This window comes from Salvia hispanica, chromosome 4, assembly GCF_029641045.1.
Source record: "Salvia hispanica isolate PSC_SH4W2 chromosome 4, Shi_PSC_v1, whole genome shotgun sequence".
Classification (NCBI taxonomy): Eukaryota; Viridiplantae; Streptophyta; class Magnoliopsida; order Lamiales; family Lamiaceae; genus Salvia; species Salvia hispanica.
Genome location: NC_142695.1, coordinates 16,879,818 through 17,006,062, shown reverse-complemented (window position 1 = coordinate 17,006,062; position 126,245 = coordinate 16,879,818). Strand labels below are relative to the sequence as shown.

Sequence of the window (126,245 nt, the reverse complement as noted above, 5' to 3'; positions counted from 1 at the left end):
CAATCTAGAAAAGACCTTTGCATCTTCTATTCTCTAATAAGCAAGAAGTTTGATTACTATTCTTCTAAAACTCTATCATCAAGTAATAAATACTCAGCCAGCTACAATATTTTGTTTCAAGCAATGCTGCCAATTTCTCCATTTAAGTCCGATGAAATCCAAAACTCACTTCACAACAATGCTAGGGACATTAAATCATAACTACATAATACATAGCCCGACAATATTGTAAATACATATATATGATTGTCAATGACTAGAATAATAATAAAATTGGTCCAGAAGCATCAAATGTATAAAAACAAGATTAATTAAATAACCTTAACTCTTTTCATATGTAATAATCTTTATGACTAAGCATCTCAGTTTTTTTCACCTTTCTCATAGCATGCCAATTATTAAAATTTATTGGGCAATATTTACTATTTCTTTGCTACAGAACCTTAGAAATGGCCCAGCTTGCTATTTTCACCAATTATAGGTTGACCAACCTCATTGTATTCAATATAGACGAGTGGTAGGTTTGGAGAGCGGCACCCAAATATTAGTTATAAAGGTAGGGCCTCAACTTTCCATTTCAATATTTTTACCTCTTAGCAAAAAAATAAAAATAAATATATAATTGGTCTATTATTTAAAATATTATGCAACTTATTATAATGTTTGATTGTCCATTACCTTTTCCATCTTGTTTGGTGCCAACTCTCATCTCCTCATTTTACAATGGTCCGAATGTGTGACCATGTATATTTATGCTATAAATTCTTCTACTCAATTATAGTTCTAGGTGTGAAACTTGTAAGTCATTATAAAATTTATATTAAAATACATAATACTTTACTGTAGTATGCTATATGTAACTCATATAACAGCCTGAGTGTTGGCTTTATTTTAAATATTCATAAGTTATGGGATGAATTGGATATTTATAAATATTAAGCCTAATCAATGTACAAAATTTTGTTAAGAATAAATAAGATGTAAATGGAGGTTACAAATCTTTACGATTATAAGAGGACTATGAATCAATGTACAATATTTTTTTAAGACCAAATAAGATTAAAATGGAGGTTACAAATCTTTATGATTATAAGAGGACTATGATTTGTAACTTCCAATCATATCCATTCATTTTTTTTCAAATGCGTAACTGTCAAAAAGAATTAGGTTATTGACAATAATAAATGTAAACCAAAATTTTCATATTGGTGAATGTGTGGAATATTAAGCTTTCTATGATGTATACTCCTCATGTTATCTTTTAAGATTGTTAATAGTTGTGTTCACTTTGACGGGAGGTTGGATTGATAATAGGTTGAACACAGTCACTATCTGTGTAATAATGCCTAGTCAAGTGTAATAATGCATAGTCAATAAACTCTTTTATGTCGTGCCACTATTTAATTTGTATTTCATAAATATTATATATTTTTATAAAGTTTATATAATTTTATTTGCTTCATAAACCATGAAATTCAAAAATATTATGGGACATATTTGAGGAAGTATGTAAGTTGAGGAAGTGCGTATATTGTAATGATACATGTCGTAATTAACAAATATTTTTATGTTGTTCAATTTAAAATTTATTTATATCTATAATTATTTAACATATTATTCTATATAGTACTATATTTTTTTTATTTTTTACTCTTATGTAATGATGATATTTTAAATTTATTTAATTTATTCAAAATATCTAATTAATAGAACAAAAATATTATGTGTTGCGCATAGCGCATGGGCTAACACTAGTATATATAAAAATCGACTCAATCTTTTATTATAGAGAAACCTTAACAACTAAAATACCTACTCCTAATTATGAAGTCTTCTTGTTCAAAATGAAAATTCTAATATACGATTAAGTATCAAGAAACATAACATGATTTCCCTTTCCTACAATCATCTAGAAATCGAGCATTTTTTACCTTCACTAGTTGTCAATCATCTTGCAAACGAGCACTTTTTTTTACGTTGCTTCTCTTATTTAGAAACCATATATAACTGCACACATTGGAGTGAAAATAAGGGATATTTTTTGGATAAAACAAAAAATGATATGGTAAAACTTGAGATCATTTCATCAAAGGGATAAAACAAAAATTACTTCAAACTTGAGCACATCGCATATTTAAATTCAATTAAAACCTATATTTTGTAAGTGATTAATTTTTTTTTTGAGATTTAGGATAAAGAAAAGATGATGATGTGTTGACCTGAGAGAGAGGAGACAAAGCACTATTGTTGGGTGGCGGCACGACAACCCTTCGAAGAGAGGAATTGGTTTCATTTGGAGTCAAATAGAATGATAGATAGAGAATGATATAGAGCAGTCGGCAGAGTGGGTTAAGCCTAATTTAGCGGCTTCTGTTAGGGTGATTACGTTAGGGCTCACGTAATTAATGTAACTTTGACAATTTGCTATGAAGCCCAATATTCAGAGTAAAAATTAACATACCAAGTGGCAATATGACTTGGTATGTCCAACTAATAAAATTTTGACAACTTGAACTCTAAAAATGTTATATTTCATATGCATATGGTAAGTATTGGGTGGGATGCTAATTAGAGCTATTGTCTTAAATTATGGAAATTTCTCCAAGATTTTCTAAACCTTCCTCATATACACGTATATAATAATATCCTCCTCTACACATTATGCTCCATATAAACTAAAAATCTACACAGTTAATTAAATATGACCGTAAATTAAATTTTATAGTATTTACTAATATTTATTAGAAAAATGTTTTATAGACATAATATCTTCAACCCATAATGTCATAATGAGGTTAAAATAGTCATTTTAGATTGTATTATATTTTTATTTAAATTTATGTTTTATACATATACCATACTACCCTTATGCATATAAAACATTTATTTGTATTTAAGAATTAATTATTTAGAAAAATTGGGATCGTGATTTCTCCTTCCTCCACATTAACCAACCTCTCATCATCCGTCACCCACCTTTTTTTTTAGACTCAACTTCATTATTTCTCTCTCATCTCTACCATTTCTCTTTACAAAATTGATGCTCCAGATCTCATTCTCTTCTTTTTTCCTTTTCCCTCTATCTTTCTTCTCACTTAATCATTTGCTTTGTCATTCTTATTGTGAATTTCCAATAATTGTATACCTATCCTTTAGCACACTTTAGCACACTTCCAATCATTGTGAATTTCCTTTTCCCTCTTTCTATGTGAATTTTAAGCTTTTCTATTTTAATCCTTTAGCACACTTCCATATCTCCATATTATGTTTCCTGGAGTACTTTTTTTTTTTTTACGACAACCTTCAACTGCTACCTCTCTCGCTTTCTCTTGATGAATTGTGGTTTAAGAATTAATAAGAAAAATTGGAATTCAAATAGAAAGATGAGTGATAGGAATTGTGATTCAGTGAAAGTTTGTCTATTTGCCATATTTTGCATCTTTTGAATTCGGATTTCAATGGAGTAGTAGCCTGAACTTGGAGATTTGGTGAGATTTGTAAGACAATTATGTTATATTTCTGCTAACTGTGGAATGGAAGGATAAAATCTTCAATTTTGTAGAAGAATGGTGGAGATAGATTATGAAGAAAAATGAAGATTGCGTTTCTTGATTGAATAAAATAACAGTAGTGGAACGGTGTTGACGGAAGGTGAGGTAATTTGACGGAAGAGTGGCGCTCACAGTCACTCAAAACTTTTCCCTCAACATATCAAATCTAAGTAAATATATACTCAAATCTTCAAACAAAAGTATTGACTTTAATTTTACTTTTTATTTAGGAAGTGTACATAAATTTTGAAATTTTAATTACTTCAATAATGCTAAATTTTGAATTATTCTTTATTTTTTGTTTAGGAAGTGTACATAAACTTCAATCACGTAATATTAGTTTATTTAAATATAATTTAATATAATGAATTAACCTTTATTCAAGGTAAAAGAGTGTAATTTAATATGAGTTTGACTTTTGATAATAATTTGATTGATGTATATTTAGATAAAAGATATTAATTTGATATGAATTATCTTTCCTTTTTATGATTAATTGATATATATTCATTTATTTAATTATTATTTAATTTAAAATAAGGGTATATTAATTCATATTATAATTGGATTATGGCAAAGTGACATAATACCCTTATGGCTTGGAGACATTATGTCTCTAAACCACTACTCTATTTATTAATTAATTTCAGTTTTTGGCTTTTTCATAGCTCTAAATATGACTGTAAATTAAATTTTATAGCTCTAATTAGCTTCCCACCCGATACTTACCATATGCACATGAAATATAACATTTTTAATACATTTTCAGTAGCATGTCAAAAATTCAAAAAATATTCAAAAAAAGAAAATAAAATCATCGAAGGCATGGAATATTCATAAAGTCTTTATTGTAGAATAGCTAGTATATACAAATAATTAATTTGATTGATAATGATGAGATGGTTTGATACCTTGTTGGAGTACGTAATATTTTAAAAAAAAAACAAAACAAGAAAAACCTTAGTACATAATATTTCAAGTTATGGCCACATGTATTTTTCATTCATATATATATAACACATAATAAAAAAAAATAAAGGTACGCATAAGATCCCAAATTAAGAGTGTATAATTGCATATCAGTATAAAAATTGTACTCCCTCCGTCCCAAGATAAGTGACCTATTTCTTTTGGGCACGAGATTTAAGGAATGGTATTTAAATAAGTTAAAGTGGAGAGAGTAAAGTATGAGAGAGGGAAAAGTAGAGGAGAGAAGAGAGAATAAAGTAGTGGAAAATAAAGTAAGAGAGATGACTTTTTGCTAAAAATGGAAATAGGTCACTTATAGTGGGACACCCCAAAAAGGAATACAAGTCACTTATCTTGGGACGGAGGGAGTATAAGGAAGACCCGGCAATTTTGGGAGAAGTTTCCATATTAAAAAATAATGAATCTATTTATATTTACACTAATTAGTTTCTAATTCACATAATACTTTCATAATTCCATTGGTCAAAATGTTATTAGTTGGACATACCAAAATCATATTGCCACTTGGTATGTAGGACCATGGAATTTTTATTCCAATATTCAATTCAAATGAAAAAACCTGCAAATTAATTTAGACGAGTGAATTTAATATCAACTCAACCAAATCAATGACGGAATCATGGACGACTGAATCGAATCATGTACTCCATAATAAGTACTAATGAATTTAATATCTTATGGAGTATAAATTTAGGCTTAAATATTCAGTATTATAATTATCAATATACTAAAGTCTCATTTTGGTCCTTAACACATTGTGATTTTATGATTTTGATCCAAAACATTATCTTTTGAATTATTCGGTCTCTTACAAATTAAAACGGGTCACATTTGGTCCAAATTTGACGGAACTGTTAAAAGTTAACATTCAACGTGAATTAAGATCCATTTTGACTGAATTAGCTTAAGAAATCCATGATTAATTAATAACTTCAAGAATAGTCTTAATCTACGACGGTGAAGCTCACGCTCGCGACGAAATCGCAGAAATTCGAGGTAATGTTACTCTGCGTGTCGCATTTTCGCAAAACCTTGGCCGTGAAATTGGATTTGTGGTAGTTATTGGTGACATCGGCGAGCTTCGGTGAAGAAGAAGAAGAAGAAGAAGAAGAAGAAGAAGAAGAAGAAGAAGAAGAAGAAGAAGAAGAAGAAGGCATCATTTCCTCGTGCTCGGCGACCGCCCGTTTAATATCGCACAATTCGGCCTGCATGTATTTGATCTTCTCTTCATATTTCTGATTCTGGTTGGTCAATTCCATGTGCAAAAACTCGTTCTTGTTCCTCAGCCGCTCATTCTCCACCTCCAAGCACTCGATCTTCTTCCTAAACCACAATTTCACAATTCTCCACCTCCAGCGTTTGCTCCACGACGACGACAGCGGAAGACGACCCATCGCCATTGTAATTTCCTCCGCCGCCAAGATTGAGCTGCGTGCGAGAGTTGCAGAGAATGAAGGTGGAGAAGGTCTGAAATTGCAACGCTGCTCATGGTGAGTGGTCGCCGAGAGCAACGAGAAAATAAAATCAAAGAATTTTGTTTTCTAGAGAGAGATCTCCATTGTTAGATGAGTTTCAGTCTTATCCAATTTGAAGAAAATGAAACCCAAAACTCAAATGACGAGGAAATATCGAATCTTTATGAGCACAGAAATTTGAAATTGAGAAGACGAAGCTGTTCATACCCTAATAAGCAAAAAATTTCATCTTCTTCCACAAATTGGAGCGATGGGGATTATTTCAATGATTTTCATGTCGATTCAAGCCGGAGCTCAGATTTGGTGGAGCTTCACCACCGCTGCCACCACTGGAGCTTGGAGCAAGTTGAAATTCCGATTTCACCGTCGTAGATTAAGACTATTCTTGAAGTTGTTAATTAATCACGGATTTCTTAAGCTAATTTAGTCAAAATGGATCTTAATTCACGTTGACTGTTAAATTTTAACAGTTCCGTCATATTCAGACCAAATGTGACCCGTTTTAATTTGTGAGGGACCGAATAATTCAAAAGATAAAGTTTTGGACTAAAATTGTAAAATCGCGATATGTTAAGGACCAAAATGAGACTTTAGTCTTATCAATACACAGTTTTTAAAAAGTTAAATATATTATTTTTGTAACAAAAAATAAAAGTTACTAGTACTATTTTGGTTGTCTAGTCTCATGTTCAAATCCTCTAAATGCGGTCTTTAAATTTAAATTTTTTATCCATTTAAAAAAAAAAGTTATTTAGGTATCTTATTTAAACAATATGCCATTTGTCATATTTTTTTTAAGAAATTGTAAACTAAAATAAATATAATAATTACAGATAAAAATTATCACATTATCTTTTATTTTATTTTTTACTATTAAATGTACATTTACAAAACTATAGCCAAATTAGGCGTTTAAATAAATAGTATCACGCCTGTGCACAGATTAATATATTTTTAAAATATTAATTTTTAATTTTAAATTAATTAAACAAATTAGAATCAATATTAACAATGAACAATATGAGTAACAATTTTAGTTATATGAGAATAAAAAATTTATACAAATCAACATTGGAGCATAATAAATTTGAAACAAATCACATAATATAATGTTTATACAATAAATCATGGAGTAGGAAGATAAAATACAATGGATAATTACTCATCATTTTTAAAACTTCTTTATACACTACATTAACTTTAAAATTAAAATCAATCTCATCATTATAAATTAATTAAAACCTTCAATTCTTCACACTTCGTCACTCTTCAACAGAACTCGTAGGTAAAGCCGTCTGCCTCGCCTAAAATTATAATAAAATAAAGAACAAAATCAATTTGCAATGCACAAAATCAATAATCAATATGTATTGAAATGATCATCCGTAGAGCAAAACATAAGATGTATGAGACCCATGAAAGTACACAATCGAACAATTCACACCACATAATTTTGTGGAGGCTTCCCTAGCCATCCAAATCAAGAAGAGAAAGCTATAGTAACTACAAATTAACATCAATCAAAGTGACAAATAGAGAATAAAAGTATTTATTTACCTGGGAATGGGGAAGGGAGATGAATAGGTATACTGGGTGAGAATATATATATATATATATATATATATATATATAGGGATGTATTCAGGTCAGAACGCTAAGTATAAGTAAAACTCAAAACACTTGCAGTCCATTGGATCTTATGATCTAATAGTTAGATTAATGCCACGTGTCATCTAATGATGTAGAATTTTAGACTAATAATGTAGCTCGGATAATAATGTAGCATTTTAGTTTAATAATGTACAGTTTTAGTCTTACAATGTACATTTCTAGTCTAATAATGTACCTCGGCTAATAATGTAGATTTTTAGTATGATAATGTAACTAATCACAACCATCCAATCTAATGATCCAAGGGCTGTGATTAGTGCTGTATTTTACACTAAGATGCTGTAAGGACCCTAACACACCCCTATATATATATATATATATATATATATATATATATATATATGATTTTGACCAAAACAAAAATGGCTTTAAATAAAGAAATACAGGCCAACTTTCAGCCTTAGGATCTGGCGAGATCATCTTATAATTAAAACATCTAATGGCTCAATTAATTCACTAAATCTTATTACTTTATTCACTAAAAATCCAATAAGGTTACTAAAGTCATTAGCTACCTCTCGATTGTTATGGCAACTCCTATAATCTTGCAATTTCTCTTTCCACTAACAAATCATATGCGTGAATTATGATTTAACATTCCTCAACTTCATCTCCTTCGTATCTTCATCTTCTTCAGCCACTGTACCATCAAACTTCCATTATACTTGTTCCAGATTAATTTGTTCCATTCTCAATTCTATATCATCATCGTTGGCAAATCCAAACTCCAAGCGTGTTCCATATTAATCTGTTCCATTTTCAATTCTATATCATCGTCGTTGGCAGATCCTAACACCAAAAATGGAATCCGACACACATTCTACTTCGCACGTAGATAATCAATCATACTCTGATGACGTTCTTGAGAATACAGGTTATGGTTATTGTTTTCTACTTCATTTGTTTGTTATGCTCCAATTCATATATTTGTATCTGTGTTTGTCATGGTCTTCTGTTGTATGAATATTTTCACCAATACTATTTGATTGATTTTTCCTATGCTTCGATTTGTGTTTAGTATGACCCATTTCCGTATAAAATAGTTATAATTGTTGTATGCCGCGATTTCATCCTATTATGACCTATTATCATTCTAAATCCAGTAGATGAAAACTTGTCTTTACTTCATCATCGTTAGTTTTTAGGTGTGTTCTGATTATTAATTCTTACAGATTTAAATACACCAGAATGCCCTATAGAGCTTAAACCTTTTGTTGGTCGTAGTTTCTCCACATTAGACAACGCCATTGAATTTTACGAGAACTATGGTTGCCGTGTTGGTTTTGACACAAGGAAGAACGGTTCAAAGAAGGTTGATGATCTCACCATATGGTTTTACATGGTGTGTAACAGAGAAGGTGAACAAAACTTTAGCGATCAAAAACTCAAACGACGACGTAAATCGAAAAAATGTGGATGTTGGTTTATTATGACACAAATTAACCATACGATGCTATGACCCAAATATTCATTTATTATGACCCAATGTATGAATTCTCAGATACTATTATTTTTTTTGCCTAATTATGCTCATTATAACTCTTACATGCATATATTATGATATGAACTGCTAATTTACATAATCAATTTTTTCTCACAAGTTGCTTAGTTACTTTACAAATATTGCCACAACAAATTAATGATTTTATTTTTATCTTTTTTGCACAAAATGACTCTAACATCTACGAAATATGACACGGAGTCATCTTATACTATGTTTTTACTTTTCAGAAGAGATCAAACAACTAGCACATTTTATCTTAGTCATAGAGTCTGAAAAATAATTCATATTAAAATCTAATTTGAAGAAACAATAAAATCCAATGTCATTTTAAAGTATCACCCATTGACAAAATGTTTGAAAATCCATATGTTAAATACGCATATAATTATATCAATGAAACATACTTTAAATCCAAAATTTATTACATGGCCATTACAAAAGCTTTGTAGCTTGCTACCATCTTTTCAACATCGATCATCATTTTCTTGTTGTCCGTTGCATAATTTTTGGATGTCAATGTTTTATTGGAAAGGGAGCTGTGATTATTTTCAGCTAACTTCAACACAATAGTTTTTAGCTCTTAAATACTGAAGCACGCCCTTATATCTAGTCGATAGTCCACAATTCCAATGGTCTTCTCTCACCCATGTTGACTTCCATCTGAGAAAATAAACATTGCAGTCACTTATGACATAAAAGTGATACAAACATGACCCAATTCATATATTTCATTTATGACATAAAAGTGATACAAACATGATCTAATTCATATATTGCTATACTACGTAACCCATAAAACTATTCCAATGCTAATCAGTGACCATACATTTATTTTAGGTGATTCCAAATTGAATACAACTTATAGAAACAATAACAGTTTGTAAACATGACACAAAACTGTTACATATATGACCTAATATGTTTCATGTATATGAAATGAAATTTTGAGAGACATTCTGAGTTTTCTCTGTAAATCTATTACCCATTTCCAACAAAAAATATTAAAGTTTAGTTCACATTTCTCCATTACTGAAAAAGACATCTCGGTAAGTACCTTTTTCAGGACCATTCATATTTGCTTAGGCCTCGCCTTTGCCATTAATGATTCCCTCTCAATTGTTCTTCAAAGTTCGCCAACCAGATTGAGCGGCTATTCGAAACACAACAAAGGTTAGAAAATTAGGGCAAAATTTAAACATCCAAACAATCGACACCGAAATGACCCAAATCTAGGTGGCCAAATACCATTTTTCGGAGGTTGGTTTTGTGTTTCTTTCTTGTTCACCTTCATCCTTTCATACACTTATGGATAGCGAATAAAAATACCAGAAATCGTGAATTAATTTTGACCCAAAACTAAAAATAGAAATTATTAGAAAGTTTAATTAACCTTTACCGTCCACGATCCTTGCTCCGGCAGAGCGAGTGGTCGTCGTCGCTAAAGAAGCGTCGCTGTTGAGAGATATCGCCGATTTCGTTGAAGCGTGTGAAATAAATTACTAGGGTTTTTTTGTTTAGGAGTGAATGATTTTGTGTTATTTGGTTTGAAGAAATGATAAACCTTTTCTCTCTCTCACCTAATATCTAGCGTAGGAAATGAAAATGTAAGTTGTTGTCAATATTAATAAATCCCATAAAATCCGCCCATTAAAACAGTAGGTGACGGTTCCTAATTTTTTTGATTCCTAATTTGCCCCTCACATGACACAAATCCGTCTTATTATGATCCAACAAAAACGATGAGTCATTCCAGATCGTGGCCATTAATCTCCAAATCTAACGGTTCATATATGGTCTGTATTTCTATACTTAGGGACTTCTTTTGGTAGATGAAAACCCTATATATATATATATATATATATATATATAGGGGTGCGTTAAAATGACAACACTCTTAAAATGACACTGTGACACCACGCTAGACTGCAATATTATGTATGCTAGACTGCAATAGTATAAATGCTACACTGCAATCTATAAATTGCAGTCTAGCGTATTGGATATTGCAGTCGGGAAAAATTGCAGTCTAGTGTATTGGATATTGCAGTCCGTGAAAATTTATCCTTGAACAATTTTTATGATTGCCACATGGCAGCTTATTATTCGTCCACATGTACAAATGATTGGCTAGGAATGGTGGTATGGTGTTACTTTAAGAGATGTTGTCATTTTAACACAATCCTATATATATATATATATATATATATATATATATAGTCCCATTATCCACAAATCCACTCTTAAAGACCGAACCACCGAACCCTACCAAATTAGGGCTTTTAGATCTAGTTTTTTATGGATAAGATACAGAAATTTATAAATTATTTTCGCCTTCATCACGAGCCTATTTTAATTCATCTGAAGGTAAATAAGTCATACTAACATGTTACGAAGATTTAACTTCGTTCCAGAATATATTACTTCATTCTAGTAGGTTTTTACTTCATTCCAGTACGTAAATGTGGTTTCGCCGTCGCGTGCCGTTCTTTCTCTCTACAATATCCATCACCAACGCCATGGCGCTAATATGGTTTAATAAACACATGGAATAATGTAATAAATTATTGGAATGAAGTATGTGTAGAAACATTTGAAGTCCTACGGGAATGAAGTAAAAATCTTATCCAATGAAGTAATAACGTTTCTGAATGAATTAATAAACTCACTTGAATAAATTGCATTTTTAAATGTTAATCAAGCAAAAACCCACGTCAATGAATTTGAATGAAGCATATGTTGAATCATTTCGAAACCTATTGGAAGCAAGTAAAAACATGTTGTAGTTTCAAGGTATTACGTACAGAATGAAGTAATAAACCTATATAATGAAGTAAAATGGGCTTGTAATGAAGCCGAAAAAATTTTCACAGCAGCACATCTCATCAAAAAAACTAGATCTAATGGCCCAGATTTGGTCTCTAGTTCGGTCATTAAAATTGGTTCGACATTGATCACAACTCTATATATATATATATATATATATATATATATAGGGGAGCATTAAGCTCCTTTTACCCCTTTAGATACTATTTCCTTCTTAATATCATCCATTAGATTGATAAAATGGATGGACTAGATTAAAAGGGGAAAATTGACCCCGTGTTGCATTATTAGGTTCATTCTGTGCATTATATGGGTATAATTGTAAAACAACAATGAATAAAAACGGAAAAAGCGAGAATTCAGCGCCATTTTCCATCTACTCACTCTCTCTCTCACTCCAACCGCCTCACTCCTCAAACCCACGATTAAATTTCGTTTCCTCTAATTCCCCCCATTTCCAAACTCTAGCCGCTACTCCAAGCCACCGGAAATCAACACTACCGTCGATTTTCGCCGTTAAATCAAGCTTCTGCCGCCGTTTCACAGTCGAAACCTCACTCCCTTCGCGCGCGACCTTCCAGTTCAAGTCGACAACAAGGTAGAGCTTTAATGATTCAATTTTTCGTAATACCCACTCTTAATCGCCTATTTTCACCGCTGACACACCACCTAATCGTCGATTCAATGTTTTCTCCCAAACAGTTTCAGGTTTTTCGCACCTGTTTTGGTCGATTTTTTTATAAATCGTAAAATTGTGTTATTTTGTGTTAGGTTTCTGTCCATTATTAAAGTTTGTAGTTAATAACTGGTTTACAATTGTGTATTGGGCGATTTTGGAGAGAAGATTGTATCCCGATTTGATTTTTGGTTTGTGTCACAGATCTAGGATGACGAAACGAGGAAGGCCCTTCAGATGCCAACCAACCCAGACTGCAGGTGAGCAATGTGGACAGCCTGTAATTGAGTGTATCTTGTATTTATTTGTGCATTATTTGATGCAATGTGTACATTATTGTATGAATTGTTGTGTATTATGTTTTTGTTTGAAGCTACATAAACCAGTTTGATAAAATGCATGTAAATGAGTGAATGTTGTTATCGTCGGTGCATTGTATGGTCCTATTTGTTCAGTATTGTAGGGAGTTGTTAACAAAATTTGTTATTGGTTTAATATTCATTTGTGCATAACTAGGTATACATTATGGATTTTTGTTGAGTGAATGTTATATTATGTCGTGCATTATTTGATGGAATGTATACATTATTGTAGGAAGTTCTGTGCATTAAGTTTTAGATTGAAGCTACATCCGTCTGTTTAATCCAGATGTTAAATGTACATTATGATTTTAATTTGTGCATTATTTGATGCTATATGTACATTATTGTAGGGACTGATATACATTATGAATTTAGTTTTAATTCAGATGCATTATTTGATTATCTTTGTACATTATACAGTTAGTGTTGTGCATTAATGCGATACATTAATTCACAAATGCGATACATTAATTCATTGGTGAATTATTTGATTACCTTTGTACATTATACAGTTAGTGTTGTGCATTAATGCGATACATTACTGATTTTTGGACAGCAGCGAAGCTGCCAAGGTTGGATATTGACGAAGCAGTGGATGATCTTCTTGCAATTGCAATTGCCCAAATGTTCAGGGAGAGATTGGCTGAACAGCAAAGGGCCGAGGCTAGTTCGTCTCATGAAGACGCAGAGAAGAGGAAGCCGAGGGGAAAGAAAGTCGATCACCTCTACTGTCGACAAACCCCCACCGAGTTCATTGCCTGTATAAAAAGCCTAACTCCACGGCAGAAGGAAGCCGTGAATGAACTGGATTGATCGTATAGATAATCATTGGAAATGCTATTTATATTACTTTTAGCATTATGTTTTTTTGGATAACTAATTTTGGTAGGGAAAAAAATGACTTGTTGCCATGTCTGTTTTGATCCATACATAGTATGCGGAACTACTTGCTAACAGAAGCATATTTTGGTACTAGTATCTGATGTCGTAAACACAACATATATAATGGATGTAATGAACCGAGTAATGCACATAATAGCATTATTAATGCAAGGCTATTATTCGATAATGCACATTAACAAAGTAATGGAATAATGGTATAAATAAAGGGAGTAATGCACAGAAAATCATTATTAATGCAAAGCTATTATTCGATAATGCATGTTAACAAAGTAATGGAATAATGGTATAAATAAAGGGAGTAATGCACAGAAAATCATTATTAATGCAAGGCTATTATTCGATAATGCACGTTAACTCCCGAAAAATGCAAATTTATTATGCATAAAATGTTCACAGCGCTAGAAATAATAAAACTAAGACAACGAAACAAATAATAAAACTGAATACAAGACGAAAACTAATTTTTTAGGTACAAAACACATCAAACTTTCCTCTTGCCTTTACTAAGCTCTTTCTCCTTCGCCATCTCTTTAAGCATTGGACAGTTTCTAGAGTCGTGATGGCCTAACTCATCGCACGCCTTACAACGTCTAAGAGGCCTAATAGCCTCCTTTACAGCCTTTTCTCTCTTTGAAATCAGTCGGCTCGCGGAGCTGCTAGCATGACCCTTGGTCTTTACAACATCCGAAGGATGGACCTCTACTACTTCAATCATGCACCTCTTTTCAAAGGCCGACGTTGGAGGAGTTCCAGCTTGAAGAGAATTACGAAGTTCTTCCAAACCACCTACAAATGCACGAAGCACGTCAATGTCCGTTTCAAACCGTCGAATAAAACCGTAGAAAAGCGATACCCCTTGATTTGAAACAGTGTAACGAACACTATACATAAATAAAAGCATATCAGAATTTATTTTCATTATATGATATCAACCATACATTACATATAAGAAAGAATGCATTATACATTGCTATTCGTACATTATATAAATCCAGAATTACAACATAACAGAGGCGAGAAAACAAAATAAACACTAAACCCTAATACACGAGACTTGTCGCCTAAGCAAAATACTAAACCACATCCACCAATTACTGCTAAAGCCTACTGGACTAACTTCTTCCATTGTTGAACGACACGAATTCGATAATATGGCACGATACGGAGCTGCTCCAATACAGAAAAGACTACTATTCGTACATCATAACACAGCAGCCGAGAAAACAAAATAAACACTAAACCCTAAACCACATCCACCAATTACCGGTAAAGCCTACTGGATAGTTTCAAGTTACATAATCAATTTAATAACAACTTACCTTCTTCCATTGTTGAAGAACACGAAAACGATAATATGGCACGATACGGGGCTGCTCCAATATGGCGACGACGAGAAGTATAAAAAAAAAAAGAAAAAATCGACATCAGTTCTAACACAATGATTTTCGTAACTGGGAGAATGATGGAAGAATAGAGGTAAAAGAGAAGAAATATTTTCTAGAATCAACATAAGAATTACTTAAATTACCTTCTTCCATTGTTGAAGAAAACAAGAAGAATACACGCTTGCTCCAATAAAAGCGAATTTGACAGAACAACGGCTTTGACAGAAGGAGGAAGGACGGCGGCTTTGAGAGAAGGAGGCAGAACGGCGGCTTTGTGCAATGGAGAATGTTAGGAGAAAAAACGATGAAAGAGAAGAAAGATTTGTGAAATCGTAGAAAATAACCGCTGCAATCTTTTGATGGAGATAATTAAGCAAGTTACCATAACCAACTCCAATGAGAATACCATTTAGTCCCTTTTCGATTTTTTTAATGATTAAAATTGAATTAATCAGCCTCTATTTTGGGCCATCAGATCTATAAAATGGAGGGTCAAGATTAAAAAGGAGAATAGAACAAAAGATGAGAAAATGATATGAATACATCCCTCTATATATATATATATCATAAATGATTCCATGAATGTAACCAAAAGAAGCGTCAATAAGAAGCAAATCCAAAACTCAACCTGTTAATTTCACCAAAAACAAATATAAATATAGTATCAATTGTATACTATCAAATTAAAGAAAAGAATATTAATTAGAAAGAGAAATAAAAGTACCCCATAGCCAAACTTGAGGAAAACACCGAGCGATAATGTCCATGAAAGTTGTTGTTCCCATTTTTCTTCTCTTTGTGGTCAAGTAGGTCATTTAGCTGCAAATTGTGAAGGGAAGGCAAAGAGAAAGGCTGAGAATATGATGAGAAAGGTGATGCAGAAATTGTGCCTAAAAAGCCTTATCAAGTAAGTTGGAAATTACATGATAGAGCATCATAAGTATACTTGTGAGTGTAAATTCAAATGCTAATGTGTCCTTTCATGCAGTTCTTGAACATTTGGACTCTTTGTGAATCGTGAATATCTGGAATTTGAGATGAGGCTCCCTAATCTTTCTTTTGAGATTGATTTCGAATGTATTATAGACGATTTCATTTTCATGTGCTTCTTTGTTGGTAATGACTTTATACCTGACAAAATGAACACAACATTATTATTAACCCACTTGACAACATGATCTATATATCATCTCCTTCCCACTTCTCCCTCAATCGTTTATGACAATGTAACGATAGCAAATGATAATAAAACTCATACCATATGATCACATATATAATTAGTACACTAATGCATATTATAGCCAATGGTGGAATAATCTTGATCACGAACCCCACGCGTTGAATGTGCAGAGTGGAGTGAGTGGAGTTGGAATGAAGTAATGGAAATGAAAATGAAGAAGACGTGGGAATTATGAACAGATTTATTTGTTTTAGCTTTTAATCTAAAGTTTATACATTTTTAATTTAATTTTTTAAAATTAAATGGCAATCTTGTATATTTTATATTAATTGCATTTACATCCCTCATCATAAAATAATTATTCAAAACCTACTAAAACTACCCTTTTATATATGGTATAGATTCTTAATGTGGCAATTACCAAAAAATTATTAATAACATAATTAAGATTACTTTGTAAGTACTTCATAATCTTTTGTAATCACGCAGAAACTTTAGCATTTTAGACATATGTATAAGATTACTTGGTATTCTAATGTTATTGTAGATAAACAATTGAGACCTATTTTTGTTGATCTTCCACCATTAAATGTGAGAGAAAAAAAAGTTGTGCAACTGTATTTTTTTACCTGAACTATTAATCAAGAAAAATTCATTTTAGTTGGCTCAAATTCTACTTAAAGTTTATGATACATATTTTATCAATTTAGAAACCACAAAGAAAATGCGTAATATATATTTATCAGTTTTAGAAACCAAAAAAATTAATATGACAGTGACCAAATAAAAATCATTGCATTATATTTTATTTCAATATTAAATGTACATAATACAAATTCATAGCCAAATTAGGTTTTAAAATGAACTAAACTAGTGTAACACCCGTGAAGAGAGGTGTATGCAGTTGGAATAGAGATTGAAGCTGCAGATATATAGAGTAGGAAGCTAGGTTAGTGGATATATGAATTTGAGAAGAGAAGCAGATTTGAAATTGAATGAATATTAAGTAAGGGAAGCTCATATCCTTGGCTGGTTCAGGTATGCATATTTGCTCTTGGTCCACCTGCATATATATGCATCAACAATTCATTTTATTAATCAAAGTTGATCTTACCAGTCCTTCACTCCCGCAGATTTACTCCTCTCGTCATTCTCCGTCAAGGACTCTTCGAATTGCAGGTAACCACGCTCCTATAATTGATTGAAATTTGAGAATTTAAGGAGAAAAAGAGTTACATAGAAAGAGCGCATGAGAGAGAGATACAGAGAGATTCGGAGCTGCAGCCTTGAGGGCGGCGAAGAGGTGATCTTGTTCTAGGATGTGGCGTTGCTTCCAATAACGCGCAATCTCTTCATTTGTCACACTTTGCACCACCACCATTTTTGTTGCGCAACTACAATAATCCAATTTCATTATTTATAAAACAAATTCATTACCAAGTCTCTTAATTATTAATTTAAAATGAATGACACTCAATATTGCCCCCTAGGGCACTAATATCACTTAACTTGCCGATGTATTACTGTCTTACTAAATTTATTTATATATATGAAAGTAGTAGTTATTGATTAAGATTAATTATTTCACCCTATTTATACAACAAATTCATACCAAAGTCTCTTAATTTATAAACAGCCAATAAAAATAGATTTTTTAATTTAAAATGACTAGCACTCAATATTGTCGCCTAGGGCACTAATTTTGACTTAATTTGCTGATGTATTACTGTCTTACTAAATTTATTTATATATAGACATATAGTACTCCATATTGCATGAAATTTAGTAGTTAGATAACCTTATTGTATAAATTTAGGTTATTGATTAAGATTCCAGCAGCCATTGACCATCCAAAAACCTTATCATGTTAATATTTTTAATTATATACTAACGTATAGTATTGCACACTTTTATAGCCAATAATTTATTTTATCTAAAAATATTGATAAGCTTTTAAAAAGTCAGAAGAAGAAGAAGAAGTAAATGTATGCATGTACACTATATTTTTGTTTTTATACACGTTAGAGCACTCCCAATGGTTAGGCGTTAGGGTCGGCGAAAAATCGCCGAATATCGCCGGATTATCGCCGGGCGTTGGGGTGAATTCGGCGATAATTCGGCGTTAAATCTCCCGATTCATCGCCAACTCCCGATTCATCGCCGGATTATCGCCGAATTATCGCCGACCACTGTGGGCGATAATTCGGCGATAAAAATATTTTTTGTTTTTTTTTTTTAATTTCCCCCCTATAAATACACACCTTCTCTTCATTCTCTCCCCATCCTCATCCCTTTTCTCTCTTGAATTTTTTTACTTTGAATTTTTTTTTTCCATTCTTGTACTATTTTTTTTTATTAATTTTCGTCGTTGTAATGTTTACTCGTGTTTAATACAACGAACTTTATTACTATTATTTGTTTAGTCTTATAAATTAAATTACCTAGCTTTATTATATACAAAAATAAAACAATTAAATTACTAATGATGTAAAAATGAAATGTTGAGTTAGGGAGAAATAAGGGAGAAATAAGGGAGAAACCATTGGAGCAGTTGGCTAAAAGTTGGCTAAAAACTGGGGATAAATTATGGTGCTGATGTGGCGCTGATGTGGCAGGAGTTAGGGAGAAATAAGAGAGTTTTTAGCCGGACCATTGGGAGTGCCCTTAGGTGTAGAACTTTTTAAAATAATTGTGTTCGGTAGTTGTTAGCTACACTCAATGTTGGATTTCATTAGCAAGTTGCATCGTAGAAATATATTCATGCTGGATAAAATCCAAGTTGACAAGTTTGAAATTTTAGAATTATATCAATAATCTTTGGATTCAGTAGTTAATTTGATGTTCAAATTCCACTTTTATAAGTCACAGACTTCTAATTCAGCAGTGTTAATTTGGAAATTGATTTGGGCTCATCTGCATGTTTTTGAATAAAAATGTTTTTATCTTCTTTTCTTCTTCTCTTTCTCTTGTCAACCTAACTCCAATGCCTTTTTTTGTCATCTTTCTCCTCTTTCTCACATCGAATAATTTTCTTAGTTCACTCTAGTAGTAGTTGAGATTTGAGTCTTGATAGGGATTTATTCGTGTGTGATCATATAAGAAAATATTATGATGGGAGATAGATAACTGATCAATATAAAACATTTTTTTTTCTTAAAATGGCATCACATTTGAATTTTTTCGAAGCTTAATTTGACTAGAAAAGAAAAGAGGCTGCCTTAAATATGATTAGAACTCACTAAAACTCTTTTTATTTTTTTATTCTTTATTATTGAATAAAAATGAACTAATACATCCTCTGCAAGATTATTAAAGTACAAATGAATATTGGTGAATTTATGATTACAACATGATTGATCTACCGTTAGCTGCAGCATATACAAATACGCCTTTTTTTTCCTATTCTCTCTTTAGATGGATCAACAGAAAAACATCACTTTGTTCTGCTCTAAATTATTTCAATGTTCATATACATTTCGGAGGTGCAAAACGTCAGCATTTGGGATCGACCAAATCTGGACCGTGTTAGAGAAACACCGTCTTGTGGAAGAACCCCCTCGATGTTGGTTCCACTCAGACAAATTCCCAGAACCCGAAAGTAGTAAAGAAGTATTGGCTCAGTTAATTACCACAACAAGCAGATGTATTGGGAATGAATCGGCTTAGCCAGTTAGATAGCTCACAGTCGCTACGTGAAATGAGATATACCACGAAAGCAATGTACGCTGCAGTGCCAGTGGAGACGAGGGATCCAATCAACAAACCATCGACTTCGGAGAGGAAAAAGTGGAGCAAAAGGTATCCATTGATCACCATCACTAGCCCAGCCACCGTCCACGCGGCCCTCTACAGTGCAACAGCAGTGTATTAGCTACTTCAGTTATACTAACTTCAAAATTAAGGAGACATGCATTTCAACAACCAAGAAACTAGCATTTAAGCAGTTAAGTCGATAAAACATTGTACTGTTCAATTCTTGTCACATTAAAAGCCTCCAAGGGTCTCCTTTCACACAATAAGAATGTCATGTTTTGTTAACCGTAAGCAAATAATTTCTATCGAAAAACACGATATCTCATTAAAAGCATATTTTCAAAAGGCATGTCGATGAGTTACACCGTATGCAATAATTTTCTATAGAAAAACACGATATCTCATTAAAAGCAAATTTTCAAAAGGCATGTCGATGAGTTACTTTAGCATTAGACGATTGGAGAATATACTATCCAAGGCCCACTAAATTCCAATAGTTGCAATAGAATTAGGGTGATAATGGATTTTTGACTTACCCCAAGTAAAGGTCCAATCTTGAATGCTCCCATAAGTTGTTCCTTCGACACCAAGGTGAGAAGAGGGATAAGGGCAAAGGGTATCTGTATAGACTGTAGCACGTTGAGCCACTCATTCAGTATATCTAGGGATGATTCTGATTTGTTAAAAACCAATGCCACTATTATAGTTGGTACAATAGCACAACTTCGAGTGATCAAGGCCCTTAGTGACTTCTTTAGACGGAGATTGAGAAAACCTCCCATTATGAATTGTCCAGCATATGTCCCAGTTATTGTACTACTCGTCCCAGCTGCCAATAACCCAATGCCCCATATGTAGAGGATTGGAAAAAGACCACCACCATACTTCTCCTCTAGATACTGTCCTGCATTTACTAGGCCTATATATTCTGCCTGTTTGCTTCCACTGAAACCCTTAGCAAACACGGTTGTCACACATAAGTTGATCAAGAAGGAGACGAAGAGGGCAGCTGAGGACTCGATAGAGTAATAGTTGAGCGCCTCTTGGACCTGATCCTTCTTGTCCGGGTCAATTTTCCTTGATTGTACAAGAGCAGAGTGCAAAAACACATTGTGAGGCATTATCACACAACCCACAACTCCCACAGCCTGCCGGATAGTTCTTGAACTAAGCCGTGGAACCAAAAGACCTGTTAAGAGCACGATTATACAGTTTGACCAAGTCATTCCTTTAAAATGTTTTAAGTAGTATTTTCTATGAGATAAATTTCCCATTTCAGATTTGAGCAATGAGATCATGATAGAGCTTCTAACCTACTATAAGCTCCTTTCTGCTTGGCTTAGCATCAGCAAACATCCAAGCAAATGATAGGCCCATAGTTGAGATAAGAACTGCAAACACAGCTTCCAACTTCCTCACTCCATAGTTTTCAAGAAGTAAAAATATAAAGCTGTAAAGCAATTTCAGACAAAAAATATCAGTCACCAACTCATCACCTAGCAGACAAACAGATAGACGTGTGTAGCACTAAATCTAACACCCTTTCCAGCCAAATATTGCTTTTTCCCAAGAAAAGAACATTTCTAGCCTAGAATATATGGAAAAGGTTGGATCTTTCTCACTCTCAGCAACCAATTTATTAGGCATAAAGGTAATATCCTACGTGTGAAGATAACAAATTCTACTTCAAAAGTAACCATTATGCAGAAATGAATACGATTTCCACCCAAATCTAAAGTTAGTGACGTTAGAAGCATGAAAAAACATATGGTGGTTTCCACATAAGACAAACTAGCTTAACAGACACTTCGTTGAAAGAGCAAAAATTACCAAAAAAATCGCAGTAAAAATTATATTCTGGAGTTACAAGTTAGTAAAATACTCCCTCCGTCCCAAGGAAGATGACCCCTTTCTTGGGCGGCATGGGATTTTATGCAACTTTATTTTGTGTGTTAAATGGAGAGAGTAAAGTAAGAGAGAGGGGATAAAGTAGAGATAAAAGGGGTTTCCATTTTAAGTAATGGGTCTTCTTAGTTGGGACAAACCAAAAAGGAAAGTGGGTCATCTTTAATGGGACGGAGTGAGTAGTAAAACTAACATTTCTACCTTCTCAAAAGATTCGGTTTTTTTTTACCATATGATTTTATCCAGCTTCAATCTCCTATGCTGTCTAATTCAATTTTTTAGGCACACAAGTAAAAACTTCAAAAATATCGATTAAATGAGTGCAGAAAAAGAAATTACCAATCAGCAGCAGTAATTAGAACACCAGCCCAGAGAGGAAGAAACCCTCGGCTCAAAATCTGAATAGCAATGGCGCTTCCGATCACCTCCTGAATATCAGCCCCAATCAGAGCCACCTCCGCCATGAACCACAGCACAATCCTCGCCCAATCCGGATACTCATCGCGGCAGAGCTCCGCCAAGTGCTGCCCCGTGGCAACCCCTAATCTCGCCGACAGCAGCTGAATCAGCAGCCCCATCGCCGTCGCCCACATCAGCAGCCACAGCAGGGAGTATCCCGCAATGGCGCCGGCCTGAAGATCCCCCTCGAGATTCCCGGGATCTAGAAACGCTATGCTCATGAGGAACCCCGGACCGGTGAACATCCACAGCTTCTTCCACGAGAACGGCGGGGCCCCCGAGTAATTGGGGGTATCCAATTCGAAATCGGAGATCAGAATCTTCTGCCGCGCATCGTACGCCGCTTCCTCGTCGTCGTCGAGTTCGGATTGGATCGGAACGGCGTCGGATTTCGGCGAGGCGGATAGGGGCAGCAATCGGCGGGATTCGTTCTCGTCTGCTTGCAGCAGCTGCGCTTCTGATTGGGAATTCCGAGGTGCATGGTTGTCTGGCGGGGTGGTTGAGTTCATTGGATTCTCCGAATTGCGGCTGAGCTTATCTATTTGGTTGGACGCAGTGGTGCCTACGGTGGCAGGCGGTGGCGCGTGAGAGAGAAATCGGATTCGATGAAGGGAGTGGCGAAGCTACTGAATTTATAGATTAGTATAAAAGCATCGGGGCGGTATTGTCATTTCGAAACATACCATTGCCCTTTGTGGTTGCTAAATTCAGTGGTTTTGCTTTTTAACCATTGTAACTATTTTTATTTATGCGAATGCAAATTAATTTTTTAAGTAGGAGTATTGTTTAGAAGAATTTGCGGTAAAGTGTCGTCATAACGAGGCTCTCTCTTTTGATTGAATTTTTCCTAGTCTGGATGTTTGTCATTTGCTATGTAAACGTGGAGTCTGTTCAAAAAGTATACCTTTCACTAGGGGTGAGAATACGGATATCGGGTATTGGGTTTAGCCGTACCCGACCTAATATCCGTCGGGTATTGGATACCCAATATCCAATTTTATAGGATTGGGTATGGATTTGGGTATTGAAATTTAAGATATATCGGGTATTGGGTAACCCGAATGTGTATCGAATACCCGAATATCCAATTTATTATTTAAAGTATTTTTTATATTAGATTTAGCCATTTTTGGCTTCAAGAGCTGGCTAATTTATTTACTAATTACAACTTACTAGGTTAACTTTCTCTAAATTTATATAAATAAGTCAATCTCTCTTACTCTAGGTCACGACTTCTCCAAACTCTCAAATTTTACATATTGCATAACTAACTCATGTGGTTTTTATATTTTAATTAAATGTGTAACTTTTATTATTTTACTTACATATTGCATAATCAATCCCCATAAATATAATCATATACTTTAAAATAAAAGTGACGCATTTTTTTTAATAGTTTTATACTGCAAAATAAAAGCAACATTAAAGAGTCAATTTGAATATTTCTATATTTATAGTTATATTAATATATAAAATTTAAATTTTTTTATTAGTAAAGAGTCGGATATTTTGGTACCCGATACGTCGGATATGGATATCCGGGCCGGATATTGAAGTACCTGAAAATGTATCGGGTCGGGTTTTGGATAGACATTTAGGTGATTTTCGAGTTTGGGTACCCGGTTTTTTCGGGTCGGATATCCACGGATACCCGTATTCCCACCCCTACCTTTGATAGAGATTGTATTCTTACATTTTATTTGAACAAATTAAAAGAAAATGGAGTATACTTCTTTGTTGTATTTTCAATAGATAAAGATTTCATCAAAATACTCACAACTTAGACAAAATGTTATTCATTCTCCTCGAAAAATAGTCAAGATTTTTCATTTTCATATCTATGCTAAATTTCTATGTATATCTAATTAAGTCTATTTTTTCACTAACTAGTATTATCAACCGTGCTATGCACGAGTAATAATATTTTCAAATAATTCTAAGAGTAGATTGAAATACAAAAATAAAGAGTATATAATACTAATGTTTATAGTTAAAAATAAATGTTAATTAAAATAAATATTCATAACATTATAAACAATTCAAAACATCATAAACAATAACAAAAGGACATGTATTTCTCTCATCCACTCTAAATGAAATATTTCACATTCGACAAACAATTTTACACATTTTAATTTCCGATTTGAGTAGAGTAAAATATAATAAAACATAGGACAAATAGGAGATAATGATGCTTATATTTAAGAACATGCATGTATTAATCAAAATAAGATATACAAATAAAGGCAAATGTGTGACTAAGAATCAAAGAGGAAATATAGAATGAAACTTTATTACATATAATATAAATTAACATATTTGAAGAGTTTCAAAATAAAAAATTAATCGTACCAAGTCTAATATTTTTTAAATTTCAAATAAAAGTAAAAACTCATAGTTAGGAAACATGTATATAATACGAAAAAAATAAGAAAATAAAAAGTATAGTTAATAAAAATTTATACAATTTGAATAAATGAATAAATTGTATTATTAATATTTTTCAATTATATAACTAATTCATTTAATATAAATTTTGATTTTTTAAAATTTGAAAATTCACTTGGCATATTTAAATTAGACTTTTAACAAAATATTTAACCCAAATATTACTTAGTGAAGGTCATTTAGCATCCAATTTGATGCATCAACATTTAATACATTGAAACGTAATTCATGTGCCGTCCTCTCTTCTTCTCCATTATTCCCCATCTTAGTATTTCTCAATATTTCCATATAATAAATTTTGGTATTACTATGTTATTAAATACGTTCTTAGTATAAGAAATTCATATCATTGTAATATAGTACAATTAAGTGTAGAAGAATTTGTATATATTTATGATTACAATTACTTTTATTGTGCATACCTTTTTTATTTATTTATTATTATTAGTATTATTATTAGATTTAAAATAGAAAATTCAAAAAGGAATTCGTAAATAAGTCACACTGTTTTTGCTGCATCCGAAGCACTATTTGAATTTGACGTATAACACTATGTTTCCCATTCTTCTCTTCCAACAATCTTTCTTATATAGTTTAAGATTAATAGTACTACAAATTATCGATAGATTGAGTTATAAAAGATTTACAAATTGAAATAATTAAATAGATATGTGTAAGTAATAATGGATTCCATTTTGATGTAATCAATATGTTTAAAAAATAGATTTCAGTAATTGTCGGACACCATTTATGTTACGCAATATTAGTATTAGTATATTACTTATATTAATTACTACTAATTCTTTACTGAATAATTGGACTTAAAAAATTAAAATCGGTCCTTTTTAGATGTACAGAATTTTAGGGTAAAGTTAATGAAGTAAGTAAATGTCAAAATTTAAGAGTTTAAACGGCACCCTCTTTTCTAATTCCAGACTCTCCCACAGAGCAGTGCCTCCTTTGAAATTATTCACCAGGCCTCTTCTACCTCTTTCTTTTTTTACTTTGTTTTAACACTCTTTCATTTCACGATCTTACTTATATTTTCAACCGTTATCATATTTCATTTCCTTTTAAAATTTTGCAATTACCAATTTAATTACAATGGATAAAGAATCTGCCTAAAAATAAAAAATCGTGATAGCATCCAGTTTTTAAACTATTTATCTAATGTATTTCTCGAGTTCCATTTCTACATTTTGAAAAAAGTCAATTTTTTAGGATGATTTTCGCAGGAAGAACTGTTCTTCGTTTATAAAAATTTGATTTTATCGGGGATAGCACGATTGTTCAAATTTATTTTCTACCAGTATTATTTTTCCGTGTTTGTTTTTTATGTTTGTTCAGATTGGAGAAATTTATGTCCCATCCTTTCTATGTTATATTTTCAATTTTTTGTTTTACTATTTTTTGTACTACTCCATTTTTTACTGCAAATCAACACTCATTATTATATTTTTTTTGTATTTTTATTTGTACATAACCATTTTATATTTCAATCTAGATATTATGTTCTTATTTTCAAAAAGTGATTTATGGGCATGTGGTCTGACCATATTTTGGATTGATCCTTATCACATGTTTTCAACATTAAAATCTAGAAATTCTCATTCACAATTAGATCATTCTGTAAGCCATATTTCAACTTTAATGATTTCGATAATGAAATCTAATTCTAGATTTGAATTAATTCAACCACAACACATAGACTATAAAGTGGAGATAGATCACTAACCTCCATCCATGCTTTTCTTGTTTTGAAGAAGATGTTGAATCCACCTTTGATGATTCTCCTCTCCTTGACCTCAAGCTTTCTTATTTGATTCCTTTAATGGACAAAGAATCAAGAGCACTTTTCTATATATATTATATATAACTATATATGTGTGTATATGTTATTTGTTGGTGTGTTTATTTCATGCACACACCATCTCTTTATATAGGCAATAAGTGACTCTTCGTGAAGGGACCAACGGAGGTGTCTTCCCATTAGGAAACCATACTACTTTAATATGGAAATCGACACGCCGATTCGGTAGAATCAGTTTGAAACTGATTAGAAACTAATTCTTCACAATACACTTATGCACGTCTATATTCATTCATATACATGCAATAATTATATATATAACAGTTAATCTATAATAACTGCCATAATAATATATAATCAACTTTAGTGCATGTACGACAACACACACATATATAATCAATTCATACGTACATATATTTGTATTCTTTTCATATAATATATATATATATATATAATATTATATTTGTAACACTATAATTAGAGGTAAGAGAGGAGGGTTATCAATACACCCGATTCTAATTCTTTAATCGAAACCGATCCATTACAGTGTCGTCTTTAATATTAGAATCCCTTTTAACTATCAATATTTTAAACTTGAACTTTAATTTAAACCAATAGATACATAGGTCATATAAGAATATAAATATTCTTACATTCTCCCACTTGACCTTTGTATCGTCTTGATGGTTTAATAACCATAATGCGCACTTTTATATCAAGTTCAAAATATCCTTTAAATACCATGATAAAATTAGAATTGATCGAATCATGGCGGTCACACATCATTAAGCGACATGATTCCTTCCATGTATCACAAATCAATTCCAACTTTACATTGTCCTTTCATTGAGATGAACTTTTATTCTCAATTCATCATATGTTATCCAACAACCATAATTGTATACAAACTATAATGATAACATATTTAATAAACAGAAACATAAGTTTTATTGAATTCAAAGTGTCTTACACTTTACAAGCATAATACAACTAAAATAGCAAGGCTTTATCTATAATACCCATACGCTCTACATGGCCAATAAACATTTTGGTAGTCCTTTAGTTAACGGATCCGCTACCATCATATCCGTCCTAATATGCTCAAAGAACACTCTTTGTTTCTGCACTTCTTCTTTAACAGATAAGTATTTTAGCTCCATGTGCTTAGCCCCTTTCGAGTACTTATCATTCTTTGAAAAGAAGATAGCTGCGGAATTATCACAATATATTTTCAGCGGCCTAGCTATAGAGTCGACAATTTTAAGCCCTGAAATAAAGTTCCGCAACCACAATTCGTGAACAGTGGCCTCAAAGCATGCCACAAATTCGGCTTCCATAGTGGAAGTAGCAATGACAGACTGCTTTCCACTTTTCCATGATACTGCCCCCTCGGCTAAAAGGAACAAGTAGCCAAACGTCGATTTTCTACTATCAACGCACCCGGCATAGTCTGAATCTGAATATCCAATGACCTCTAGATTATCGGATCTTCTATACGTAAGCATGTGCTCTTTAGTGCCTTGCAAGTACCTGAGGACTTTCTTTGCAGCCTTCCAGTGATCCATTCCGGGATTACTTTGATATCGACCAAACATACCAACCGCAAAGGTGATATCTGGTCGCGTACATGTTTGAACATAGTTCAAACTCCCAACCACTGATGCATATGGAATTCTTTCCATTTCCTTACGCTCCAATTCATTTTTAGGACATTGCATTTTACTAAACTTGTCTCCCTTCTGAATTGGAGCAATCCCTACAGAGCACTTTTCCATTCTATATCTCTCTAAAATCTTATTGATATATCCTTTCCAAGATAAACTTAATAATCCTTGTGACTTATCTTGAAATATTTTTATTCCGATCACATAAGATGCATCTCCCATATCTTTCATTTCAAAGTTCTTAGAGAGATATTTCTTCACATCATGTAACATACCCATGTCATTTGCAGCAAGCAAAATATCATTAACATATAAGACTAAAATTATAAACTTACTCCCACTGATTTTTACATAGATATATCGATCAACAATGATCTCTACAAAACCATATGATACAATGATATCATTAAACTTTATATACCATTGTCTAGAAGCTTGTTTTAGTCCATATATTGACTTCCTCAACTTACATACTAAGTGTTCTTGTCCCGTTGCCAAAATCCTTCGGGCTGGTTCATATAAACTTCCTCTTCAAGTTCTCCATTTAGAAAGGCGGTCTTTACATCCATTTGGTGTAGCTCGAGATCATAATGAGCCACCAAAGCCAAAACAATTCTTAAAGAATCCTTCTTTGCAACTGGAGAGAAGGTTTCTTTATAGTCAATGCCATCCTTTTGGGTGAAGCCTTTAGCAACAAGGCGAGCCTTGTATCTTTCGATGTTACCTTTCGAATCACGTTATGTTTTAAAAATCCATTTAGAACCAATGGTTTAAAAACCTTTAGGCAATTCTACTAAGTCCCAAACTTTGTTATCACCCATAGATTTTATTTCATCTTTTGCGGCAATCAACCACTTTTCAGAATCTTCACTTTCCATGGCTTGTCGGAATGAGATTGGATCTTCATCAAGGCTTAAGTCACATTCACTTTCAATACTGTAAACCACATAGTCATTTGAAATGACAGATCTTCTTTCCCTTACCGATCGCCTCAAAGTTTCTTGTGGTTCACTATTCGCTTCTTGAATTGTAACAGGTTCAATTACTTCATTTTCGGTTAGTGAGTTTTGCACATTATCATGTTGTTCTATTGTGTCATTTGATTGTGATACAATAGGAACAATAATATTTGGTGCAACAACATGTGGATGAACCTTATCGTGGATTTCTTGAATATCCACCTTTCTAGGTTCACCACTCCCACTAATTTCCCCGTTTTCAATGAACCTAGCATTTCCCGTCTCAACTATTCTCGTACTATGGTTAGGACAATAAAAAGTATACCCCTTTGATTTGTCCGGATAGCCAATGAAAAATCCACTGACGGTCCTTGAATCAAGTTTCTTTTCATGTGGATTATACAACATTACTTCTGCTGGGCAACCCCAAATACGAATATGCCTTAAGCTAGGTTTCCTTCCCGTCCACAGTTCAAAAGGTGTCTTAGGAACTGCCTTACTAGGAACCCGATTAAGCATATAAGTTGCAGTGTTTAAAGCATAAATCCACAATGAAAGGGGTAAAGTACAACCACTTAACATACTTCTAACCATTTCCATCAATGTACGATTCCGCCTCTCCGCTACACCATTCTGTTGCGGAGTACCGGGCATTGTATACTGTGCACAAATGCCTCTACTTTCGAGTAACTTTGCAAATGGGCCCGGACATTGTCCAGTCTCATTATACTTTCCATAGAACTCACCACCTCTATCCGATCTCACAATTTTAACTTTTCTATCTAACTGTCTTTCCACCTCGTCAATGAATATTTTCAGCACATTCACTGACTCAGATTTTTCATGCAGTAGATATATGTAACCATAACGTGAGTAATCGTCAATAAATGTGATAAAGTATTTTCGACCATCCCACGAAGGAGCATCAAAAGGACCACATATATCAGTATGTATTAACTCAAGAAGCTGAGTGCTTCTCGTGGCTGATTTCTTTACAATGTGTTTAATTTGCTTTCCTTTAATGCAATCTACACACATATTTAGGTCACTAATATCCAATCGAGGAAGAATTTCATTCTTTACCAACCTCATAATCCTTTCTTTAGAAATATGACCTAATCTTTGATGCCACAAGTAAGCCGAACTTTCACTTGACGCATTACGCTTAATGCCTCGACTTTCAACATTAAATAAGGATTCACGAAATTTTGCATCAAGATTGAATCTATAAAGTGAATCATACAAAGTACCACTACCATAAAAGTAATCGTTTCGGTACAAAGAGAATACACCATTTACAATCTTAACTTTAAAACCTAAATCATCCAATCTACTTACAGAAACAAGATTTCTAGCACATTCAGGTACATAAAGACAATCTATAAGATCTACATGACATCTTGTGTCCAAGATCAATCTGTAGGTCCCAATGCCTTCAATCAGTGCTTTCATCCTATTTCCCATGAACAAATATTGTTCAACCCCTTTTATAGGTTGGATCGAACTGAATCCCTGTTTAATATGAGACACATGAGTTGTAGCACCAGAATCTAACCACCAAGTATTATTAGGCACTTCAATAAGATTCAATTCAAAGCAAACAAGAGTATTATGTTTACCTTTCTTATTAAACCAGGCCTTCCTTTTAGGACAATCTTTCTTGAAGTGTCCCGTTTCCCTGCAAAAGAAACACTTCCTTTCCTTTTGGATTTTCTTCTCCGGACCTTTCAGAAAAGATTTATCCTTCTTCTTGTCCTTCTTACTTGATTTTCCTTTACTGGAGCTAGCACCTCCATGACCTATGAGATTCGCAACTTGACCATTCATCTTCTTTAATCTCCCTTCCTCTTGAACCAACATAGCCTTTAATTCCTTAAAGTCCCATTTATCTTTGATGGTGTTATAATTCACCTGGAACTGGCTAAATTCAATAGGTAGGGAGTTCATGATAAATTGGACCAGAAATTGCTCATGAACCTCCATTCCCAAGGTCGTTAGCTTTGCCGCCAAGTTAGACATGTTTGTCACATGATCATGAATTGGTTGTGACCAGTCAAACTTCTTTGTACTAAGTTCACTCATTAAGCTTCCTACAATTGACTTATCAGCCAATTCAGATTGTGAACACTCCTTAATTTTCTCAATTAATTCCCTTGCACTTTCTGTCTTGGGCATCAATGGCTTAAAATTTTCTGCCATCGTCATCCTCATAAGATTCAAGCTCAACCGGTTAGATCGCTCCCAAGTCTCATGTTGAGACTTTTCAGTTTCGGAGCTCTCATCTGTTATGGCTGAAGGTTCATCTTCTGTTAGTATGGCATGGTCCAACGCCATTACACCCAGTGAAAACCGGATCTGTTCAGACCATTCACCATAGTTTTGCCCATTGAATTTAATGACAGAGTTTGCAGATGCATACAAATTCGCTGAGGCTGCAACATTTATACATACTTATCTATTAGTGCTTGAGTCCTTAATACAGATTCATAAACAGTAATACCTTAAATAACATGCATTCATGTAACCTTTGGGCAATACTTAAATACACATACTTTCAACGATGCTAAAATCATAGTACTTTAACAATTAATCAAATCATACATATATCAAATAAGCATGCTGCCTTTGGGTATACATACTACATAAGACACATAGTATACATGATTAATCCCTTTCGTATTATTAAATATATACAATGATCCACCTTTGGGTGATCTCCAAGCATATAAATGATAATAAATAATAATTTAATTGATCAATCAAACTTTTATGTCATTCATAGCATCTCTTTAATCATGATAAATTAACTAACATTTATCATTTTCAATAAATAAATACAATATAACAAGACCACTTTGGTGATAAACAAGTTATATATTATTTAAATATTGAAATCTTTAATGGGTAGAATATCCTAATATTTTAATATTTCATAAAACAATTACCCAACACATAAGCGGAAGCATATTTAATCAAAATCAAAAAATCCATGACCATTCAAATTTCGATTTTGAAATCACATAAATGGTGAATTAACCAAATCTAGATTGGCTCTGATACCAACTGTAAGCCATATTTCAACTTTAATGATTTCGATAATGAAATCTAATTCTAGATTTGAATTAATTCAACCACAACACATAGACTATAAAGTGGAGATAGATCACTAACCTCCATCCATGCTTTTCTTGTTTTGAAGAAGATGTTGAATCCACCTTTGATGATTCTCCTCTCCTTGACCTCAAGCTTTCTTATTTGATTCCTTTAATGGACAAAGAATCAAGAGCACTTTTCTATATATATTGTATATAACTATATATGTGTGTATATGTTATTTGTTGGTGTGTTTATTTCATGCACACACCATCTCTTTATATAGGCAATAAGTGCCTCTTCGTGAAGGGACCAACGGAGGTGTCTTCCCATTAGGAAATCATACTACTTTAATATGGAAATCGACAAGCCGATTCGGTAGAATTAGTTTTGAAACTGATTAGAAACTAATTCTTCACAATACACTTATGCACGTCTATATTCATTCATATACATGCAATAATTATATATATTACAGTTAATCTATAATAACTGCCATAATAATATATAATCAACTTTAGTGCATGTACGACAACACACACATATATAATCAATTCATACATACATATATTTGTATTCTTTTCATATAATATATATATATATAATATATTATATTTGTAACACTATAATTAGAGGTAAAAGAGGAGGGTTATCAATACACCCGATTCTAATTCTTTAATCGAAACCGATCCATTACAGTGTCGTCTTTAATATTAGAATCCCTTTTAACTATCAATATTTTAAACTTGAACTTTAATTTAAACCAATAGATACATAGGTCATATAAGAATATAAATATTCTTACACATTTAATCGTTGTTGATCACATGCCTACATTCAATGAGCTTCAGATGGATTGGTTGGCGTTAGTAGCAGCCTCATCTGGACGTGTGATTGCCAACAGTTCCAACTCCTTAAATCTGTCCAAGGTGATCATTCTTCTCGCAATATTAGGCTCATACCTTTTAACCATGTGAAAACTTATTTTTGTTTCTGTCAAACCTAAATTACATAAATGCGTGTAAGTTTTTGAGGAGGTATGGACACTGAATTCGTTTTTCTTTTGAATTTTTCCTTCTTTTTTGGTCGACCTCCTTATCATTTGCTTTCTTGCCATTTTTATAAGTGCAGATTCACTGGAAAATATTGTTAGTAAAAAAATTTAACTGTCAAAATCTTTTGTATATGATACTATTACTCACTGTTCTTCTCTTCTTTCTCTACTCTTCTGCACTTCTACTCCTCTCATTCTCTTTTTTGCCAACTTAATATCTGACCTGCATGGCTCAACAATTGTACTATTTAGAATTTATTGACTAGAAATATTTAGTCATACCATTTTCACATGATGAGGTATTGGTGTCTTCTTCTCTTCATAGCTTCTCACACGTTCCCCTTTTGCTCTATTATTTACAGGTGACTGCAAAAATGTCATGAAGATGTTGTATAAGTTATTTGTGAATAAAATAACAAAACATAAGACAACACACTAAGAAAAATATAAATTGAAGTAAGATGAGAAACATGTCAATGAACATGAATAACCAAGTATATTAGAATGGGAGAGAAAAGTTTAATTGTATTTGTAAATTCGTCATGGCTGTATTATCATGGTATTTATAGAGGCCCAAATCTTTGTCAGTAGTTACTCCCTCCGTCCGCCATTAGGAGTCAGTCTCATTCATGGGCGGCACGAGTTTTAAGAAATGTTAAAAAAAATGGATAGAAAAAAATTAGTGGAATAAGGGTCCCACTTGTATACATTAGTTTTAAATGAAATGTGAGTGGAATGAGTTAGTGGAAGGTGGGACCCTATTACCATTTATGGTAAAATTAAATCGGACTCTTATTCACGGACGGACTAAAATAGAAAAACGGAACTCTTATTTTTGGACGGAGGGAGTAGTACACTAATTCAATGTGTTGTACATGTATAGCGGTCATTGCATTCTAAATAACTAACTGTGCTTGTTGTTTAACCAATGGTCAATTTTGCTGATAAACTTGTGTATTTTAGATTGTTCTAATTGAAAAAAATCATATCTTCTCTTGGACTTGGAAGCTTATTTTGGCATGTGAAGTGAACGTGGCCAAGCCATAAAATCATGGTCGGGCCACCAACGCCCATGTTTTACACTATAGTGGACATGCCCAAGCCACCAAATAATTTATTTTTTTCATTTTTGTGTATATTTTAATTAAAAACGGGTATATTTATAGAATTTGTGTAGGAATGAGGTAAAAAAATGTGTATACTTATAGAATTTAAAAAAAAATCAAAAAATATGGAGAGCCGCGGCTCGTGGCCAATACAATAGGAGGGCCACGGCTCCCGCCCAGGAGCCGCGGCCGGGCCACGATCGTGGCGCTCCCGTGTCCAACCCCCCCCCCCCCCCCCCCCCCCCCCGCGGCGGCTGCCCACCCCAGTTACTATAGGGAGCCACGGCTCGCGGCTCTCCCGTGGCCCGGCCGCGGCTCCCTTATAGTGGACACTCTTAGATTATCTTCATGGAATAGTATTTTCTTATCATTTTTCATTTTCGTAAATTAGAGCTGTCAATCACTTTTTTTTATTTCATTGCAAAATGTCAGTTTACTTTTTTTTCTTGTCCATTCACATCAACTTGTTATTGTCAATAAATATAAAGCAAATTGTATAAATATATTTATCACATTATCCAATGTGCAAAACATTTTTATTCATTGGGTAGTAATTATATTTATCATATTTGGTGTATATTAGTGTATTGCATGATCAAAAGATAGTGATATAATATTTTAAGATAACGTCAAATAAAAAGAAATAAACTTTTGGCAACATTTAATTAAGTGGGGCGCCAAAATTATCTTGCCAAAAACTCGTGACTTTATATATTTATAGATAATATTTAAATTATATTTTTCTATCTCTTAGTATTTTATCAATTTTATATTAAATTTTGTACTTCCCTCTGTCCCTGAAAATTTATCACATATTTCCTTTTTCGTCTATCCCTAAAAATTTGTCACCTTTCAATTTTATCATTTTTAGTAGTGGTTCCTACATTCCACTAACTCATTTACAATCACATTTTATTATAAAATTAATTTATAAAAATAGGACTCACATGCTACCAACTTTTTCAACCCAATTTCTATAATATTTCTTAAAACCCGTGCCGGGTCAAATGATGACGAATTATTAAGGACGGATGGAGTAATTATTCACTATCAACTCAAATATATAAAGATAGTTGCAAGGAATAGTTTTTACTTAAACAAGAGATGTTTATAAGATTAAAATATATTTATATTTAAATTTTTTAATGTTTATATTTTTGGGTAACACTGAATATAATACTTATAGCATATTATGGGGTGTGATAAATTGCTAACTCATCCTTTAATTGCTGACTACAACTATTCTAAGACTAAAGAAGTTTGGAGCTCTAATAGTCTATAAATTGTCATGTGTAATTGGCTGAGCCGATGCTCATATCGGCCCTGCGATGTGCCTCCATTGCGGGAACTCGGGCCGATCATGGAACCGATATTCCTTTTTATTTTTTAATTTTTTTTATAAATTTTAATAAATTTTTAATCCACTATGTATGCTTCATCACCCATCAATTCACATTTTCCCAATCCAATCTTAGTTTCAATTTCAATTTCCGTTGTTTTTTATGTTTTTATCTTTTTTTTTTTGTTTTTTTAATGTTGGATGTTTTATTTATGTTTTCTTTCGTTTTTAAATAAAGTTTATTTTTTGTCATATATTATGTTATCTTTTAATTACACAAACAATTAAAAGAGAAATATTAAAATAATGATGATGTGGAAATGAGATGAGCTTTGAGATAGGCTCTGGAATGGGCTCTCATTGTAGGGAGATAGGCTCTGAGATGAGCTTGCTGACGTGGCAGGAGAAAATGGAGATAGGCCCTGAGATGGGCTCCGGAGAGAGGTAACCACTGTCCACTGCTAGTGCTCTTAATACCCTTAATTGACATTTTTTTTGCACTATATTGGTACTCGTGGCTTAATGATCTCGTACCTTGATTTAATGATTTAATGTCTATCATTTAGTTATAATTAACAATTTAAGGGTGGATTAACAATATAACACATCCCCATAGCATATAGTATAACATTAGTGGAAAAATGGATATATAAAAGGAATTTGTAAATTTTCCTAATGATTAGAAATCAAAAAACATGTATATACATTTCAGAATATAAAATTTGAAAAAGAATATCACCTTCTTTGTGGATAATGAAAAAGAATATCGAAAATCTTTAGCAATTTTCCGACTTAATGAACGAAACCATAATTTTGTTATTTAATAAAATCGGATTTGACAATAAAAAGTTATTTTTGGATTTTCCAGTGTAATGAAAGTTCAAAATGCAGGATTTGAACAAAAATCTGAAATCAAACTAGTAATGTATCAATTAGGAGTATTTAGATATGAGGACTACTTTGGACTAAAGTGCTTACTATTATATTAATCTAAAACCATAATCAAAGTTGAGAAAGAACATGAACCATGGTTGAGTTAGGCCAACACCTAGCCAAGAGTGGGTGAGCCTTGGCTGTAACAACTCCTCCACTTTCACTCATATCCTCAAAATCATCACCACTAATTCTTTGCCAATCAAAACATTGAATAAGTGATCCCAACCCCAACCCAATCATACTCATTGCTAAGGCCTCTCCGGGGCACCCTCTCCTTCCTGCCCCAAAAGGAACATGCTCCAATCTTTCTTTATTGATGCCTCGTTCCTCGTGCATAAACCTCCCGGGCCTGAACTCGAGGGGGTCCTCCCAAATATCGGGATCATTGTGTATAGCCCGCACATTGATTTGCACCATTGTCCCACGTGGTATGTGGAACCCTCCGATAGTGCAGTCCTCAGACGATTCGTGGGGAAGGAGCAACGGAATCACAGGGTATAACCTTAGGGTTTCACTTATTATGCACCGGAGGTAGGGAAGCCCCGGTAGATCGGAATCATCGAGCATGCGGCTGTCACCTACAAGATTGTGTATTTCTAGTTGAGCCTTGTTTAGGACTGATGGATTGTTGAGTAGGAGTGCCATTGCCCACTCCATTGTAGCCACTGAAGTGTCACTGCCTGCTTGAAGAAGTACCTAAGGAACACATATACCTACATCATATACCATAAACAACAAGACTTTTGCAACAAAATAAATGTAACAGTCAACAATCGACAAAACATCTCTATGCAATGATCTGGCAATATTTGTGGAAAGTCCAATGATCTCAAAATCATCCAAATACGATTAATAAGGAGTTAAGAAAATACTGTTCATCTTCTTCAATTCTGGATAAGAAATTAGCTCTACATCTATTAAATCAAACAGGAAAATCCAATTCGGTTCGATTTCATTGTCACAGCCTTTGTGACTCACTCATGTCCTCTGTTAAATTCGTTATTTTGTACTCATTCTGATCGCAATAAAATACTACTGTGATTGATTTTATTATTTTGATACATACAGATCTTTTCTCATCATTTAAATGTTAGGACTTAGGAATATAAAATGTGTACAATAAAGGTCAAGTTGGAGACAAAGAAGGTACCGCGGCGAGGCTCCTGATGATCTCATCGGTGTAGTATTGAGGATCGGTTTGTTGAAGCGAAAACAGTACTTCGATCATCGTTTTCCCCTGCGGTTTTTCACCTCGCTCACGAATTCCTTCTATCAAATTCTGCAATAGTTTGTCCCTTCTCTCATGTACGCCTTTACATGGATCTTCCGATCTCCCCAACCATCTGAGGAACGGGAAAAAATCCACCGCCGGCGATTTTCCGGCCACCTTATGCATCTCATCGATAATCTCTCGAAACTCCCTAGCCTCCTCTGAATCGATTTCGTTCCGGCCATAGTATCTCTTCCCGAGAATCATCCTCGTCATCGAATTGAACAGGAGCTCGAAGATGGCCGTCCGCATCTCGATGGCGCCGCCCGGATCGGCGGCGTAGAGAGCGCGGAGGAGGCGCCGGATCTCGTCGGATCGGATCTGAGACAGCGATTGGATGCGGTGAGAGGAGAGGAGCTCGATCGACGAGATCCGGCGGAGGTTCCTCCAGTGGTCGCCGTAGGGGGCCCACACGATGCTGGTGTAGTTGTATCCTAGGTGTTTTCCGACGGAGAGGCGCGGTCGGTTGGCGAGGACGGCGTCGTTGGCCGTGCAGAGGCACTCCGCCGCGGCGGGATCCGAGCTGCAGTGAGAGAATCGGGCCGTGGTTTCGGGAGAGGGCGGTTAGGGTTTTGTGGAGAGGCTTCTTCAGCAAGTACACGTGGCCGATGACGGGGAGGTTTATCCATGGAGATGGCGGCAGATTTCGCAGCTTGTTGAGCAGATATTGAGTTGCGAAATACAGAAACAAAAATAATGGCAAGAATATGATCACAAACATTATTTCCATGGCATCTAGTAATTTTTTGTCAACACTTGGTAGAAATTTGATGATACCCTTATCCTTGTGAACTGCTCCCTAATTGTATACCATGGGCATATTATAATCTTGAACCAATGACCATCTTTTGACTTTTGGTTGCGTTGAGAATGTCACAACTTGCAAGGCAATTAGTTCACATATTAAGTTGAACATTAGTATGAGAGGAACGTGAATGAAAAAGATGATATTTGGGCCTCCTATATGATAGTATTTTGATTAATTGAGTTGAGCTTATTCAAATTAATTAATTATCAAGGGCATTAAATCCAAAGATTTAATCGTCAAGAGCATCAATTTCTTTAATCTCAACGAAATATAATATGTCATGTATAGATGAGACACTAGTTCTATTTTAAAGGTTGGCTCTCACTTGTATCAATCTGGGTTTTAGCGTTTCAGATGGCGACAAAAAATATTTAAACAATTTTTTTTTATCGACAGACTCAACAGTTTTAGATGCAAAATGTATACAAATTGGAAATTTACCACTATATCATATGCTCAATAATTTAGAAGGTACATGTCTGACATAAACAAGCTGCATTTTTTTCTGCTTCAAAAACTGTCATGTATCAAAGCAATTCCAAATCCGTAGAATGATAAATGAAAACTGATCAATTTAAGTTCACAAACAAATATCAACACGAAAAAAGACTTGACTAACTTAGGGGATAAACACAAAAAGAGGGCAATCAACGTATAGAACTATTTACTTAATAGTAACCTTAAAGTTGGAACTTGCCAACTCTTGCACCGCTTTAGCTTCATCTTCATCAAATTTTGAAACTGCAACACTTACATGAAGGTCTGGTTGGTCTCCATGTAATTCTTCTTGCTCGTCTAAGATCCGTTTAGCTGACAACATCACTGATTCATTGCAACGGTGCAATTCAATTGATTTGAATGTGGGTATTTCTCCAATTTCAGAAGGGATCTCCTTCAATTCTTTAAACAGACCAAGATAAAGCTCTTGAAGAACAGGAAAGTGGGAGCTCTCTAACATTATCCATTTTTCTAGATCATTACACTCCCACAATTTTAATGACTTGAGACTGGGAACTGACCTTCAATTGTTTCCCACTTGCGTGTTCTCAATCGACCATAATTTAATATGAGCTCCTGAAGAAGTGGTAAGGAACCTATCGTTGGTAGTATGTCTTCCCATTCAGAAGTAATTGGGATACAAAGATTTAACTTCTTAAGGGAGGGTGGAAAACTCATCTTCAGCAGATCCTTTTTCCCCCTCGAGTAGGCAACCGAGAGCTTCAAGGATTCCAGTTTACTAAAACATTCAAGATAGCTGGCATAACTCACTCTCTCAAGTAGTTCTGCATTGCATACCATTTGCAGTTTCTTGATATTGGGAATTCTTTTAACAACATCTTCACTTATACTGGGATCATCCACTCCTTTGAGCACTTCGAGATTCTCCATGATAATAATATCATTGTTGATGCTCGGAGATGCAAATTCCTTGAGGAAAACTCAACATGCCTAAGTTTATGCATTTCCCAAATTTCAATTGGTGCAATAAATATTTTAGTACACTTAATAATTAGTGTATGTAGATTCCAAAGCAGGTTGATCGAAGGAATCACAGACTCCCAATTAGCCCAACAACGAAGGTACCGTGAATTCATCATAGTAAACACATTTTCAAGGGAATAAAAGTAGCAGGAACTTGTATATGTGTTATCACATGCATATAGTGTCCTCAAAAACCTAGAATTTGGCAATTCTGAAACTCCATATATATGACGTACATTAGACCGAACATGTGACATAGAGTCCAAGGAATTGCGGATATTTTCCTTTGAAGTGTAACTCGGAATAACAATGCGGTGTTGCCTAATTGCTCCTTGATGACTCTGTTCTCTCAAAATATAAAAAAAACCTCTGTTTTTTAGCTTCTTTCGTAGATAGATCTCTTAGTAAGTCATGAATTTTCCAATATTTTACATTCCCATGTAACCCCAACTCATCAACTAGAATGAGATTTCTATCAATTAACTCCTTGAAGCACTCTTTGCCAATTGTTGTCAAGCTTTTATTATCTATCGGTTTTATATATCCTTCAGAAATCCATAGCTTGACAATTGTTGAAGCACTAATTGCATGGTCTTCCTCAAACACTCCCATATATAGAAAACAAGGCTTTAGATGTACAAGCAAATGATTATAACTCAGTTTCAATATTCTCAAGCAATAATCATCACTATCGGAATTCACGATTGAACTTAAGTTTTTCTCTATGTATTCCCAATATTTTAGTGTGTGTTCGGACTTTGTCATTAGACCGCCTGTCACAGCAATCGCCAAAGGAAGTCCGTTACACTTTTTCACAATTTTCTTTCCAATTTGCTCAAGATGAGTAGGAAAACTTTGGTCTTTAAATACAGTTTTGGAGAACAAAGTCCAACTACTAACCTCGTCCAGAAATCTCATTTTAAAAAGGCCATAGGAAGTAGTCAAATGGGCAGCCAAATTCGACATCCTAGTTGTGACTACTACCCGACTACCCTCACTTCTGCAATCAGGAAAGGAAAATTTCAACCTATCCCACACATCTATACTCCACATATCATCAAATATAGTGAGATACCTCTTACCCCATAAACACCCACCATCCTCTTGTTCTCTTCCTTCTCCCTCGTTATCAAAGGCGCCTCTTTTGTGATCAAATCAATTTCTTCTATCACATTTTGCATATCGCTATAGAAGTTGATGCAATTGATTTGTTCATCACCGCCACCGCCATTCGCAGCTGTGGCTGCAGAAAGGTGAATAGTGTCAATTATATATGACTCAATCACATCTTCAGCCGCATGAGCTGCATCTACAATGCGCATCTCCAAAGGATCTGCTTCGTTGCTGTATGCAAAAGGAGAGTTATAACTTTCGAGGAATTCCTGCAAAAAGACAAGTTTATTAGTGAGAGATTCAACTTGTTGTTTATCGAGAGAAATTGGAGGGGATGGATGAGTTTCAATATCGTCTATCACTCTCATAAGAGAAATCAGAGATGCATAAGCCGCCATGCTAAGAGGCTGAATGTATGAAAAGTGTGAACAAAAATGGGATAAATTTGTAGAGATGAAAGTAGAAGACTAGTGTGATATAAGATAGAAATATTTTGAAGCTTTCTTGAATTAGATTAACAATGCAATAGTAAGGATATAGACTTTTGAATTCAAGAATGACCCTACATGGCTACATAGCAATTATTCATGAATCTTTGCAGCTGCCTTCCACTACCTAAACGACACAAATACTGCTACTTCCCCACTCACAATTTCCTTTTAGCTAAACAACAAATAAACATAAAGCTGCTTGCTTTTCTGCATGTGAATAACAATCACATAATTGAAATATAAAAATTCACTCAGCGTATTTTTAAATTAAAATTTGCCCTTAAAAATGATTTAAATTCGGTAACCATTAGAAAATAGCATCCCAACAACTTCTCACAAACTAATACTAGTAGTAAAATTCTTAGCCGATAAATCCATGTGAAATATTGGACATATGGAAGGTAAATCAAATAAACTCTGTAGTTGATACATTTCTTTTGATCATGAAATATAATAGTATACTCCATATAGATGGGATGTAATCAGTTGCTAACTAATTACCGATCCTAAATTGAGATCAATTTTCAACCATTAGATTAGAAGATCTTGTGGTTAATATGATGCCAAGTGTAATATATTTTAAATTTAAATAATTATTAATTAAATTAAAAAGATATTAATGTCAAATCCTATATATAGTAATTATAACTAACTACTTTCTCTCTCCTCAAAATCATCTCAAATCTTTAAATTTACGTAACTCTCTCAATTCAAATTATTTTTTCGCAAAAAATATATCAAATTAAAGATAATTTAATAAGGATTCCAACGAGATCTCAATTGCATATGTTCCGACGATGTTCGGGTGATGAAATTTGATCAATTATATTTCAATTTTCGTACATGTTGATAAGCAGCTATTTTCAACAAATGCAACAAAAAATCTCAATATATTGTAGGCAAAATCTCAATATTATGCATGTCCAATTTCAATAAAAATGAGTTGATATTCCAATGTCATATTGTTGATATTTGTAATACACAATGTTGATATAAAAAACACTCACGAAAATTATCATATGATAACATAATGACGATATTACCCTTTTGTTGATATTTTGTCTACTATTTATTGAGATTTTGTGAGCTTTAATCTCATCCACTCATTTTAAAATCCAAGGGTGGAGATTTAGTCTTGATTTTGGATTAGGGTGCTAAAAGCATTAGAATAGGACCCCGTATAAATAGAGTAAATTAGGAGAAATACTGCTCATATTATAAAGTTAAAGAGATTGATTGTATTTATTTTTGTAATAACAGAATAACCTAAAATGAGTACGTACTGATTTATTTGTGATGAAAAAAATGTTTCTTTTCATCGTGTCAATGAGTGGTAGGGCCACATTATAATTTAGCTGTCGGCAATAATTTGCAATTAAAGGTAAAAAAAGCAATTAGAGAATAGTTAAGGCAATTAGAGATCTACTTTCGTCAATCAGCACTCGAACAGAGAATAGTTTTTTATTTTGTTTTTCGGTAAAACTATTTGCCTTTGTGAAGAACCACTAATAAACAGTAAGGCCAAGATAGAGATAGAGATAGAGATAGAGATAGAGATAGAGATAGAGATAATGATGAAATGGGTTTCGACTTTGGAGTTTGGATACACGACATATAGTGCACCTAATTAATTTAAACAGTTTGCAGTACAATTTTATTTATCAAGTTTACTTATCAATACAGTTCTGTCTCTTTTAATAATATTGTTATTCACAGGCTCACAAGTCACAGCTTTTTTTCAAAAGACACATCACCGCCTAATTAACATGATGTTTTAAAAATTAAAACCAATCCTGTATCGTTTTCGGAACTTTTCTATTCTTAATAATTTTTCTTTTTAATTTTACTTGTCTTATTTAAAAATATAATCCTATTATATTAACATAATTTTACTATTTTTTTTATTTTATTTCTACTTTTGATTTTACGGTTTTCTAAAGATTATTTTTTCGCGTATTTCAGTATTTCAATCTTAATTTTATATGCAATATATGATATTTGAATTTTTTGCAAAATAAGTGTAACAATATAAGTTTATTTAAAGAAAAAATGTACGTCAATAGATTTAATAATCTCATTTTATTCATTTCACTATTTGTAGCTACCAACATTCAGTTGAATTTCCTCAAAGTCATATCCATATGTCACTAAAAAATTATTCATTCAATGTATTATTAATTGATAAAAATAATTATTATCGTTTTCGGTTAAAATATTCTTTTTAACTAAAGTATTTAAAAGTTCAAGCATGGTTAAATAAAATTTTGAAAATTGACAAAAATAGAATTTAAAAAAAAACAATGGAAAATAATTGATACAGTAAAGAAGAAACAAAAAATTTAAAGATAAATTTAAGTTTTATATAAAATCAATACTCACAAAATTATTTAATATCGAGGATACAAGTTCAAAGAAAAAGAAAATGTTTATTAATGTGTTTATAAATAGCATAAGGATAATGTGGAAACTAAAAAAATAGGAGAATTGGAATAAAATGACATAGTCTATATAAAAAAAGCACCACGTTCTCTAAAAGATCTCTAAGGAAAATAATATGTAAATAAAAAAGATATATTTCTTATTTCCTTTATTTTAAATGTAAAATATATCTTCTTAAAAATAGTGAATTGCAAGGAATCGAAGAAAATAAATTAAAAATGGTATAAAAAACAACTACATATTTACCTTTTGTGTAGAAAAGAGGTTAGGGCATCTGCAACGGTGCTTGCCGGTGGCTCGGTCTCATCTCGCCGGGGCGATACTGTTAGAGTTTGTATACTAGAAATCATGTTTCGAGTGATTGAATACTGTAAAACTCTTATTTTATTTTCCAATAAATAAAACAGATTATTTTTTGTCATAATGTTGTTATGTTTTACATTTAATGGATGTTAATGCATGTTTAAATGCTTAAGTTAACCTAACAAAGTCTAAGTCTTTGTTTTAGTAGACCGGTTGTGGGCGTCGTCCACTTTAAGGTAATACGGTCAGTTCTAAACAAAGAAAAAGATGAATTTCACAACCTAGTTGGAATTTGACTATCCAACGAGAAAGGTTGCAATGTCAGTCCGCATATTCTAAGCCTTACTGAAATAAGATGACATTGGTGTGGTATAGCACTGAACGGATCTAACAGCAAGACTTGCCTTAGGCTATCTACTGAAAAGCGAGGTCTTGATAAATATTTATTTCTTAGTCAATGTAGGTTAGCATTGAGCATACGGTATTGATTATGCACTGCTTTGACTTATCAAATAGTGCGGGTTTTTCATAACCCAATTATCCTGATATATTGGGTAGTGGTGATCAATATCTAGCGGTGCTAGGATTGCTATTATATTGAATCGTGCGCGAGCTGAGTCTCGTTTGATAATGTCCTCTCAAGAGGAGCGCGAAACAAGGTTTTATTATTCGGAACCTAGCTAGTTGGAGTGTGATTACTCTATGAATAATAAATAAGCGTTTCATGCTAAGTCCACTCTTGGAATTAATAAGAAGTTAATCAATTAAGTCTATAGCAAATATTAATTAATTAATGGACATTTTTATCTTAAGCGCGGGAAATGAAAGATGAACGGAAACCCGGATTACTTGTAATTTCGGATTTGGATGGGGAGAGTTCAATATTACTTCTGTAGTGGCTGCTCGTAATATTCCAATTATAACTTATATTAAATTGTGGGTTCAATTTAATTAGTAAAAAGTAAATTGGATGAGCCCATATCCAAAACCTTCCATAGATCCCTGTCTGGGCCCAAAAGGAACTTAATATAAATAGGAGAATAAAGGAGACAGAAAAACACAATTTTTATTATTGTAATTTTCGAAAATTCCCCTTCCCGGCTGAGGAGATTTTCGAATTCCTCTCCTATTCCAAAAAGGATTTCTTCTTTCTTCTTTATTTAAGTCCTAGTATTCCAGTAAGATCAGCCCACACTGATATTGGGATACAGTTCGAGAACCAGAGAGAAGATTTGTGGTCTAGTACTCAAAGCATCACGTGGAGAAGAAGCTAGCCATCTTCAATTCTTTGGAGAATTAATTAGGTATTTTTCTGCTCCGTAGAAAAGCATGTTTTAGATTTCATTATTCTTAAAGCATGATTAATTCAAGTTATGAGCATGATACGAGTGATAATTACGCGAATAGGTTTTGTCTAAATAATCTGCTAAATAGATCTGATTATTATGTGATTGTTATTTACGCGCCCGCTTCTGCTGCCAGTTCCAACAGATACATTGTTGCACGAGTCTCGTCCCAAAGAGCTTCGCGCGGGGGAATGAACGATCCAGCGTCTCCTCTCTGGCGCGCTACGTTGTTTTGTGAACCCCATTCGCCGGAGTGGCGTTGTTTATAAACGTTGAATTTTTTTAATAAAATATTAATTAAACAATTAATAAAATTTCCACTTCTCCAAATATTGTTTTATCATTGTTTTATTTTTTTCATTTTCTTTATCCTCTAACTCTTCCAAAAATCGTACTTTAATATCTCATTCATCACATAAATTTTTTCTAACATTTTCTGATTTTCATCCAACAAATAATTCCACCCAAATCAAAGTTGCTATGTAGCACACTTGGCACATTGCCACCTATATGGTGAAAGATGTCAAATCCATATGACATATTATTAGCTTGCAAGTATACTAACTTTCTACATTTTCTTATTTTTTCCAAAACTTTACATCTTTCCAATTTAAATACACAAACTTTGAGATATTTTATTTTTTCCCAATAAACAATTTCAATCATAGTAATATTATTTTGTGAATTTCTCTAGTTCTATCATTTTTTTCTTTGTAATTCTTAGTTGTTTTAGCAGAAAAATATTTTAAATTATACTCTATTGAACTATGATATCTTGTAAAATTATCAAATTTTAAAAGATATTGCGAATTGAGATATTTGTAAATTTTGTCTTTCAAATTGGATTTGGTTAGAATGCTTATTGTTTTCATTTTGATATATCAATGTTTTATTTTTATGATTTAACCTGACTATGTACAAATTCACATAAATTTTAAAATACAATAAATATATTTATTCATATTGAATTAAATCTAATAAGTCATGAAAAATATCAAATTTTGATTAAAAATCATGATTTTAAGAGCATCCACATCGCGTCTCGATGCGGGCTCGGTCTCGGGGGAGACGAGACCGCATCGAGATAGCGATGCAAGCCTCTCCATCTCGTCGTTGTCTCGTTCCGTGTCTCGCCCGGGAGATGCAGCTGGCGAGCGTTGGCGCTAGGCGTGACGCCCACTCGCAGGCCCGCGAGTGGGCGTCATCATGCTGACGCATTTTTTTTTTAAATTCGATTTTTAGATTTTTTTTAATAAAACGGTAATATTACCATTGTAACGGTAATAATTTTATTTCTTTTTTTATTCTATAAATACTCCTATCCTCTTTCATTCTCATTCTACACACAAACACATATCTATTATTCTTCTCAAATCATCTCTCTTTCATCTCCAATTTCTGTAAAAATGTTCGGTGACGGAAACTCTAACGGCTTTGACTTGAACGCGTTTGGCGACGGGGGGCATGTACAATGTTTTGGGTGGTTCCGGTTCCGATTCATCGCCGGGCACCCAAGGGTCGTCGACGCCGGCGGCGTACCAAACACCATATTTTGATGTGGATGCATACTATCGTCCCTCTGCCCCGAGGTATGGGCAAACGCAGGGATTATCCCAAATTAGGAAAATTTTTCCAGATGAACACACTTCGGAAAACCTTCTGATAGGAGCTAGAAGAGGAGGAGACGGAGGAGGACGAGGCGGTGGAAGCTCCGGGGGTCACGAATTCGATGCCGTGGAGGACAAGGAGGACGAGGAGGATCTAGGTCGTCATCCATACAGCCGCAAGGAGACAATGACTCTGTTCTGCTGGGGTTTGGTGCCCCTTGCACAGCGGAAGTCATGCATAAACAAATAAATCATGCATCCAGATCTATTTGACTGATTATGGGATCAATTAACCACATGTTAAACAATCAAAAATGCATACAAGAACGCACATAAATCATGCTTTAAGGAATTAAACCCTAATTCATGATATTCTACGGATTAGGGTTACCGATCTGATTCTCCAAAGAATCGACGATTGCTTGCTCCTTCTCCACATGAAGATCTTCGTACTCGACCACAAATCTTCTAATCTGTATCCCGAACTCAGATAATGACCTTTGGGTGGACAAAGCTTGTCAGAATCGAAAAGGGCTTGAATAGAAAGAAGACAGAATATCAGTTTTTGAGAAAACTGACTTTTCGTCCACTCCCAGAGGGGAGCACGAAAATTTATGTGTTAAATCACATTAAATCTCCTTTCTAATCTCCTTTTATATTGAGTTATGATGGGCCAGATTAGGGATCCATGGAGGTTGGACTTGGGCCAAACCTGTTGGACTTTTACTAATTAAATTGAGTCCCAATTTAATACAAGTCCAAACAGAATATTATTATCATCCACTATAGTATAATAATATTGACTGCCCGTCCAATCCCAAATTACGAGTAATCCGGGCTTTTACCTCTTTAATTTATTATTTCCCATGTTAAAGATATAAATATCCATTAATCAATTTAAGTCTGCTATTTGACTTTAATTAATTAATATATTTTTCCAAGAGTTGTCTAGTTCAAAATCTTTATTTATTATTCTGGAATAAATTCCAACCGGCCGGGTTTCTGAATAATAAAACCTTTTCCGAACACCTCTTGAGGATATTACAAACTGGACTCACCCAGCACACGATTCATTGCAATAACAATACTAGCACCTCTAGACATTGATCACCACTATCCAAGATATCAGGATTCTTGGATAGCAAAAAAAATCCGCACCATTTGATAAATCAAAGTAGTGCATAATCAATATCGTATGCTCAATGTTATGTCAACAATGATTAAGAAATAACAATCACCGAGACCTCGTCTTTCAGTAAATAGCAAGAAAGACTTATCTCACTGTTAGATCCTTCAGTGCTATACCACATCAGTGTCGTTTATTTCCTAAAGTATGGAAACATGCGGAGTGACACTGCAACCTTTCACGATAGGTAGCCAAAGCCTATCTAGGTTGTGAAATTCTATTTCTCTTCTACAAAGAACCGACTGCGTCACCTTCTGTGAACGTTGTTCACGACCAGTCTACTATGTAGAAGAATTAGACTTATTTGCTTCTTATACATTTAAATGTTTGAGAAACATCTTATAAATGCACAAGCAAACATCAATGCGATAAAATTACTTCTTCTCGCCTTGGGTTAAAAGTGGATTGTAGAATTTATTGTATACAAGCAATTCTATCCGTGCAACATGCTCGAAATATGCTTTTCAGTATACCAATCCTAACAATCTCCCACTTATACTCAAAATCATGCTTTCGAGTATACCCACTGCCAAAACTCTCCCACTTATACTCTAAGCAGGTCTCAGACCATGATATATCGAACTACCATACTTTTCACCTCATGTGTAAAACATGTTGCCATACAGGCATTTTGTGAATAATTCTGTCAGGTTGTTCTCTGATGATATCTTGGTAACCATAATGTCACGCTGCGCACTTTTTCCTTAATTAATTTCATACTTCCTCTCTATATGATTGCTTAGCTTTATCAGATCGTGTTTCCCTCGAGTTAGACACATGTCTAGAGTAACCATAATAAAATATAATACTCATAGGCATACTCGGAATCACGGTCAAAGCTATTAGAAAGTAACTGAGATGAACATCTACCTTAGCAGTTTCCTATGAAACCACACTTGTAATTATCATGATAGAGCCTGTGATGTAATCACACTCCTTCAAGACTCAGTTTTCAACTCCTAACGTGAACACATAGTCAGAGGAGGCAACACCTCAGAAGAGGTTTGGGGCCCGACAGCCGATGTAAGAGGCTCCTCCGATACATGACGTCGGCTGCAAGGGACCAAGGCGGCGAAGGCGGTTAGAGGGAGGGGGAGGGGCCGAAGCGAATCAAGGCAGGCCGGCTCCCAAGGGCTGCCGAACACCCTAATGTCCACGTACTTCACCACCACGATGGCGGACACTTCACGCATGACGCCTATCCAATTTCAAGCCCATCATAATGACATTGTGTATCTAGCGGGACAACTTGGTATTACGCCCCCACCGCCTTTGCGGGATGATTCGCCGGCGGAGTAGTTTTTTTATCTATTTTTAGGATTTTAAATTGTATTTTAAATTATGTCTTTTTTATTATTTTAGGATTTTAATTATGTGTATATTTTATTTTTTTAATTTTAAATTGTAATTTTATTTTATTTAATGAATTGTGTTTTTATTAATTGAATTTGTTGGAAATAAAAATAAAAAATGAAATTGAATGAATAGTTAAGACATGAGATGATTAAGAGATGGAGGGATGCAAGTGATGTCTCTTGGTTACGAGATGAGGAGAAAAGTACAATGAGACCATGAATAGTAAAGAGATGGACGGTATTATAACGGTTAAGAGGTTAAGAGACAGTAGATGATTAATGACCAATATTCCTAAATAAAAATATTTGAGATGTGACAAGGTGTAAAGGATCCATTATTGGAGTTCCGTTATAAAATTAAGAATATAAAATCCAATCAAATATTCCCACATTCGGATTATTCAAATATTTAAATCATGACTTTTTAGGATAGTAATCAAACACAACCGGGAAAACAGGAAACCTAAGAATTCTCTCCGCTTCAACATTTTCAAAACATTTTACGCCTCTCTCTCAAAATTCCACCTCTCCCCCCAAAATCCCCAAATACCCAAATCTCCAAATTTCAACTTTTCAGTCAAGATTTCTTCACAAGAGCGCCCCCGCTCGCTCTAACCAAATTCAAACCTCCGCATCAATGGCGGCATTCCCATTTCCACCTTATATACTCAATCCTATTTGCTATCTCTCACCAACAACATCTCACCTCCCATTATTCTCCTGAGCTCTCTCTCTCCCCTCTCTAGTTTTTCCTCGCCCCTCCATTTCCGCATCCTGCAATGGCGGACCAAGGGAACACCAGGAGGGTCACGCGCTTGGCTGCGAGGAAGAGAGCTGCCGATGATACAATGGTCGCCGAGAATAGCAAGAAGAAGAGGGTTGTGTTGGGCGAGATTCAGAATGTCTTGTCTTCTCGCGATCAGAATGTTCGTGCTGTGAATGATAAGCCGAAAGGCAAAGCCCGGAGGAATTTGAAACTAGGGGAAGCTAAGGAGGCGAAGACTGAGACCGATCCCGCCATTGATTTGGACGGGAAATCTGATGATCCGCAGATGTGTGGAGCTTACGCTTCCGATATCTATGAATATCTTCACAGTATGGAGGTCAGTACTGATTAATTTAGTTTGTATTTGTTCAATTTTCGCTTTGTAAATGAGAGATGTTAATACGAATCTGGTTCTGATTCCTTACTATATTCCGATTTGTGATACATTATAAGGTCTAGTTCTCTATTTACCTGTCAATTTGATTAGGGATTTAGGGCTTTCTGCGCCATTGATATGAGAAATGATATAGGGTTGATTTGTTTGATGAAGTGATTCTCTTAGTAATTCCATAGATCTGTTTAAATCAATTTCAATTCTGTGGCTTTAAGCTAATATGATGTTTAATTCAGATGGAGGCTAAGAGGAGACCGTTGTCGGATTACTTAGAGAAAATTCAGAAAGACTTAACTGCAAACATGAGAGGGGTTTTGATTGATTGGTTGGTTGAGGTGGCTGAGGAATACAAGCTTCTGCCGGATACATTGTATCTCACTGTGTCCTACATTGACAGATTCTTGTCGTGCAATGCTCTTAACAGACAAAAGCTTCAGCTGCTCGGCGTTTCTTCAATGCTCATTGCCTCGTAAGTGGCATACTGTTGCTCTTGATTCAGATCTATGTTTTTCAAGTAGCAAATGTTGAATGTGTTTTGCATCACTGCAGGAAATATGAAGAGATTACTCCTCCACATGTGGATGACTTTTGTTACATAACAGATAATACATACTCGAAGGAAGATGTGGTGAAAATGGAGGCTGATGTGCTTAAGTCCCTCCGGTTTGAAATGGGAAATCCCACAGTGAAGGCATTTCTTAGAAAATTCACCAGAATCTCTCAAGAACATAGTGATGTAAGCTTCAATGTGTTCATCTATTTACCAATATAGATTCATTATTGAAGATAAGTGATTCTAATGTATGCTCAATCTTTTGCAGACATTGAACTTGCAACTAGAGTTCTTGGCTTATTATATAGCAGAGTTGAGTTTGCTGGATTATGGATGTGTAAAGTTCTTGCCTTCTATGGTGGCTGCATCAGTCATGTTCCTAGCAAGGTTTACACTTCAGCCAGAACAAAGTCCATGGGTACGAATGACCAACACTTTTTTTGGAGTTCTTCAACTGATCTGATTGATCTGATCATTCTCTAAGCTAATTGTGTGATTTTCTTTCTACAGAATGTGGAACTAGAATCTAGTTCAGGATACAAAGCTGCGGATCTTAAAGAATGCGTTACCATCCTTCATGATCTGCAATTGAGCAAACGAGGGGGCTCTTTGGTTGCCATAAGGGAGAAATACAATCATCACAAGGTTTGTACATCTAATCAGTCACCAGACTCATCACTACGTGTTTTTTGGATTGGATTCTAAGACTAACTCTGTAAATTACCTTCTCTTAACAGTTCAAATGTGTGTCGGTGTTGTCCTCGCCTGCAGAAATCCCAGAGTCCTTTTTCCACCAGTAAAAAAGCTTACCACAAGTCTTGAAGCCTTGAACATCAAAGAAGTGTACATAAAAGACCTAGAATTTTCATCAGTGATTAGTTTTGTATTTAGTGAAATTAGTGACAGTGCTAACAAGGTAGGCTTCAGCATGTTCTCTTATCAGTAGAAGTATGGAGCTTTTTTTGTTGCTCTGCTTAGGATTTTTGATCTAGGCTTGGTATATTGGAAAGATGTAAGACTTTGTCTCTTGAATTCGTATTGATATTTCTTGTGATGATCTTGTATTCAATTTTTTGGTATTTTTATTTTCAATAAAGAATAGATTGAGACTTGAGAGCAGTAGTAGCTGACTAGCTGCAGATTCAGAATATGGAATGTTAAGTTTGAATTTTAAATAGTTAAATAAGCAAAACCATCTCCACACATTGTTCAATGATTCAATCGATTTCAAATTTATGAACTTTCGTGCCGAAACATAGCTAGTACTAGTAAAATATTTTCCCATAACTTGTAGATCAAGAGTTTGATGTGTGTTTTTACAAACAAATACACTATTGTATTGCATTGGGCTTGGGTAATGATTATAGTATAATCATAATAGTAGGAACAAGTGAAATAGAGAGTCCAAACCTCCAATGTTTGGAATTGCTGTCTTCTCATAATTTTCTTACTATTTCAAAATAAAGGTCCAAAATCCCATTTTTTTTTAACAAAATGATTTATTTGTAAGAGCATCTCCAACGGCAGACGTTGCGGTAGAACGTCGCGGAAGTCCTACCCGACGTCCGCCATTGTGGAGCAAAAGGTCGGACGTCCAGGTCGGACGTCGGAGTTAAAATTTAATTTATTTTAAAAAAAAACTCTATAAATACGACTCTATATATACGGCTAGGGATGTCAATCGGGTCAGCCCACCGGGTTTCGGGCCAATCCTATTCGGGTTACGGGTCAATCGGGTGCGGGCTAACCGGGCTGTGATTTTTTCGGGTTATAAAAGTTCAACCCTAACCCTAAAAGCTCGGGTTTCGGGCTAGCCCAACGGGCTAATCGGGTTGCTACCTATAAAATTAACATGCGTTCAATCGAATAAATAATGGTAAAAATTAGTTATATTTATAAAATGTATAATATTTAATTATGATAAATTTGAGATACATGCTTTAAACTCAAACATAAACATGATCAAACACTAATATTTGAGATTTATGCAAAAAAAACAAAAACATCAAGAAATTTGAAAGCATGTTTTAGAAATTTAAATATATTTTTTAGTGAATTTGAAGTTTCTAATTTATATATCTATTATTATGTTAATAAAAATTTAATATATAATTTATATATTTAATATATAAAATTGAAAGTTATTTTTTTAGTAATCTATATTATAAAATAACCAATGAAGTGTCGAATTAGAGTCAAACAAATAGAACGATAGAAATTTTATCGGGTTTTCGGGCCAGTCCATCGGGTTTTCAGATTTGGCCCTAACGAGTTACGGGTTAATCGGGTGCGGACTAATCGGACTGTAATTTTATCGGGCTAGAATTTTTCAGCCCTAACCCTGTAAAATTGGCGGGCTATTCGGGCCAGCCCACGGGCTGCGGGTTACATTGACATCCCTATATACGGCTAGTTAAATTTCGTAAATTTGAAACGTATAAATTGAATAATTGTGATTTTATTTTATTGCGGGAAGTTCTAGTGGAAGTCCTACATTGTGCAGTGGGATGAGAAGTCCTAGTGACGTGGTAGGAGGTTTTTGTGAAAGTCCTAGTGGGAAGGGCGCCACCGGAGATGCTCTAAGAGCATCTCCAACGGCGGACGTCGCTGTAGGACGTCGCGGATGTCCGACCGGACGTCCGCCGTAGTGAACGAAATACTAGGACACGGACGTCCCGTGCGCCCGTCGGATGGGCTCGGATATCCGGCCGACGGGCGGAAGTCCGCCACCGTGGCGTGGGTAGGACGTCGAGGTCGGACGTCCGACCGAAAATTAATTTTATTTTATTTTTATTTTTAAACTCTATAAATACGGCTCGTTGAACTTCATTTCATTCACACCACTTGTGTTGACAAGTTTCTCTCTCTAAACTCTATTTTCAAGTATATCTAGAATGACTAGTAGTCGTGCGGGTGGTAGTGGCTGGGGCGCTAGTGATAGTGATAATTAATTGGATCTCGCTGTGGAAGGGGCGATTGATCGATTGCTACGGCAGAGGCAGCAGCGGCGGCAGCAGGCAGCGGTACCTCGGCCGATCCATCGCCGACGTCATGTACCCCGGGACCACATTGCTGCACATATTCGGTTGTATCAGGACTACTTCGCTCCGCAGCCGCGTTTTGGGGATTCCTTATTCCGGCGACGTTTTAGGATGCATCGTCTTTTGTTTATGCATATCGTGGGTGCTTTAGAGAGAAGATACGAGTATTTCAGGATTAGAGAGGATGCGGCTGGCAAACCCGGACACACGCCCTTACAGAAGTGCACTGCCGCAATCAGGCAACTGGCGTACGGTGGCCCGACCGACATGTTCGACGAGTACCTCCACATTGGCGAGTCGTTAGCCGTCGAGTGTCTGCAGAATTTTTGCGCGGACGTTAGAGAGATATTCGGGGATCGCTATCTTTGGAGTCCGAGCCTCCAAAACTGCCAGCAGCTGATAAATATGCATGGGTTCCCTGGGATGTTTGGCAGCATAGATTGTATGCATTGGGAGTGGAAGAACTACCCCGCCGCCTGGAAAGGGATCCACACTTCCGGCTTCAAAGCCAAGCATCCCCCGATGATCCTTGAAGTTGTAGCTGACTAACGGCTGTGGATATGGCATGCTTATTTTGGAGTCGCCGGGTCGAACAACGACCTCAACGTCCTCCAGTCGTCGCTCATGTTCAACGATCAGTGCAATGGCATTGGTCCCGCCATCAGTTTCGTCGCCAACGGCAACCAGCACAATATGTGATACTATTTGGTGGATGGGATATATCCAAACTGGCCCGTCTTTGTGAAGACGATCAAGCATGCGACCAGACCAAAGAAGTCCTACTTTGCGAGCCGTCAGGAGGCAGCGCGCAAGGATGTTGAGCGGACATTTGGTGTGCTCCAAAGTCGATTGGCGATGGTGATGGGTCCTTCACGGATGTGGTATATTCCCAACATCGGCGACATCATGTACGCATGTATCATTTTGCACAACATGATTGTCGAAAGTGAAGGTGATGAACTGATTCAGTGGACCAACGAAGATGATACGGGTGCCGGTCCAAGCCACGGCGTGATCAGCGCGAATGTGTACATGGGGGTACCTCATGGAGAGGTTGAGCGGTTGCGCGCATTTGCCGACATGCGGCAAAGAGATGCCCATATTCGACTTCAGGAGGATATCATCAAAGAGGTTTGGATGCGGGGGGATCGACGTTGATGTGGTTAATTTTTTATTATCTACTATGTAATTTTTTTTTTCTGAATAATGTATGTTTTTTCAATGAAATATTCGCATTTCCCCGTTCGTATTCGTGCCGAAATTTTAATTCCGTAAATTTTAATTTTAATTGTGAATTTAATTTTATTGCGGGAAGTCCTAGTGGGAAGTCCCAGTGCAGGGAGAAGTTCTAGTGATGTGGCAGTGGAATGGAAAGTCTAGTGATAACGTGGCAGGAAGTTTTTGTGGGAAGTCCTAGTGGGAAGGGCGTCACCGGATATTACATTTTTCTTTACATATTTTAGTATTATCGGAGGATTTATTACTGGAGTAAAAAGCTTATATTATGTGAGACAAAATTGAATCCCCAAATCAAAATCAAGATCTTCCGCCCTCAGCAGCCCTCATCGCCATGGCCGAAACCGAGCAATCGCCGCCCAATGCCACCGCCTCCGACAAATACTCCAACGTTTCCTTCAGCATCTGGCCACCTACTGACCGCACGCGCGAGGCCGTCAAGAACCGCCTCATTGAGACCCTCTCCTCCCCATCCATTCTCTCCAAGCGCTACGGCACCGTTTCGCGCGACGAAGCGGTTGAAGCCGCCAAGCTCATCGAGCAGGAGGCCTTCGAGGTCGCCGGAAAAGCGGCGTCCACTGATGAAGACGGGATCGAGATTTTGCAGGTCTATTCCAAGGAAATTAGCAAGCGGATGCTTGAAACTGTAAAGGCCAGATCTGGAGAGTCGGCGCCCGCTCCGGAGACTGCGACGGAGACCGACGAGCCGCACAAGGCGGAGGAGGAGGATGCAGGGTCAACCGCGCCGCCGCAGAGTGAGAAAACCGAGTCTATTGCCGATGATGAATGAGTAATCGAAATATTGTTAAATTTTCGCTTTGATTTCTATTTTCTAATTTTGCTAGTGATATCATGCCGATGTATTTTTATGTTGAGATTGGGGATCTACTTGGTATTGCTGTTATGTGGATGCCTTGTTCTTAAATATATTACTATTAGGTTATTTAGCTCTTTATCACAATTGCCTCTTGATTTTTTATTTTGTGCTTTAATTAAACTAGCATTTCCATATTATTCTAGAAATCTGTTGAAGTGATGATGCTAATTGTTGATAATTGGTAGTGTAATGGACTGCAACTTGTCTTGTGTAGCTCTGAGTTTGAGTACGAATTTGTTTAATCATTGCATATAGCTGTAAAGATTGTTTCTTTGGCATTGTAGGCCATGGCATTAGCGGTGCATAATTATTCACCTCATTGGTGCCTGTCACTTGTGCATTTGCAGTGAATAAGTTCCAAATGCATATGTATGTGGAGGGACCCTGACCTGATATCATGTTGAATCTATATTATAGTACTAATTCTTGTGAGGAGTGATCTGCCCGTTTATCTAATCCGTTGGATGGATTGGCTGTCAAACCCATCCATCCAAAAACTTCATCTTGTTATACAGTACATTGTAGTTAGCTAGTCTGGTTAACTGTGTAGGGTGATACTGGCCTTTGCATTTGGTCTTAGTTCATGTCTGAGTACGCATTAAGTTGGGTCGCTTGTTAACTTTAAACTGAGGTAGTGGGCTGTGGTTCAGGTGGATTAGTGACTTGTATTTAAAAACTTACCGTTGTCGTTGTGACTCTTTAGCGAGTAAAATGCCTTTATTAGAGCAAGATGTGTTATACTTTCTTCTTTGTTTGGCAAGCTGAAAATATTCTAAGCCTTCACTTAAAGTTTACTCCTTTCTCAGCAAGACTATCATAGGGAGCCATATCCTATTTAAGTAACGGGCATAGTTTAGATGATTCAGAAGTGTGGTGGATTGATTCATAACCTGCATTTGGCCAGTAGGACTTAAAAATGGCATAGAAGAATGAGAAATAGTGAATATTGTTGACTGTAAACTGTAAAGTCGAGTGTAATCGCCTCCCAGTCTTGGTTGATGGACCGAGTGTAGGAAATTAGTTAAATTTATTGTGTCTATGAAAGGTGAGACGGGCACAGTGCACAGATATGTTTGCCTGTGAGTCTGTGACCTTTGACAGCAGGGTTTAGATAATCAATACTGACTGTGATATAGAGTCTAAAATTCTAACTAGCACAACTTAATTGCCTCTTTCTTAACTTAGAAGGTGGTTTTCTTGTACCAATCTTCTGTTGAAGAGTGGTGTTATAGCTTAGAGTGCAATTCAAGAAGTAAATTACTGAATTTAATTCTATTTTAGTGTCTTTAAAGTAACTTTAGCTATCAATGATTAGGTCTATCCCGCTTCTAAGATTTTCTTAAATGGGCTTAGACTAATAACCCTTGCACCAATTTGCATTAAAAATATGTACGATTTTAACAAAGTATCTAATACTTATACTCGGGCAAATTAGGCTCCAAAAACTTGGGCAAATTGAATTCGATATTTACCTAGAGAGACGGAACCCCATCGGCATTACCTCTACACGTGCCTGTGGCACGCGGTTCTCAGCACCCACAACACGGGTGGGCGTAAATTTTTGGCATGCTTTTGCAACAATTTTTGAATGTTTTTTCTTTTCATTTTATTTTATTTCTTTTATTATATCGTCTTCAAAACACAACCTTTATTCGTCTTTTATACAGTTTTAGTCCATGGATTTTATTAATATAAATTATTTGTGGCTCCTATTCTTTAAAATTATCGCTACACATATCTAAACTTTAATCTAAGAGCATCCACAATGGGTCCCGATCCCACGCCCGATCGCTCGAGGTCGGGCTCGGGCGTCGTCGGGCGCGCCCGACGACGATCGACCGATCTCTCGCCCGATCCATCGGGCGTGAGATCGGGCATCCATTCTAGCCCGACGCTCGAGCCCGAGCGGGCGTTTTTTCCTTTTTTTTTAAATTTTTTATTTTTAATTCTTTAAACCCTAATTAAACCACTATAAATACCCAACTTTCTCTTCACTTTTCACACACAAATACTTTCCACTCCTCTCACTTTCTATTCTCTATTCTCATTTTCACTCTTTCAAGAATGGATCCGAGCCAATTTCCAAACCCTCATAGTTTCGATGATGATATGCCGATGTTTGGCGGCGGCGGAGGCGGTGGTGGCGCCGGGTGGCCTGGTCACGAAGACAACCGGGTTGAGACGTCTGGATCTGTAGGATCCACTTTCGTTTCAGACTCTGAGTTCGATCTGTTCTTCGACACCGACGCGTATCGGGTTGAGGACATGGAGCCTAGTTGTGGGCAACCTCCTGCCCCTGAGCCGCCGAGGAGGAGGAAGAAGATGACGCAGAAGGAAAAGGCGCCATCGGTCCCAGTCCCACTCCCATCCGACGATCCCAACAAAGAGTACGCAACAGGGCGTACTGACTACGAGTTGGAGGAGTACGTGAAGGTGGTTCAGTGTTGGGTTGATATATCGGAGGATTTGATATCCTCCAACAACCAGACTTCGGCCAGGATGTGGGATCACATTGAGGCACGCTACAACAAGGTGAAACTGAGTTGGGCGTTTACGGACCAAGGTTCAGTTGCGCAAGTGTTAGGATCAGATCAAGCTCCACGTCAACAACTTCTGCTATATCTACAACAGGAGTAGGGACGCAAGGGCTAGCGGTAGAGCATGGAGGATGTCCTCAACAAGTCGATGTTCGAGTACCATTCGCGGTTCGGGCAGTTCAAGCTGTACAGTGTTTGGCTGATCTTGAAGGACAAGACGAAGTTCAACGGAGGATACCGGTTGGATCCTCGGCTGCGAAGCGGACGAAGAACACCGCCACTGGCGGTTACACCAGCAGCGGCCCATCTCCTGGGAATCTGAACGCTGAGCCGGAAGGGAGTTCCGGCACGCCTACGTCTTTTAGACGTCCCATTGGCACCAAGGTTGCCAAAGCCCAGGCCAAAGGGAAGGCGAAGGTGGCCGCGTCTGGATCGGCTCCCCCACAGGCTGCGCCTCCTCTATCTGCTCAGCTGATGGCCTCAACGATCGAGGAGTTCAGAGGTTTTCGCGAGGTGGTTGAGTATAGGTTTATACTTGACGCCCAAAACAGCCTTCGTCAGGAAATCGATCCGAAAGCCCGATAGAGGACTGAGAAGATGATCAAGAATTTGAGCCAGAGGTTAGATTTAGATGACTAGCTTGGTTTTTTTATTTTTTTTATTTTTTATTTTTAATTTAGTAATTTAGTTTAATGTATTTTTTTTTTGCATTTGTGGTGGTTAATATAATATATTTTGGTATTTTAGTAATTAATAACAACATTAAAAAATAATAAATGAAAAATAGATAAGAGATAGGGCATCCATTAGGGTTTCACCATTGCAGAAAGATAGGACATGTTGATGTGGCAACCACTAGGCTCTCACTAGGCAATGGGGATCACCTGCAACTTTTCCTACTCCACCCCTCACAAACATAAAATATGATGGTACGCCTATTTCTTATGTTTGTGAGGGGTGGAGTAGGAAAAGTTGTAAGTGATCCATTCCGCTCACTAGGACATTACAGAAAGTTTTTTTGCTTTTTATGACTTTTTTATTGGACAAAAATGCCTTTAGCAGTTACTTTTATCAAAATTCTTTACTTTTTAGCTCTATCTCCCTTCTATATTTATATATACCATATGTGGTGTGTAATATACTAATATATCCATCTAAATTAATAATAGAATATGAAATATGATAGATTTTTTAAAATTATTTAATTCTAAAGAAGAGAGAGGAAAGGGGGATAAAAAGTAAAGAAATTTGACAAAAAATAACTCGTAATGGTTGAAGTGCATTTTGGTAAAAAAAGGGGTCCAAAAAGCACAAAATTCCTTCCAACAATATTACATTAAAATTCATGTATGCGTGTTGATATTTTAAAACAATGACTGCAAATGATACTATAAATGTAATTTTCTCTACTTAAAAAAGGCCATTTTTATTCAAGGTTCGCATACTTAAAAAAAATCAATTTCCAAACACCCTCACAATGCATCCCTTGAATGCACCGGCGGAACCAGCATAGGCCAAGTCCCCGCTTGAACGGGGGTTTTGCGGAAGCCGTCCGCCTGTTTATACAGAGAATGAGAGTGTCCGCCATTTTCACATAGAAGCTTAAAAATGGGAGAGAGAAGGGCTTTGATGGGAGGGAGTGCGGTAAGGATCTCCTCATCTACTTTTCCTATTCCACTCCTCATCCACCTCTCACAATACAATAAAATAATATTATAATTATAACCAATTTTAATAAGTGATGATGGTTATTTTATTGCATTGTTAGAGGTGGATGAGGAGTGGAGTAGGAAAAGTGGATGAGGAGATCCTTGCCGGAATGAAAGGAGAGGGTGAACTGGGAAGAGAAGAGAGAGTGAAATACCCTATCTAGTTGCAAACTTTTAATTTTTTAATACATTTTGTGGATATTAGTGTCATAGAGTAGGGGATATTTTTATTTATAAAACTTTATCCTATGGTTAGAGTAAGGGAAATCATTTTATAATTTTATCTTTTTATACTTTAAACCAAGTGTCGATTTAATGGATGGGATATACATATATTTTTTTCTTAATAAATTATCCTATATTTATGTTTTTTCGATGACCATTTGGGAATTTATTATAATAATACTCCTCTTATATTGATTCATTATATCTATATTTTATACTCCCTCTTCACTTTAAGTGAACCATTTTCCTTTTTGGAATATCCCACTTTAAAAATAGAAACTTTATTCCCTCTCTCGTACTTTATTCTCTCTACTTAACTCACAAAATAACACTATATAAAATCTCGCGTCGAAAATGAAATTCTCCACTTAGAGTGGAACAAAGGGAGTAGTATATTTTACTCCCATTTCGTAAAACTTTCACAATATCACAATATCTATGTCTGTGTATGTACTAGTATAAGTACTATTAATATTTGCTTCACACCCATAAATTGATAATTATGATACGTCATGGCGGACAACTAGTACGGCTAGAATTGGCTATCCACTCTCGAAGATAAGAAGAGAGTTGGTGTCGTGTTGTTTTATTGTTAAATTTCAGCACCGGCTTCTTTAAATTCCTGGTTCCACTGCTGCTTGCATGTCACACGATGCAGAACGAGCTAGACCCTCCGCGTTGTGGATGCTCCGAGGTGTGTTTACTTTTTTCTTTTTCTTATACTTCTATTTCTTGTTTTTGTTTTTTTATTCATCTTTTTGTTTCTTTTTCAATAATTTTGGGATTTCAGTTATGTTTTATATGTAACTTTATTTCGTATAGTATTTAAGATAGTAAATGTTATGTGGTATAGCAATTAATTTTTTTCACAAAAATAAATTGATTTTAATTATATATTTTTAACTTCTTCCAAATTTATGGGTTTTTTTTTTTTAATTTTTCACACAAATAAATGTTGTAGTATACTTTTATAATATCACTTCTTCCAGTTTATTGGTTTTTATTTTTAACAAAAATAAATTACTTTTTAATCATATTATTATTACTGTTATACATAATTCATTCATATAAATATCTTAAAAAATTAGCGTTATGAGATTAGAGTCCACAAAATAGTTAAAACTTAAAAGTGAGTAGCAACGTATATAGTGGGGAATATTTATTATAGTGAAAAATAAGATGGTTGGTATTTGGAAATGTGACACAAATGAGAGAGCATTACAAGCAAGTAATTAAGTATCGATAATATTGGACGAATCACGAATGCACCAATATTTTTTAACGAATCACGAATGAGCCAATATTTTTTCATAGAAATTATTTAAATTAATCTTCAAACTTTTTTCTTTATTTGGCTAAATAATGAACAAATAATAAAAAAAAAAAAACAGATTTGACTGTCTTGTAGAAAAACTGGCACCAGAAAACATGCTTGGGAATAAACTTTCTCCGTAGGGCTGACATTAATTTTGAATTTATTCTCATCTATATACTCTGAATATAAAATAAGGTAGGTCCAAAATCCTCGGTTACAAAATATTGGTATAGCATCAAAAGTTTGAATTATTAGAGTTGTATACTAAATTATTAGGTACTTTTATTTCCTCTTTTAACGGCCGAGCCGACAATTTATCGCTTCACTTTTCCCTTTATTTTTGGCCCATGAATATTTATAGGTTGGTTAACAAATGGGTGGCACAAGCAAATTCAAAGATTTTTTATAACTATTTTAGGATTGAAGTATTGTTTACTTCTACAACCACAACCAACAACGATTTTGAAGCAAAAATGGTAAATTAGGAGAGAAAATATAATTGAACTATTTAGAAGTGAATAAGTAGGAAATAGAGAAAAATCGATGAGTTATATTGGTAAAATGTACTATTAGGGTAAAGTATTGTGAAAATTTACTAAAAATGGAACAATAATCAGTAATCACTTGTACTACATTAATTTTTGTGAATAAATTAGTACTAGTGTGAAAGAAAGGATGGTATTTTGATGGAGTAGATTGATTTGATTGTATAATCGAACTGAATTCTATTTTATGCTTTTGACAATTGTACTTGATCATAATTCATAAACATCAACTCATTTGTAATATGATTCGTCATTTATACCTACTATATGTGTTCACGTTTAAAAAGATACAGATTTTATTATAGTTTTACAAGAAAGTTAGATTCAAAATAAATAATTCTTTACTCATTTTATTACACTAGTTTTTACAAGATACTCCCTCCGTCCCTTATTAGGAGTCACTCTTTGATCGGACACGGATTTTAAAAAATGTAAAGAAAAGTTGGTTGAAAAAGTTAGTGGAACGTGAGATTCATTTTTTTATATTGGTTTTATAATAAAATGTGAGTGAATTGAGTTAGTAGAATGTGAGACCTATTTACTATTTATGGTAAAAATGAAGTGTGACTCTTAATTGGGGACAGACCAAAATGGAAAAGTGTGACTCTTAATGGACGACAGAAGGAGTAGTAAACAATATATATTAGACTCATTTCATACTTCATCTACCGTGATCAACTTGACTCATTTTTATAATATTGACATACTTATTTATCGTAAAAGCTAATAATGTTGCAACAAATTAAAACAGATTTGAAATTTTAACTTAAATATTTGTATATTTAAAAATAATAATAGTATTTTTAGCTAAATATTGTATAATTAATTCAAATCAAGCTCGAAATCGTGTTACAGTTTGGCATAAAGTTTGTATATCGTTCCTTTCTTATTGCTACAAAATAGTATAACAAATAACAAAATTAATTTTTAATTAAATTCAATTAAATCTAAAGATTAAGGATATTAAGTACATTTATCTTTACTCTTTTTTTTTTTTTTTGTTAGTTCATTTTTTCACCCTCTCCTATTTTTTCTCCACCTCTTATTTATCCACTTTCAATTAGTCAATTGTTTCGTTTTTCTCTCTATTTAATTTTGTATACTTTATTATAAAGAATATTGATAATTGACTAAGATAACAGGGGCATTGTATTTTCTGAATATAAAAAAACATAACACACCATGCTTTTCTTCGAAGTCCATCGCCGCGTGTGAATGCATCGTGTGCGCGTATGCTCATCAACGGCTGTTGTTGACATAAAAAGAAAAACGTGTGCACCGCGACTCCAGCAGATCCCACACTCTGAGGTTGTAAAAGTGAAGACTAATATACGCTTTTGCAGATTCCATTCTTTCAAATTGCTTACTAAATATAGCATAATCTATATCATTACCTGTAATTAAGTCTACTTAGTTATAATAGTCAATTTGCAACACCTAAAAAGTAGACTTACCTCTTCTTGTTTGGGAGCTAGCTGATATCCGGACATGTTCAACTTCATTGTTACCCCCTTTTCCCATGTGAGTTTGGACTGGAAATTTAGCCATCCATCTAATTAATCTTAAAAACTTAAATTTGATTGATGATGGCTATTGCCTATTGGTGCCCATCGTTCGGCTTGCATCATTTATTGTTACTTGTATTGTCGGAAGTATGGGATGATAATTAAGTTAGAAAATAACAGTTTTTTTCTACATTCTCCAATCCAAATCTTTGAAAATAGACGTATTCCTTTTTAGGCCGTCCCACTATAAGTGAAATATTTCTTTATGCAAAAAGTAACACTCCATCATCTCTCCTACTTCATCATCTCTCCTACTTTTTCTCTCTATTTTTTTTCACTCCTAAAACTTATGTCTAACATAAATATCTCATATGTAATGGGATACAAGGACATACTAGACAAGAACAGATTCAATGTATAATGAGAATAGGCAAATGCCCCCTCGGCTATAATTTCCCGGCTCCGTCCCAGATACTAGAGACCTTCCTACCTACAAACTATAGCCTAATACACGGCCAAATCTTATAAACATACACAACGAAGTCAAAATGCAAATTCACACCAATACACTCACATTGTATTAATAAACGTCTAAACCTACACAACAAAGTCAAAATACACATTCTGACATTCAACCAAAACCTTCACATAGTCATACTAAATTTTCCACCTCATAGGAAAAGGAGAGTTGTAGCGGCGTTAGGCCCCACTCCAAAAGGCCTCCACCGTCCCCTCTCCAAAATAAAAAACCCCTATAAATACACATTCCACACTTGATATTTCATCAAACTACCTCAACAATATCCCAAAAAATGGAAAATAGTAGATCATCAATATTCATGCTTTTCACAACAGTGTTATTGATCATGAGCTTGCAGTCTTCTCCGGCCGACTGTCGAAGCCTCCAGCTAGCCACGGCCGCAGCTGCTGGTGGCGGAAAGGAAGGAGCAAGCAACACCATCAGCATGGAAACATCATCACTACTTTCTTCAGAAAATTTAAGAAGAACGATTGATAATCGCATATCGGTGAGAGGTTTGATGATCATTTTGGCCTCAGGCCCCAGCAAGAGAGGCCCGGGTCATTAGAAATATTTGTTCATACATTTTTTAAACTTCTTTTTCTTTTGTTCCTGGTAGAGTTTAAACCAGGTTCAGAGATTACTTGTTCAAAGTCATGTTGTTGTAGGTTGGCATATACTTGTATGAACTTTCTGTACATTGAATTGTTAGCCAAGAAGATATATGGTAGTAATATTTTTATTCATTTTTTCATGTAATTTTAATTAGTTATGATATAGTTTGTCTGCTTAGCTTTGTTTGGTGATATGTCTACTAAAATTTATTTGATTTTTTTTTTCGTTTGGCTTCATTTAGATCATTGGCAAGAGGTTTTGTATAATTAATTAATAATATATTCCTATGGATATAACTGCATAATAAAATAAGTGTCCTTTCGAGAATACCAAATGGTGCAAATTTTTGTTAATAACAGAGGCCTATGGATGAATTGAAGCCCCTCGCTCATTTAGAAAGTTAAAAAATATACTCCCACCGTCCCAAGTAATCCCAAGTTACTTGAGTAATGCAATTTCAGCACTTCTTATATATCCTCCAACCTCGAGCAATTTGGTCACCAATAATATCAACTTAGTAAAATGAAGAGGATGAAGAGATTGACAAGAGCTTAAGCCCCTCCCCTTGCACGTGTCGTAAACTAAAGTTCGAAATCAGTTGGAATTTAAAAGAACCAAGCTCTTAGAAATTACTCATAATTAATCAGATGCATTACTCCTACATTTTGTTTTGGTCGGTAAAATAAAACACAAAAAATTATATAAAAATTTGTCACAGACCATCACGATCTGTACCATAATAATATCTTTCTAAGAGTCTAAATCTATATTTGACGGAATATATGGTGCTTGGCTATGTTTGAATGATATGATGAGACGATGTTACATAAAATTCTCTCAAATAATGTAGGCGTGATAGTTTCAAACCTCGTTATAAATTGGTGTCCATTCCTTCACTGTGGGATTATTCATGGGAGAATGGAGTCGATTAAAGCTGTCTTATCACGCCTTTATGGAAAATCATAAGATGTTGAAGTTTTCTTACAAGATGTCGTTTGTGGAAAAGAGTGATGTTTTAGTATGTTAAACATAAGTTTTCTTCTCAAGTATCTGGTCAAACATTACATTTTGAAGGTCCCAATTATCGTCTCATTACCAATACTACCTAATTTTATTTGAAGGGTATTACAATATACTCCCTCCGTTCCAAGGAAGATGATCCCTTTTTTGGGTGGCACGAGATTTTATGCAGTTATATTTTGTGTATTAAGAGGAGAGAGTACAGTAAGAGAGAAGGAATAAAGTAGAGATAAATGTATTTCCATTTTAAGTAATGGGTCATCTTAGTTGAGACAAACCAAAAAGAAAAGTGAGTCATCTTCAATGGGACGGAGGGAATACTTTCCTTAAACATTTACGCTGGTCTTAAAAATTAACATACTATAAAATTATTATGATCAACTTGTTTAGTTACAAAGCTCATTTTTCTAATCTAATTCTCACTTCGTTCTGAAAATTTATCATTTATTTTCATTTTCATTCGTCACTATAAATTTATCACATTTCACTTTTACTATTTTGGTAGTGGACCCTAAATTCTATTAATTCATTCACACTCATATTTTATAATTCTATAAAACTAAGTATATAAAAATAGGACTCACATACCACTCACTTTTTCAACTCCTTTTCTATTACTTTTCTTAAAACTAATGCCAGATCAAATAGTGACAAATTATAAGGTAACGGAGGAAGTAATCGACAAGGTAAGAGTTTGATGTCTAGTTAAGTTACATAACTCATTTTCTAATCTAATTCTTAATTTATGATTTTATCTACATTCTATCATTTGAGTCGCGTTTGATCGATGGTAAATTTTTATCTTTTCGAGAATAAGTTAGTAAGCTCAAATAGGATTTTTCATTTTATTTCATTAATAAAAAAGACTAGTAGAAAGCCTTTGAATCTTTATCACCAAAGACCATCTAATGTAGAGCCTACATAAGAAAGTCCCATGCAAATTGCAATCACCAAACCGGAATCATCGGCGCCACCACAATGGGACTCCTCACACTGTGCCCTCCACTTTCCTCTTCCCAAATAATCGACCCAAACTCCACCACTCCACTCGTGTTTCCACTATAAGCAACCCTCAGCGAATAGCTCTGCTTCTCATATTTCTTCCCGAATTGAAGAGTAGTCGGCGCCACCGTCACCGCCGCACCGCTCGGCGCATTCACTCTCACCTTGTACGACGTCGTTTCTCCCCCCACATTCGTCACCGTCCGGTTGAACTCCTGAACCACACCGTACTCGGTGTTGTTTTGGTACAAGGCTATGAACGATGGATAATTCAAGTCGGAGCTCGGGTCGGTGCATGTGTAAGCGGATCGGGTTATGGTCCAGATCTGGTTCTTTGTGTAGTTCATTGAGCAGAGGAGATTCACATAGTCTTGCGGCGTGGCGTCGTAAACAAGACCCGGGTCGGCAGCCCGGTTCGGGTCGACCTGACCCGACCCCATAGCTAGTGGAGTGGCAATCTCGTAACTGAAAAACGAGTCCTTAATGTACTCCCGCGTGTTGTCGAGAGGGTCGGCCGTGGTCATCATGGCCGACCGGATAGCCGCGGGGCTCCACTCGGGGTGGGCCCCTTTCAGAAGGGCCGCGACCCCGGAGGCGTGCGGGCAGGCCATAGACGTGCCCGACGCCAGGATAAAATCACTCGTTAGACCAATGTTGGACCCGATGATATTCGTCAGGGTGTTGGGGATCCACGACGCAAGCACTAGCGAACCCGGCGCCATCACGTCGGGCTTCAGAACGCCCGGGTGGCTTGGCGCCGGGCCGCGCGAGGTGTAGGACGCCACGGTCGGAGCAGGCTTTGCTCCGACCAGCGTCTGCTGGAAGTTGATGGTGGCGGTCGCGCTGCCATTGCGTTTGGTGACGTAGTTTAGCAGAGTTTGGGCGTTTTTGGTGGAGACGACGACGCCGGGGTATGGGAAGTCGGTGAACTCGAGTACGTCGGGGTCGTCGGAGATGTAGATTGCGGCGGCGACGCTTGAGGTGGAGAAGTATTGCATTTGGTTGAAAACAGAGCCTTTCTCGCATATGACTATGGCGTAACCAACCGTTGCCAGAGCTGCGGTTGAATTGCAAGAAGATATATTCTTTTTATAAATGAGGGGCAAATCTTTCACAAGAGCCGGCGCCGGAAAAGTCGTCCAGCCGGTGATTTTCTCCCCGTTTCCCAAAGTCAAACCTCCGGCGAAGAAACGGTCAATGGACCCTGCCGCGACGGTCAACACCCACGGAATCCCATTATGCAAAGTTCCTAAATTTCCTTCGTTCCCGGCCGATGAGGAGACTAATACGCCCTTCTCCATAGCTCCGAAAGAAGCTATGGCGATTGGGTCCTCGTACAACGGGACATCGTCGAATCCCATTGAGATCGAAATCACATCGACTCCGTCAGCGACGGCCTGATCCATACCGGCAAGAACGTCGGAGGCATACCGCCCTTCCTCCCAAATGACCTTGTACATTGCCACGTGTGCGCGAGGGGCAATGCCCCTCGCAGTCCCCGAGGCGTACCCGAAAAACGAGGCGCCTGCGACATAGTTTCCTGCAGCAGTGGAGGACGTGTGGGTCCCGTGCCCCTCCGTGTCCCTGCCAGAGTTCATGCTGATGGTGACGTTCGGGTTCGCGGCGATGACGCCCTTGTTGAAGTATCTGACTCCGATCAGTTTCTTGTTGCATAGAGAGGAGTTGAATTCTTGACCGGCCTCACACGTGCCTTTCCACCTCGAGGGTATTTCCGACATTCCGTCGTCTTTGTAGCTAGGGCTCTCGGGCCAGACGCCGGTGTCGATGACGCCAATGATCACGTCCTTTCCGTACTCAGAGGCCGGCCATAGGCCCGCGTAGGGGTTGAGAGAGAGGAACTCGAACGTGTGGGTGGTGTCAACCGTGACGCTTCTGTCAGGGTAGGCGGAGACGAAGCCCGGGGTTTTCTTCAGGGCTTCGACTTCGTCTTTGGACATCACTGCGCTGAATCCGTGGAAGACGTTGTCGTAAGTGTAGAGTAGGTTAAGTGGCTTGTGGTGATGATCGAATGAGTTTGTGGTGGTGGGCTTGAGGGAGCTAACGGTGAAAGAATACCAATGGTTGTGTGTAGGAAAAACTTTAGGCATCAAGGATTTGTCCATATGGACAATGTAGCTTGATCTTTCTCCGAAGACCAACTTAGCATGGTAAGAAAGTAATGTGAAAAGAAATAGGAAAGGGAGGTGTTTGATTAGCTCCATGCTTATCTATTTCTTGATGTGTTTAGGAGTTGACAGTGTTATGTTCTTATATATATGTACATAAGGATTGGTGTGATGACAGTGTGATTAGTGAAGTTGAAGAAAATAGTTAGTATAAAACGTGACGCCCTAAGACGGCCTTTGTGGCTTTGTTATTTGGGGCCTTCGATACTGTTTGATTTGTGGTGGTCTACGGAGGAAACAAGGTCAATTATTTTATTAATTACTTAATTAATCCAAACAAGTTTTCATAACTTGGTCTTATTAAATTTATTTAAATTCTAGTAGCACTTTATCTCTATGGAAATTGCTGTTTGGCGTAGACTGGACCTTTTCTATTAGATAACAACTCGGATTAAGTTCCAATTCATACCTATTGGTGTTTATATCGACTAATCATAAAATATAGAGTAAAGTTTAAATTTGGTTCTGTATATTTGCCCAAATATTTCTTGTCCTATATATGAACAATTTGATAGAATAAATAAATAAATAAAATATTATAAATACATATTTTAAATCATTCTTGGTCATTTATGAACAAAAATGACATTTTTGCTAATAAAATTTCATCCCCAGATGAGTTATCTCCCCTACCAAACATGACATATGTGTTACGATTATTTTTTTGATACAAATATATGTTTTGGTCCATATTTAATGATGTCAAAAATTGCTAGTCAATCATATTTTGATCTAATGGATGAGTTAAATATAGACTAAAACATAACGAAATTCTTAAAAGAGGCCCGTTGGAAATCCATATCCAAAACATGCCATTTTTTTTTTCATTTCTGGAATTTTAACTCCCTTCCTACAGTTTTTCATTTCCTCAGTTTTTTTTAATTCCTCCAAGACATTTCACTATGGATTCAAGAAAACATTACACAGTTTTCCAAAAAACGAGTATGTGATTAAAGATTTATATTATCTACTTTTAATAGTTACATCCAAGAAGAAGGATTTGTGTTCATAGTCTTTTCTCTGCTCTGCATTAGTGCCATTGCCGGCTTTATATATGAGATTTGTCAAACCAAACTATATATTTTGATTCAATAGTAGTATTTTTTTAGTAGACTTGTCTTTGTGTAATTGTCCCCTTCCGTTTAAAGCATGAGTAGCTAGTTTAATCGTCTTAAATAGATGATAATTAGGAGATATCAATTTTGAAGATTGGAGAAATTTCTATGGCAGTCACTTCGTTATTGAGATACGATTTCAAAAGTTTCAGTACTATTATAGGCAAGACACTAAAATTTAAAACTAAAAGAAGAGGATGAGAAAGATGACGAAGACTCTTTTATTTAAATACTCCCTAATAATGTTGGAGTGTGATACCTAAATGTATGCAATAGATAGTAGAATTATTTACATTGGCTGCATAAAAGAAGAGAATAAGTAAGTCGATGAAGACTATTTTATTTAAATAATAATGTTGTTTGTTGGAGTGCGAAACATAAATATACCATACTTTAAAAGTTATTTCACTCATATACCACAAAATTCACTCATTTCACGCATATTTCACAAATTCATACAAAATTAATTAATAAAATAATTTTGACTTCTACAAAATTTATGAAATTAAAAATTTCGATAACATTTTATTATCTAATCGAATCAAACTAAATATATAAAACAAAACAAACAACGTTAAACGTGCTTCGAAATTATCTAATCGAATCAAACTAAATATATAAAACAAAACAAACAACGTTAAACGTGCTTCGAAAGACAGAGACAGTGACATTCACATAAGAAGCTCATAATATACCATTTCCCTAAATTAATATACTCACATTCTGTAAAAATTTTCATCCAAATTCTTCTTCATATTTCTTAATATTGACATTTTATTGTAATTTTTTTATACACATTCAGTAATACATTTCTAAAAATCTATTTCAAAAAATGAAATTTATCATGAATATCAAATAGTAGACATTTTATCGTATACAAACGGAGTAGTAAATTTTGTCCAAATTATCTCTTTTATCTGATATATATTTAAATTAGTAACGAGCAACAGAGCATTCAAACATGAATGATAAATGCCAAGACAAATAAAAATGGTTAAAAAACAAACTACTGTATAAAATAAAAGCACATCAAATGATCAAACAAAAACATTTAACTTCCATAATCTAATGTTAATTCGACTAAGGCTCGACTTTCATTCAAAAATAAAATAAATGTAATATGATCCTCCGCATAAAGAGGGCATGATAAATTTCTTTCCTTTCTTTTTTTGCTTCCTTGAATTTATATGGATGGAGTCGAGTGAAGAGGCATACCAGAAGCAAAATCCACAAGGTCCTTTTTTTTTTACCTTCAAATGGCTCAAAGATAAAGAAAAAACCGTGTTGAAGATCAGCTAGACGAGATGGCACGCTTGCCTTCGTTTCATGTAGACAGTCCCTCCGTCTTGCATATGGGGCATAAGTTCTTCTGCATGAGCCATTGTTTCACGCAGTCCCTGTGAAAATCATGCCCGCATTCCAACGTGCCAAGATCTTCCCCGTCATTGTACTCCTCCTGCATCAAGTAACGCAGAGTCTCGATCAAGGGTGGATGCAGAAAAAAACAAGGGAGGGGCTTAAGCAGTTATAGTTGAATCATATCAAGTGGAAGGAAAGAGGTTAGTACTCGACAGATACTGCACGGCTCCGTCTCAGCCTGCTCTGCTTGTCTTTCAGCATATTTACGTTGCTTCAAACGAGCCATTATTGTTTCTTCATTCAATCCAGTGGATACGTTTCCGATGCGCTCCTCCAAGGCCAGAAGCTCCTGGGATTTGAAACGAAAAATTGTAATTTTGACAAAAAAGAAAATTTTGGAGTGAAGTGTAAAAATGGAAAAATGAACGTAACGCGCCTCACCTCATAAGACATATTGTCTACATCCAGTCTCATGTCCCGGTGACGATCGTGTATATCACCCATCCCAAAGAAGACCGAGTGATCAAGAAGCATCATATCCTAGCAAACGAGCATAGAAGAGAGTATTAAGTTTGGAAATTTCAACTGCATTTTTCTCAAATTACAGCCTTGTCGTGGGTCACGACCAGCAAATTTTTAGATCTCGAATTGAGAAATACAAACAAAGAGGAGAATAACTAACCTCGAGTCTCAAGCCCTCTCCCCTTCGCATGAGATCCAAGACGTGGCGAATCTGCTAAAAAACGAAATTTAAATTACTAAATGCATTTGCAAACATGATATTTTCATATACTTACCTTGAAATGTTCATTATCATAAAATGCAGAAGTAGCAAAACCTTACAAGCAAGACGAATCAAATGAGTGATTATAATCTAGTGACATCCACTGACCAAGATAAAGCATAGTACAAGTAACATATAAGCACATTGTAAATTATCAATATCATTGTTATCAGAAAAGAACTAGGTCAACCTAGTACTATTAGACTGTCAAAGAGTATGTCATACTTTATATAATTGTTATGCAACTTTTCACTCAGTCTAGATAGTTTGGGGTCCATTCTACTTGTGAACATATTAACGGTGGTATTGCGGGTGCCATTGTAGTTGCAACGTTTAAATGTCATGTAAAAATTACAATCTAGGATAAAGCTTGTGTGCAGTTCGATTTGTCATGCATATATGAGGCAACCATGAGGTGTGAAATAAACTCACACAATTAGTAGTGAGTTAAGATACATTTTACTCTCAAGAATGATCCTTTTTTCTCAATGGAGATGCAACATTTTTTGTTTGTAAATATTTCAATTTTATATACTTCTACTCCATTACTCATGAATACCCAGTGATGGAACTTCAATCCACAAAAGCAAGGTGTAATCTACTTCGCAAATTCTCTAGCGCCTTGCACAGTCATCTAGCTATTCCATTGTGATCGAATAGTTACTTTCAAGAAAACTAGTAAAATGAAACTATTCTGTCATAAACTTACACTTATAATTAAAAGAAAAATAATTATAGTGTATATATATAAGTTAAACATATGGGAAGGTTACACGTTGGGTAAACAAGATCTATTACCTCAACCTTTAACCAACTGGCTTTAAGAATTTCCTCTACGTGTCCCAAACCTAATTAGTTCGGCCATACCACTTCAAGTAGGCCTACGACATGATTTACCCGTACCCATATACATCACTAACTAGATTGCAAATCAGATATCATACCCAAGTCAGATATAATTGAGTACATAGCACAACTACATGCAGCATGAGTAAAATGAAAAACATCATGGGAAGCTGTGACATGATTCATGCACAACTATTCACACTTGACACTTGCATAATAAGAATGAAAATACAGATATTTAACACATAAATGTACCTCGGACATCGCACTGCCTCTTCCTTCAATATCATCAGCCATGCTCCGAAGCGAATGAGGTAAAGCAAAAGGACTATCCAGGTGTCTCTCCAACAATGCTGACCTTGTGTTTGATCCAGATGGAAGTCCTGTTTCTTGTGATGTACCGGGTGCTGTGCTACTTTGACCTCCAGGTTCGGTACCTGCTGCAGATAATAGAGATCTTCGAACAATTTCAGATAATCTACGAGGATGTTGTGGATAGCTCCTATGAGACCAAGTAGGTGAAGGTAAAGACAAATTAATCCCTGAAGTGGAGCCTGCCCGAGAAGCAGGTGCGGCATTCTCAGGAGCGTAGTTAACCCCACTGGATAAGTTCCAGTTTGGAGGTTGTTGAGACCGACCCTCCATCTCACTTGGAGGAATAAACATAGGATGCTCTGAAATGTTTCTGGGGATATTTGAAATAGATTCTTCGTAAAGCATAGGATCCCTCTCCCTTTCTAGAGATATACCAGCAGAAGATGAATTGTTCGTTCTTGAGCTAGAGGCTCCACTCCATCTAGAATGAGGATTTTGACGGACAGAAGGAATACGCTGAAGAATTGATTGACCATGAAGACTTTCATTCTCCACAGGAGGGTTTGGGTTCAAGTCAAGCAGACGATTACGAAGAAATACCCTTGATGAATGCCTAGAAGAGGAAGGTACATTTGCTTCTCTTGGTAATGGGGCACCAGGTGCGTAACCCAATTGATGAGTGTTACTGAAGCGCAAACGTAAGTTTCTGCGAGAACTTCCAGCAGTTTCTCTAGCATTTGAAGGCAAAGGATTTGAGGAAACAGCTTCTCCAACTTCAAGCCGAATTCTTGAGTTTCGGTGCTCTGACACATTGCTAAAGACAGGGTTATCTGTCGGTGGAGTTGACATACCTATAGTACTAGCAGCAGAAATCTGAGGAGGGGCAGATGCTACAGCATGCCGTTGACTTCTTTCGGCATGTTCGAAACAATTTGAACTTCCTGCTCCAGAAGACTGTCCAACTTGTACATCAAGGGCTTTTCTCTTGCAAGATAGACGTCGACCATCCAAAGAACGACACCCGGAAGACATACCAAGAGCATCAGAGGAGCTACCAGTAGATGGCATTTTCTCATTCGATGATCCAACAGATATGTGTCTATTGGGATGCTCAATTTCCTGAAAGTCGCCACCTTCTTGGCCTCCAAACTCCGAACACATGTTAAGATCCTGAGTGATAGAATCAGGTGCAGCAATCTGCAAAAGGGAGATGTTTGATGTCTGATTGTCTTGCCCATTGACAACAACATTATCCACTGGGGTAATATTAGATGATTCAACCTGACATTCATCCAAGTCGAGAGCAGCTCGAGAGGGGACACTCCGTCTGTGCTCTCTTTTTCGCTCGCTACGATCAGATTGACATTGTGCAGCACCAGAACTAGTTTCACCTGAACTCCACTGACTGTGCCCTATATGATGCGAATACTGAGTGTTGGTCTCACTTGACGGACTTTTGTACTCTGGTAGCCGAGCTTCTGCAGAAGTCTGCATATTATTCCAGGGCACTTGGGAATCTATGCCGGCATCAGTTGACGTAGAACCATGATCAAAACTTATATTTTCGGGCAATGTACTAACAGAATTCCTTTGCCCTTGCATTAGGGCTCCCAATGAGTTTACCCAACTAATCAAAAACAGAAGAAACGAATGGACGACTGATTATCTAGAACTTCCGTTCTCAGAGAACCTGCAAGGAATAAACACAAAAGGTGAGTACCATGTAAGTGCTCAATAAATTTATAGAAGCAGATGTGCCTTGTAGCATAGTGAAATGAAAGAGCTAAAAAAACAAATAAACCGGAACGAATCAAGAAAGGGTTAATTGAACTTAGTAAAAACCTTGTTCAAATCAAATAGCAGTACCTCACCACTGGTACAAGGTTTAAGGTCTCCTCATAAGATGTTTATGGGGTTTCTACTGAATACTAGGTTCTTTTTATGTTAAATACATGGCATGGTTCTCACCATGGTTAGGCAACTAGAAGCTCTTTTTAAGATGACTTTTCACATATCAACGTTTTCACAACTGACCAATGCCAGAAGGTCATGCTTCAGAGGATCTTTTCAAACATGCACCAACATCATATTATGAGCAATGTGAAACCAGAGACATCGGCAAGAATTTCCATTAAACATCATAAGATAAAGGGAGGAGCGATAAATGAAACAATATGCTAGCTAGCATAGGATTCAAAGAAAATTACTTGTCGAAGTGAAAAATGATATAGCCCCACACATTCAGATTCTAACTTATGCAACAATATGAAATGCAAATGCTATGAGCAACAAGATATGAAGCCAAAAGGTAGAAATAAATTTTTTTAAAACCTCACCAACTTAACACTAATGTAAAAGCAAAGAAAGTGAGCTAGAAGCATGACCAACCAAACAGCAACATTGAGCTATGATTGTTCAAAGAAAAAGAGGAAACAAAACACACTAACACTCAAAGACGAGTACACAGTCTTGGAGAATTTCACTCTTTTATCACCAGTTTTAGCTGATGGTAAATCACTAGTGTGAGGACAAGAAACACTATTATGTTAGACAAATGAATAGGAACATGATATAAAACACTATTGAGATTAATTAAAGACTCAACTTGCATCGAATGAATCCTCAACCAACCAGATATACATAGACCATCTTCTAAGAGCATAAACCAGAAATAAAGAAGGATTCTAAAGCAGGAGTTATTCATAATTTACTCAAGAAACAGACAGAAAAGATGCTAAACCCATCCAATTTTTTGCAAAATCAACCAAATAAAAGGGTGAATCCCGTGAAAGCAAGAAAAAACACAGAACAAAAAAGACTCAATTTTTAACCAAGAAGAAACTAGTTTACATAGGATCAATCAAAGATCACACAAAGATGAGAGAATCTGGCAAATATTACCAGTCAGAGATAAGCAGATAAGGCCGTAGATCTATCGCGATACCTGAACAAAGCCAAAAACAATCATCAAAACAATGTTCCTCTAAATTAGCAAGCTTTTAATAGATGATTAAAAAAAATCCATAGTCACCACCTCTCCCCTCCTTAGACAAAGCAGAAATGGCTAAGATGTGAACACAAACCTCAACTCAGACACAATATATAATCAAGAAAAGAAAAAAAGGAGAATTCTGAATAGACAGAGAGAGAGAGAGGGGGTGGGGAATGAAACTGTTGGGTGGTGTGGTGTGAAAAATGAGAGATGGGTGGAGGGATTAATGAGGGCAGTAATCTTTAAGCTTTATTTTACTCAAAACACCCCACCAATAAGCCCACAGCCATAGGGCCACAGGCGACATAATTTGAACACAAACCAACAGTGCCCAAATAAATGTAATCAACGAGCTAATTCCTCTCTCTCACGCTCGCAGCAGTTTCCATAGATGGGATGGATACGAAATAAGAGTAAAGTGAAACAAGAAAACAGAATAATCAAAAGGGGAAAAAGATAAAGATTGAATTTTTACGGTGGTGTTAAAATAATGGGGTCTATGTGTTGTGAAATCAAGCTCACAAAATGACCTGTGTCACCTGCCTGTTTGTTCTAAGACCGAGACCGCGCCGAATGCAAATGGCACATGATTTTTGGGTGTCTTTTTTATTTATGGTTTCCGAATTCCTCACGCCAAGCACCTCTCTCTTTCTCCCGCATTGGATTCATCACATGCTTGATGGATCTTTCCTTCTCTCACTTGTAAATGAGAGGGCCACTTGCTTGGAATATTAAGCCAAATCCTTGACTACATATTAATGAATCCAAAATAGCTATTAAGTCTTTCCATATTTTTATCAGCATTGATACTATTTCCTTTGATACATTAAATGGCTAAAATTATTTATTATTTCTATATCTTCCATATTAGTTGGGATCAATTTTTCTCAAAATTTGATCCTCCAATTAATCCTACGGCGTGATTTTTTGTTATGGAATAAAATTTTGATGATATCATCGAAGTTTCAATAGTAATAGTTGAGGATCGAGACAACTTGTTACAAGAAATACTCTCTTTGTCCTACTAGAAATGAAATGTTTTCATCTTTTATCTGTCCCAATAAAAATAAAACATTTCTAAAAATGAAAATAATACTCTCTCTACTTTTTCTTCTCTCTTACTTTACTATCTCTTTATTTACTCACAAAACAACACTGCATAAAATCTCGTGCCGAAAAACAAATGTTGCATTTTTAATGGAACGGAGGGAGTATATGTTAGAATCCCCTCGCTTCTTTCCCCATTAATTGACATTGTTTGATTTGACATTAATTTTAAGAAATATAGTGAAAAAAATTAGTCCTATTTTTATATATATTAATTTTATATTAAAATGTAAGTGGAATGAATTAATGAAATATATGGTCCATTACCAAAAGTATGGAGTAAAATATAAGGGTGTGGATGTCAATCAATTGGGAGCAAACGAAAAAGAAAATTAGTATCAATTAATGAGGGACGGAGGGAGTAACTCAGACAATATAGTTTGACTGGATCGTACGAGTGATGAAAGTTTTGATTTTATGAAATTAAATAATCTATGTTCCAAGTTAATGATAATAGTATATTCAGTTTCTCAACATCCATTCTCGTTGAAAGAGAAATAATGAATTGCGGTTTGCCACATGAATATGAATTTATGATATTAACTAGTGATTTTGAAAGGCTAAATTATTACTTGTAATAATTACGTGCGCAAGTGACGGGTTGTAAAGTCTACGCACACACACACGCTCCGCAACCACCTACCTCACTGCGACCGTGTGCTGAGAGCTGGGCTCGGGACCTTGGATCTTGGACTTGGACTCAGGATCTTGGACCTTGGTTTTTGGATTGTTCTTTGGGTATGGTCGACTAGGGCTTTGGTCGGGCCCCAATTTAATCCTTTTGGACAACGAAAATGCACCAAATGGTTCATATGTGTGCACATAGTAGTCCATGTGTGTAACGAACAACGATGTTAGACATGTCTAGATACATCAGTCATATTTACACTCTGCAGGCGTCCAAGACATATTCATGAATGATGCTTGTAATGTTGTAATTTCAGGCCATTACGCGCCAATCCAGGCAAACTTGACTTTACTTTTACTCCACAATCAACTTATACCCAAATATTTTGAACATAGGCGGACACACATGGAGAAAGGGTAGGGCTTTAAGCCCTTACCCAATTTTTTTTTCCCTTTTAGTTTACTACAATTTTTTTAAAGAATTTTAAAAATCAAAATTGAGCCCTTAACAAGAATGAGAAAAAAATGTATATATGCATATATACTTCAGCTCCTATTGCAATTTTTTTTTCTGCGTCCGCCCTTTATTTCGAATATCAAGTATGTAGAATTGAATATGACTATATAGTAATGTTAATGCGCTCTAATTATCCGCCCACTAAATCAATTTAGGGATTTTACATTATGACTATCTACTCATAATTTCAACTTAAATGAAATGTAGTTTACCCTTCACAACAATAATTGATACCACGCAACAAATGAAGGAAAAAAAAAAAAAACTACTCCACATTCAATAGAAGAATAATTTAAGATGCAATGTTCAGAATTATTGGGTTTATTAGTTAAGAATATAGTACACTTGTTAAACTTGAATTAATTATTAAAATGTTAGGGCGCTTCCAGTATTTCTTAATTCACATGCTGTCTTTGGGTACCTAAATGAATAGAGCTCATAAAAAAACCCCAACATTATCATTGTGATTTAAAAAATTTACATTAATATATCGTGCAATCATGATTTACAAATCAATATCAATATAGTAGTAACAATTAACATTAGAGAAATGTAATAGATATTTAGTTAATCCACAAGTCACAAGAACTGACTGGACGCAGGTATCCGTATTGGATATTAGAGTTTCTGCAGGACTCAACAGGTTTAAAGCGAATATCAGTATTGTGTACTTGCGATGCCGCAAAACTGCAGCTACCCAGAAAACCCTATGAGACTACTCGTTAGGGAGTAACTACTAATTTTGGTTTGGTGGGCCCAACTAATTTGATGATGGAGCCAACACTCTAAACTTATCAAACTAATTAGCATGCTCTATAAAATGATGAAACACAAATACACATTTAAAAACAAAACACACGCAAAATGTAACAATGTTAGTATATATTAAGCGGTATCACTAAAAACATATTGCAAAATAAAATAAAAATATCAACACTCACCCCAATTCTGGAGCCCAATAAAAGCCTCAAACAATAATATCTCATTAATTTCCATGCATACCTATATAAAGTACATCTGGTAAATTTTATGAAATTTTTTCCAAATATTTGGGTATAAGTTGATTGGGCTTGGGGCTTTGGAGCAGGGATTGGGCTTACACCGATCCTAAATGAATTTTATTGACAGGCCGATTGACATAAAATGAAATTAGGCCCTTAATGTAACAATACAGAAAATTGAAGAGAGAGAAAAATCATCTCTCAACTCAAGTATTAGAAAACCACACGCAGCCGCAGAAAAGAGAAAGCAATGTAACAAAAACTAGCCGTAATTATCAACTCCGCCGGAAATCACAATCGGACTTCTTACTCTTAACGATGGTAATCGAGAGAGGCGAGATTCATAGGGCTAAACATATTGATAGAGAGTTTTGGGAGTAGAAGATTGTTGTATTTCTCTGTTATGTTTACAATAGAATTCAACACCTCAATTTATAGGTGTGAATATTTCCTATCTAGGGAAACACAATTATTTTGTAATCAATCTATTCTAGGACATTATGTAATTGTATCATCACTTTATTCTTCACAATTATTCTCCAATCTTCTCTTCATTTATTATGTTTTGACACTCCCCCTCAAGTTGAGCGACGATATCTCCGATGCTTAACTTGCCCAATATCTCTTTGAAGGCCTTTGAGTGAACTGCTTTGGCCAATATGTCTGCAAGTTGGTCTTCAGAACAGACAAATGGGAATTCAACAATGCCTCCTTCCAGTTTTTCTTTGATGAAGTGCCGATCAACTTCCACGTGCTTCGTCCTGTCATGTTGTACTGGATTTTCTGAGATACTAAAGGCCGCCTTGTTGTCACAGAACAGTTGACTCTTCCGAGTAGGTGGGAAGCCAATTTCTGTGAGCAATCTCCTTAGCCATAGGATTTCCATGAGTCCACTTTTCATTCCTCGGAACTCAGCCTCGGCACTAGATAAAGCTACAGCCTTCTGTTTCTTACTCCTCCAAGTAACCAAGTTGCCCCCGATGAAGGTAAAGTATCCTCCTGTAGATTTTCTATCTACTGGATTGCTTGCCCAGTCAGCATCAGTGTATCCATCAATCTCTAAGTCATCTCTTTTAGCTAGAAACACTCCATAGCCTACCGTGCCTTTTAGATATCGCATGATTCTTAATGCAGCCTCCATGTGATTGGTTTGAGGTCGGTGCATGAACTGACTCACAATGCCAACAGCGTACGAGATATCTGGTCTGGTATGTGAGAGATAGATGAGTTTTCCGACAAGTCGTTGATATCTTTCCCTATCTGCAAACTTGACCCCTTCTTCCATCTTCAAACCATGGTTGGGAATCATTGGAGTGTCTGTTGGTTTGCAGTCGAGAAGACCAGTTTCTGCCAGCAGGTCTAGGACGTACTTCTTCTGTCTAAGGAATATCCCGTGTCTGGATCTCAACACTTCTATCCCCAAGAAATATTTCAGCGCTCTTAGATCTTTCATCTCGAATTCTCTAAATAAGTTTTCCTTTAGACTCTGGATTTCTTCTACATCATCTCCAGTAATGATCATGTCATCAATATATATAATCAAACATGTTACCTTGTCACCTCTCCTTTTTGTGAAGAGTGTATGGTCGGATTGGCTTTGCTTGAATCCATGTTTGAACATTGCTTGGCAGAACCTTCCGAACCAGATCCGTGGAGACTGCTTCAAACCATACAAAGTTTTTCGTAGTCGGCAGACTTCTCCTCCTCCAAATTCTTCAGAGAATCCTGGTGGAACTTCCATATACACCTCCTTGTTTTGCTCTAACTCTCCATGGATGAAGGCGTTGGTAACATCGAACTGATGTAGTGGCCAGTCTTTGCATACTGCCACAGACAGTAAGGCCCGCACTGTATCCATTTTAGCAACTGGGGAAAAGGTTTCCTCATAATCTACTCCATACACCTGGGTGTATCCTTTTGCCACAAGTCTCGCCTTATATCTCTCGATTGAACCATCTGCTCTTTTTTTTATGGTGAATATCCATCTACATCCAACTGGCTTATTCCCTTTAGGCAATGCGCATTTCTCCCATGTGCCATTTTTGACCAGGGCATCTATCTCCTTTTTCATGGCTTCTCTTCAATGTTTGTGCTTTCTTGCCTCTTCAAATGATTGTGGGATTTCTTCCTCCTCATATAGGGCAGCTTCGAAGGCCCGTGCCATTTCAGAAAGATGGCCTTGGGCAATGTTTGACACTCCATATTTCGCCTTCGTTCCCTTCCAGTCTGGCGAGTATCTTTTAGGAGGAATTCCTATCGTACTCCTGTGAGGCAACTCAAATGGTTCTCCTGTATCTCCACTTCTTCCACTGGTTCCACATTCTTTGTTATTGCCCCTATCAAGATTAGTGCGTTCTGAAGGCATATTATCAAAATCTGAATTGTTTACCTCAGGAATCGAAGCCGGGGTTGATGGCCGGACAATGTCACCTTGTTTTTCGTTCTGTACTGCAGGACGTGACAGCTCGGCGGTGCCACTAACTTCCTCAGGTGGACCAACGTCTGTGACAGGACTTGGCTGTGACTCTCCCCCTATCTGGTGTTCCCTTGGATGTGGCTCTCCTCCTAAGTGGTGGTCCCCAATATCTGGTAGCCAATCTAGGAGGTCATTGTTTGGACTATCGTCTAAAGGTATCTCCCCCTGACTATTAGATTGGCTGTAAAAGTATTCTCCCTCCACAAAATCACAGTTCATGGTGGTGTGCATTCTACGGGTTGTTGGATCATAACACTTGTAGCCTTTTTGATTTTTTTCCATAGCCAAGGAAGACACATTTGAGGGCACAAGGATCAAATTTGGAGCGTTCGTGCTTCGCTATGTGAACAAAGACAGAACAACCGAACACCCTAGGCTCAAGGGATAAGGAGGATGGGATTTCAAAGTGGTTGGAAAAAGTATCCATAGGTGTTTTAAAGTTAAGGATTCCAGTGGGTAGACGATTCATAAGGTATACTGCGGTGGCTATAGCTTCGGGCCAAAGTGAGTTTGGTACTTTAGATTCAATTAGGAGAGCTCGGGTAATCTCAAGAATATATCGGTTCTTTCTTTCGGCTACCCCATTTTGTTCCGGAGTGTAAGCACACGAGGTTTGATGGACTAAACCCTTTTTCCTAAAAAATTCTTGCATATTTTTATTGATAAACTCCCCCCTCCCCCCCCATTGTCAGATCTAAGAATTTGGATGCTATGATTATACCGAGTTTGAATTAGCTCATAGAAATCAACGAATTTATCAAAAACTTCATGCTTATTCTTCAAAAAATAGATCCAAGTCATGCGAGAGTAATCATCAATAAAAAGAACAAAGTAACGAAAACCTTGTCCCCCAGTGACGGGAGCCGGGCCCCAAACATCAGAATGTACTAAAGCAAAAGGAGATTTCATTCGTGTATTGTTCAACTTGAAAGAATGTCTATGGTTTTTGGCCAATACATAAGTATACAATGAAAAGAGTTTATAGAAGTAACTAAATTAGGAAAAAGTAGGCGAAAATATCCTAAGGATGGGTGCCCTAACCGACGATGCCAAAGCCAAGCCTGCCTGTCTGTCGGTCCGAGAGTTAGTATCATCGCAGCACTCTGTTGGGTTATCTCGTCCACGTAGTATAGTCCGCATCGCTCAGTGCCACGCCCAACTATCGTCCCCGTCTTGATATCCTGTCACATGCAAAATTGAGGTTGCATTAGTAATTTGCAGTTCAACTCCTTGGTCACGTGACTGATAGATAAGAGTTTATGTGACAATGAAGGGACATAAAGACAATTAGATAGACATAGAGTGGGCGAAATGTTTATCGTGCCCGCCCCCATGACTGGTGCTAGGTCCCCACTAGCGGTTTGGACATGAGACTTATTTGACGTTGAGATGGATACAAAATCTGAGGCTTCAAAGGAAATTGTATCTATTGCCCCACAATCAAAGATCTAGTGAGGGTCTATTGGGCCGGTTATGGATGTAGAGGAGCATGCTAAGGCATCAAAGGAGTTTTGACACGATATACTAGGTTGAAATGTGATAATTGTGGAAAGCTGGGGGGTAATATGTAAAGTCTTGGCTATGTGGGGGTTATCATGATATTTTCCGAAAATATGGGGTGGATGATGTGGTTTTGATATAGGGTTGGGGTTTGGTGGGAATTTTCGAGAGTTGGGTGGTTTGTGAGAGTAGGCTGATTTTATGGGGTTGGTTTGTGATATCTGGGAATTGGGAGTATTTAGGGAAAATTCTCCCCCAAATTGAAGAACCCTAGCTTCCGCTGCTCCTTCTTCTCCACGAACCCTAGCCGCCGTGGGGACCTTCTCCATCGTGATTTCATTCTCTCCGGTGGCGTTGGTCGCTGGAATCTCACCTTCTGACCATACCCTCGCCATTGATACCGACGCCATGGTTGATTTCTCCTCTGGCCGATTCTCCCCTCCGTCTGTGGCTGATGAGCCGACACCGCCCGCCGGTTTCTCAGCGTAGGTGGCTCGGTCTACGGCGAATGCCGCCGATGCCCTACCGCCTCCACTGCTCCGGTTCACGTTTCGGGCCTGGCGGGCCTTCTTCATCTCCTCCCACCACTCCGGGAATCCATGGATGTGAAAACACGTCTCTTTGGTGTGTTTCTTGCCTCCACAATGGCTGCACACCAATTTGCTCTTATCTTCGTCCTTTCGGAGATTAGGGTTCCTCGGCAGTGGTGGTTGGTGATTCTGTGTTCGATTTCTGTCGAATACTGCGAGTCCTACTCCGATTCCAGACTCCTTGGGTTCTGGATTTAGCAGCTTTTCATTGACGGCCTCCCGCCTGACCAGTCCGTATGCTTTCCTCGCCGTTGGGATTGGATCCATATTTAGGATTTCTCGTTTGATTTTTTCGTATCGGTGGTCATCTAATGCCCATATGAATTGATACAACCTGGGTCTCTGTGTGTGTTGGTTGTATTTTTCGATGCTGGACGGAGTGTCCATTGGATTTGGATCCTTGGTATCAATGAAGATCCATAAATCTTGGAATTTCTGCCATAGGTTTTCCAGTGATAAGTTTCCTTGTTTTAAACTGTATGCTTGCCTATGCAGGTCGGAGATTTGGAACTGATCGGCGCCGCTCCCGTACGTTGTGGCCAGGCTTTCCCACAGGTCATAGGCCGTTTCGTACTGTGAGACTTCGTTGACGATGTTGGAGTCGACGTTGTTGATGATCCAGTTGAAACAACAATCATCTCGTTGCTGCCATCGGTTGTAATTTTGGTCCGTCGGCAGGGGAGGGTCTGTAACTCCATTTATGTGAGATGCCAGACCTTTCCCCCGGATGGCTCGTCTTATCAGTTTCACCCATAGGGGATAATTGTCCCCGTTAAGTTTCTCTGTTAGGCGCACCTCGCCTAATGACTCCACAGATGAAGGCTGATGGTTTGAGTTTTTATGAGACATGCTCATTCTCATGAATTCAGCGAATTGTTCGGCTGAAAGGGTTATGGGTTGGTTGGTTTTTGGAGGGGTATCTGGTTCAGAATCTGGCATCTTGTTGGTTGTGTTTGTGCAGGGATCAAAAGGTCGGGAAAGGTACTCGAGACGGTGATGATATTTTTCTGAGCCTCAAGCCCGAATAAACCTGCTCTGATACCATCTTAACGATGGTAATCGAGAGAGGCGAGATTCATAGGGCTAAACATATTGATAGAGAGTTTTGGGAGTAGAAGATTGTTGTATTTCTCTGTTATGTTTACAATAGAATTCAACACCTCAATTTATAGGTGTGAATATTTCCTATCTATGGAAACACAATTATTTTGTAATCAATCTATTCTAGGACACTATGTAATTGTATCATCACTTTATTCTTCACAATTATTCTCCCATCTTCTCTTCTTTTATTATGTTTTGACGCTTACAACATACTTGCCGGTCTCCTCGATCCACGTCAGCGATCCATGTCTCATGTCTGACCCCCGTCCCAATATCTCCCATATACCGAATGCGCAACGAATAGCTCTGCTTCTCATATTTCTTCTTGAATACCAGAGTCCTCCGTGATACCGTCACCGTCACAGTAGAATTCTCCGGTTTCTCCAGTTTCATTCTATACGTGGCGGCGCCACTACCAACATTCGTCAAAGTCCGCTTGAACCTTTTAGTCAACGTCACTCCTCTCTGGTCTAAGTTATACAGCGCTATGAACGAAGGGTAGTTCAGATCAGGCGACGCCCTCGAGCAATTGTAGCTCGACCTTATGATCCCCCGAATCTGCTCGCGACTGAAGTTCATCGAGCAGACTAGATCTGCAAGATCTTGCGGCGTGTGGTCGTACACAAGACCTGGATCAAGCGCCCGGTTCGGATCCACCTGACCCGACCCAATACCCAATGGGGAAGCAACAATAGGAGGTCTGAAGAAGCCTGCCCGCTTGATTGGCTGTTTTGTCGCATCGAGATGATTAGCAGTTGTCATCATCGCGGACTGTATAGCTGCCGGAGATGTGAGGGGCGGCCATCGATGTGCCGGACACTAGAGCGTAATCCGTTGACAGGAAGGAATTTTCTCCAACTCGTGGACCAAGGCCGATAGGACTGTACGCGCCTAGAATTAGCACTCCCGGCGCCATAATGTCGGGCTTCAGGATCTCCTGGTAGCTGTGGGAGGGGCCTCTGGAAGAGGACTCTGATAGGGCTGGAGCTGGCACGCCCCGTGGCAGATTTGGCCCGATTATTGTTTGCTGGAAATCTATGGTGGCAGTCGGTGAAGCACTGGTGGTTGCGTACTCGATCAATTCTACGGCTGATCACGGTCCCTGGAAAAGGAAAATCTGCTGATTTGAGTAGGCTCGTATCGTCTGAAATCATGACAGCTGCTGCAACGTTGGAGTTGGAACCGATCAGATAGTCATCGTAGATTAGACTGTGACAATACTTCAGTAGAGTTGCAGACAGAGAGGGTCTGGTTATAGATGAGAGGCAAGTTGATGACAGAGGCCCTTAGCTGAAACATGGTAAATCCGGTTATGGTTTTGCCGTTTCCGAGTGTGATCGTCCCTGCAAACCATCGGTCAATGGTCCCGGATGCCACCACAAATTCAAGGGATCCCGTTTCTAATTGTGGCGATGCTGGAGCCAGTGTTTCCTGCGGATTTACAAACAACGATCCCTTTTTCCCTGGCACCGAAGGTGGCTGTTGCGATTGGATTGTCAAACAGAGTGGCTACTTCGTATCGTAAGGATATGGATATAATATGGACACCATCTGCGATGGCCTGGTCGATGCAGGCTAATGTGTCGCATCATTGCTTCCGGTCTTGTATGCTGCAATCCTAGCTCTTGGGGCAACTCCCGTTGCAGTTCCAAGGGCATATCCAAAGTGGGAAACGTTGTTCACAAAATTCCCGGCAGCTATGGACGCGACGTTGGTGCCGTGGCCACTGGTGTCCCTAGGCGAAGTAAAGAAATTCTCTGGATATTCTGCTCGAGATGCTGCATCGAAAAATCTGGCTCCGATGAGTTTCTTGTTGCACACTGATGAATTGAAATCTGGGCCTTGTTGACAGATTCCCTTCCACCCGGGAGGGATTTCGGTCATCCCGTCATCGTTGAAGCTCGGGCTCTCTGGCCAAATGCCGCTGTCGATGATGCCGATGATCACATCCTTTCCGTAGTTTGAAGCAGGCCAGAGTCCGGTGGCGGTGCTGAGGCCGAGGAAATCGACGGAATGTGTGGTGTCAAAAGTGACAGCTTTGCTTACGGAGGCAGAAACAAACCCTTCGGACTTCTTTAGAGCCTGCAATTCGTGTGTCGACAATACAGCGCTGAATCCATGGAAGGCGTGGTCGTAGGTGTAGATGAGCTTCGCCTCTGCTGAAGTGGCAGATTTGAGAAGGGAAGAATACCAGTAATGGTGAGTGGAGAAGGCCTTGGGCATGGAGGGTTTATCCATGTGGATAATGTAGGTGGATCTTTTCGATGAAGCATGATTGGTCCATAGAAGAAATGAGAAGAGAATCAAACAAACTGAGAAATGAAACTGCATATTTGGGAGCTCTTCTGTGAAATAGATGAATGAATGGATTATAGATTTTTGTAATATCTTATCCACATGATAGTACTCGTTAATTTGTATAATTATCTAGCCAAAAATATCTTCATTTCAAATTTTAAACGATGCCTTTGTTTGTTAGATTAAAAATTAAGACTTTTCAACAGTTGCAGGGATAAGATGATTGAAAGAAGCCAATCTTGAAAATTCTTGAAGACAGAGCATTAATGTGGTAGACCACCTTCCCACCATATAAATCTCTTTCTATGCCATTGATCTACAGTTCCTTTAGCTCTAGGGACGGGCCCAAAAATAAATGATGTTAGAAACTTCAATGTAAATTATTCTATTACATATTTTATATGAAAAATATCATACTATAAAAATAACAATCATAATTATAAAAAATGCATAAAATGTTAATACACAAAACCTTTTTTTTACTGATTCAACAATTAGTTACTTACGGGAGATGAACAACCACTTTAATATAGCCCTCCGTCACCTTTAAGAGTCTCAGTTGAGTTTGACACAGTCCCAGTTGAGTTTGACACGGATTTTAAGAAAGGTAAAGAAAAGTTGGTGAAAAAAGATAGTGGAACGTGAGTCATATTTTTTTATATTGGTTTTATAATAAAATGTGAGCGGAAAAAATGTTGGTGGAATGTGGGGTCTAATACCATTTATGGAATATTCCAACCGTAACTCCTAAAATGAACACTTAAAAATGGTAAACCGAGACTTCTAAAGTGGGACGGAAGGAGTATTTTTTTATGAACTGTCCATCTTCTATTAATATTAACTCAATTTTATTAATAATTTAAACTTTTGGAGGGTAAGTTTATTTTTTCACCATGTCATTGACATACATAGGAAAAATCTCCCAACACAATAAATTACTAAAAAAAGGGAGTTTTGCGATACTGAATTCGAAAAGAAAAGAATAAATAAGAAAAAAAAATTTGAACTTGTTGATTAATTGGTTGCTGCCGAAAAAAAAACTTACGAAGTTATTAACCCTCTCAAGTCTCAACTAAAACATTTTGCATTTTAGTTTAGAATAAAAAAAAATTCCCCACTTGAGTCATTTCCTTTTTTTTTGCTCGTTTTAGAAATATAATATTCTCTCTCCTATAATAGATGTCACACTTTCCTTTTTAGTTTGTTCCACAATAGATGTCATATTTCATTTTTTGAAATGGTTCTCTCTCACATTAATATATGGTAGTACTATATATTTTCTATCTTTACTTAACACACAAAACTATATCTTCTAATAATAAAATAGTTGAAGTAGCGAAATAATAAAGTAAGATAAGATGCAAAGAAAATGTCCTACTTTTTCTTTCTAATTTATTACACATAAGATATGCCATTTCCTTTATTTACAAAAAATTTCTCTCTCATTCATATATAAAAACATACTGACACTATTTTCAGTTTCATTGGTACCCAAAACACACATCTAAAAGGACGGAGGAATACTTGGATTTCAATGACATAGCTTTGGAAGGTGGGAGTTTGGTCCACCCCTTTAATTACTTTATCTTCGTGCACTTTTATGATTGGTTTTTCTTGATCTTCCTATTTTATTCTAGTTTTTGTTGAAAAGTCTTAATATGTAAATATGTACTTCCTCTATTTTAAGGAAGATGATCCCTTCATAAATGACATAAAATTTCATGGAATTATTTTATGTGTTAAGTAGAGAGAGTAAAATAATACGAAGTAGTGTATTTTTATTTTTAGTAATGTATTATTTTGATTGTGACAACAACAAAAATAAAATGAGCCATGTAATGGAGAGAGTAACTAACAAAGGTAGTAATATTCTAAAGTAGAATATTCGATCTTAGTCGGTGGTATATTAGTATACAATCATTTTATATGGATTGATAGAATTACACATGTAGACATAGTGAATGATGGACTTGCATTTTGAATTTCTTGCGCTATTACATTCGTTATATGGAGGTTCAACATAGAGTATTGAGTGGATAACGAACTGTACACCAACAGCTTGGTAAATTTATAGGTGTGAATTATTCAACACTAAACTCACGCACACACCCTATTCGAACAATGACTCAAAAAGCACAACTGAATATTAAGGGAATCGGCGCCTCTGCGATGTCCTTGGCCAAAGCTAATTCAAACTACACTTGAAAACATCCTTCACCTCTTCAACAAATTAAAATAAAAGATAACATTTCTACTCAATCTTGTTCAGCTTCAGCTCTGAGTCTCGACTGCCCCAAAAGTCTTAGTCCACGTTTGTAGACCTCAATCCGTGATCATTATGATGGGCAAACATCTAAAATACCACTTGTTATTCTGCAATATTAAGCCTTAAAAACCAATAGCAGATAGGTAGATTTGGAATTAAAAGTGGGCAATTTGGTAAAGTGAAATGGGGCAAGGATTTAATATTAACCAATAATTTCACATTGATGTACAATGTGGATAAGATAGTAGAATAATCTATATATACCTTTCATGTATTTCATATGATAGAGCAGAGCACCAATCCAAAAATGCAGCTTCCTTTCTCAGTTTGTTTAATTCTCTTCTCATTTCTTCTATGGACCAATCATGCTTCATCGAAAAGATCCACCTACATTATCCACATGGATAAACCCTCCATGCCCAAGGCCTTCTCCACTCACCATTACTGGTATTCTTCCCTTCTCAAATCTGCCACTTCAGCAGAGGCGAAACTCATCTACACCTACGACCATGCCTTCCATGGATTCAGCGCTGTATTGTCGACACACGAATTGCAGGCTTTAAAGAAGTCCGAAGGGTTTGTTTCCGCCTCCGTAAGCAAAGCTGTCACTTTTGACACTACACATTCCGTCGATTTCATCGGCCTCAACACCGCCACCGGACTCTGGCCTGCTTCAAACTACGGAAAGGATGTGATCATCGGCATCATCGACAGCGGCATTTGGCCAGAGAGCCCGAGCTTCAACGATGACGGGATGACCGAAATCCCTCCCGGGTGGAAGGGAATCTGCCAACAAGGACCAGATTTCAATTCATCACTATGCAACAAGAAACTTATCGGAGCCAGATTTTTCGATGCAGCATCTCGAGCAGAAGATCCAGAGAGATTCTTTATTTCGGCTAGGGACACCGATGGCCACGGCACCCACGTCGCGTCCATAGCTGCCGGGAATTTTGTGAACAACGTCTCCTACTTCGGATATGCCCCCGGAACTGCAAGGGGAGTTGCTCCAAGAGCTAGGATTGCAGCATACAAGACCGGAAGCAATGATGCCGACGCATTAGCCGCCATCGACCAGGCCGTTGCAGATGGTGTCCATATAATATCCATATCCTTAGGAGACGAAACAGCCAATCTGTTTGACAATCCAATCGCAGCAGCTACCTTTGGTGCCAGGGAGAAGGGGATCGTCGTTTGTAAATCGGCGGGAAACAGAGGCCCCAGCATCGCCACAATGACAGCAGGGATCCCTTGGGAGATTGTGGTGGCATCCGGGACCATTGACCGATGGTTTGCAGGGACGATCACACTCGGAAACGGCAAAACCATCACCGGATTTACCATGTTTCCGGCAAGGGCCTCTGTGATCGACTTGCCAATCATCTACAACGAGACTGTCCTTGCCTGCGACTCAAGTGAACTAATATCACAGTCGTTTGAGTTTCTAAGCCGAATCGTTGTCTGCAATATTACAAACGAAGACGGACCTGTAGATTTCTTTGCTGTAATGCAAAATCTGATCAATTCCAACGCTAGAGCAGCTGTCATAATTTCAGAAGAATCCATGAGACTCCGTTCAACATACTTTCCTTTCCCAGGGGCCGTGATCACCTCAGGACAAGCCGTAGAATTGATCGAGTATGCAACCACCAGTGCTTCACCGACTGCAACCATAGATTTCCAGCAAACAATAATCGGGCCGAATCTGCCACGAGGCTCGGTAGCTCCAGCCCTATCAGGATCCTCATCCAGAGGCCCCTCCAAGACCTACCAGGAGATCCTGAAGCCAGACATTATGGCGCCGGGAGTGCTTATTCTAGCCGCGTACAGTCCTATCGGCCCTGGATCACAAATTGGCGACAGAATCTTGCTGTCAACAGATTACGCTCTAGAGTCTGGAACATCGATGGCCACTCCTCACATCGCCGGGGTGGCGGCCCTGGTAAAGGCCGTGCACCCAGAATGGAGCCCAGCAGCTATACAGTCGGCGATGATGACAACTGCTAATCATCTCGATGAAACCAAACAGCCCATCAAGGACCAGAGCTTCTTCGCTTACAGAGTTGCTTCCCCACTGGGGATGGGGTCCGGTCAGGTAGACCCGAATCGGGCACTTGATCCTGGCCTCGTCTATGACTCCACACCGCAAGATCTTGCAGATCTAGTCTGCTCGATGAACTACACCCGCGAGCAGATCCGGGCAATCATAAGATCGAGCTACAATTGCTCGAGGCGGTCGCCAGATCTGAATTACCCTTCATTCATAGCGCTGTTTAACTCTGACCAGAGAGGAATGACGTTCACGAGAACGTTCAAGCGGACTGTCACGAATGTTGGGAGTGGCGCGGCCACGTATAGAATGCAACTTGAGAAACCGGAGAATTCGACAGTGACGGTGACGCCGACGACTCTGGTTTTCGGGAAGAAATATGAAAAGCGAAGCTACTCGTTGAGCATACATTATCGGGGAGATATTGAGTCGACATACAGACAGGGGTCACTGACGTGGATTGAGGAGACCGGCAAGTATGTCGTGAGAAGTCCGATTGTCATTTCTGGTGGAGTTGATAATTACGGCTAATTTGTGTAATGCTTTCATGTTTCTGTGGTTGCCTGCTGATATGTGATTTCAATTATATGGTTGTGAGGTGTGAAATTATGTAATAACTGTTGAGGCTGATGCGCTTCTCTATTTTCAGCAATAATGGAGTTTCTGGTTGGTTCTGCAATTTTAAAATCCGTGAGAAAACCAATAAAGTTTAACATGATTCGCAATCAGAAACCAATAAAGTTTAACAGGATTCGCAATTATCTTACGGAGAAATATCTAGGACACCTATGTATAGTATATTGTTGATATGGTGAGAGTAAACTCGTGTGATGACCATAGTTAGTATAGTCTGAAATGATCAGGGGATGAATAGATACTTATTAATCTGAAGGTATTCAATATTTGTTGTTGAATTTATGTGGACCATTATTCTTTGGGCTTGATTTAATTTGTGTCTGGGTTTTTATCCTCGCTGGACTCAGCCCAGAAGCCCAATCGCTTAAGTGATGCCTCTGGATTTCTGCCACGTGTCCCCTTCACTCGGATTGTGCTCCTCAGCCGTTGGATCGAGGGTTTGTTTGGTGTGTTTGTTTATGTGAGAGGGTGAGCCGCTTTCCTTTCTCATTCGATACACTTCTCTTTCTCTTTCTACTCTCTGAACTCTCTGTCTTCTCTCTACTTCTCCGATGGCTTCTCCGGTTGATTCCTTGAGATTCTTCACCATTCTTGTGTGAATAATCGAGTGTTGAGTTGTTAGGAAGACAACTGTTTCGGTTGCTTGTGGTGTGAGAATTAGGGTTTCTGTTCAAAGGTGGTTTCAGTGATCTAATCCGGTGTGAAGGGGCTGTGTGGTGAAGGTATTGACGGTGCGAGGGTAGACTCCAGTCGATTCATCGGTGCTCCCTTGGATTTGGTTCTAGTTGAATAGATCTGGGCTATGTGGCGGGTTCTGAGCCATATTTTGTGATCTATTCTGATTTGCTCTGTTTTCTCTTGTTAGTTGTTGTTTAGATCCGCAAGGATCTTGTGTTGTTATACTAACAAGTTTCTTGAGTATGCAGGTGAATCAAGAAGCCAAGATTACTCAAGAACCCTAGCTAGAACTAGTTACTGTGCTTGTAATAGCTGTAAGGGGTTTTTCCTTGTAATCTGTGGTACATATCAGTCGCTTGGTTGGAGTTTGTCTGAGCTCCCTTAATGAAGAACAAAGAGGTCTTGGTAATTAGTGAATCCGTCCTTAGTCTGATCCCTACATTTGTTATACGAATCCTTGATATGTCACAATACTAGAAAATCTGCAAATGTAAATATATATCCTAATACATATATCCCTATTTATTGTATTCCAATCACGATATCAACATAAAACATACTCCCTATGTGTTAAGGGCTTTCCCCTTAACGGTGGCCGGCGTTAACGCACGGCGGCCAAGGCGGTTGCGGCGCCCTGTCGTAGGGTCGACGGAAGATCAGTTTCAGGCTGTGCGCGAGGTTCTTCTCGTCGGGCAGCGTGAGAACTAAGGTTCGAAGATCAATCACGATAAGTTTGGGCAAATAATGTTTTCATTCATAATTGTGAAGTATGAACAAATGCCTTATTTATAGACTAAGGACCCTAGGGTTGATTCGACCTAATCCTATTCATCTCAGGAAAGAATCAATAAAGAAAACCCGAAACGGAGCTTATAACTACGCTCGACACTTTATGCAAAGTCAATAATAAAGTACTAATATTCAAAAAGGAAATAAAAGGAAATAAAAGAAAATAACCTAAACTAACTGAACGTCTAACTTACTTGGTGACGAAGTCGCCAAGCTTCTCCGGGGGCGTGCATTCCTCTTCGACTTTGATGTTGCGATCGAAGTTGGTCTCGCTGCTTTCTGATCTTCGATCAGCACCTTCCTCGTTCCCTCACTCCGCTCAGCCGGTGTTGTTGGTGGCGGTTGCGGGACCGTATCAACCCCCCCTCCAAAGCAACATCCTTGTCCTCAAGGAGCATGTTCGGAAATCTGCCCTTGATCACATCCAGCGGCTCCCACTACTTAAAAATAGGCGTAATATGGCACTCAAAAATGTCAGTAGAAAAATGATATCATGGCACTACATCTATAATGGCATACTATGCAAGTGCAACACACAGTAGGTGTGGTAGTCCAGAGCCATTGCCCTAGCGGTAAAAAGCTTAGACATCAATGTATGAGGTGCCGAGTTCGAGCCCTGTTGACATCATTGTAATTTCCTCCTTCGTATAGGAGTTTAATATTTATAAAAAAAAAAAAACACACACACACAGTAGGTGTGGTAATAGGTGAAATGTAATAATTTAATTATCATAACTACACCTAAAAACTGCCGTAAAACAATATGCCTGCTGACATTTAAAAGTGCCAGCAAATGTGATATGTGATTACATTGATTAATACAATTGAAAATTACAAACAACCACCTATAGATTTTTACAATTACATTTTGCCTCTGCAAATTTCATAATTTACATTTTTCATCTGTAAATAGCATAATTTATAGGTTGCTCCTTCAAATATATAAAAATTATTTTATTCTTCAAATATTTTAACTTTCTTCCTTTAAATAAATATAATTGCATTTTCATTTCCAAAATACTATTATTAATCACGTATAATAAAGTTAACTAGTTTACAAAATTAACAATTAAGTTTAACATTAAAAATACCTTGAAATATACAAACTATCAAATCAATATTTTACATAATACTAATACTAATATAATAAATTCGAACTCACACAATACTAAAATACGAAGTGTAAAAAATCCTACAAAACTCCATTGGAAGATCGCTTAACCTCACTACTCTAAATAAAGCCTCCAGTCACATATTCTTCCAAATATTTGACCATTATGATAGTCCAGGCAGCTTAATTTCCCTGCATCCAACACAATTAAATTGAAATATAAACAAAACCATGCAAAGGAAATAGGGCAATATGTTGACATGGGACTCCTTGGTGTTACCTGTTGAAACCAACTACACATTGGTATGAAGCACATCAAACAATTGCAAGCGGAATAGAGGAACATCGAGCTCATCTGCAGTCGGTCTTAAGCCATCTACTTTATGCAGCACATCACAAGAAAATAGTGAAGCACATGCAAACACTAAATTAAATTTGCATTATTGGAAAAAACAAAACAAAACAGAGAGTCATTTACTGTGTAGAAGCAGCTAAATAGTTGTACACTCTCATGGCCATTTGGCAACAACATATGCATAATCCAACCCAGAAACTGAAATTATATAACAACGAGTTAAATTCTATTGAAACATAATTAGATGGATAAGAAAAGATCATTTAAAAGCCTCATGGAGATAGAAACCACAAACCTCACAACAATAACTTCAATGTATAGAGATGTGCAAGTTGCCAGCACACAAGATCATGGAACAAAATGGTGAAATAAATTTTCAATAAGAAGTTGAAGCTACCAATATTTTCCCTAATGGTTTTCCTATGCAAACCAAACCTACTATCCCAATTTGTACTCGCCATTAGAGCTGCAGATGCAAGTGGACTCCACATCGTGAGGCCGATACCATAGTTCTTAGACAGTGGAAAAAACTCAGTATTGGCATGGAGAATAAACAGACCACAATTCCTTATACAAAGTCCCCAACATAGTACTATAGAACGTGTAAAATATAGTCAAAGAACATAACTGGATAACGGGTTGCTTGAACTTACGAACCAAGTCGTACATGGTAATCCAAATGAAAACAACTAAAGTCCAGAGAAATTTGTTATAGAACCTCCTACATAACAAAATAAGGCAATTAAATTACCTATAGCCAAATGTTAGACGAAAAAAACATAAAAATAATTATTGCTTCTGAGGAACAATTCATATAAAATCTTTAAACAACCTACTGCCATTGGGACAACAATTATCTATAGAGTAATCATTTGTCAAGGCTTTTACCAAGCCAAAACCTTCCAAGTTCAGTAAATTAATAAGCTCTATACCAATGTATGACATTGTAATTGAATAGCAACAAAGAAAACCAGTCATATGCTCTTTACGAGAATTGAAATTTCAGTTTTGGTAGAGAGAATCTGAAGAGAAACCGTAGTAAATCAACACCATTAAATAAGAGATGAGATCTTTAATCATGTTACAAAAATTGAACCTGAAAGCCAACGAAAGCCGCTAATACTGAGAATTCTATTCTCCGGAAAGTTAAAGGTAATCCTCTGCAACGAAATTATGATCTAAAGAGAAATCAATCTCCCGATGAAATTGGGATTTCGTGGGAAAGGAAACTACGATTATTGGTGGAGGATTTTGAACCGAGGGAGTTGTAAATTTTGGGGGTGGATTTGAAGCGTAGGGTTGGGCGTGAATTTGAGGGGAGGGGGAAATGAAATTTTGTTTTGGGTAAAATTAGCGGTTAAATAAATTTAGGTACTACTCCAGAATTTAATATTTATTAATAGGATTAATTATTATAGGTTGAAGTGTGGTTTAATGTGGCTCACTATGACAATTGCTTGGAATGCAACATTAGTATGTGAAATAAACACAACATTAGTATGTGAAAATTCAGGGTATAGTTTGATCTTTAATGGCATTGTTTTGAAAATGCCACGAACATGGTGTAGTAATAGGCTATTATTCTAGTAGTCCCAAGTAGGCGAATCTGATCCGTCTGACCATCGGACCAGCACATGCTCTCGGGGCTTATCGTTGTGCCAAAGGACCCGTTTATCCAACACTCTTATCGGGTAAACCAATGGCCTGATCCATACCTGTTGCCGACTCACCACCTTCTACAAACGGACGAAGAAGACCCACGTGGAAGACACTTGTCCAATCCGCTCGATTATCTCGAATGGGCCATAATATCTGCGCGCCAGCTTAGCCGATAAGGGCCTGGCCACCGAATGTTGCCTGTAAGGTTGTAACTTTAACAAAACCTCGTCACCCACCTTGAACTCGACATCGCGTCGATGTTTATTTGCGGAATCACGCATCCTCTGCTGGGCTCGCTCCAAATTCCGACGAAGTTCCACTAGTAACTCTCCTCGTTGGCGGATTAGCTCTGCCGCAGACGGCGGTGTTGCAGCCGAAGGCGGCGCAAACACCAAACTCGGCGGTTCTCGTCCATGGAGTGCCTTGAACGGAGACATTCCCAATCCTGCGTGGTGAAAGCTGTTGAGAGCCAATTCTGCCCATGGTAAAAAATTCACCCACTTAGACGGACGATCCGCCGTAAATGCTCGTAGATACTGCTTGAGGCCCCTATTCCGCACCTCTGTCTGCCCATCTGACTAGGGATGATATGCAGTCGAAAAATTCAGCTTTGTACCGCTCAAACGCATTATATCTTCCCATACTTTATTCAAAAATACCGGATCCCGGTCCGAGACAAGCTTCTTGGGAAAACCGTGATGACGCACCACTGTGCTAACGAATAAATAAGCCACCCTTAAGGCATCAAAACGGGGCGGAAGTGCGGCAAAGTATGCATATTTGGATAGCCTATCCACCACCACCATTATTGTCGTATAACCCCGCGATTGCGGAAGGCCTGTAATAAAATCCATCGATACCTCTTCCCAAACCTGCGAAGGGATCGACAAAAGTTGCAGCAAGCCTGCGGGTTTCTGAGTAGAATATTTGGTCGTTTGACAAACCACATAAGCCTCGACAAACCGGCGTACCTCCTTTTTCATTTTTGGCTAGTAGAACTCTGCAGATATACGTCGAAGGGTGCGTTCAAAACCCGGATATCCAGCTGACTGAGAACTATGATATTCGTCCAAGATAGGCGCCCTTGCTAGTGAACGCGATCCAACGAAAATTCTCCGCTTGTAGTAAACCAAGCCATCGATCCAAGTGAGGTGTGGTGGAACGCGACCCTCCTTAATCTCCTTTGTGATCTCCCTCATCTCGGGGGACGACGCCGTTTCGTTGCGCAAAAGCTCTAGTAAGTGGGGAATGGGATGCGCGGCCCCTAACAGAAGATCACATAGGTGCTCCGGACTATCCGAGTTAGAATCGTCAGACGCCGGACCTGCGTCGCGCGCCTGCTCCTCGCGGCGGGACAATGCATCTGCCGCCTTATTGGAAGAGCCCTTCTTATACTCGATAGAGAATTTGTACCCCATAAGTTTCCAAACGTATAACTGCTGATCTGGTGTCTGCACCCCCTGTTGGAGCAATTTCTTTAAACTCTTCTGGTCGCTCCGAATAACAAACTCGCGACCCAAAAGGTAATGGCACCACTTCTGGACCGCCTCCACGATTGCATATAATTCTTTGTGATATGTGGACGCGACCCGGCGACGAGGACCCAACTTCTTACTGAAATAAAGCTTTCAATGATCCTTCACCGATCAAATGACCGAAGTACTCTACTATAGTGTTGCAGAAGGAGCATTTTGATAGTTTCACAAAGAAGCTGTGGCGTTGCGAAACCCCTAACACTGCCGCCAGGTGCTCCCCGTGAGTCTTCGCAGACGGGCTATAGACCAAGATATCATCGAAGAAGACGATGACAAATCGTCGGAGCATCGGACGGAAAATCTCGTTCATCGCTGCCTGGAACGTTGAAGGAACATTCGTCAATCAGAACGGCATTACTAGGAAGTCAAAGTGTCTATCGTGGGTGCGAAAAGCTGTTTTGAATATATCCTCGTCATGCATCCTGATTTGATGATAGCCAGAACGCTGATCCAATTTAGTGAACACTCGAGCCTTTCCTAACTCATCAAATAACCCGTCAGCCGTTGGGATAGGGAAGTGATCCGGGATGGTAACATTGTTTAACGCTCAGTAATCAATATAGAAACGGAATGTACCATCCTTTTTGCGGATGAGGAGGACCGGCGACGAAAATGGACTGCTGCTCCGTCGAATTATCCCCTAGTCGAACATTTCGCGGACCTGCCGTTCAATCTCCGTTTTCTGAAAATATGGATAACGGTAAGATCGGACATTGACGGGATTGGTACCCGGCAATAGGTGCACACCGTGGTCAAATGGCCGCTTGGGCGGCATGCCTTCGGGCACGCTGAACACCGGCCGGTACTTCTCTAACGCTGCTGCCACACTCGGCGGGAGGTTGGGCGAAAAGTCCTCATGCGCCGAGGCCGTAGACTGTTGCTGTTCTGGCTGGAGGAGCAGAAATTTCATAAAATTCCAGCGTATCTCGTGCTGGAATCAGAGATAGCAACGATTGTAGAGAGATTCGCCCTGGTGGCGGAAGGATCCCTTTCAAAACAATTGCCTTGCCCGCTTGCTTGAATTCCAATGTTTTGCTTGCGATGTCTGCAGTGGTCTTTCCTAGAGATTCCAACCAATCCATTCCTAGTATGATGTCCGGGCCATGAATAGGCAAGATATAGAGGTCTACCGTGAAAACCGTGCCTTGGATCACCAATTTCGTCTATCTTGCGACATGGGTGCAAAGGAGCGCTGCCCCGTTGCCAACGAGGACTCGAAATGGCCAGATTGGTGATAGTGGAAGGTGTAAAGCTTCGACAACCTGTGGTGCAGAAAGTCCCGGTCGCTTCTTGTGTTACGGTGGCCGGCGTTAACGCACAGCGGCCAAAGCGGTCCCGGCGCCCTGTCGTAGGGTCGGCGGAAGATCAATTTCAGGCTGTGCGCGAGGTTCTTCTCATCGGGCAGCGTGAGAACAAAGGTTTGAAGATCAATCACCATAAGTTTGGGCAAATAATATTTTCACTCATAATTGTGAAGTATGAACAAAAGCCCTATTTATATACTAAGGACCATAGGGTTGATTCGACCTAATCCTATTCATTTCGGGAAAGAATCAACAAAGAAAATCCGAAACGGAGCTTATAACTATGCTCGTCACTTTATGCAAAATAAATAATAAAATACTAATATTCAAAAAGAAAATAAAAGGAAATGAAAGAAAATAACCTAAACTAATTGAACATCTAACTCTACTTGGTGACGAAGTCGCCAAGCTTCTCCCGGGGACGTGCATTCCTCTTCGGCTTTGATGTTGCGATCGAAGTTTGTCTTGCTGCCTTCTGATCTTCGATTAGCACCTTCCTTGTTCCCTCACTCCGCTCAGCTGGTGTTGTTGGTGGCGGTTGCGGGACCGTATCACTCTATCCCTCAATTAAGAAAATCAAGTTTGAGTGTAGAACTCCCTACCTTGTAGGCCCAACACTTCTCTAATATCGTGATCATTTTTCATAAAATAACTACAAATACTGTATAGTTCTAACTTTTAAGTTTTTCTATATTTCAACCTACTTCACTCGCTCTTAGCTACTCCATTAATTAACAATCAACAAGCTAAACAGTTGGGTATTTGTGGCTGATCCTGGAGCCCAACTAATGAAAGGCCCACATGTGTTTGAGCCCAAAATGAGTAGGCCCAAGGCAGCAGCTCAAGCGTCTATTTTGAGTGAGCTCAACACCTCAGCTCATTCTATTACACAGCAAACTGCCGATCTCTTTTTCCCCCCTTTTTGTATCTAGCTAAGATTTGAGGAGTTAGAGAGAGTGAGTGATTTTACACTTTACAATTCATGTTAGTTAGCTAAGTGAGTTTTCGCAGTCGAGCGGAGATCTTCGATTGAGTAGCTAGCTTGAGAGATTGTGATTGTTGTAATCGTTTTTGGTTTGTGTTCACAATAAACGCTTCAGCTTTGTCCGTGGATGTAGATCTGTTGTGGATCGAACCACGTAATTCTTGGGTTGTTCATCTATTGCTAATTGCAACATCTGCATCATCAAATTGGTGTCGTCTGTGGGAAAAGGATGACGACGCCAAGAATTGAAGCTGAAAAGTTCACGGGGCACAACGATTTCGGATTGTGGCGAATCAAGATGAAGGCCTTGTTAATCCAACAAGGGTTAGCTGATGCGATCAAGTCCAAGACGCCGGTGGCTGAAGCCGATGAAGATGCGAAGGTCACGGCTAAGAGAGAGGAGATGTTTGAAAAGGCACACAATGCTATCGTTCTTTGTCTCGGAGATAAAGTCCTCCGAGATGTTGCGAAGGAGACTACGGTGGCTGGTGTTTGGTCGAGATTGGAAAACCTCTACATGACAAAGTCCCTTGCTAACCGCCTCTACATAAAGCAACGACTATATTCGTATAGGTTTGTCGAAGCGAAGGCGGTTGGAGAACAACTCGATGAATTCAACAAGGCCATCGACGACCTCGAGAATATAGATGTAAATCTTGATGATGAGGATAAGGCCATTCTCTTGTTGAATGCTCTTCCGAAGTCATACTGTTAGTATGCCTTGAATTTGTATAGGATTAGGTTTCCTAGTTGGGATAGGATTATGTTTCCTAGGCCCAGTCTGTCTAATGTGTGTCTATATATATGGGAGTAGAGCATATAAATCTGTATCTGAAAACCGCAGTCATAATACAATTTGTTCTCCGTTTTTGCTCGTGGACGTAGCCAACACAACGTTGGTGAACAACGTAAATTCTGTGTCTATTTACGTTCTTTTGTTTCTCAATTCACAATTGCCCTATTTGTCATAACACATACGACCATTTGAAGGATGCAATGTTTTATGGAAGGGAGAAGGCCATTACACTTGATGAAGTCCAGTGTGTTTTGAAAGCGAAGGAACTGCAGAAAGCATCTTCGTCGGGGGCAGATCAAGCTTCAGAATCCCTTGTTGTGAAAAAGTTTAAGCCCAAGAAGCATTCTAAGGGTAAAGAAAATCAAGGAAACAAGTCTCAGAATGCGAATCAGAAGCCGAGTGATCCATTTGATGATGCAGATGTTGCAATTAGCAATAGATGAACAACCCAAGAATTACGTGGTTCGATCCACAACAGATCTACATCCACGGACAAAGATGAAGCGTTTATTGTGAACACAATCCAAAAACGATTACAACAATCACAATCTCTCAAGCTAGCTACTCAATCGAAGATCTCCGCTCGACTATGAAAACTCACTTAGCTAACTAACATGAATTGTAAAGTGTAAAATCACTCACTCTCTCTAACTCCTCAAATCTTAGCTAGATACAAAAAGGGGGGAAAAAAGAGATCGGCAGTTTGCTGTGTAACAGAATGAGCTGAGGTGTTGAGCTCACTCTAAACATACGCTTAAGCTGCTGCCTTGGGCCTACTCATTTTGGGCTCAAACACATGTGGGCCTTTCATTAGTTGGGCTCCAGGATCAGCCACAAATACCCAACAAACTCCACCTTGGCTGTATCCAACAAAACAACTCCACCTTCATCTAAGTTTCCTCATCTTCGAGCAGTCACATTAACTAAGTCCAAGCAATGCTCGAACTTAGCACTTGGCAGAGCCTTAGTCAGCATATCAGCTGCGTTCTCAGAGGTGTGAACCATTTTCACTGCCACTACCCCTTTGCCAATCTCATTCCTTACAAAATGTAACTTGATATCAATGTGCTTACTCCTTTCATGAAAAGCTTGGTGCTTAGCTAGGCTAATGGCATTGTTGCTATCACAAAGTATTGTAACTGGTTCTTGAACAACCCCAAAGTCATTGAGTATCCCCTTTAACCATTTTACTTCCTTAACTGCCTTTGCCAATGAGATATATTCTTCTTCAGTCGTGGAAAAAGCAACCACTGACTAAAGATTGGACTTCCAACTAATGGCAGTCCCATATAGCTTGAATATGTATACAGACTGAGACTTTCTATTATCAATGTTGGCTGCATAATCCGAATCACAATAGCCAATGAGCACATACTCATCCTTCTGAGTGCCAAACAACAGCCCAAGATCTTGTGTGCCCACTAGATATTTCAGAATCCACTTCAATGCTTGCAAATGCTCACTGCCCGGGTCAGCCATAAATCTGCTTGTTAAACTGATAGCATGTGATAAATCAGGCCTTGTACACAGCATCATGTACATTATGCTTCCTACTACTTTTTTAATAGGGGACCTTAGACATCTGCTTCCTTTCCATCTCAGATGCAGGCTTCTGACTGATGGAGAGCTTGAAATGTTGGCTTGTTGGTGTTAACAATTTTCTGGAATCAATCATCTGAAATTTGGTCAACATCTTCTTGATATAGCTATGCTGCATTAACCATAGCTTCTTGGCATTCCTATCCCTGACAATGTCCATGCCATGCCAAGTATTCTCTTGGCATTGCCTAAGTCCTTCATTTCAAAAGCTTTCTCCAAATCCTCTCTCACCTTGCTTATCTCAGCCTACTCGGTCCTGCCACAAGCATATCATCCACATAAAGCAGTAAATAGGCAACTGCTGCGTTCCCTATATACCTTATGTATACACAGTTATCATAAGCAGATTTTATAAACCCCATCTTCTCCATCTGCTTATCAAAAGCCAAGTACCACTGTCTGCTACTTTGCTTGAGGCCCTAGATACTTCTTTTCAAACAGCAGACTTTCCCCTCATTACCTAGCTTTACAGAGCCTTGTGGTTGCTCCATGTAAATTGTCTCCTCTAACTCTCCATGTAGAAATGTTGTCTTGACATCCAACTGTTGGAGTTCCCAATTCCTTCGCAGCTACAATTGCTAGCAATATCCTGATTGAGCTATATTTCACAACAGGAGAAAAAACTTCAGTGTAATCAATCCCCTCCTCTTGTGTGAAACCCCTTGCAACCAATCTAGCCTTGAACCTCACACTATCATTTTCAGAAGCCTCCACCTTTTTCTTGTAAATCCATTTGCAAGAGATTAGTCTTTGCTGAATTTGTGACCTGTGAACAAGAACCCAAGTCTTGTTTTTCAACAAAGAATCTATTTCTTCATTCATGGCCTTTATCCATTTCTCCTTATCTCTACTCCCAATGGCCTCTTTGTATGTGATCGGCTCTGATATCTCCAATTCTTCAGCAACACAAAGTGCATAATAGACAAAATCAGCATCTCTGTACCTAGCTGGTGGTCTGAGGTCTCTTCTTATTCAATCTCTGGCCAACAAGTAATTGTCAAGATTAAATGGATCCTGACTTGATTCAACAGGCTCAGTAGGCTCTACTTGTTCTTCATCTGAGGAAAAAGTCTCATCCACCTGAGTAGCATCCTTATTGTTACTCTGATTATGAGGTTGGAGCTACTCCAAATTAACATCTGTGTGAGGTGGAGCTTCTGATACTCTATTATGTTCAGTAGATCTATAAGGCATCACTGATTCATCAAATATCACATCCCTACTGAGAATAATCTTCCGGTTCCCAACCTCTATGCACCATAATCGATAGCCCTTGACCCCATCTTGGTATCCAAAGAAAACACACCTCAAGGCCCTAGGCTCAAGTTTCCCTTGCCTTATGTAAGCAAAGGTTCTGCAGCCAAAAATCCTAAGCTTTTGGTATCCACCAAGGCTTCCATACCACCTGTTATCTGGTGTGTCACTACCAATGGCTGAGCTTGGACACTTATTGGTATGTTTTTTTGCAGTAGAGACAGCTTCTGCCCAGAAACTCTTAGGTACACCAGATGTGATAATCATACACCTCACCCTTTCAAGTAAGGTTCTATTCATTCGCTCTGCAACTTCGTTTTGTTGTGGATTTCCTGGTGAGGTTCTATGCCTCTTAATGCCCTTCAATTTGCAGAAAAGATCAAATTCCTTTGATAAGAATTCTAGCCCGTTCTCAGACATTTGAGACCATGCCCTTTTTCAACTTCAACTGCCTTACACCATGTTTTGAACTTATCAAAAGTATCTGACTTCTCTTTCAGGATCCATGCCCAGACCTTTCCTGCTGAAATCATCCACAATGCTCAAGAAATACCTCCGTCCACCAGTTGATTTCTCTGAACTAGGACCCAATAAGTCACTGTGACAATAATCCAATGGTTTACTGGAGTTGTGTTTTCCTGGGCCATAGGGTAATTTCTTCCCCTTTCCAAGCAGACAAGTTTCACACATTTTTACTGTTTCTTGCTGATTACAGCTGAAGAGCCCCTTTGTTAATCAGTTCCTTCAGCCCCTTTTCACCAACATGTCCAAGCCTCTTATGCCATAAAGCCAAACTCTCATCCACAGCAGCACAAGAACTACCAACGATTACCTCAGCTTGCAGATAGTACAGCCTATTCCTCCTAGATGCAGTCATAGTAGTAGAATTTCCCAAAAGAACTTTCATACACCCCTCATAACAAGTTAAAGAATACCCCTTTAACTCTAACATACCAAGAGATATAAGATTTCTTTTAATGCTAGGTATGTATTTAACACCAGTCAACAGTTTAACAGAGCCATCATTCATTTTAAAACGAATGTTTCCTATTCTTTTGATAGAACATACCTCATTGTTGCATAGCAACATTGATCCTTCTGCAGCAATGAGCCCCTCGAACCAGTTTTTGTGAGAGCATATATGAAAAGAACATTCACTGTCCATGATCCAAGATTTTGTAATCTGCTTCTCTGTTACATTCATCACATGCGCTGCCTCCAACTCAGTGCACAATCAGCCGTGTTCTGATCAAGATTGCCTTCAGCCTGCTTTCTTTTCCAAGCAAAGCAGTTTTTCTTGAGGTGGCCTGGCTTTTGACACCAATGACACTTCCTGATCTGCCCCCGACGTAGATGCTTTCTACATAAACCAAGCTAGTAAATGTTCTTTTTAGTTTTACACAAACACTTCAATATTTCACCTTTCAACATGTTTCAGAATTTTGCAGATTATTGCACTACCTTTGAAAGTCATTTCGATTGACTCAAAAGTCAAAAATAACGAAACCAGTGGAAAATGAAAGTTATGGAAGTCTAGTTTATAGAGACCAATTTTAAACATGAAACTGCTGTTTAGGATTTATGACCATTTTCCCTCAATCTGCCAGAATAGGCAGTATCTTTAGAAAAATTATAACAAATTCATTTCATTAGATGGAAGCTGAATTTTGGTGAGAAGGCATAAGACACCTAGAGCTATATTCCATAAAAAATACGACATGAAAAGGAGTTCATTTAGTCTGATAAATTGGTCTCACAACATGCTGCCAGAACATGGCATGCTTGACTATTTCACAACCTCATTCTAAACTGAAAATCTTATTATCTTTAAAGTACTTTTAGACAACAACAGCCAAAACAAAATTCACCATTTTAATTCAAGATGTGATCATTTTAATTTTCTTCACAACTTCATATCATAAACTCTTATAAGCAAATCCAATATAGATATAAACAATTAGTTCAGAAAAAATCCTGCTATTAATTTATCAACATGAAATTCAAGAACTTGAAGTACAAAGCAAATGAATTATACAAACTTCAATTATTCAGTGAGGGATGATCACATTTGTTAAATTTCTAAGCTAGAAGCACAATATACTAGTATTAACTACCTTTCTTTGCCACTTTCATCTTCAACCTAATTTGACCCATTTTATAATGTTATTATCCAATCTATCCATGCTTCATTACTTAGAAAAAACTTAAAATTAATTATGTCTCCATTGGCCAAGATATTCGACAAAAATGAAAACAGAAAAAACTATGTTAAGTGCATTCCATTCCATTCCAAAAGCATGATTATTCTCCATAATTTATAAAAATGAAGGAAAGGCTAGTTAATAGTAATCAATCAAGTCAATTAAGAAGCAAGCACAACTTCCGAAATTCAAACCTAGAAAAATTGGGCAGATTTACGTTCTTCAATATTCTCCAACCCAAAATGAAAAATCATCAAACTAGGTATCAATACTATGGAGAAAGATTAGCTTAATTACGAGAGAGAGAGAGAGAAATCTAACCTCTATTGTTAGAGTTTGTGGTGGTCTGGTGGATTTGGAGTTCGAAATAGATGAAGGTTGAGAGGAATGTAGAGGCGGAGGCGTAGGAGTTAGCCGTTACTTACCCAATCATATATGGGGTGGCAAAATGGGTAGCGGGTAATGGGTAATTCCCATCTCGACCCGCTACCCGCCCGGTATCGGGTACCTATTACCCGACGAAAACGGGAAACGGAGCACAGTCGGGTAGTGTGTTTTAGAGTTTTGCGGGTATCAGGTATACCCATTATTCGCGCGGGTATACCCGTTAGTCCCGATAATACCCGTTATTATTAGTATTAGTCATATATCATCTCTTAATACTCCCTTTGTTCCATATTAATAGAAGCATTCAAATAGTTAAAGTGGAGAAAAAAAAAGTAAATAGTTAAATAATAATAGCCATATACGCACTCATTTTGAAAAATAAAAAAATAAATAGTTAGAATGGAGAAAAAAATAAAGCAAGAGAGATAATAATGTAGAGAAGAGTATTTATATTATTATTTTTCTAAAATGAATGTAGAAAATGAAATGCCTCTATTAAGACAGAACAATGAGAGTACTTTATATAATCTAAGAGTTCTTTTGAAACATTTTTATATTCCAACAAACATACAATTGAAAACTCACCGGAACTAGCTATAGAATGTCCCCTCACTTTTATTCTCAATCTATTTAATGTTTATCATCGATATTAATAAAGCAAATCAGGGAACATTGACGGTTATTATGGTTTTCAAATTTTTTATTAGGATTTCGGGTCGGGTACGAGATACCCGACATGGGTATCGGGTAATCCCGGTATGTCGTGGGGCGGGTATTGGGACAATGGCTAAAATCGGGTACGGGAACCTGACTTGTCGGATGCGGGTACCTGTGGGTAACCCATTTCGCCACCCCTAATATATACGACGGGCTCGTTTAACTTCAAATCTAATTTCTAGTACTCCCTTACTTCATCCCAAGATGAGCTACAACGCTTGTTTTTTCACTTGTTGATTCACTTGGATTTTACATGATTTTAGAGGGTAGTTTTACTTGGTTTTGATAATATATTATGTACTTTGAGATATGGTTATAGATACTTCTCTATTATGTTGGTATTTTGACCATTTTGTGAAGAATGTGTAGAAAAATGTACAAAATATGTGGATGTGCAGCTGCTCAATGTTCGAGACAGCTTTTCTGGAGATTTTGAAGTCCGATTCGCATGTAATGCATACCATTCTCTTCTTATTCGAAAGAGCTTCGCGTGGATATCTTAAACATCTCAATCGGAGTTCGGTCAAAGAAGTTATGGCCATTTTACCAAGACTGCGCAGAGCAGTGACATAGCTGGCGACCCGCCAGGTTCGCATGCAAACGAACCTGGCGACCCGCCAACAAAAGACGAAAAAAACGCCGTAAGCAGCTGGCGACTCGCCAGCTTCGACGCACACCCAACCTGGCGACCCGCCAGCTTCGTCGGACAGCTTATTTCGGGCCCAAAGTCAACCCTAGGTATATATATGCCTAGGAAACGCCTCCAAACATCAACTTACACGCCTTCAACCCCAAAAATACTACTTTTTCACCTAGGAAGAAGAAAAGAACGAGCAGAGGACGAATATTCATCGCAAGATTGAAGACGAGACCTCCAATCCGCCCAATCTAATTCTAGGAGTTTCTACTTTTAGTTTTATTCTTGTTCAAACCATGTTTTTGAATATTTCTTTGACTTTTGTGATGAACATGAGTAGCTAAATCCTTCGTAGATTTCTATGGGGGAGATACAATGATTCTTATGTTTAATTGATTTCCTTTTTCTATGTCTTGGCTCTTGTGGTTATTTTGATTTCTTCTGTACTTATACATTTATTTGACTGATCACCTTATAAATGCATGTGGGTTTTACTACAAGAACTGAGAAGTGAGTAGTTTAATTTGAAAGAGAAGAAATTGACGTCTTTGCCTATATAATCGAGAGATTTGAGCCTTTGAATGAAGCTAAGTACCTTAGGAGCTATTAGGAGTTGTTGCCTTAGTTCTAGGAAGGAGACTTCGGTTCTAGGTAGCAATCTACAAATTATATGCTTTGAGAAAAGATATAGTATTACCTTAGTGCTAGCTTAATAACCCTTGAGACCCTTTGTTGGCATAGTTAGGAAATTAGTTGAGCATAGGATAATTGTTATCGATCCCATAGGATTCTATCATTCTCATCCTTGATCTACATCCGTTTTCTTATTTGCTCTTAGTTCTATAGTTGTTTTTAATTGTTTTTACCTTGCTTTTAAGTAGATTTAGAAAACCCAAACTTTCCGATTCATCTAGATAGTAGTTGAGGTTGGTTCGTGGTAATTAGGTTGACACTCATTGTCTCTGTGGATACGATACTCTTTGCTTACTATTTGCTACATTAGTCCCGTACACTTGCGGGTATACTTGTGTTAAAAATAAGTTGAGTCACTTGTTTTGCGAAAATATCTCCCTCTGTCTTAATTAAGGTGGTGTTCGATTTTCAAGATAAAATAATACAAGATACAATCTAGGATTTAATTGTGAGATTATTTTAGTCATAGGGGGTTAGCTATGACTAATTATCCCATGATTATCCATCTAAGATTGATTTATGAGGTTGAATCTCATGAACCAAACATACTACAAATTTGATCTCGTATACAATCTTGCAAACCGAACACCCCCTAAGTTGAGTCGTAATCTTTTTTGGATATCACAACTAAGTTGAGTACTACTATAAAATAATTATATGAAGAGAGAATAAAATAAGATAGATAACACAATATTCTCTCTCTTACTTTGTCTGTACTTTAATTATTTTATACTCTCTTTGTTCCAAGGTAGTTGAGTTGTACTCTCTCTGTTCCATATTAGTGGAGTCATTTTGCTATTTTGGTACTTCCTTCGTCCCCTCATAATTGAGGCAAAATTTTTCGGCATGGAGTTTAAGAATATCTCATTAATATCCATCCATTAATATATAAAGTACTTCATCTGTCCCTTATAATTTGTTACCATTTGACCTGAAACAAATTATAGGAAATGTAATAAAAAGTGAGTTAAAAAAAGTTAGTGATATGTGGGTTCTACGTTTATATATTAGTTTCATAATAAAATGTGAGTGAATATAAATTAGTTTTATAATAAAATATGAATGAGAATAAGTTAGTGGAATATGAAGTTTATTACTAAAAATGGTAAAAATGAAAGGTAAGTTAGGGACATACGAAAATGAAAATAAACGTAAATTTTCAGGGACTGGAGAGTAGTAAAATATCTGGCAAATTTTATGAAATACTCCCTCCGTCCCAATAAATATGAAACGTTTGCTTTTCGGCACATGATTTTATGTAGTGTTGTTTTGTGAGTTAAAGAAGAGAGAGTAAAGTAAGAGAGAGAGAAAAGTAGAAATAAAGTTATTTCTATTTTAAGAAATGTTTCATTTTTAATGGGACAAACCAAAAAGGAAAACGTTTCATTTCTAGTGGGATGAAGGGAGTATATATTTGGGTATAAGTTGATCGGGCTTGGCTATGGAGCAAGAATTGGGCTTACACCGACCCTAAATTAACTTTGTTGACAGGCCGATAGACATAAAAGGAAGTTGGTTCCTAACATATTCAATATACAGCATGTATCGATATTTCATTAAAGAAATAAATCGTACAAACTCTCTCAACTCAAGTTGAACCACTATTATAGTAGGAGAGAGTTGAACCACTATTACAGTAGGAGAGACTAAGTGAGTTGAATATTTTAATTGAAGTGAAAAAAAAGTGGTTGGGTGGTATTAATTAGAGAGAGAAGATTACTAAAAATATAAACGTGTTATCTTATTTGGGACAAACTAAAAAAGAAAGTGTGTCATTTTAACTGGGACGAAGGGAGTACCACTTATGTTACTTGTTTATTTAGCTTAAAACAAGCATAACTAGGACTTTTTTTATTGCTCCTAATATGTAAAAAGGATATGAATGTGATGCTGGATATTTTAGTGTAATTGGATTAACTTGATTGATCAATATTGTTATAATGATACATCATTTAAGTATGGAGGTGTGAAGTGCACGCTTATTTGAATTCATTATGATGTTAGGGGCGAAGCCCCTAAACAGATGAACGGGGGTCCGGGGGCAGCGCCCCCGGGTAGCGGGGTCCAAGGGGCAGAGCCCTTGGCTGGGGTCAGCTTGGAAATATTTTATTTCCAACGAAATTGTTTTATAAGAAATTCATCCGAAAATGTAATTTCTTAAAATCAAAGGACTAATTTGCAATTTCGAAAACTTTGAAAATCAGTTAAATTCGGTTAAGAATTTAACAGATGCAACTTTTCGAAATTAACAGCTGCAACTCTTCATCTTTATTAAGAACTGATCAGTTCTTTGGTTCGTATTACTCTCAAATATATATATGATATTTCTGTATTCTCTGAATTTTATCCGATCAAATAGTTTGGTTGAACCACCGAAATTGATTTGATCTGAAAGTGATTTATCACGACTTTCAGATAGATTATCCGTTTTTCTGTTCTGTATATTGAATCTCCTATTGACAAAATAATTGGTTTAAGCTAAGTTGTGATTCTCTTTTATAAGTGGAACTTTTACCGTTCATAGTCTTTATTGGTGAAATCTTTGGCCATTGGTTTAAGCTATGTTGTCATTCTCTTTTATGTGTGGAACTTTAATATATCATGTCTAAAATCTTTGGCTGTCGTTGTAGTTGTAATACGTACTCCTATTAGAGACATTTGATTACACTTAATGCTTATTTGCCTGTTGAAAAGAATTCTAATTTACACATCCGTGTTCTTTTTTTTCGTCGCCATTTGCTAAAGTAAGGAGATGGAAAAACGGCATGTTATCTATATTGAGCCTATGATCTTAATAATGTTTATTTAATGGATGCTTACCTTGTTCCCTGATCCACATAAAGCTCACCGTTTAGTTTTAGAGAAAACGCATAAAGTTACAGAGAGTGGGGGACAACTTATTAAAGTAAAGGGACAAAGAGAGAGCACTATTCGTAATTATCAACTCCGCCGGAAATGACAATCGGACTTCTTACAGTATACTTGCCGGTCTCCTCGATCCACGTCAGCGACCCATGTCTGGCCCCCGTCGCAATATCTCCCGTATACCGAATGCTCAACGAATAGCTCTGCTTCTCATATTTCTTCTTGAAAACCAGAGTCCTCCGCGACACCGTCACCGTTGTATTCTCCGGTATCTCCAGTTTCATTCTATACGTGGCCGCGCCAGTCCCAACATTCGTCAAAGTCCGCTTGAACCTTTTGGTCAACGTCACTCCTCTCTGGTCAAAGTTGAATAGCGCTATGAATGAAGGGTAGTTCAGATCCGGCGACGGCCTCGAGCAATTGTAGCTCGACCTTATGATCCCCCGAATCTGCTCGCGAGTGAAGTTCATCGAGCAGACTAGGTCAGCAAGATCTTGCGGCGTGTGGTCATAGACAAGACCTGGATCAAGCGCCCGGTTCGGGTCTACATGACCCGACCCAATCCCCAGTGGGGAAGCAACTCTGTAAGTGTAGTAGCTCTGGTCCTTGATGGGCTGTTTGGTTGCATCGAGATGATTAGCAGTTGTCATCATCGCCGACTGTATAGCTGCCGGACTCCACTCTGGGTGCGCGGCCTTTAAAAGGGCCGCGACTCCAGAGATGTGAGGAGCGGCCATCGATGTGCCGGACACTAGAGCATAATCCATTGACAGGAAGATATTGTTTCCAACTTGTGGACCAGGGCCGATAGGACTGTACGCGCCTAGAATTAGCACTCCCGGCGCCATAATGTCGGGCTTGAGGATCTCCTGGTAGGTCTTGGAGGGGCCTCTGGATGAGCCACCTGATAGGGCTGGAGCTACCGTGCCCCGTGGAAGATTTGGCCCGATTATTGTTTGCTGGAAATCTATGGTTGCAGTTGGTGAAGCACTGGTGGTTGCATACTCGATCAATTCTACTGCTTGTCCTGAGTTGATCACGGTCCCCGGGAAAGGATAGTCTGTTAAACGGAGTCTTATGGAATCTTCTGCAATTATGACAGCTGCTCTAGCGTTGGAATTGATCAGATTTCGCATTACAGCATCGAAATTTACAGGTCCGTCTTCGTCTGTAATGTTGCAGATGACGATTCGGCTTAGAAACTCAAACGACTGTGATATTAGTTCACTTGAGTCGCAGGGAAGGACAGTCTCGTTGTAGATGAGAGGCAAGTTGATGACAGAGGCCCTTAGCGGAAACATGGTAAATCCGGTGATGGTTTTGCCGTTTCCGAGTGTGATCGTCCCTGCAAACCATCGGTCAATGACCCCAGATGCCACCACTATCTCCCAAGGGATCCCGTCTCTAATTGTGGCGGTCAAAGGGCCTCTGTTTCCCCCGGATTTACAAACCACGATCCCCTTTTCCCTGGCACCAAAGGTAGCTGTTGCGATTGGATTGTCAAACAGAGTGGCTGCTTCGTATCCTAAGGATATGGATATTATATGGACACCATCTGCGACGGCCTGGTCGATGCAGGCTAATGTGTCGGCATCATTGCTCCCGGTCTTGTATGCTGCAATCCTAGCTCTTGGGGCAACTCCCCTTGCAGTTCCGGGGGCGTATCCGAAGAAGGAAACGTTCTTCACAAAATTCCCGGCAGCTATGGACGCGACGTTGGTGCCGTGGCCACTGGTGTCCCTAGGCGAAATAAGGAAATCCTCTGGATATTCCACTCGAGATGCTGCATCGAAAAATCTGGCTCCGATGAGTTTCTTGTTGCACACTGAAGAATTGAAATCTGGGCCTTGTTGGCAGATTCCCTTCCACCCGGGAGGGATTTCGGTCATCCCGTCATCGTTGAAGCTCGGGCTCTCTGGCCAAATGCCGCTGTCGATGATGCCGATGATCACATCCTTTCCGTAGTTTGAAGCAGGCCAGAGTCCGGTGGCGGTGTTGAGGCCGATGAAATCGACGGAATGTGTAGTGTCAAAAGTGACAGCTTTGCTTACGGAGGCGGAAACAAACCCTTTGGACTTCTTTAAAGCCTGCAATTCGTCTGTCGACAATACAGCGCTAAATCCATGGAAGGCGTGGTCGTAGGTGTAGATGAGCTTCGCCTCTGCTGAAGTGGCAGATTTGAGAAGGGAAGAATACCAGTAATGGTGAGTGGAGAAGGCCTTGGGCATGGAGGGTTTATCCATGTGGATAATGTAGGTGGATTTTTTCGATGAAGCATGATTGGTCCATAGAAGAAATGAGAAGAGAATTAAACAAAATGAGAGAGGAAACTGCATTTTTCGGATTGGTGCTCTAACATATGAAATACATGAACTATATATAGATTATTAATTTAGTATCTTATCCACATTGTATATCAATATTAAATTATTTGTTAATATTAAATCCTTGGCCCAATTTCACTTTACCGAAGACAGGGCATTTAATGTGGTAGACCTCCTTCCCACCTTATAAATCTCTTTCTATGTCATTGATCCACAGTTAATATAGCTCTAGGGACGGGCCAAAAAATAAACGTTGTTAGAAACTTCAATGTAAATTATTCTACTACTCTCTCGATCCATTAACAATTATCCACTTTAGTTTCAGACACATTTTAAGAAATATAAAGAAAAATAAATTTAAAAGTTAATTGAATATAAGCCACACTTTTATATATTACTAGTTTTATAATAAAATAAGAGAGAAATGAGTTAGTAAAATGGGGAGCATACTTATTATTTACAGTAAAAAGTGAAAGTGGACAATTAATTAGTGATGGATGGAAATAAAAAAAGTGAACAATTAATAGGAGACGAAAGGAGTAGTATTTAATAGTACATATTTTATATGAAAAATATCATAGTATAAAAAATAACAATCAAAATTATAAAAAATGCATAAAATGTTACTCCATCTGTCCCACAAGAATATACACTTTTTCCTTTTAATCCATCCCACAATAATACTTTAACTACTTTTTCTCTTACTTTATCAATTTTGCATTAAAATCCGTGCGAACGCAAAGTTCATATTTTTTAGGGATGAAGGGAGTAATACATAAAACTTTTATTTTATTGATTCAACAATTGGTTACTTAAAGAAGATGAACAACCACTTTAGTATAGTACTCTATTTGTCCGTGTTACTTGCACTTTTCTATTTTGGTTCGTCCCAAATTACTTACTATATTTCTTCTTTAAGTAAGAATTAAACCATTTATTTAATATATTAGAATTGATTAAGTGTTTCATTATTACGTGATATCTCATTATATTTAAAATACTAATTTAATTACACTAAAAAATTAATTCTGAATTATGACAAATGAAAAGTGCGAGTAAGTGCGAGTAACATGAGATGGAGGGTTTTTTTTATGAATCGTTCCATCTTCTATTAATACTAACTCAATTTTATTAACAATTTAAACGTTTGGAGGGTAAGTTTATTTTTCATCATGTCATTGAAATACATAAGAAAAATCTCCAACACAAGAAATTACTATAAAAATGAGTTTTGCGATAATGAATTCGAAAAGAAAAGAATAAATAAGAAAAAGAATTGAACTTAATTGATTAATTGGTTGCTGCCGAAAAAGAAAAACTTACTACTACGTTATTAACCCTCTCAACTTAAAACATAAAATTGTATCTTAGAGTAGAATAAAAAAATATTCCCCTACTTGAGTGATTTCTCTTTTCACTTGTTTTAAAAAATATAATATTCCCCCTTTCATATAATAGAAGTCATACTTTTCTTTTTAATTTATTCCACAATAGATGTCAGATTTCTTTTTTAGAAATAATTTTCCCTCTCATATTATTAATATACGGTATTATTTTCTTTCTCTATATAACACACAAAACAATATCGCCTAAAATCTCGTCATTAGCCAGGTACTGTGACATCTATTATGAGACGGATGGAATAATACATATGCAAAGTGAAGAGAGAATAAAGTAAGATAGAATGCAAGGAGAATGTCTCACTTTTTTTTTTTAGTTTATCACACAAAAGATGTCATATTTTCTTTATAGAATTTCTTTTTTCTCACCTTCATACATAAAAACATACTATAGTATTTTCGCTCTTTAATTAATACACAAAATACACATATAAAAGGATAATACTTGGGTTGGGTCTCAATGACATAGCTTTGGAAGGTGGGAGTTTGGTCCGCCCCTTAAATTACTTTATCTTCATGTACTTTTATGATTGGTTTCTCTCGATCTTTCTATTATCATGGCTTTTGTTGAAAAGTCTTAATATGTAAATACTTATTTACTTCATTTCAAGGAAGACGATATATTTTTTAGGCTACATAAAATTTCATGTAACTTTATTTGTTAAGTAAACAGAATAAAGTTAGAAAAGAGGAATAAAATATAAATAAATATATCATTTTGATTGAGACAAACCAAATAGGAAAATGCGTCATCTTTAATGAGACAGAAGTAACTAACAAAGGCAGTAATATTTTAAAGTAGAATATTCGATCTTAGATTATTTGTCTGTTGTTTATTTCTAGTATACAATCATTTTATCCGGATTGATAGAATTACACATAGATAGAGTGAATGATGGACTTGCATTTTAATTTTCTCGCACTATTACATTAGTATTCACATTTCAGGTAACATAGAGGTTCAACATAGAATGTTGAGTGGATAACGAACTGCACACCAACTGCTTGGTAAACTTAGAGAGGATAATAGGTGTGAATTATTCAAGACAAACTCACGCACACACCTTGTTCGAACGAATGACTCATAAAGCACAACTGACTATAAAGGGAAATGGCGCCTCTTGCAATGTCCTTGGCCAAAGCCAATTCAAACTACACTTGAAAACATCCTTCACCTCTTCCTCTGGAACTCAAGGGTATTTAAACTATAAATCTAAAAACTCATTGCAACTAAAATAAATAGTAGCTTCAACAAATTAAAATTAACTACTAAAAGATAAGAATTCTACTCAATCTTGTTCAGCTTCAGCTCTGAGTCTCGATTGCCCAAAGTCTTGGTCCACGTTTGTAGACCTCAAATCCGTGATCATTATGATGGGTGAACATCAAAAATACCACTTGTCATTTTGCAACATTATTCCGCCTTAAAAGCTAATAGCAGATAGGTAGATTTGGAATTAAAAGCGGGCAATTCGGCAAAGTGAAATGGAGCCAAGGATTTAATATAAACAAATAATTTCACATTGATGTACAATGTGGAAAAGATAGTAGAATAATCTATAATGTAATAAACAATAACATTTACTCAATTAAGAAAATCGAGTTCGAGTGTAGAACTTCCTACCTTGTATGCCTAACACTTCTCTAATATCGTGATCATGTCAGATTGTTACTTCTGAATTTTTCTTTCCTCGGCTACTAAATCGAGGCAAGATAACCTGGAACAAATACTGTATAGTTCTAACATTAAGTTTTTCTATATTTTAAACCTACTTCACTCGCTCTTAGCTATTAATTAATAATCAACAAGCCAAACCAAGCTAGTAAATGTGCTTTTAGTTATACAAAAAACACTTTAACATTTCACCTTTCAACATGTTTCAGAATTTTGCAGAAAATTGCACTACCTTTGAAAATCATTTCTATTGACTCAAAAGGCGAAAATAACGAAACCAGTGGCAAATGAAAGTTATGTTTATAGAGATCAATTATAAATATGAAACTCCTAGCTGTTTAGGATTTATGACCATTTTTCCTCAATCTGCCAGAATAGGCAGTATCTTTAAAAAATTATAACAAATTCATTTCATTAGATGGAAGCTGAGTTTGGTGAGAAGGCGTAAGACACCTAGAGCTATATTCCATAAAAATATGACCTGACAAGGAGTTCATTTAGTCTGATAAATTGGTCTCACAACATGCTGCAAGAACATGGCATGCTTTATTGAATAATCAGATATTGAACATTGGAGAAGATTGTTTATTCACTGAATTGTGTTTATTTGATACATTGTAGATTGGTATTTATAGGGCAAGAGATATAAATGTACATATTGACTAGAATATTGGGACTCTACATTATAAATGATATATCCTCTTTCCAATGGGTTGGAACTTCATACTTTCTCTTCCCCACATTCTTGGATACTTCAAGTTGTCTTTCCAACACTCCCCCTCAAGTTAAGTAATGGGATTCCCGATACTTAACTTGCCAAGTATAACCGAGAAATCTCTTGTGCCAACTGTCTTAGTCAATATGTTTGCAAGTTGATCTTTGGATCGAACAAAAGGGAATTCAACGATTCCTGCCTCATTTTTTCCTTGATGAAGTGTTTGTCAACTTCAACATATTTTTTTCGATCATGTTGAACTGGATTTTCTGATATACTAATGGCAGCTTTGTTATCACAAAAAAGCTGACATGTTTTATGTGAAAATAACCCCAATTCTTCCATTAGTCTTCGTAAACATAAGAGTTCTGGCAATCCATTTCTAATACCTCTAAATTGTGCTTCTGCGCTTGAGAGTGCCACAACTTTCCGTTTCTTACTTTTCCAGGTGACCAAATTTCCCCCAAAGAATGTAGGTCATGTTTGGTTGTCAGGATTTTGTCTGAGAAAGTAATTTGATTCCTTAAATTTTGAATTCATGTGTTTGTTTTGGTTTTTAATCAAACTGGGAAAGCAATCAAAATCCGAGAACAAGGAAAGTTAGTACAACTTTCTAGGATTCTAAATCCTAACTATTTTCAGGTATTCTTTTTCCTAGTTTTAGGATTTTTGCATATTTAATGTAATATAATATAGTTCTACTATTATTATTATTATTATTATTATTATTATTATTATTTTGCTAAAAATGGAAATAGGTCACTTATAGTGGGACACTCTAAAAAGGAATACAAGTCACTTATCTTGGGACAGAGGGAGTAGTACTTAATTTCAGTATAATAAATAACTACGATTAAAATTATCGTAATTATAGCTATATTTAATAATATTTCATAATAGTAATTAATAATTTATTAAATAATTAAAATATAATTATATAATATAAATCGTATAATCAATAATAATTATTATATTTTATAAATTAATAATTAATCAATAAAGTCGTATTGAAATTTTAAATTATAAAATTTATTCAATTATAATATACATAAATATAATAAATATAATAATAATAATAATAATAATAATAATAATAATAATAATAATATTTATTATTATTATAATAAATGAGTATAATACTCTATGTAACTATATTTATAATTATATTATTATATATCATGGTGGACAATCCATATTTAAACTATATAATAAATATAATAATATAATTATTATTATTTGTAATTAATAATTTATTAAAATTTTATATTATTATTATTTTTTATAAATAAAAAAGTAATAAGCATATTTTTAGTTTAGTATTTAAATTAACATATAAAATCTTGATATTTTCCAAACACATGAAAGTAAAGTTACTAGGATTCATATTCCCGGGATTCATTTTCCCAGGAATCATTTTTCTTGCCAACTTTACTTTCCCGTCAACCAAACATGACCGTAAAGTAACCAAAAGTGGATCTCCTGTCAACAGGATTCCCTGCCCAATCTGCATCAGTGTACCCATGAATTTCTAAATGGTCATTTTTTTTTAACATGATCCCGTGATCAAATGTTCCTTTCAGATATCTCACGATCCTTAGTGCTGCTTCAAGATGCTTTTGATGAGGATGGTGCATAAACTGACTTACTATATTGACTGCGTATGCAATATCAGGTCTAGTATGAGATAAGTAGATTAGCTTCCCCACAAGCCTTTGGTAACTTTCTCGGTCAGTCAGTTGAGCACCTTCTTCAATTTGTAGACCATGGTTGACAATGCTGGGTGTTTCTGCTAGTTTACAATCCATTATCCCTATTTCTGCCAATAGATCAAGGATATATTTCCTTTGGTTGATGAAGACCCCTTTCCTTGATCTTAATACTTCTACTCCAAGAAAGTATTTCAATGCTCCTAGTACAACGGAAGACTTGTACAAAACAAAAAAATCAGACGTATGATCTATTTGACCGATTATGCGATTAATCAATTCACATGTTAAACAGATAATTGCATGCTACAACGCAAATAATTCATGCTCAAAGAAAGTAAATCCTAAAACATGAATTCTACGGTTTAGAGTTACCGATTTGATTCTCCAAAGAATCGTCGATTGCTCGCGCCTTCTCCACGATGATCTTCAATACTAGACCACAGATCTTCTCTCTGGTTCCCGAACTGTATCTCGATATCAGAGTGGACTGATCTTATCAAAATACTAGGACTCGAATAAAGAAGACAGAAGAAATCTTTCTCCAATTAGGAGAGAAATTCGAACTCCTCTAGATAGAGGGAGACGAAAAATATGAGTAAATAATAATGAATGATTTCTGTCTCCTTTATTCTCCTATTTATATTATGTTCCTTTTGAGCCCAGACAGGGATCTGTGGAAGGTTTTGGATATGGGCTCCCACAATTAGCTTTTTACTAATTAAATTGAACCCACAATTTAATACAAGCTTATATTGGAATATTACGAGCAGCCACTACAGAAGTAATATTGAACTCTCCCCATCCAAATCCGAAATTACAAGTAATTCGGGTTTCCACTTTGTTTATTAATTATTTCCCGCGCTTAAGATATAAATGTCCATTAATTAATTAATGTCTGCTATGGACTTAATAAATTAATATCTTATTAATTCCAAGAGTGGACTTTTAGCAAGAAACATTTATTTATTATTCATAGAGTAATAAAACTCCAACTGACCAGTTTTCCGAATAATAAAACCTTGTTCGAGCTCCTCTTGAGGACATTATCAAACGAGACTCCCTCGCGCACGTTTCAACATAATAGCAATCCTAGCACCGCTAGATATTAATCACCACTACCCAATATATCAGGATTATTGGGTTGCGAAAAACCCGCACCATTTGATAAGTCAAAGTAGTGCATAATCAATACCGTATGCTCAATGCTAACATATGTAGATTAAGAAATAGTATTTTATCAAGACCTAGTCTTTCAGTAGATAGCATAAAGACACGTCTTGCTGTTAGATCCGTTCAGTGCTATACCACACCAATGTCATCTTATTTCAGTAAGGCTTAGAAATATGCGGACTGACATTCCAACCTTTCACGATAGGTAGCCAAAGCCTATCTAGGTTGTGAAATTCTTCTTTTTCTTTTGCAAAGCATTGCATATATCTGACCGTGTTACCTTAAAGTGGACGACGCCCACAACCGGTCTACTAAGCAAAAGACTTAGACTTTGTTTACTTCTTATGCATTTAATTGTTTGTAAAACATCTTATAATGCACAAGCAAACACAATGTAATAATAATAATAGTGATTCTATTCGTGCGAGACTGCTCGAATAATACTGAATCGGGTTAAAAGTGAATTGTAGAGTTTTACGTATACAAGCAAGATTCTATTCGCGCGAAACTTGCTCGAAACATGCTTTTTTCAGTATACCAAACCTAACACCTAGATCTTTCATCTCAAATTCAGTTGCTAGATTTTTCTTGAGTTGATCGATCTCCTCTTCATCGTTTCCTGTTATGATCATATCGTTAACATAGATCAGTGGCAAGTAATCTATTCTCCTTTCCTTTTTAGGAACAAGGTGTGATCTTCATTGCCTCACTGAATCTACCAAACCATGCTCTTGGAGACTGTTTTAGTCCATACAAAGTTTTCTTCAGTCAGCATACCTCCCCTTCTTTGAATTCTCAATCAAAGCCAGGAGGGCTCTCCATATAGACTTCTTTCTTCAACTCTCCATGTAGAAAGATATTTGTAACGTCGAATTGAGTTAGCCTTCACTAGAGTAATCAAAATAATACTCATAAGCATACTCAAACTTACGATTAAAGCTATTCGGAAGGTATTCCCAAGGTAAACACATATTTAGAGGATGACTTACTCGATCACTGATTAGTCATAAAACTAAGACAGTGTAACCCCAAGGACATTGCATGAATGACTGGTAAACTAGAATATAGTTACTAACCTTTCTCAAGCACTAGGGTATATTCATTACCTCAATCAAAATCCTTTGCCTTGGTTAATATGATATATACTTGCTATGCAAAAGCACAACTAATATCAAACTTAGTACACATTATAGCATACATGAGACATCTATCTCCAAAACTAGTCTCATTATTCTTGATCTCACTAAGTGTCAAACGACACTTGACTAGAGACAAGACAATTCCATATTGAAAGGTATAAACCTTTTCATGGAATTTCTAATGCTAAAATGTTCCAAGCAATGTATAGATATAGGATTCCTAAGAGAAACTCAACATTCTTTCTAGTAATCTTAAAAGGACTTGGATGCTAAGAATGTAATTAGTTTCTCCAAAATCATTTATCTTAAACTGGGCAGACAACCAGTTTCCTACGCCAGATGCCAATCTTAGTTGTTTGCAACTTTTGTAGATTTCATCATCGTAGAGTACCAATAATACCATATGTAATGCACTTTCAACTTCCTTGTGCTTACGACACTGTTAAGGACACAAGTCAAATTCCAAATATTTGACAATTTTGATAAAACACATATACTCTGATTTAGATGTTTGCCTAAGACCACGAAGGTCTATATAAGCTTCCAATCATGCGTTTCTTGCCCTTAATTACATATCCATTAGAATGTTCTAGTAGATGATTTCGTCAAGACTTCTATTTATAGAAGGCTGTCTTGACAATCATAATACATACATTCTAATTTATGTAAGTTCTAATAGACAATATGATCGAATAAATCCTGGCACAACGATAAAGAGAAGATAATTCTCTTTGGGCATAACCCATTGTCATTGTCTAGCCATTTGAGATCCACATTTACACTTGCAAAGATACTTGCTCCCACTGACTGACACAGCCTGTAGGTAGTATTGCAAGTCTTGTAAAAAATTTTGTCTATCTTAGATTGTAATATGGAATCTATCACCTTTTCAAAGATGATTATCCAAATTAACCAATACTATATTGTAGTTAAAGGGATTATGTTCAAGTTAATCCAAGACTGAGTCTTACGACACTCTTACACCCATGAACTTGTTGTGTTCCAGTGGAACGCTCCCACTATGATATGGTTCTTACAATCTTAGGTACTGAAGTTGATTTTATTAGTGCAAAAGTTTCTAATGGTATGACTTCTTGGTAATGTGAAAAATCCGATATCTCTCTCTTTATTTTGAGAGTTATCACGCTGTTAGGCTTGTAGTTCATCTCTTGATCTTCATACAAGAATTATATCTTTGAAGATTACAGAACTTATAACCTTACATCATTTGGGACAAACCTTAAAACATGCCTCAGTACTCAACTCCAATTTCTTGGACATTTTTCCAACACGTGTTGGAACAACATTACACCTTGACATGTGCTAGACTAGAGACGCTCTAGCCCACAACTTGTGTTTTGTAGAAGGTACTGATGTTGGTAGTTTCCTTAATGTTTATCCCATCAATGATAAGATTTTAATGAGTACAACTCATCACATAATCAAACTTGTCTTAGAAAGACTTCGATTCCTTCTTACATGACTATCCCATTCATTAGATGAATGCTTGGATTCGTTAATGGAGATTAGACTCCCACTACTGATCATAACCCTTTGCTCGTCTCCTTATGGTGTAAACCATTAAGACTTGCTTGTCTTTCTATGTTGCACTTCTATAAGTATTCTGAATCTCTTGAAAAATCAAATGATTCTAACTCATAGTGCATCAAATAGACTTTCTCAACTCTCAAGCTATTTAACGAAATATTAAAATCTTGATAGTCTAGATCAGTTCGAACAATTTCTAAGTATTTTCTTGGCCTTATGGCTAAGAGCCATAAATACTTTATCATTCAATGATTAAGAAGTTGATGTGTTGTTGAATACTCAACATTGTCGCACTTATATTATTTTAATACTATGATGCCTTAAGCATCAACCATAAAACAACAGTTGAGCATTAATAGCTCCCACTGCTACAAAAACCTAACTGGATCAAGATCTCTTACTTAGAAGTTGCATTGTCATGTAAGTCATTGTCCTTCTATAAAATAGGTCAATCCAACTCACAAAGCATCTTTTCTCGCTTTAAACAAACTTCGATGACAATCCAGGCTCTCCCATTTCCATATCTAGTCTTTTGTTCAAATTAGGGGTGGGAATACGGGTATCCGTGGATACCCGACCCGAAAAAACCGGGTATCCAAACCCGAAAATCATCAAAATGTCTATCCAAAACCCGCCCCGGGTATCCATATCCGACGTATCGGGTATCCAAATACCCGACTCTTTACATGTGTTAATAATTAATAAAAAAATTAAAATTTATATATTAATAGAAATATTGAAATATCTAAATTGACTAATATCTTTAATGTTTCATTTATTTTGTGGTATAAAACTAAAAAAAATGGATAACTTTTATTTTAAAGTATAAGATTATAATTAATGCAAAATGGCTAAACCCGCTTTAAAATATGCTTTAAATAATAAATTGGATATTCGGGTAATACCCGATACCCATTCGGGTTAT

General features: G+C 36.8%; 5 protein-coding genes, 1 long non-coding RNA gene and 6 pseudogenes across 15 annotated transcripts; 3 read left to right on the top strand and 9 right to left on the bottom strand.

Moving 5' to 3' along the window:
* Nucleotides 1-19,743: 19,743 nt before the first annotated feature.
* On the bottom strand, nucleotides 19,744-23,311 carry LOC125196307 (metal transporter Nramp2-like). The gene is made up of 4 exons (XM_048094764.2): nucleotides 22,518-23,311; nucleotides 21,587-21,723; nucleotides 20,810-21,462; nucleotides 19,744-20,366 (listed from the first exon to the last, which is right to left on the bottom strand). Exons 1-4 carry the CDS (start codon nucleotides 23,144-23,146, stop codon nucleotides 20,142-20,144), a joined length of 1,644 nt encoding a protein of 547 aa, XP_047950721.1. The 5' UTR covers nucleotides 23,147-23,311; the 3' UTR covers nucleotides 19,744-20,141.
* Nucleotides 23,312-27,923: 4,612 nt separating this feature from the next.
* LOC148927371 (secreted RxLR effector protein 161 pseudogene) lies at nucleotides 27,924-28,670 on the bottom strand (annotated as a pseudogene).
* An 8,333-nt stretch (nucleotides 28,671-37,003) lies between these two features.
* LOC125193709 (cytochrome P450 81Q32-like) lies at nucleotides 37,004-39,233 on the bottom strand (annotated as a pseudogene). Its single transcript, XR_016128855.1, has 2 exons — nucleotides 38,197-39,233; nucleotides 37,004-37,742 (listed from the first exon to the last, which is right to left on the bottom strand). The product of XR_016128855.1 is annotated as a cytochrome P450 81Q32-like (transcript).
* A 371-nt stretch (nucleotides 39,234-39,604) lies between these two features.
* On the bottom strand, nucleotides 39,605-42,283 carry LOC125193711 (uncharacterized). Of its 2 annotated transcripts, XM_048091577.2 has the most exons (4): nucleotides 41,689-42,283; nucleotides 41,507-41,606; nucleotides 40,144-40,552; nucleotides 39,605-39,946 (listed from the first exon to the last, which is right to left on the bottom strand). In XM_048091577.2, exons 1-4 carry the CDS (start codon nucleotides 41,691-41,693, stop codon nucleotides 39,789-39,791), a joined length of 672 nt encoding a protein of 223 aa, XP_047947534.1. In that variant the 5' UTR covers nucleotides 41,694-42,283; the 3' UTR covers nucleotides 39,605-39,788. The 2 variants fall into 2 exon arrangements, with proteins under 2 accessions (XP_047947534.1, XP_047947533.1); XM_048091576.2 differs by lacking the exon at nucleotides 41,507-41,606 and having other exon boundaries at nucleotides 41,689-42,280.
* Nucleotides 42,284-50,907: 8,624 nt separating this feature from the next.
* LOC125193477 (G2/mitotic-specific cyclin C13-1-like) lies at nucleotides 50,908-53,216 on the top strand. The gene is made up of 6 exons (XM_048091271.2): nucleotides 50,908-51,549; nucleotides 51,843-52,075; nucleotides 52,156-52,342; nucleotides 52,428-52,577; nucleotides 52,670-52,804; nucleotides 52,897-53,216. Exons 1-6 carry the CDS (start codon nucleotides 51,226-51,228, stop codon nucleotides 52,957-52,959), a joined length of 1,092 nt encoding a protein of 363 aa, XP_047947228.1. The 5' UTR covers nucleotides 50,908-51,225; the 3' UTR covers nucleotides 52,960-53,216.
* A 3,489-nt stretch (nucleotides 53,217-56,705) lies between these two features.
* Nucleotides 56,706-57,391, top strand: LOC125192928 (MFP1 attachment factor 1-like). The gene has a single exon (XM_048090605.2). The coding sequence runs from the start codon at nucleotides 56,771-56,773 to the stop codon at nucleotides 57,224-57,226; it is 456 nt and encodes a 151-aa protein (XP_047946562.1). The 5' UTR covers nucleotides 56,706-56,770; the 3' UTR covers nucleotides 57,227-57,391.
* A 10,860-nt stretch (nucleotides 57,392-68,251) lies between these two features.
* Nucleotides 68,252-70,543, bottom strand: LOC125194062 (subtilisin-like protease SBT3 pseudogene; annotated as a pseudogene).
* Nucleotides 70,544-72,598: 2,055 nt separating this feature from the next.
* Nucleotides 72,599-78,518, bottom strand: LOC125194063 (putative E3 ubiquitin-protein ligase RHG1A). 6 transcript variants are annotated; one of them, XM_048092067.2, is made up of 8 exons: nucleotides 77,946-78,311; nucleotides 77,813-77,855; nucleotides 76,193-76,601; nucleotides 74,852-76,108; nucleotides 73,649-73,702; nucleotides 73,408-73,506; nucleotides 73,175-73,315; nucleotides 72,599-73,063 (listed from the first exon to the last, which is right to left on the bottom strand). In XM_048092067.2, the coding sequence occupies exons 3-8, from the start codon at nucleotides 76,511-76,513 to the stop codon at nucleotides 72,932-72,934; spliced, it is 2,004 nt and encodes a 667-aa protein (XP_047948024.1). In that variant the 5' UTR covers nucleotides 76,514-76,601; nucleotides 77,813-77,855; nucleotides 77,946-78,311; the 3' UTR covers nucleotides 72,599-72,931. The 6 variants fall into 6 exon arrangements, with proteins under 6 accessions (XP_047948024.1, XP_088912534.1, XP_047948021.1 ...); XM_089056408.1 differs by lacking the exon at nucleotides 77,946-78,311 and adding an exon at nucleotides 78,447-78,518 and having other exon boundaries at nucleotides 74,852-76,601; XM_048092064.2 differs by having other exon boundaries at nucleotides 74,852-76,601.
* Nucleotides 78,519-86,824: 8,306 nt separating this feature from the next.
* On the bottom strand, nucleotides 86,825-89,198 carry LOC125192839 (subtilisin-like protease SBT3 pseudogene; annotated as a pseudogene).
* A 2,478-nt stretch (nucleotides 89,199-91,676) lies between these two features.
* On the top strand, nucleotides 91,677-94,126 carry LOC125196105 (subtilisin-like protease SBT3 pseudogene; annotated as a pseudogene).
* A 2,469-nt stretch (nucleotides 94,127-96,595) lies between these two features.
* On the bottom strand, nucleotides 96,596-98,344 carry LOC125192686 (uncharacterized). 3 transcript variants are annotated; one of them, XR_007171453.2, is made up of 4 exons: nucleotides 98,105-98,344; nucleotides 97,132-97,729; nucleotides 96,934-97,029; nucleotides 96,596-96,845 (listed from the first exon to the last, which is right to left on the bottom strand). It is a non-coding gene; the product is annotated as an uncharacterized LOC125192686 (long non-coding RNA). The 3 variants fall into 3 exon arrangements; XR_007171454.2 differs by having other exon boundaries at nucleotides 96,934-97,206; nucleotides 97,304-97,729; XR_007171452.2 differs by having other exon boundaries at nucleotides 96,934-97,729.
* A 15,260-nt stretch (nucleotides 98,345-113,604) lies between these two features.
* Nucleotides 113,605-116,013, bottom strand: LOC125192379 (subtilisin-like protease SBT3 pseudogene; annotated as a pseudogene).
* Nucleotides 116,014-126,245: the final 10,232 nt, after the last annotated feature.

Bases quoted from the DNA above. Each gene is read 5' to 3' on its own strand.
- LOC125194063 (XM_089056408.1), bottom strand. From the start codon at position 76,513: ATGCAAGGGCAAAGGAATTCTGTTAGTACATTGCCCGAAAATATAAGT. The intron at 73,703-74,851 runs GTACATTTATGT...TTCGTTTTTTAG, and splicing joins GAGGCAGTGCGATGTCCGAG to CAGATTCGCCACGTCTTGGA. The intron at 73,064-73,174 runs GTACTAACCTCT...TACTTGATGCAG, and splicing joins AGCCGTGCAGTATCTGTCGA to GAGGAGTACAATGACGGGGA.
- LOC125192928 (XM_048090605.2), top strand. From the start codon at position 56,771: ATGGCCGAAACCGAGCAATCGCCGCCCAATGCCACCGCCTCCGACAAA.
- LOC125193711 (XM_048091576.2), bottom strand. From the start codon at position 42,117: ATGGCGGCTTATGCATCTCTGATTTCTCTTATGAGAGTGATAGACGAT. The intron at 40,553-41,688 runs GTAAGAGGTATC...GTTTTCCTCAAG, and splicing joins GGATGGTGGGTGTTTATGGG to GAATTTGCATCTCCGAGCAT. The intron at 39,947-40,143 runs GTCAGTTCCCAG...GCAATGAATCAG, and splicing joins CAAGTGGGAAACAATTGAAG to TGATGTTGTCAGCTAAACGG.
- LOC125196307 (XM_048094764.2), bottom strand. From the start codon at position 23,146: ATGAACTCAACCACCCCGCCAGACAACCATGCACCTCGGAATTCCCAA. The intron at 21,724-22,517 runs GTAATTTCTTTT...ATTGCTTTACAG, and splicing joins CTAATTACTGCTGCTGATTG to CTTTATATTTTTACTTCTTG. The intron at 20,367-20,809 runs GTAAGTCAAAAA...GTTGCACTGTAG, and splicing joins AGATTGGACCTTTACTTGGG to AGGGCCGCGTGGACGGTGGC.
- LOC125193477 (XM_048091271.2), top strand. From the start codon at position 51,226: ATGGCGGACCAAGGGAACACCAGGAGGGTCACGCGCTTGGCTGCGAGG. The intron at 52,343-52,427 runs GTAAGCTTCAAT...AATCTTTTGCAG, and splicing joins TCTCTCAAGAACATAGTGAT to ACATTGAACTTGCAACTAGA. The intron at 52,578-52,669 runs GTACGAATGACC...TTCTTTCTACAG, and splicing joins AGCCAGAACAAAGTCCATGG to AATGTGGAACTAGAATCTAG.